Below are 121,896 nucleotides of genomic sequence, written 5' to 3'. Positions count from 1 at the left end.
CTTGAAGTTGCTGCCATGTAAAAAGAAGTTCAGATTTAAACTTCAGGGCTTTTAAAACTGAACTTCCGCTAATATCCTAATTTTATTGCACATTGACATCAAGTTTTGTTGCCTGATTTGTGTGGAGATGTTTTATCAAACAATAGGTTTGAAGTCGCTAGCTTGACAGGATCTTCAAAAGATGGCCAAAAAGTGAACAGGAACTAATACTGGATGTGTCTAGTCAAGCTTTTTGCTCGTGAATTTTGCATCTTTTCTGAACCCTTGAAAGATCGTTCCACGATGCAAAGCCTCACACTGTAACAGTGAAAAGCTAACACAAAAACGCCCTTCTTAACAGAGGTAGCCCAGGGTACTGCTGTTGATATCATAGGAGCCCATAAACGGGTGTGTTGATAAGAACGAAGGGTCCATCAATAGAAATAGAAGAATGGACCCGGGGTGCAATCATATACGCTCATTCTTGCCAGTCCACCACTGCTTTTCAAATGTCCATATGGAACAATCTGACTTGCTTATTCTCGCAGAGGCTGGAGGTGAATTGCTTACTAGAAGAAAATGACAACATAGCTACTTTGGAACTTCTTATTTTGGAAATTAACTTTTGGTTGTACAAAATTGGACTGCGAAAGACTTGCAATTTATCTATTAATCCTTATTTAGCCCCAGCATATGACGCTTTATTTCTCGAAGTTTTGCAATACGGTATATTAGCAATAATTTTAACTTTTCTCCAGAATCTTGGAATGTGTTTAGAGCAAATGGTCATTTGACTTATACTCTGTGATAACTTATACTCTTGCATAAGGATACTGATATGGCGATTTCACTAACCCAAGAAGAGTAAAAAACCTCAAGAACTTAAAATAATCCTAAACAAATTAGTTTATTCAAATATAATTTGAGACATATAGTGTAATTTGTAATTTGGGATTGCTTTAGAAGTTAACCTCAACTTAGCAAATTTGCTACTCATTCAGAATAGTATTTAGCGGTAAAAATGAGGGATGCAGTCATGAACTACCTTGTTATTCTTCTTTGCAAGAAGGTAAACGACATCAAAATTCAGATCTCGTATTTGAGCCAAATGCTCTTTTCTTACTCAAAAAATTTCCATTTTGTATTTGTGCAAGAAGGTATAAATTTTAAACTTTTTGGAGAATCATGTCCTTTCTTTGAAAAGGATTGAAAATAAAAATGTTTAATATTAAAAGTAGAAATACAATCACAAATGGATTTTAATGCTCTTCAATCACTCCAAGGACAATTTCTACATACATAAAATGTCAAAACACACTTTCATTCTTTATTGTCAATATGAAATTTTCATATAAGGGTATAATATAGCATTCTTATAGTCCTTCTCTTTTTGATGAAAAAAAACCAGAGAGTTCACGATGTTCTCTCTTTTGCAAAATAAAATCCCTAAAATGGACTATTTCTCACATCCTAACATGCAGAGTTTTGTTAGTAAGCCTAAATAAAAGAGAAATTGTAAAGACTTTCTTTTTCAACCATTTGAAAGACTTTTTAGGGCATTTTTTTCTCCAATTTTAAAGTGGCTTTAGCCTCATCTGATAGCAAGCCTAAAATTCAATTTACTTGCTTTTTAATAGGCAATCTTTGATGAAAATTTCAAGGATCTGAAGCAACTTACTATATTCAAAAATTTTTATGTTGTCACTTCAAAACTCTTTTTGGTGTAGTTTTTTAATTTTGCCTAAGGAATCTCTAACCACATGCATTATAAAATTGTAAATGATAAATTACAAATCACTCGGAAAATTTCCAGGTTTTCAAATCGAGTTTGAAAATCTGAGAACTTCTGTGAAAGAACTTTTACCCTCTCCACCAGGGCCGTAAATCTGTCATGTGAACAGGGGGGGGGGTCAGCAGGGCAAATCAATTTAAAGTGTGCTGTGGTTCATGGCACCACCAAGCAATTTATGGTATGTGTTGTGAAAACAGTTGAAAGGCAAATGACTTGAAAAACAAAAGTCAAGATTTTGGGATTTCTTTAGACTTTGTACATCTGACTTGTGTGTATAATTTGATAGATAAATTTTTTAGAGACGGCCCACGAAATTGAACCTTGGGAGCTAGAATGAGGTTTAGGTCCGTAGGAGGACCCACCATGGTTGGGTCCGACGCAAAGAAAGGCTAAAAAAGCATCCCCCAGACTAAATTTAATAAAATATTAGATCGCTCAGGATACAAAATTCAACGTTTCTCAGAAGAATACAGATTATTGTTTATTGAGCGAAATTGTGTAGGGGAAGAGCCATGCTTAAACTCTAGTGACAGACGTTGGGGAAAGTAGGGATGATGTTGCATTGATTGGTAGAATTTCGCTTCCTGAACAGAAATGTGCGTCTTCCTTATTTTGAGTCTTTTAAGTAGGCTATGTCTACACATCAAAAATGAATACATTGTGATTTATATATAGAAAGTGATTTACTAAAAAAAAGCAAATTATTAAACAAATAATAGAAATATGCGTAAATAAGTTGATAAATAGGTCAAATAAAATATCAGTTTGCTTTCTTTTTATTTCATATTCTGTTTTCAAAAATAAAACGGTAAAAAACGATAAAAAACAGATAAATACCACTCTGCTTACGAAAATAACGGCTATCAGCAGAAGTCAACTTGCACTTGACACCATGACTTGGTGGCTGAGTTTTGTTGCAATAACACAGATAGGTAAGAATGGGTTTGGTTCAAACCCGGCTACCAGATATTCGTTTCTTTCAAAGAAAATGATGATAATTTATCAAAAAAATCATTTTGCTCCAGATATTTGGGGGGTCCTGTCCCCCCGTCCCCCCTGGGATTTACGGTCCTGCCCTCCATTATAGATAAAACAGCAAACGCTAAATAAAATTTTGAGGGAAGTTTCGTGTAAGCGCGTTTATTTACAAAGTACGATCGATGTTCCAGCCCTTGTTTACCCTTCAGATAGTCTACGTATCATTGGGTGTGGAAATCAGACAACTCCCACTAGGACGAGTGGCATGTTACCTGCGAAAGGAAAAACAATTATTGCAGATGATACAAACAAGCAAAGTCTAGCAAGATAAAAAAGCTTGTTGCCATAGAGACATTGCCAGTTCCAACTGATTGCCTGCTGAGGTCAGTGAATGGACTCTACGGAAGCACTGTTTTCTCGCGCCTTGTTTCTGATATGAATCAAATAGAGGCTGCCTATTGCGTTTGATTTGACCACAAGACAAAATGGCGCTCAGACATAAGAGCGTGTTTCTGTTCATTCCACTTACACAGACAATCAGGTTTCTAAGTACCAGGTAACAAAACTAATTCTATTATCCAGATATATTACTGTTAGTTTTTTTATGGCAAGATGATTACTTTATTTTTCTTAAACTGTCAGATTAAACCGGGGGACACTACTAAAAGTATAAAAATATCGTTTGCAAATCTAAACTCCGATGGTATTTAATTCTGGAAGCCAAAGGGAAACTGTCTTGAATGATGATTGATATAATGAATAGAGAGAAGTTTCCATGTGAATAGAAGAAAGCTTTCTCGTATATAAGAGAGACCTGTTTCTTTTCCTAAAACGATCAAACAGTTTGTCAAGAGGGAGTATGTAACTGAAAATCTAAAGACAGAGTCATAAAGTTTGACTGATTGGTCTACCAAAATACATGGTCATTTGAAACTGATGAGCTAGTTCAGTTCTTCTTCGTTTTCACGATAGGCATCTACTTGGATCGTGCTCCCATGACTCAGTTTAAGGCCAAAATTTACAATTTTAGCCTTTTCTTAGTTGAATTGCCTGAAAAATTTGTTTTTGGACTATTACCTAAGTTTGGCCTTTTTGTCCTTTTCAGCAGAAATTCTCATTTGAAAGAGTAATAACTATATTAATGGAATAATTAGTAGTTTACTACACCCAAATGTCAAATTTTATCATCTGTATGTCACACAAAAAATAGATCCTAACAGTCAGATACAGATTTTTTTTATTTGAGTTTTAAGAGATTATTTAAGAGACACATGCATAGAAATATTGACAGTGCATTCAAAATGTATTTTTGCGGAAATATTTTTTTATTTGGCCTTTTTATGAGCATTTGGCTTGAGTTGCCTACCTGTCTGGCCTTCTTTTGTAATCAAATCAGGCAACCCTGGTTATTAAAGTCATTTAAAAAAGCAAAGGGGAGGTTTCTAACAGAAGAAAATAACCTTTTTATTTAGTTAAACCTTTATTTCACAAATGAAAGTAACACCCAAATTAACCTGTGAGGATACTGAACCAAAGAAAATACTGAACCAAAGTGAATCAAGTTTTGTAGCACATAATTCAAGTATAAAACTGACCTGATTACACAAATTAGCATACCTATATGAAATTATGATTTTCTAGAATCAGCAAAAATTACATTTAAGAGAACAAATCATTGGAAGTTCAAGTTAAGACAAGTGAAATTAATAGTGTGGCAGATAGAATGTAAACTTTATAGCTTAGCAGATATGTGATATTGCCACTGACATTGGGAATGCCTGTGCTGTGGTGTGAGAATGTGAAGGAAAGTCTTAGCAGAGTCACGGCATGTTTAAGATCCAAAAATATGAAATGTAAAAAAAGTGGTTGGTGGTTGCAGAGCTACCATCAATTGCAATGATTGCTATTGAGAACAGGTCTTTTCTTCATAAATTTTTTTGTCAACATCAGTGTTATCATCCATCAATTATTACTGTTTATATAATTTTAAATTGCAAATTTTCTAGGCTTGCTGAAGTTGGAAGATTTGAAAGGCCCAAGACTCAAGGAAAATATGAATCTGGTCAGGTATGAGAGTTGCTAAAAAGATGTTACTCATTTTGTTGTGTCTTAGTAATATAACTATTGTTCTGTGCTCATAAGTGCTGTTCCTTCAAAACTTTTAGATAGTTGTGTACTGTTTTTTATGTTTCCAATTGATGTTAGATAAGCTAAAGTTTTGAAATTTGTTGTGAAGTTTCTAAGAATATGTAAACAACGTTTGTGACAACAGTCTGCATGTAAGTGGAATATTGTTTACCAATTTTTTAATATGGAGTATCTGACAGAATAGCAAGCCTTGAAATCTTTATGATGTGCAATTCTGCCAAGTCTAGTTCCTTCTTAAACTATTGGCTTTCAGCAATGTTTCCTGTTTGTGAAACTGGGCTCTCACAGACAGATGCGCTTTGGCCAAACAGCCTTTTTATAATATTCACCTCTTGTGTTTCCGCTGCAGTACAAACAGCTTCTTTATATAGGACTGTTCAATGGAATAATGTTTAAATATCTTTACAGCTTTGGCCATGTTAAGATAGTAGTAACAAAGGACAGTAACATTTTCTTGATGCACTGTGATTCTCTGTCCCATCAAATCTCACTTCAGTTGCAGTGGTGGACTCGCCCCTCCGCCAGCATCAACTCAACAACAATGTCCTGCAGCCTTGCTTTGTAGAAAAGTTGAATGTATTGGGATATATTTTGATGTTATAATTCAGGTTGATTTTTTGTAAAAGAAAAGTCATGAGACATTCCCCGGTGAAAAATCTTGCAGGATCCTGTATAGGATCCTCGCAGGATCCTCACAGGATATTGGTAAAGGATCCTACAGGATCTTGTGCAAGATTCTGTACAAGATCCTATAGGATCTTATAGGATCCTATAGGATCTTAATAAGATCTTACAGGATCCTGATAAGAATAAAAGTATTCCTTAAAAGATCTTAATAGGATCCTATGTATTTCTTGAACCTTAGTGAAAAATCTTGCAGGATCCTGTATAGGATCCTATATAGGATATGTGCAGGGTCCTGAATAGGATCTCATCAAGATCCTGTAGGAAATGATTCGGGTCTTGGACAGGATATTTTTAAGATCCTGTATAGGATCTAATCAGGATCCTGTATATGATCTAATCAGGATCCTGTATATGATCTGTTCAGGATCCTATATATGATCTTGTCAGGATCCTGTATATGATCTGTTCAGGATCCTATATATGATCTTATCAGGATCCTGTATAGGATCTAATCAGGATCCTGTATATGATCTAATCAGGATCCTGTATATGATCTGTTCAGGATCCTAATAAAGGATATTGTAGGACCTTCTACCAAATAAGAGTTCAAGAAGTAGATCTGTAGAGAGCAAATCAAGTTTCATGTGATTCACATTTGATAAAGTCACAATCTTTGTATACTACATCTTCATCAACTATGCTTAATTTACTAGTTTGTCAAGACATTTCTGTTTAATTGTTCTGTTTATAACCTCACTCTGCTTTGCTGTATTTTACTCTCTTTAAACTGCATTGAAAGCACCTAGAATGAGAAAAGATTTAAAATTTCAAAAAATAGAAGGTTCCAGATGAATCATAAGGATTTGAAATTGGTTTTAATTTTACATTGTAAAATTAAGTCTTGAAATGTCTTACAATGAATATCTCGCAGAAGGGTGACTGTTTTGCATGGCCATGCCCTCTTTCCATCAAGTACAAGAAAGGAAGGTGCAACGGACCAAAGGGGGCCACTGAACTCTTGTTTTTGCATGTTTACATGGCAGACAAACTTTTATTTGCATTTATGAACTTCATTACAGTATTATCCCTACTATAATCCTATATATTTTGAATATAATAATGTACCGCTATACCTGGTCCCGTCAAGATATACAATTATAGCGATTTTAAAATATTTTCGGTTATGGCATGATTTGTCTTCAATCTACTATTTTGTCTTCAATCATAGTATGGTAGAACACTTTATGAACCGATTTCAGTTTATCAACATCACCAACTGATTCTTAACATCAACAAATGTTGCTTTTCGCAACCTCTTGTTATTATGGCCAAAGATGTGACTTTCTTGCAAAAATCGTAAAATCTTTTAGCCAAAGGAAATAGTAGATTGAAGACAAATCATGCCATAACCAAAAATATTTTAAAATCGCTATAATTGTATATCTTGCCGGGACCAGGAGGTAGATCTTCGTACCTTGACAATCCAAGGTTGAAATCTCCACAGAACATTACTTGTTTGTTTTCTTTTGTAACCTACAAAAAATCGTTTTTACAGACAAAAAAGTCAGAATCCCCTTTTTATCAACAAAATTATCATAACCTGGAGGACTGAGACTTTCAGTTACAGTCTTTTATGAAGTAGATGTTCTAAACGCTTTTTTCATATAGAAGAGAGCTAATATTTGTTTGAGATAAGCTGAAAACGTTATGACATTTGTGTAAAGCATTTTCCTTGAAGTCAGGGAAGCTACAGCCCCCCTAAAGCATCTCATTGTTGGAAAATGTGTACGAAATTTGCTACTCTGTCGAGATTTTTAGGAAATATTGTCTATCGACAACCTCCTAATACGAATTTTGACTCTCACTGCGCCTGAATTATTTATGAAATGCACGATCATATTAAAAGTAGCATGGTGGCATTTGCTTATAAGTATTTATGACCTGGGTCTGCGCTATCAAGCCTTTCAAGAAGACTGCAACCATTTCCTTGCAACCGATTGTTTGACAGAAACAAAACAAATTGGAATTCAATGTGATTTCTAGTAATGGGGTGTCATCTAGATAATTGAGTGGAATTTAGCTTGTCGGCATTTGGAACAGCCCCAATTTTGGCAGTGGGTTGTAAGATGTGTGCCAGCTCTTTATTTTAAAAGAGAAAGCCTCTTGGATGTGCGTCATGAAACTAATGAGGCGCCAGAAAATGATTCTCTGAATAGCATTTTTTTAGTAGTTTTTTACAGATTTTCCATAAGAACGAGCCCAAAATGGCCAAAAAATTAAAAAATAGTATTCATCACCCCCAACTTCAAGAAGCTGCTCGAAATTTAGTTCTTTTAGTCGATAAGAAACCTATTTGTGGTTAAATTTTCATAGATAATAGAAAGAATATAACTCCTTACAACTGATTAGGTGTTTGTTACGTTTGATATTCTGTTGCGTTTGTTTGTGTTTTTTCCCATAAAGTAGCTTTTTAGTTCTTGGTATTGAAGCAAACTTTCAATAATAAATTCATTAATAAAGTTAAGAAAATTTTAACTGGTAGTTTGCTTAGTTTCTTATGAAAAATGCGCATGTTAGCTTTTGTGATGTAAAAACTTGGCCCACTAAGAACATTTAAAACGATACAAAGATTTCTAAACTTTGTAGCAAATTGGCTGTTGGCGGTTTTAAACAGTTTTTGAGCAATTTGAAATTTTAAAGTGCAATTTTCAAGGTTCACACAAAATCTACTCATTTAAAGTGTTTCCTGAAATTAGCCTTCTTGGCCTTTACATGTTCTAGCAGCAGTTTTAGGTCAGACTCTAATTTTTTTAAAATAATCTCTGGTCTAGCACAGTACCAAAGAAGAATATTCATTTACCTGCTGGGCTGGATCCATTCTTCTCGATTCTTTTGCTTTCAATCTTGACTTTTTGGAAAAAGCGCCTGACAGATGTTCAGCATTTTGCATCTCTGGTCGCGTTTTACAGCGGGTCGCATTTTGCAAGTCTTTCTTCTGTTTTCCACCAACAGATTGTCTCGTTCAAAATGTGACCCGCTGGACTGCCAAGTGTCCTCTGATTGGTTGGTAAAAAAATACATGCGACAATTCACTTCATTAGCGATGGTTATCGCAGTTTATGAATCCCCGTACCTACCAGAACACCGGTTACAGCACGATCACCCCTTGAAAGTCCCTGATTTTGAATAAGTCGAAAACAAGTTATTTGAAAAATATTCTTTCCAGTTCAACATCGTTTTCTATAACCATATTTACCCGACAGCATATCTAATTTGGGGTGCAATGATAACCAATTTGTGCAATGACAAAACGGTTTTGTGCAGTGCTAAAATGGAAAGCTGCTCCGTTATAAAACTGATGCTTTAATTATGGCGGACGAATTTTATGCCTTTTAGATAAACTTCAAACTTTTTGAACCTTAAAAAGAAAATTGATAGCCTGAACATGCCCAGGGCCCCCAAGAGTTGGGGAAGAGGCAGGAGTGTAGCCAAGAAAATTGTTTAGAGGGATGAAGAGGCGATTTTTGCCGACAAAAAAGGGCGCGTTTCATTCTTTAAGGGTGTGGTCAAAAACTATAAATACTCTAAAAAAGATAAATACTCTTGCATGCTGCTTTTATTCCTTTCTGTTTCAAAGTTTATACTCTAGTGCCATACTTTGATAGTTCAACTACACAGAAATGTTGCAAAAAGGTTGCAGAGCGAGTGCCCAGAAAAAATCCTTACTGTGCCGACCAACAAATTGTTGGGATACCACACCCCCACCGTACCCCCCTATGCCGACGCCTCTGGGAAGAGGGGGCAAACTGCAACAGAGAATCAACGTCTAGCATCTAAGGGGCCACATAAAGTAATGAGTTCCATTTTAAAAATGGAATTAATTCAACTTAAAAAGAGTATGCCTAAAAATAGTAAATCGATTTAAGCCAATACATGAAAGTGACATGAAGAAATAATTCTGAAATGTATTTGAAAAAGCTAAACTAAAGGGTGTGGTATTTATATACATCAGAGACTGATATGATCATATGTTTTGTTTTTCTTGCGCTTTGCTGCATCAAAAGTCCACGAAATCGATTGATATACACTTAGGATCAGGGGTGTAGTGCTAGGGGCTGAGCCCCCCTTGTTAATGCCAAAACTTGGCAAATTTATATTTTTCTATTGTTTTTTGCAACTTTTTGTGCAAGAGCCCCCCTTGTTTTTTTGATAGCACTACACCACCGCTTAGGATTCAAGATGTTGGTAGGATCCTGGTCAGAATGTAACAGGATCCTCTTTAAGATTCTACAGGATCCTATCGTTATATTCAAGATCCTGGCAGGATCCATGTCACAATCAAATAGGATCTTGGAATCGTTATGTGTAAGATCCTAATCTAGTTCTTGTAAGATCCTGCAATGTCACTATGGATCCTAGCAAGATCCTATTCAAGATCCTGTTTTAGAATTCTGTAAGATTTTTGGTAGGATCCTGTGTAAGATCTTCAGTTGTTTATCTCCTACAGGATCCTTATGTAAGGTCTTGTATAGGATCCTATACATTTAGGATTCAAGATGCTGGAAGGATCCTGGTCAGAATGTAACAGGATCCTGTTTGAATTTGTACAGGATCCTATCTTTATATTCAAGATCCTGACAGGATCCATGTCACAATTCAATAGGATCTTGGAATTGTTTTGTGTAAGATCCTAATCTAGTTCTTGTAAGATCCTACAATGTCATTCTGGATCCTAGCAAGATCCCATTCAAGATCCTGTTTTAAAATCCTGTAAGATTTTTGGTAGGATCCTGTGTAAGATCTTAAGTTGTGTTTGTCTTACAGGATCCTTATGTGGGATCTTGCATCAGATCCTATGCACACAGGATCTTGCAGGATTTGTGGTAGGATCTTGTCCAGGATCCTAAAAATCTAGGATCCTCCTAGGATCCCAAAGGATCCTGTAGGATCCTGCAAGATTTTTCACCGGGGTTAACATTCAAGTTTTCTCTTTCAATATATTACTTCAATGTACTGCATCTGTCTTGTTTTATTATATCATTTAGGTGTTATTCTGATGCTTCTTATCTATCGTTACAGCTATTTCTGCATAGAATATTTGGCTATAGAGGTGTTGTCTTGTTCCCTTGGGTGGCAAAACTTTATGACAGAGACCTTCAAAAACAACCTTCAGATGAAAAGTAAATGTCAAATTCTTTGAAAAAAAAATGTGTTTTTCTACAAAAAGAGCATTTCTCAATGTTCTTGTATTTCTGTATCATAAAATTATTTGAATATTTCACAAAATACTGGAAACATGACATACTATTTAAAGCACCTTTTGTCTGAAACTCATCAGATTGTAAATGCCAGATGATGACTGATAATTTATAGTCAGGAGTGGATTGCAAGTAATGTGAGATGAAGAGAGACGCATTTGATTGGCTATCTCATAAATTGATTGTAAATATACCCAGCTCATTATTGCAATCTACTACAAACAACTTGTTGTATATTTTTGTGTTAATTATTTATCAATCATGTTTTATTTTCTGCAGAGCGTCAGAATAATGTATTAAAAATTATTGTTATTATTAGAATAATTATGTTGATAATGAGCATCACAAATGAACAGTTAACAGGTTTTGCACACAGACATGAACATTATATGATCAACACACAACCTTTATTCTAACCTTTGTATTCCTTACCTCCGATTTTGGTTCTGTTCAATGATTAGTCACAAACCTAGAGACACATACCTTCATTTTCTGATATTGCTACATTTTTTTCCAACAGTATGTTTCAAAATGTTTTATTCTTTTAAATTCCATTTTAAGCTCAATACCGCTCAATACCGTATTTTATATGAAAAAACTTTGAGTTCCAAAGAATGGCGTTTTAGCCCTTGTAAAAAATTTCACTACTGCTGCCCATTGCTGAAATAGCTTAATTGTTTGTTTCAGTGACAATGAAGAAGATATTCTTTCAAGGCCTACCTCAGCAGAGTCTCTTGAAAAAAATGATAATGAAGATGATCTGTCTCCACGTGTTGGCCGTGAACTGAAAGGAGAAACTGTTACCTACTACCAGTCCCTTATCGATCAAAGAGATTGTCCCTTCATAGTGAGTATTGCATACTTGTAGATTTGATCCACCCCCACATATTCCCCCCTCTAGTTTTTCTAACTCAATAAATATAGCCTCATGCAAAGATGTTTTTTGTTTGTTATTTATTTCATATTCAAATCACATAAAGTGTATACTCCAACCGCGAGATTTCAATGCTGGATTTGTGGTTTTGAAGCATTGTTTCAAATTACTAATCAGTTAAACTGGTCAGATTAAAGTTGTTTTGCTAAATTGGTTATAGTCTGGAATAGGCCCAACTCATCAAGATCAAGACCAGCTTTTACTATGTTTTAATATGCAAATGCTTCTATTTTCTAATGAAAGGCACGTATATCAAGCAGTTGCATTTAGAATTTTTAATTTTCAGTCAATTTCTTCTTTTGTTTTGTTTTTTGCCATGTGTAATTTTTTCAACGTATCCGTGGATATTAAAGGTTTCGTTGATATAATTTTTTAGATATTCTTTTACACGTTATCATCAAAAATGTATTTATGTAGGCCCATTGGAGACTCACAGGTCCCTCACCAGATTCCCTCTATACAGTTTAACTTTGTATTCATTACTTTGCAGAGAGCCCAACCTGAAGCAGTCACATTTCTGGGAAATCAGAAAGACACATCACTTTATGCTATCCCTGGTTAGTTGACATTACACTTGGCGTTTAGGTTTTAAGACTTTTTGTTTACGTTTTCCTTTTACTACATCAAACTTAAATTGATAATACATTGTTTTCAAGTCCATAACAGCAGATACGAATTTATTGGGGGATTTATTGGGCTCTTGATGCCCCCCTTAATATTTGGTTAAAGTAAGCTTTTTCAGTAGAATTTCATCTAAAGATTTGCTTCTTTTTGGCAAAATAACCAATATGTCGTTTAGACATCCTCTCTGCAATATCTAGGTCTGCCTCCAGATAAGAATCTTTAGTCAAAAAGAAGAGTCTATTTTGTTTAGAGTTGCAATGTGGAAGAATGAACTCTTATTCCCTCTCATACATAAATATTGAAACTGCCTTTGAACACCCCCCCCCCCACCCTTCTCTCCGTTCTGTTTTCTGATGTCACTCCTTTTAATTCAAAGGCCTCGATTATGTCAACCACGAGGACGTTCTTCCTTACACAACAACAGAGGACCAACCAATACAACACGAACTTTTTGAGCGATTCTTAATTCACGATCCAGACCGAGGTAATTTTTTTAAGATTATATATTATATGTAATTTCGTTTTCTCAAAATGCACTGTGGCCCACGCGACAGTTCCATATCGTTTTGTTAAAAGAGATGAGTTGTTTTTTTATATTGATAAGAAAACAAGCTACAGCTGATAATTATCAACCCAGTCGTAGTTTTAGCTTCATTTTTTGTTTCAACCTGCTATTGTACCAAGTTCAATCCGGCATAACTGTTGTTTATTGTAACTTTTCGCAGTATTCAGTCTAACCAGACTCTGTTTGATATGTTACCTAATTGCTTAAGTGTTTCATTTACACAAAGGGTTCGTTAGTTAACATTATCCAACGAATCTTTTCAGTACCGTCATTCAGTGCGAGCGAAGCCTTAAGGAACTGGCATGGCAAGAATCATAAATGGTTGGAACTGTCAGATGTCCATAGGGAAACAACAGAGGACATTCGAGTTACTGTTATACCATTTTTCATGGGATCGAGGGTAGGCATCTTCATTTGATCAATTTTTATTGTTGTGTACCAACTATTATGCAACTTTATAAGTTCCTTACATTCCTGATTACTCTACTCGACCTTGTTTCTTTTCTATTGTAAATCGCAAATTATATTTGTAACAGAGAGATTGAAATTCAGCTTGAATTGAGAGCGAGTTTCTTGGTTATTGTCCGCAGCAGAAATCCATCTGATAATTCAATTGTTTGCTATAAATAAATAGGATTTTCTTTTCAATGATAATTATCATCCTGTATTAAATCAAGTAGCTCTGTAAAAGTGTTCAAAATGTTGCCATTATTGGATAAAGTTTTCATATCTCGAATCTTGATCTCATATCTAGTGTAAGAATGTACATCTTGATATTTGATGCCACCAAAAATTCTGTGATGAGAATGTTTTGTGAACTGACCCGGGTGTGTCTTTCATGAGGCCAATGAGTTAAAGAGCAATTGTTTATTAAGAAAGCAAAGATGAAGTAATTAGATACTCAATATACCAGTCAGACAATTGTCTATTCTGGCTGGAAGTTCATTTCGAATTTTTATCAAATTTTGTAGTTCAATGCCCATTTAGGTACTTTTTCCTTTTTTACAGAGCATTCAGAAGACGCAGAGCTTTTGGGTAAGTAGCTATAATCTGTCTGATTGACAAAAGCACTTTTGTGATTTGCTTGAAGCCTACTTCTGTTATGCTAGTTATTATCAGTTACTATGAACTATTATAACTATTATTGTAGTGATGAATAGCGATAAGGGCCTTGGGTGCAAGGCGCTGAGAATGAGTTGACTTAACACTGTTGCTAGTGAAAAGTAGCAAGGGAAAGCAAATAGATAAAAGGATTGGGAAGTGTAGAATGGCTGAAATTGTAGCATACTCGTATTTGCCTACATCGTATTTGCCTACATCTCATCAAAAATTATCATCAAAAAAGGAAGGTCTACCGTGGTTTTGGGCAGCTACCTTGAAGAGGATATTGTAGTGCTCTGTTGTTGAACACTTGCACAGTTTAAAGATATTATGACTTTCTAACTTTGTAAGGAGGCACTAACGTCGGTAGACCCATCATATCTCATCAAACATGTCATCAGATTGCTTTTGTTGTTACTTTTTATAAGTTTTTAATTTTATGGTTCTTTGAAGGTGGTGAAATGATTTTCGCCTCTGTTTCTGTTTCCAATAGCTTAGTAAAAAAATTGTAACTCTTCTCAGTGCTCGGGTCCACAGCAAATAAACAATGAAAATTAATATGGTCAGTAATGTTTTTTATAGTGGAGATACAGCATTCGACTGGAGAATCTTGGTGTTAATACGCTCCAACTGCGCGAAAGACACTGGAGGATATTCAGTCTTTCGGGAACATTAGAAACAGTTAGAGGGAGAGGGGTGGTTGGGCAAGAGCCTGTACTCTCACCTAGGCAGCCTGCGTTCCAGTACAGTAGCCACGTCTCTTTACAAGCACCTAGCGGACACATGTGGTAAGTTCTGGTGTTTTGTTTTATAAGAATATAGCTGAATTTGACATTATCGTTTTTTCTTTGGGTTCAATCGGCAGAACATCATAGTGTAGCTTCATAAGCGGTCAGCTTCTAGCCTTTGAGAATTGAGCGCGCGAAGAAAAAAGCAAAGCCGCGCTGAAACACTAAAACAGAGCAAAAGTTTTAAATGGTACAACTTTAAAAGGAACTTAAATCTTACCTTTTGCGCCTGCAAACTCAATCCGGTACGAATCCATGGAAGTTAAGACAATATATTTTAAACCTTGAAAGTAACCGTAGCCAATTGTATTGTAATGTACTTTTTATTTTTGTATTTCATAACTGAATAGATGAATATATAGATGAGATTAAATGGCATGAAATGAAACCCCTAGAGGAGTCTCTGTTTACCCCTGTAGGCTGCAGGAGGGAAGGTTCAGAAAATGAGGGCTTTCTTTGAAAGGACCCTTTTTGATATACCTTTATTTCTACAACAATAGCTAGAGCTTCCAATGGCATAGTTGTAGAGCCACCCAATACAAATGTGCAGTTTTTAGAAGGACCCCTGAAATCCATATTTGATAAGGGTTCCCTTTGTTTCTTTACAGGGGCACTTACAGAATGGAGCGTCCTGATGGAACTGTGTTCGACGTTCGAATTCCGCCATTTTCACTTGAAAGTAAATAGAGCAAATCGATGAATAAATGTATACGAATATCCATCCAGAGTCTGTGAGCAACTTGTAAAAAAAGAAAAGAGCAATAATATTTTGAATTAGCATTCAGTTTTGTGAGCATAAAGCTAACAATTAATTTCCACTTTTACGCAGAATCCTTTTTTCAAATCAAATGTAAATTTATCATTCAGATATTCTTCGAAAGTATTTTCGTGACAAGCACGTTTTCTATTTCGAAGCTGCCACACGCAAATTTTTGCTGACTGAATTTATAGTAGCTGATCTGCACACCATCTCTTGTGTGCCTATCGATTATTTCAACCTCAACAAACATCAAAGCCCTAGGAGCAATATGCCTTTCTTCTAATTGCGTCATGGTAGTTAGCTCACGCAAAGCATTCTGGTACTTTTTCACAATAACAATAAAATTCAGACCAAGTCGCACATATATGACCATAACAGCTGTGAAATTTTATAATTTAAAAGTAGATTCAGGTGGATGATATTGTTCATCCTGGTAAAAATTTTAAAATTGTTAGTCCTATTAAACAAGTCCATCTTCCTACGAACATTCTTTTTTCCTCCCTATTATACGACTCACACAACGTGACGTCAATATTTGGCTCCTCTTATATTAAAGGCAGTCTGTCCCCTCAATGATTGACTAATATGAACAATAGGTCTTCCCGCCTTAACGGATGACGGATTACGATGCTTGCTTTGGCTGGCCTAGCTGCGGTAGTGGATGACATTTGAAACTTCGAGCAAAAAGATATCGGGAATGGCAAGAAGATTTAATTACTGGAATTAAATGATGATAATGGAAGCATTTTCTTTCGCTATTTGACATATTTGTCGCAGAAACCAAACAGGGAGCCATATTTTTTTAGCCACAGCTTCACTACAACGGCAACACAGGCATTTGATTCAAAAGCTCGGAAATCATAGTTGTCTCTGATTGGTTTAAATCGTTTAATTATCGATCAAGCTCAACGGTGCGTGAATTTTATTCCCGTGAAAATAAAGCTGAGCACAATAGGGGACAGACTGCCTTTAAGATTGTACTTGCCTTTTTCGTACTCAGTTGGTATCATTAGTGCCACTCAGCGTTTTGTGTTGTACGTTAATCAGTGTACTGTTTCTTTCTACTTAAGCTGCTCAGAGTACCTAAACAACATTAATTGACTTCTATCCTTGTATCAGCTGTATTAAATGTGTCACAGTCTAAATTATCCCGCATTTTTTTATCGTTTTTTATGGTCATCTAAGGAGGTTGTAAGTCCCGTTTAATATAATTACAGAAACATCGATATCAACCTTTGCATAGTGTCCAAGATTCTTTATTTAGTTCTAATTTGTGCTGTAAATTCAAATAAATTGCGTACATCAGAGCTTTTAATAAAAGGCTGGCCTTGACTACTGCCGTGTTGTTTTTAATCAAATACCATTTCGTTGTTTTGAGCTTTCTTTTTCTTGTGTCTACGTGTGGCCTTGATTTTTTATGTTGTTCATATGTACCATGCTTGGCCAAACATCTTTAACAAGCACTTGCCATTGTTTCTTCTATTTATCACTCTCAAGTACCAAAGTACGACTGCTTCCATCCCTTTCCTGAAAAGGAGAGTATGTTGGTCACGTGTTGGAGAACTTTTGCAATCCTTGCATGCAGCCAGTTAGATAGAGGGAAGTCCCTTGCGAATTTCCATGAATTTTCCATTAATTGCTCGATTGCACTCTGAGCTACTTTTTTCCCAAGTGGTTGTGAGAATGCGGCTGAAATGCATTCTGATTTAATTGTGTTGACTGGAGAGTAGAGTAGTAGAAGCACTGTAGAGCAGGAATTGACCTTTGAATCTGCAGAATTGTGCGAAGTCTAATGGCGTGCCAAAATTAATGGATTGTCACCGTTGTTCAGTTATTAATTCGAGTACGATGGTCGTGGCAGAGCTGTTTTGATGGAAGAGATTCGCCGTTCCTAGGAGATGAGGAACCAAGCTATCGTAAGTCTTGTGTTTTTCTTTTATCAAATTCAGACCACGCCAACGGCTACGTCGTAATTCTGTAGATTGATAAACCCCAAATATCATGACTTGTTTACATTGATGACGATGTTTAGTCAAAGGTCTCTTTGATTAAATCTTAAGGCGGGTTTCCACTCTGGCGAATCTGGTCGCGCGACCATTACCATCGCTCCATTGCGATCGCAGGTTTGATTTCCTATTGAGATTTGGTCGCGCGATCGCTCTCAGTGCCCCAGTAGATTTAGGCGCGGAAACAACTTAGCGATTACAAGGCGACAAATTTTGATTCTCATTTTGTTAAGGCGACGATTAAAAAGAAAGGCACTGCGGATGCGTAAGAAATGGAGATTTTGGATAAGGAAAATGTTTGCAGAGAGATATGAAAAGGGAGAGCATCATCAGTTTGTCAAACGAAAAATAATTTGACAGTCCGTTTATAAAAAGATCTTAAACATCCAAAGGTATTTCATGGTTCCCTGGTCAGAAGTAAAAAAATTCTAAAAATAGACGTAACGTCAAACTTTAGAACCATATTATTTTATTATACTTACCAGTTTGCAGGCATAATGCTTGAGCATGGGATGACATATGATACTTAAAGACTAACAGCTTTTAAAACTGATACAAACTTAATTATGGCGTGCAGTGCATTTACAGGCATCCTTGAGTAACGAATAATTTAAATACCGCATACAAAATGCTAGTTTGCTTAGCGAACAGTATATATCTATGTTGTTATACGATATAAATAAAATTTGATGACAGGAGAATAGACAAATAAGCAAAGTTTGTAAAGTGTATATTGTGTAAATCTTGTAAACAAATTCTGACAGTAGCTGTCTGTCTTGCTACATACGTTTCTGGGTAAAGACATTGTAGAACTGGCCTATTGGATTGTACATGGTCGCAAGCCTATAGACTGTGGTAAAAAGCGCCTATTTGACAAGTTGCCCATTTCCGTAATGGTCAATGGGAAATACTGATAACGCACTGGGTTCTTATTGTACACATCTCCTGTATTTAAAAGCGAAGTAAATGCAAATTGTTTGCATTATTTGTGTCTGTGTCTTCAAAATATTTTCGATACAATAATTCATATTTGAGTCCAAACTGTGATTAATCTACCTTGACATGCTGGGGTCATCTATGGCCCCGTCCTACAGGGCTCCTTTCCTGAACCACTTCTTTTCATTGCTTTAATTTTTACGAAAACTGTTTTCGGAACCTTAACAGCCACGTAGCTGTAGATGTCGGCTAGTGTGGGCAAACTCAAGCAAGAACCATAACCAGAGGGGGGGGGGGCTTTAAAACAAGAAAACAGATATGTAACGAACAGATATATTTGGACTAAATCAGGCTCACGGAATTAGAATTATGCCAATTTTTCAGTTGTTGTCAATATTTTCATTTAGGAGGCACAGCCCCCCGTGCCCCCTGCAGCTACGTGGCTAAACCTTAAAAAGATAATACTCTCAGAAAAGTCATGTCGGAATTGACCGTTTGAAGAAGGGGAATAACCAGTTTGTTAGAAATTGGTTAGTGGTAAGGACTCAAGTAAAATGAGTGCAGAAAAGGCAGACAAATTGAGGACTCGGAAACTGGTACAATCCATGTCCTATTAGGAGTTGTCTAGTTTCCATAGATGACGTAATTAGTTTACCCTAACCCTAAACCTGAACCTAACCCTTTACTTGAAATAATTAATCATGCTAATTTATGACTATTAATCATGCTTATTTATGACTATCAGGTCGAGCAGTATGGAAACTAGACAATTCCCTCCTATCAATGCAATCTTATTGAAGAATAGGTATATCTTTTCACTTGTTTCTATCCTAAATAGCATACTTGCCCATCTTTTCCATTCTGAAACTACATGTGCTTTGCTAAAGAGATCGAAATTTTGGCATGGTCAGCCTTGTCAAAGACTGGTCTTTATGGTGAATCGCAACGCAATGCAAAAAAACTTAACAAAGCACATACTCGTTAAAACAATGCAAAAATAAACAAGCCAATGAACATGTCTTTAAATTTTTCAAAAGCGATGGCCATATTCAATGTTTAATTAAAATAAGTTTACTTCACAATTTTTGACACAGTCATTTCTACCAAACGTTTCTGCTGCTGAGTATCAGGGCTGTATTTTTCTAAATTAAGGTTGGAATCTAGTCGTTCTATATTGGAAGCTGTTATAGTTGTTAATTTGTTGTTCTAGTCGTAAAAATTGAAAAGCAGACCTATGACTCTTCAGTTAGTGAATAAGCGAGAAAAGGCAACAGACAAAAATAATAGTGATTAAGTAGACATAATTAGATAAAAACAAAATATTAAATGCCAGTTTAACTTTCTTAACTGAAGAGGTCTCTCTTCATATGACTGGTGTGAAATAAGCAGTGCACTGAACTAAACTAATTTTTGTTGTTAAATCTGCCATGCGAACATTCATGCTGCGAGGGCATATCTACGCTGAGAAGGAGAAATCATAGACCTCTATTTTTTCTCCTTCGCAGCTTGGATTCGTCCTAGCAGTACGAATATTTTGGGAAAGTCTACAACAGAACAAAACAGAGAAAAGCTAAAGCATCGTAAACACCATGTGGTAAAGATCGTAATAAGAATTATGTTAAACATTCCATTTTATGGTTTGATTATGCGACTCTAGAATTGACAGTGGAATTCATAAAATAGCAATAGAGTTAGTAGTACAAAGGATATTTGGAGAAAAATCAAACTTTGTGATGTCACCGTACAAACACCTTACAAAACTGAGTACAACTAATAAACAAAGTTTCGTAGGCCTTTGTTACCATAAAATTCTCTATCTGTCCATAATTAGATAATCTACCTTTGAATATTGAACAGTATAACTTTAGTGTACTTGCTACTGTGATCAAAATATTGCTAACACGATAATTAAACTACTTGCATTTGACAAGCCGTTCGTTAACTGAATATACACATAATACTGAAATTGTATACATAAGATCTGGCCATTATTTATGTAAGGTGATGTGAAAATACACGCATAATTTTGTGGTGAAGTTACATAACAATGAAATACTTGCCAGTAAAATCTGGCAAAAACTTACGATATCGTTCATCTCAAGAATAACAACGTAGATTGATGGCTATTCGACATCTACCTCGATTCAATTAATATTCATACAAAGTAGCATTTCTTAAAGAAGGTGAAAATTCAAAACTTTATATAGTTGTTTCTTTATTTTTTTGTCGTTACCATTTATTTTCCTGGGAATTTATTTTTAGGTAAATTGACACATCCCAAAACTATCAAGTCATTTTAATATGACACTTATGTTATAGGAATGGCGACTTATATCATAAGTAATATAGACAACGTCAATTCATATAAACTTTAGAAGGGGAAAGTGTCGATAGTTCGAAGTAAAATGGTGGACCTAGGCAGGGATAATCATAAAGAGAAAAGCAGTTCTTATTTGATTTAAGAAAAGTCGTAAAATTATCGTCGAATGATGATACTTCATCAAAGCTAATAATTATAGGGGATATACAATATAAGAAACGGATGAATAATAACAATGATTACATTGCTCAAAGAAGAAAACCTGCTTGAGAAGACAGAAATGATATGATACAATTAATTTGCTTACAATGTAGATTCCCAGAACAGTTCCAGGTCATCTACAATACAAACGACATTCCTTTAAAATAGTTGAATCGAGAAGATGTGTGGTTGTTATGTACAAAATTATATAGATTTTTTTAATGTTGAGAAATGCCTAAGATATTCTCATAGCGGACTATTTGCCAATTTTTCTGCAATGTTTAACTGACTACAATGGACACGAAATTACTTCATACCGATAAACTTGTGTACTCCATAAGAAAAGTACATTGTAAGTTTCTTAACAGCATGAAAACACCCTAATCGCTCTTATAGGAAAATTCGTCATCTTCATTGTAAAATACAATTGGCTCATTGTTGGCTCTTTTTCTTTCAGTTGACACCTGAGGGAGTCTTCTTCCGCCATTCTAAAAAAGACACAATTGTTACAAAACAAGACACCGAGTCACACACCTAAGTAAGCAGTTAAAATTTGCTTCAGTCTTAGTAACAAGCCAAGCGGGCATGGGCAGTGCCTGGTCAATTGCAAATTTTCCATGACATGGCTTTTAACTAAAGGAGACCCAGCATAGGTAACAATGATTAAAAAAAGCCTGTGTCCTGGAAAGCACCTAGTTTCATGTTTCATACTAGGTAGCAAATTTAGAATCTGGCTACTGAAAAATGATACATGGTAAACAACACAACAGACCATATCATTGTTTGGCATCCTTCTGTATGCTCGGTCATGAGAAACTTCATCTTCATTCTCCTGAATACCCTCTAGAAAATCAAAAAAAATTTACATCAACTCAGATTTACATCAAAGGAAAGAATATTGGTCCAGCATTGATTTGACAGCATTTCTGATAATGCTAGAAACATTCCTTTTAGCCAAAATAAAAGGGATAATGATGATGGGCAAATCTTAAATGATGATGTAATATATTATAGAACTACTGAATATTGACCACAACTCTGAAGCTAAAGTGCAGGGGCATAGCATGCAGGGAGTGTGGGGGGGTGCCTCCAAAACTTTCAGAGTCGGTAGATTTACATTTTTGACAAAATAATTGTGTGCCAAATGAAACAAAAGAATTTATGTCGGTAAAATTTAGTTTTCATCTCTTACACCCTCCACTCACCGCCGTTTGAAGGCTAGTGGAAAGTGATACCAATGATGGTTGAGCTTGGAACTGCTTAGATAATGAGCCCAAAATTTTGACTAACTGTCCACAACATCAATAAAGCTAAAGGTTAAAAGTAAAGTTTGCAAGGTACAAATGGAAAGAAATGCCATACATATCTTCAATAGCTCTACATTAATAATGCTTGTTCGTGACTGCAAACTCAAAACCATACACCAGAAAAAGTAATCCTTACCCAATCCCTTAGAGTCCTCATTTTCACTGTCTTCTTCCAACAGATTAGCAGTAGAAGAAGCAACTGGAGAACTGCTGACACAATGTCAAGGAAATGCAAACAGATTATAATAAAGGTACAGAGAGCTGTAAATAATATTTTAGCTCTTGTGCTTAATGTGAAAACTGCTGCACAGCATAGAATATATTTGGCAAAAAAACTTTTTAGAGAGAAAATGAAAACCTTAAAAATTTCAGTGGACACAACAATGAAAAATATTACTTTAGAAAGGATCCACAATGTAAGCTAACCACTTTATACTAATAAAACATTTAGAAGCTGCCTTACTAATGGTCAGGTGTCAGAGTCGTTTTTGTCATTCTACCATTTAGTGTAAACGTTTTCCAACAGATATGCAGGCAGTGCAGCAAACTAAGCTCTCTCAAAACATATGATCAAGCCTCTTTAAGGTGTATCACACTGGCCAGCAAGCTTACAAAACGTTTTAAAAACATTCATGAAATGGTCAAACAAGAAGTCTTCAAAAATATCTACTATGTGCAAACAGAATGCTAGGTACTGTCTATCAGTCTTTTATCTGAGGCACCATGATTTAATTACGTATTTTAGAAAGTACTGACAAATGATGAAGGATACAATTTTTGATACTTTTTTCTTGAAAACTTCTTGGCCATTTTGGCTAGCCTTTTTCGTGTTGCTGAAAACAAGATGTTAAGAACTCATCATTATGGTCAATGTCCCATACTCCTCTCCACAGAGGCTATTGGCAAGGGTGTTAGGGAAGAGAAAAAGGAAAAAAGGAACTGCAGAAGAAAAGGAAAAAGGGAGGAGCCCTTCCACTTTCCTTCTCCTATTCACTTCCTATCTCCTTATACAATAGAGCATCTGTGGAGGAGAGTGCATGCTTCATAACAATTTTGAAAAATGTTTTTATCAAGATCAAGCCCATCAATGGTCATGTTATGAGTCTTTCAAAGAGTTCTTACAGTTGAGGTTAAGAATCATCCCTAAATCACTGTACAAATAGGTAGTTTGCAGCAGTTCTGGGGATTCAAATTGAATGGCGTAATGCCTAGAGGTGTTATGCTACCAGGAAAATTGACCATATTTTGGCAGAGGAGATACAGAATGGAATTTTGTAATAATTTCAAACTGCAAGCTTACCTTGTGCTACTTGTTTCTAGGTTCTGTGGATATTGTCATTGGGCTTAAAATCTTACCAGTTTATGAGTTATGGCAAGAAGAATAATGTAGTTTATCTTGTGAAATTTGAAACCTTATATATTAAAAGGACTAGTTACCTATTCATGTAAAGGAATTTGGTGGCAAAAAAACATAATCAAATATGATATCAAGAAACATTATTGCCAGATGAAGATTTCTGATCTTAATCTGACAAGGAAATCAACATCTTATTTATTTCTACATGTCTTCCAATTATTCTCAAACCATAATTTTGACCAATTAAAGTTAGAATTCTGATTCATGTGCATCTCTGAGTTGCTTAGTGTTTTCTGTCAGTGATAGATATAAAATAAATTTTCCAAATAGCTATTTCTATATGACATACATTTGCCCATGTGTTTGAGTTTTCTATTGAATGCCACATCATCATGGCCTGTTGTGTTTGAATATCTAGGTCGTGCTCCACCAGAAGGAATTGGTTTTGCTCCATGTTCTGGAGGTGATGCAGCCCCATCTGCAACAACTGGGCCTGATTGTGAGTGTACGAACCTTCTATGATCTATGGGAAAAATAGTTTTGATTCCACAATTTTTATTTGGTCAGCAGATTCATGATCCAATTTTGATTTAGTGAAATATTAAAACATGACATTCATTATACTCAGCCAATTATTGTCATCATAGTTTTCATCAAAGTGGCAAGAATAAATAAAAGCTACAATACCAGATAAAATTGTTGAGACAAAATGCAATTTTCTACTTTATGTTGCCCCTGTAATTTAAAATCTCCCCCTTTCCCCTCAATCAATGTTGGATCTGTAGTTCTACCAAAAGCAGGCATTCAACATTGAATTGGGGGAGGGGGATTCATTCTTTAAAGGAAAGAGGAAATACCAATTTTCCTTTGAAAGTCTCCACTATTTTTTCCAGGATTGTAGAATAGAGTTCTCAAATGTGACATCACAAAAAAACTATTTTCAGAATTTTTGAATGTAGACCACAAAACATAAAAGAACACAATGAAAAACTCCCATATGCAAAATCAGTTAAATTTTTCAAAAATCAGGTGAGCTATGGCTGATAGAAGATTTGAAGTTTGCTAAAAGGGTTCTATTATTTTGGCTCAGTTCATGAAATTATGAACTGAGACCAAATTACAGAGGTTTGATGGGGCCAGAGCTTGTGCTCATCTGGTCATATCTCAGCCAATTTGTAATACCTTTAACTGATTTTGCAGATTTAGGGGTATTTCTTAATGCTCTTTCAGGTTATGGGAACAAATTTCCAAAATTCTAAAAACATGTTTTTAGTGATGTCATCACTTGACAATTCGATACAAGGAACCCCCAAGGAAGCGGAGACAAACGATTTAGAGCAAAACAATAACAAAGTACTAGGTTGCCCTATGTCCCTTGAAAGCAGCAATACAATACCCCTGGAGAAAAAGTCATTTATTTGCAATGCATAGCTACAAATGCATTCTGTCCCACTATTTAATGGGCATTAGGAAATAGTAAATTCATTCCATTTTCGTAAATGGAAGGTTAAGCTAGATCTGATATTACCTTCTTCTAGAGACATAAGAAAGTCTGGATCTCTTCTGAGTTGTCGCATAAACTCTTCATTTTGAAGGAACATTGCTAGCTTTTCATCTTCGAGAAATTGTTCTAAGTCCTTGTCAGAGAGAAAATTATCCTTGGCAGTCTCTTGGATACACTGACTTGTTACTTCCATTGAATCTTCTGAAAAAGGTCTTTCTGGAGAACTATCAGATAATCTTAAAAAGTCAGGGGGTAAAGGTCCTAAAAGTGCTGGATTCCAGCGCGTTGACCTTTCTCTCACTCTATTTGTTAGGTTATCTGTAGAATCTGGTTGTCCTTGATGTTGGAATTCCTGTCTTTCCCGTACAAATTCATTGAGTATCTGACTTTCAACTTCAGAATAAGCAGGAGGTGGATCGTCTTCATAAGTCTGGCTCTCGTTATAATTCGGTAAATGGGGAACATCGTCCTGTTTATTCCCATCAGTTTCTGCACCATCAGATAACATAAGGAGCTGATCAATGGTCGTTTGTACAACACCGTCATTTGCCCTGAGTACAGCTTCGATTACATCTTTTTCAATGTGAGGAAACATTGTCTGAAAGTCACTCATTGCTTGATAAAAATTAAGCTGCTTCTTTGGTTTCGATCTCTCTACTGGCAAACCTCCGCCTAAATCGCCAATCTCTCTATCCGTTTCCACTGCAGTTCTCATTCTCCTGTGCTGTTGACGACTGGGTCCGTGCCGAGTATGCGAAGCAGCTTCCATAGTTGAGTTAAGCTAAGGATGCACAACTTGATTAATCATTAATGGCAGCGGCCTTCAATCTAACGCTGTCTCGTAGAAACAAGTGAATACCGTAAAGCGAATTTGTTGCGGTCAAATCAAAAGTAGGCCGGTTGTCATGTCGGAAGTCAGCCAAAGTGTTATTACGCTTTTCTCGTTGAGTATGCCCTCGTCACAGCTTGCGACTTGGAATCAAGAAGCTTTAGGCTAAATTATTTCATAATATAAATGATATGATTGGTTCTAAAAACAATGTTTCTTTCGCAAAACGCAGCCAAGCCTCTGATTTTCCTTTCGTTCTCTCTACCTTCGGCTACCAAAAACAAACCCAAACAATATACTGACTGGCACTGAGGCTAAACCATTTGTGAAGAGAGGCTAAACGTAATCAATGTAACATGACGTAAAGGCCCCAAGAATGAGGAAAAGTGTGTTCTTCCTTTCGAAACATTCTCCTTGTTGTCCAATACTTATGACAAGAACTTTTTTGGTATTAAAACTTCAACCTTTATTTTAATTAAGTTACGCTATGAAAAACAACGAAATGCGTGTGTGTTTTGATTAAATTAAAGGAGTGCTAACAATTTTGACAGCACGAACACGCTTTATTTTATAAAAACAAACGACCGTTATAATCAGGCTGAGATTTGGCCAAAAAATAGGAACAACATGAGAAACAAGACAGGTTGGTAGGCTGACATTCAACGAAACTGAAGAAATAGAATTAAAGCAAAAATTGAAAAACGAAAAAATAGCAACAGAAAAACAGAAAGCGATAAGCAAAATAGAATCAATTACTTTATCAATCACATGTTATGTCCGGACCCTACAATGCACAGGAAACCTACTTAGAAAAAAGAAACAAAATAAGAAACACGTTAGGCAAAAATTAGACAAAAAATAAGAAACTCCAGGATGAAACTGGTGCCAAGTGTTTTTATAAAAAGGCGTGTACCCGGTAAACAGTTTCAAAATTGGCACAAACAGGACGTAAGATTTTCTAAAAACAGATATGAGCTACAAATTTGTTGTTCAACCTTCAGCAACATGAATAATCAAAATCCTGAAATTATTTCACTCTTTTTTAAAAGCGCACTTTTTGAAGAACAGTGAGTCGATATTTTCCAAAGAAATAAGAAGAGCGTTTCGAAGATAGCCAGCCTCAGATTAAAAATTAGAAGAGGAATAATGTATTTTTGAAAATCCTATAAGCTAATGAACCGTGCTATTAAATATGTCATGCAAAAGTTGTTATTCAGTGGTCTGAGAAACAGTTAATGATATATGCTTATATGAAAATCAATGCAGAATTAAGAATAATGTCAACAGAACCTGAGCTGAGCCCCAACGCATCAAAAAATACCAACATCAAGCTTTGGCTAGTTTTAATAAACAAAGGATGGAAACAACAAATAATAAGCCGTGAATTGTATTCTGTATTTATAGGTCTAAGTAACTAGTAAGTTAAAGAATTTATACATAAATCGCATTTTATTTTATGTAGAAAATTAATCGTGGAATGTTGCCTTCTGGCTTTATACAAAATTTGTATGTGCAATGATTTCAGCTCTTCAACTTTTGTCTCTTTCTGACTCACATTTGGGGTATCTTCTCAATCAGGTGAAAACCAATATAAGCCCTCATTCTTCATTTTTGCATCTTTATTGGTAACAATGATAGATTTTACGTTTAGCAATGCTATCACCGTCATCTCGTCATTAAAGACAATCTGTCACGAAGTTGATTGGTTATAAGAACAAAGGGATTTTTATTGTTTCCAGTCTCCCTTTAATTTATCGAATTGTAAAAATATGGCGGAGCGCTGGAATCGTGTTTAGGCTATTGTTCCAGCTATTGTTCTCGTTAACCAATCCACAACGAGACAGATTGCCTTTAAACTAGCTCAACAGCAGTATTACTAGTACACCATGTCATCCTCCATTCTCAAATTTACCCTCACAAGAGTGTAGAGCAAGTTTTCATGAATTGATAAACGCTTGTAGTGTAATGACAGTAACCCATCTGAGGTTAATGCATTCTCTGCAACCCCTAGTTTGTCGAGTCTAAAAAATGAAACATTCCGATCATATATAAATAAGCAGTGATACAGACAGTGTCTTTTTATGATACATTTTATGCAAACCTTGCAATTTTGTGGTGTAAAAAAATATAAACGTTTCATTGACGTGACTTAACTACTAACCTTAATAGAATAACAATTGAGAAAACAAATCTTCACTTGAGGATGAAATATGAGAATTTGGAAGCCTTTTTATATTTTTAGATTGAAAACTTAAAGATTTTTAAACAAATGATTAAGCATTCAACCTAAAATAGGCGTGGTTTGTTAGAACCTGTTTTTGTTAGAACGATGTGTACACACTAAATTTTCATCGAATCATGAATTTAACGATACATTTCAATATAATCTTTATAGGCCTTAAAAAATGAAACCTTTTGCACAAAAGCAAAGGGTTATTTTGAAAATTCAAAAAGCTCTTATCATTTGATTTACCTATTAGTTTTTAAAAAAAATGCATCATAGAAATCTAATAATGAGCTTGATATTTGCAAAACGTGTTGTGTAAAAACAGACGCCGAAACAACTAAAGTGCAAAGAGATAAGCTATCGGACATAGGGCATTTGCTTTGTAACAGCCAACTTTGATTTGATTTGATAGGCATTTTGGAGACGGGCAAACTTCTGACACACGAAATAAAGTTTTGTAAATTAAGTAGAATGCCGACAAATCAACAAGAATATCGATTGAAAGACTCTACAATCAGAAAGTCATATAAATTACAAAAAATGAGAAAATTATTTATAATTACAAAAACACCTTTATAAAATAGGCCCCCTTACCCCTTCCTTTTGCACCTTCATCTTGGCCCCCTTTCTCTGGCGTCCTCGGCTCAGATCTACATTTAGTACGCTACTTGTCGTATTTAATTTGCTTACCTGTCTGGTGGAGTTTCTGATGATGGATGTTTTATCATAGTATAACGCCCATGTTTCATTGATGGCCTGGTTAACTGTAAACCAACCTTGACGGTCCTGCGATGAGATAAGGAACGCAAGATACAAACAACAGGGCTGCAATAAAAGTCTGCTGTTTATGTAAGTAGCTAATCTACATCAATTTTAGCCTTCTAGAGAACTTCTTTACTCATCCATAGGTTTGGGTATTCTGAGCTGGTATGTTTGTTTAACGGATTGCTATTTTTGTCCATTTTCTTACGGCATGTAAACGCTACAATGGCTGGATGGGTGCTTGTTTTCACAGTTTCACAATGTAACAAAAACACAGTTCTAATGTATATTTAAATGATCTGCTGCAAAGGAATTTGAAGGGGGTCTTAGATAAAATGAGGCAGTGACAACAATCTTTTTGAAATATTTGTTCTATCATGTGGATAAAATTATGTGGTTGGAATCAGAAAACCCGTCTATCCAAAGAAAGCGATCTTCTATAAAATTTTTCGTATAAAAATATTTATCTTCAATAATATAAGAATATTTTCTGTTAGTACGTAATTCCTCATTCACCTGCAAGTATCTGTTGATCATTTTTTCATGGCAGAAACCTGTATCATATTGCCTTATAAACAAGATAGACTTCGAAGTTCGCTTAGAGAATACCAACGACACAAATACCTTCTGTATAAGTCATCATCTTCTGCACCCCATCCCCAATATGAATTTCTAAATCCATTCACCATCTGAAAATGCTCCTTTGTAAACATTTCAACACCACCGAAAATTCCAGCGTATGGCAAGCTAGAACGCAAAACAGAATCATTATACATATTAATTTGTAGTTTTTCTATCAAAAGGTTTGTCATCAATCATGCATATTAGAATTGCAGTAGAAGTAATAATTAATAATACCAATAAAAGTCAGTTTTTCACCAGCACGCGGTAGAATGTATGCACGGGCCTCAAAGGGCATGATATGATTTTTTAAACTTGTCGTAATATCCACAATTGCAAGTGCCAATTATTTAATCAAAGTTGCTGGAAAATAAATTACAGCTTTGAGCAAGGACCGTGGAGCATATTACAGATTGTATGGGCAAGAAAATTTTGCTTAAAACCAAAGCAAGAGCGACTTTTTTATGGCTTAAGGTACATTTGTGAAATTTCTTGGGGGACTAAAGCCCCCGTAGCCCCTCTTTCCTCCCGCCTTTGTAGTCCCTGGCTTTGAGTCCTTCTGTAAGCAGAAACACACCAAAGAAAGTAACTTTGAAAGCCAAAGTGGAAACTATGGATTCACTTTTATGCAGGCATTGATGTAAAACTGGCGGTGGTTTTGAATATAGTTATTCGAGTCAAGGCGATGGGAGCTTTTCTGATGCAAATAAGGCCAAAAACTAAATCCAGAATAGGAACAACGACTTAAGAAATTAAAATAAATACTTGTAATCGAACTTGTCAACGGCAACAGACAAATGTCGAGGTGATGATGGACAGCCATAGTCGTTGCGATCGTCTTCGGGGATCAAATCAACATCATGGAAGACAAAGCAATCAAAATTGAAGACCTTTTTTGCTTCAACAAAGCCAACATTCATCAATTTCCCCCTGTTAAAAGGGTACATGTCTACCTAAGAAAAAGAGGGAGGGTTGGGAGTGATCATTGACACAGAATGCAACTGAACTTTCTAGACACAATTATTTAATACAAATTATCCACATAATAAGAGTGTTAACTTACTGTTTATCAATGGTTCGCATTTTAGGCTTATAATCTTAGCTATCAACGAGTTATAGCAAGAAGGATGATGTAACTTTATTAAAAGAATTTATCTTAAAAGGACTGACAGTCTAAAAATTAAAAGCGATTTAATGGCAAAATCAAAGTATGAATTAAACATAATTAACCATTCCATTTCAACTTAATCATACTGCATGTCAAATATGTATGTGTGCAACTATGTATACTAATTATCTTAACTGGATAAAACTTAAAAATATAAAAGATTGATACAGCAGTGGTCCAGCACCGTAGCTCATCGTTTATAGCAATACGCAAATTTTGTTAAATTATTTCTTTGTATGATTCCAGATTCAGTACATTGGATCGGAATATCGTCAGATAACCAAATTTTATTTGTGTAAGCCAAATTTTTCTGTTACTTTCTCAAAATAAAGATTTACTTGCTGTTAAGAGAAATAAAAGCAAATTAATTATTTTCGCATCTAACTGTTACCTGTTCAATGACAAATATTCGGTATAGCAGTTTTTGCCTTTGTAGCACTGGGTGGAGTTGCCGAAGGAGTACAGGCAAGTGGTGTTCCCTTCTTCGAAATGGTATCACAATAGCTAGCTAAAAATCGATGATTAAGAAACAGAACATTATCATAAAGAATAGGCAAACAAGTAAGTTAAAAGTTACGGGTATCTAATGCACTTTTATCGCATAGCAGGTAGTAGAGGAGCGGATTAAGAATGTTACCCAGACTTCATCTTAGAAAAACAGATTGAATATGTTATTCCTCATCCTAACATTTATTGTTAAAAGTCTTAAATTTACTTTCTTTTAAACAAACCAAGCTGAGTTTTAGTGATAATTTAAAAAATATACGATTTAAGTAATCTGCATTACTGAATAAGTCTTTATGATTACTAATTTAAACCATTTTCTTCAATGATATGTCTGCTTCAGCAACTACTTCATAACAGATATATCTCAGCTTCAATGCTTTGACATACCTTTGCCTTTGGCGTACAGTCACTGGGGCTCCACAGGCCGCCAAGTCGAACAGTAGACAGCTCTTTCTTCAATTTATCCATCGGTAATACGTCTTTATTTACATAAAGATGTCCAGCTAGAATTGTGAAATCATGCCATGTGTTATCAAATACAGTTTAGTTGCATTGACATGTCATGCAAGGACAGTACAAGAGAAGATTCAAATTCATGTAGAACGCTAAGACCTTCAGAATGACATAATTTGTTCGCAAATATTCCGTGGCATTTGATTGGGACAGATGTTAAAAAAGAAAGTAAAAACAAATCAGAAGAAAGCAAGTATTTCTGGCCACACGCTGATACCATAGTGTACCATAGTATATCAAATCTTCTTCTTCCTTTCCTGCCAAACATTTTTCTTAAGACTAGAATAATTTATACTGGAATGCTACATAATATATCATGTTGTCGTTGGGAATTATACAATTAATTGAATAATTCAGAGCGACATGCCACATCCAATAGTGATTATACAATGTGGCCTATGAAACTTTTATCCTCTGCTTTTGCGTTACAAACTGGGCTTCCATTGTCTTCATTTGCTAGGGGCAATATAACATATGCTTTAATAGAATAATCATTCTTCAAAAGATTCTTTTTTATTAAAAGTTATTGACAGAATATAACAGAAAAAAATGCTTAGAGAGCAAGCCCATAAAAAGTCATTTGAAAACTAGACTAACCCAGCTTCTGATGCTTGGGACCACATCTCTCTCCTCCTCCAAGGATTTCAGCATTGCATTTTTTGTGTAGCTGCATCATAAGTTCATTAAACGCTGGTGGGAACCTCATCAACTTCTTGGGCAAATTTCGCTCAAATTCTTTAAACCTTTTCTTCAGACAGGTCGTATAGTTGCTAACATATGTCTTGTGCCTTGACAGTCGTTGCTTTACTAGCCTCATTTCACTTCTGCTCAAATTTCGACGTATTTCCCAGCTTATCTCGTCTGCTAACTTTGATCCATGGAGCGCTGGACGATGGCGCTTTGCCCATGATATTGCTGTAATGTCGACACCACTTCGTCTTGCATTTATTGCACTAAACCAGTGAGGCAAGATATTTCCTCTGTTTTTAGACTGACTTTTCCCAATTAAAATTAGCGCAACTATAATACAAATTACTGAGACTGATAAAAGCACAAGTCTTTTGGATGCTAACATATAGCGTAAAGTTTTGAATTTGTTTCCTTTAAACATGATATCGATATGTTTTTACAGCTTCGGTCAGTCTACAAATCTCAATTCGTTGCTAAGCAATTCAAAGGTATGGTTGTGCTTGTGCTATCCTACAATAACCACGTGCTTTCCAGTAAACACCTAAATGAAACATCTCAGAACTATAGATTAATGTTTCCATGGAAACACTGAGAGACTTGGGCCTAGTAAAACAATGTCAGAGAAGCATACTTGCTTACTGTTATCAAAGTCGATGATGCTATTAAAGACCTGCCAGACTCATGCAGAAGTTTACAGACTGTAGTTGCAACACTTTGGATGATAGTTTTGTTTTGGACAAAAACTAGCTAAGCGCAGAAACAAACACGCCCACTTAGGACAAGAAAACAAAAGAACATAACACACCACGTGCCTGAATGTACTCAACAATAATTGGTTGCAAGGCCTACTTTAGCGGCTGTTAAGTCATTCAAATGCACGTTTCCCGCACATACAAGCTCAAAGTGGTCTGCTTATCTAATCCTATACAAAAGTGAAAAGGTCTTTGCTAATTCATTTTCAACAGAAGCAGTCTGAAATCTTCACTATCAGACGTTGGCGTAATAAAAGAAGAAGTTGCAAACAGAATAGATCTTCTATCATCAACATCAAACAATAACAACAGAAATAATATCATCAATACAAACTTACAAAACAAACATGATCATTCATCATATAAACGCTGTTCTTAAGTCTCGTGGTTAGCATTTGCCATTGAGGAAGGGTTTGGGACAACGACAGTTAAGTTATGGTCAAGCTGTATCCTCTGACCTAGTGGTGATACGGGAAAAGGCTGCACATGTAAGGCTGTATTTCAGAGGCTGCACATACAAGTCGAGTGGATTCAGCTGTATGTTCCTAGCATTGCAATCTTGCTAGGATACACGATAGGGTTTACGAGATACTTGCATACTTTTTAAATATTAATTGGCGTAACCCGAATACCATAAAGCTCTAGGGCAAAGGGCTTTTAATTTTCTAAATTTATGTATTCTTAAATAGGCTTAGACGTTGGGCACATAGTGTATCTCTTGAATGTGGATTTCCTTTAAAACAGTTTTGATGCAGTGAATCAGATTCACAGGCTTGATAGGAAAATAGCCCTAACCGTTACAGTTCAACAGTAACAGTAAATCTATTCATCCAATAGCAGAGCGTTCAGTTGGTAAAGATAGGAATGGTTAGATCCCTGAATTAAAAGAAGTCTTGAAATCATTAACACAGATATCTAGCAACGAATTATTTACAGGTCAATTCAGCGATTATCTTTTCTTCGTCTTTTGGTGTGTTTTGGGTCGATCGCCAGTTGCTTTCTTTTTGCTTTCGTTTCAGAGTTTCTGTCAATTCGCTCTTGATAATATTCGGACTCTGCAACTTCTTTAGCTTTCCCCAAATACTCAGCAATGCCAACATTTTGATTTGAAGACTTAAAATCTGAATTCAGATTCTCATTTTCTTTTGTCATTTCATAATATCGCAAAAGGACTTCGTACCCTTCATTCAGGTTTAGAGAGACAACCCCCGAGTTTGGTTGGGGGGCTGACAATCCAGCTTGCGCAAGGTCCGGGCTGTCATTACTGCTGTAATTAACAGAGTTCACAGCCGAATCAGTACCAGCAGCTTCTGCAGACAAATCTCTCATGATCACTGAGTTTTGGATAGAACTTTCATCAATAATAACAGATCCTGATTCCTCTTCGCCGTTTAACAGATTATCGCCTCGAGAATTCTCCCCTCCAGACAGCTGTTCTGTCAATTCAGCGCTTTCAAACCGCACCATTTGTAGTCGATAATATCCATCTTCATCGAGCTTATAACTAGCAAAGAAAAAGAAAGCCAATTGGTTAATAAACAAAGTTGAAATATGGGAAAATGTTTCATTACTTCAGAAATAGCTATGGCATGCTTAAAAATGCTACCAATAAGGCGCATATGAGCGAGATCATATTATTTTGTGAACTGGGGAGAATAGCCATTCTTAACATATTAATTTGGTTACATAGGTAATAATTACCCCTTTATTCTTCTCTATTTCTTAATCCTTTGGAAGACAATATAAAACATGTTGACGATAGCCTTAAAGTACACACTGATTTAACAACTTGTATATTGTCTCTTTAAATCAAAGGAAGGAATCGAGTAATCGAAAAAGTTATTAGAAGAAAGCTGTTCTATAAATTAAACTGGACAGTTTCAGAAACCTCTTAAAGAAAGAACTTCCGAGTGAATCAAAACATTTATAGTGTAAAGTGACATACTAACTTACCGAAAACGCGAGTGTCCCGATGGCCAGCTGAAATGGTGAGCTTTCTTGAGATGTTTCGTCAAAAGAAAGCCACGTGACAATGTCTTTTCGCATATATGACACATGAACTGCCTCACACCGCTTCGCTATTAAGGGGGAAAGTATTAAATATGAAATTTTTCAGATGTTGAGATATACAATCCACTGTTTAAAAACGGACATGGTTGGAAAGAAAAATTTATCTTTAACAAAAAGGCATCTACAAAGCAACATTTGAACATTTTGGCATCTACGAAGCAACATTTGAACATTTTGGCATCTACGAAGCAACATTTGAACATTTTGGCATCTACGAAGCAACATTTGAACATTTTGGCATCTACGAAGCAACATTCGAATATTTTGGCATCTACGAAGCAACATAAATGTTGGTGGAGGAGGGTCAAGAAAGAAAAGGAAAGCATTAATTCATTAATAAATTTGGTCAGTTATCCTAGGAGTACTCGCTGGTGCCTGATTAAACGGGAAGAGGGGTCATTAAATTGAATGTTCGGAAAATTCAAGAAGAAATTATGTGTGACTGGGTATGTGTTGTAAGGGATAAATGTATCATAACAAGTGAAAAGACTGTGGTAAGATCTTTCCTACAACTTGATTTTACACAAACACAGCAGAGGAGTTGCCTTTAGCTTTAAATCTTTATTTCTTCTTGATTGAAGCTGGAGAAAATGCAGTTGCTTGCACAATCAATCATTTGCTTAACACTATCTTAAAACCCATTAACCAAGTACGGTTTAACAAGGAAAGTACAAAATTGCCATACTTACATTGTGTACTGCTTTAACATGTGCTCGCAAACCAGACATGGTTTTTCCTTCATAAAAGCAACCTTCAACTTCACAACCAAATCTTTTTTCAAAATGAATTTCTTCATGCCTCTGAAGATCATGTTTGGTCTTACAACTACAAAAAAACACAACCCATAAAAACAATAATTTGATAAAAAAGTTTTAACAGAAGACTTAGAAAAAATGTTTACTTCAGTCCTATTTACCTATTAATTTCAAATGGTTTTCACATTGCCAATGGAATGATAAGGCAGATTTTATTAGTAAAAGTTTTCAATAAACAACAAAACACATTAAAAAAGGTACATGTTACAAAAATTCAAAAGTTTTACCTGTAATCACACATAGAACACTTGAATGGACGATCAAGGGAATGCTTGAACTTCAAATGACTTCTCAAAGCAGACGGATTTGGACATGTCATATCACAGTGAGGGCACTTCACATGGTTCACTAAAAAAGAATCATTTAAATAATGATCACACTGACATGCCACTCTTATTGTTTAGCCAAACCAAACTATTTTGCTTAAACATTGACAATAAACCCAAGGTTACATGAACACATGGAAACTTGCTAAATTTTGGAATGAAAATAATTACAGACATACAACTCTATAGAAACCATTGTGCAATAAAGCAAAAAACTTTTATGTGCCTAGTGGTATTTATCAACTATATTTATAGTCATTGAGACAAATAAATGTTCATGTATAAATATAAAAAGACTATATTAATTATATTTTCATAGTAAATTATTATAAAGACTATATTATCAATAAAATTAATACTTATAAGACAACTAATGGCCACTGAAGGATGCATAACATGAGTTAATGCACTCCACACTCCAATAAGATAAGGACTTACTAAAGTTAATCTAAATTATATTTGAGAGTTTGTACGGTGAAGTGGAACATTGGTTGTACAAACACTATCATGTTATAGGTCCTGAAAATGTAAATAAACTCTTCTAGTGTACTTTCACTAAATTATAAACCCTTCTTGCTGATAAATTGCTTCTGGGAAAAATATCACAAGTAACTATTTATAAAAATCTTGATATCATTTACCATAATGTGTTTAAATATGTGATCTACTTTGTATCATGTACGTACATTGCCTATTTTACATAGAGTCTGTTAAAAAAATAGTGTGTAGAAGCACATGGTGCAAGGAAAAGCTAGATAAGTTGATAAAGCAAAAGATTAATAAACTTTCATTAAACATAACCAGGGTTTAAAAGAAAGCTTCAGGAAATTGTTAATGCTCACTTGAAGAAAATTGTTAATGCTCACTTGTTGATTAAAATAAGTACAACAACAGAAGTGAAATATTACTTCTCAAGAACTTCTCAAATATCAACTTGAAAAAACAAATTTTATGATGTGAGTTATACCATGATGTCTCATATGATCTCTGAGAAGTCTCTCACTAGCACATCTTTTCAAACAATGAGAACATTGAAAATTCTCATCTGTAAGAAAAAAATTGGAAAATATAGTATGAGTTAGTGTGAAATTGTATAAAGCATGGTATCTTGATTTAAACTGTCTAACTAAAGTAAAATAGCAACATAGTAAAAGTTTTTCTGTTGCAAACACTTCAATGAGTAAAACATAAAGAAAAAGACTTTAAAATAGCTAGTAAAGAACGCAACTGTGTAATCAATCATTATGCTGATATGCTTCAAAAGGTCAGTCATCTGATTAGAGCAATTGATAGCTAAGCCTGCAAAGTGATATTCAGGTATCATGCTATAAACAGAAAAAGTTATAGATCTTATAAATTAATCTTTAGATTAATAAGGGCACAGGTTCATCCATACATTGCTCTGTATCTTGTCGAATCAAATGGTCTGCCAATTTAGTCTTATTAGCAAAAAACATTCCACAACTTGGACAAGCTATTTTTCTTTCCCCAGTATGAGTTCTGCAGTGCTCTTTGATTTTCCAAGGATCTTTTGCCAAATATGAACATCCTAAAGTTAAAAATCAAAGTCTTTTTATAAACAGCCACAAATAACACATCTTCTTCATGTGTGGACTATGCAACTACTAGGGCTATATAAAACTTCATGCTAACAACATTGGTAAAAATGTAAACTTTCCAGTTATACTTCTCAATCTGTTGGCAGGATTTCAATTTTTTTTATACTCCCCAAAAAGATGTCAAAATAAGACTGAAGAAGCTATTTCAGGGTAAATAAGCTCCATGTAAAGAAACAGATATATCTCATGATTCAGTAAGGTAGCTTATTATTATTACTATTGCAAAGCTCAATAACTGCCTTTTCTCTTGTTTTGTTTTGAGCTACTTGAATGTGATGTTGGACCTTATGTGAAAATATTCTTTTTACCTGTTGATACAAAATTAGTAGCTTATTGTACGACGACAAGAGTGTTCCAAATCAACATTCTTAAGTTTACTGCATACTTCATCTTAGTACTGTTTGCTTTGAGCAAATCAACTCGGCCCATTCACCTCAGCAATGTTTTTCAAATGTAAAGTGTTTTTAATCTCTCTGTAATGCCAAAAGGTAGTCAGAGTATATTGCAACCTGTGGTATTGTTCTTGTAGTCTGGCTGAGTTCCCTGACTTAGGTTGTATTTGTATTTGTTTCTACCTAGCATCCAAAGATGGTCTTAAGATCCGAGAAGCTATGCTTTTCAAACCAATGTCCTAAACTTCATGATTCCTACAACTGGAATTCCTATTAGAATGTAAAAAATTGCTAGCATCCAGAAAACCTTTTATAGAATACATGCAATATTAGCAAACAAGAATTTAGAGAGCTTTGAATGCACTCTTGGACAGAATTTTGATAATTTTGCTTTGGCCTATCTTAACCAAACGGTCTGTCTTCAAGTTTTGCAGTAAAGAACATACCAACATGAGGAATAGTCATTTGTTGTTTTAAGAACTTAAAACAAGCATTCTTCATAAAAATGGCAAGAACAGCAAGAACAAAAGAAAGTGTATACCTTCCCACCTGCATACAGATTGCATCATTTTTTGGACAGTTAGCCCTTCTAACTCTTCTTCAAATTCTCCATCATTCTTAGCCTTCACTTTTTCTCCTGTTGTAACTAAAACATCTTCACGATGTGCTTCGTGACCATGCATGTCTACATGTCTATAAAACTGATCTGGGCAATAAAATTCAAGGCCACAGGATTCCCACCTGCAGAGAAACGGATCAGATAAATCTGGCAATAAATCCTGTGTTTCTACATCAAACGAACACTGTCTTAGCTTTTCAGCAATCACGATAAAAGCTCCAAGGCATTTCAGTTTTGAATGATAGGCATGGAACATAACATGACGCGTAAACTCCCCAACACTTCGTCGTATTTCTGACTGGCATTCAAACCACAGACATTTGAGTGGCAGAGCAAGTGTTGTTTCTTCGTCATTTCTACATGGCATTATTTCATCTAAATAGCTTTTTAAGTGTCTGAGAACATGCTCAGCAAATGCCTGATACCCATCTGCAGGTAGTGCAAGCGTTGTTCCGCAGCCATTCCATTTGCATTTCAATGCAAGAACCCTTGTATCATTTGCCTTGCCAGAAGCAAGATTGGATTTAGGCCCAGACGCCATTATCGAAGATTCTTGTCCTTTGATGGAAAAAGCTTAGTTTTGACCAGTAACTACTTCTCGTGAAATTGAAGGCAAATGTTATCAAAGGGATTGAAAATAGGTAATTGAATTGAGCTTCTTGTAATTATATTCTTCAAAATAAATTTTCAGGCACTCCAAAGTGTTCGCGCCAACTGTGGACGGACGCAAAAGGAAATTAGAGAACACATTGGGCTCTCCTTCCCAGTTCAACGCGTCATCACAGCAGTCCCAGAGAAGAATGGGTAGGATTCTGGGTACCCATATCAAGCACCACAAGCAGGGAGCTATGAGTTAAAGCTTCACTTTTCGCCGAAAACGAAAAAAGTCAAGAAATAGGTCACCAGTCAAGTCTCTTTTCATTCGGTTTAACTCCCTGTTCTCCACTTTTCTCAACGCTCTGATGTGCCTGCATTTTTCTGTAAGAAACTTTCATCTGGAACCTTTTTTCTTGCCCCGAGTGCCTTGCAGACAGATATTCGAAATTGGGTATGTTAGCGTTGCAGAAAATTTACAAACAGTAAGCTCATTGATTAACATGGATATGCATGTCTAGAATAGAAAGGCCAGGGCAAATGAGTGGATGGTGAGAACTGGATAGAATGGGAAGAATAAGCCTAAAATAGAAATGCCAAGAGCATATTTGTTATATATGTGACAGAAAAATGACAGAACAGGGAGATCTTAAAGGCAATCGATAGATATAAAAGTGACTTAATAGAACATCAGTCTATCAATGCGTGGAATGACAATCACTGATTGGTCAATTTGTGGTTGAAAGATGGCTTAAACCCTTTATCGTGGATTGCCTTTGAGACCGATCCGTAGCTCTACCAAGATTCATTCACCATACTTTTAGCACACCCTTTAGTATAATGAATGCAACAGTCCAGTCTTATTGACATATGTTACAGTCCAGTCTCAGTATGTTTTTAAGGTGGCCTATTACTGCAGCGCACTATTTTTAAACTCTTTTCCATACAAACAAAACTGGTCGCGTAGATTCAATACCGATTAACATTGAAGCAAACTGATAAACACGAAAATGAAAACGACGCGCACGTAATCAAGAAAGTCGCACAAAATTAAACAAATTTAAGCAACACCACTAGACAGCGGTCAGGTAAAGGGAGGCACTAGACTAGGGGAAATTTCCTGATTAGCTGAACTTTTCATCGGATTCTTCCAAACAAAAGTTGTCTTTAAACGTATTTCCCGCTGAAGAAAACAAGATAAAATGAAGAAAATGAAGGTTACAGTTACTTTTCAGTAGTGTTATTGGTCGACCTTTTATATCATCAATTGTATTAGATGAGTTATCGATCGTGATATCAAAAATCATTAATGGATTATTCTTAAGGATTGGGCGTGGCAAGCAAAGATTTCTTAAGGGTCCCGCCTAAAAATCACTTATTCTCATCAAAATGTGCATTGATAAAATTAGGCATGATCCAAGATGTTATCTTTTTAAGTGTCTGAGAACATGCTCAGCAATTTGCCAAATTAGGAAGATCGTAGGATTGAGCACTCCCAAATGAAAGCCTGAATCTCCGCCATTGTGACGTTGTTCCAGATTTGTATGTAATAAATAATTAGTTTTCGAAAAAATTAGTTTTTTGAAGTATTCGTTTTAAAGTATATGGTAGTTAAAACTTTGTCTGTCCATGAGTGGAAGCCATTTTACACAAAATCATTCAAATAGTCTTGTCACAAAAAAGTATAACCACAGATTAAAGAGCTCAGAACACAATAAGCGATATATCGTCTTTTCTACATAGGAAACCATCCATAAGAAACTCAAGGCTCATACTTTAAAAAACTAAGTGAAATATTAAAAACTAACGGCGATGACAAATTGCTACAAAAAGTTTGACATAAACAGCAAAAAAATCGCAACTCAGGCTCTAAGAAGTTTAACTACCAGAAAATCATTTCATCGGGCGACTTGTTTATACTGTTAAGAAATATGAAGTGAATGGCAGTTATGTTATTTCATGTAGCTTACTCAGATAGATTCGAGGGGATTGTCAGCATACAAACTACTTTTTCCTCTTACAAATTTACAAAGTCATTACTAGGCCAGCAAAATTCCTGCCTTTTTTTATTTCAAACGTATCTACATGAAACTTAAAACTAAAAATCAATTTTTTACTTCAACATCTCTTTTTTTTATGCTATGAACACGTAAAGATTGATGCTTACAAGCTATAAAAATTTTCACTGTGTCAAAATTCGTGCTTTGATTAAAATCTTATCACCATAATTTTATTAATAACAATTAGAAAAAATCGCCTAAATCATCGATAAGATGGTAGCTTGAAATAAAATCTGTTTTCCAGCAACAGGGAATTACTGTTTTGTTGCTGCAAAGAAAATTCACAGTTCGTGAAATTCATTGTCTTGAAACGCCCGTCTGTGTTTCTTCAGCTGACGTCTTCTAGTCATTCTTGATAGTATTTCGTTGATACTTCTTCTTGACTTTTGTCGAGTCAAGCCATTTTGAGACCCTGCAGCAACCTTCTTTTGTATTTGGTTTGCACTTCTGCTATCTTCGAAAGAAAAATCAACAGAATCTGTTAATGGCCTGTCCTTTCTTATTTTATCCACTTCTCTTGGTCTCACAACAGTCTGGACATATTCGTATAAGTCTTTAGAGTAAGGGTATCCTATACTTAATGGTCGTTCGGAGACATTTCCAGTTGATTCCGCAATGTCACTCAAAGCTGCGTTGTGTTTATGCCGCCCTGTTTGGCTTCTTGAAATTTGCCTTCCTTTCCGTCTGCTTTGTTTCCTGGGAAGAAGATCTGTGAAAGAGTGTACCTCATCCAAATCACCTCCCCGTTGTTCAAAAAGGGACGGCCTCTGTTCATGCCTACTTGTTATCTGGTGAACCCCACGCAAAGGTGATTTAGTTCTTTTCTTTGGCCTATCCTTTAGTACAAATGAATCATCAAAATTGGGATCTGCGTTTGTTATAGTTGTTTGTAACGACCCATCTTTTAACCACTTCATTAATAGCTTCTCGGGGGCTTTAACGACTCCGTTGATTTTCACTGGAACTTGATCCTCCGATAAAGCATTATAAGAGTCATCCTTGTGTAAAAAGTCTTTGCTGCCGTATCTTGGCATTCTTGGAGGATGCTCTCCGACCGAAGTGACGTCTGTATAGTAGTCACTTAAGTAATCGAAGCTTGGCCTTAAATTAGATTTTGGCATAAGACTTTCAAAGCTTTTTATTCGTTCATAACTTTGATCAGGCTCAACACGTTTCGACTCCCTGCGTAGTGTACGGATCGGAATAACTTGCCGTTTTCTCGAACCACTTATCGATCTGCGTTTTAGGCCATTTCTGGACTCCAGGGGAACTGAATATTTCAATGGGCTTGCTACAGACTGGGTGCTTTTTCGAGGATAAGGTCTTTCAAAATGATCTTTCGTGTGCCTGATTTTAGGAAGTCGTGATAAGCGTTTTGGTATATGTATAATTGTCTTTGTTGGCCTTTTTTCTATGACCCGAGTTGCTGGTCTGGTTCTGAGCCACCTAGGCCCCCGTTCTTTAATCATAGCTGGAGGTGAATATGGTGGTGGTGCTTCACTGGGAGAGATTATCGGTGTAGAAGGTAATCTTAACAATGGTGCTGATAGAGGTTGCTGGAATTGAGGAAGGATGCCTGATTCTATAGGATTCTCATTAACTGGGTTTATCGACGGCTCGTTAGGTACTGGGGCAGGAGCTGCTTCAAAACCTGTATTGCTAATTGCCTGCAACCCATCTTCGTGGATTAAAGGCCTTTCAGAATAAGATGGACCTTGTGCCATTGGTGCAATTGCAGCAGCAGTCTGAGGATCCTCTTCAACTGATGTCACAGATGAAGAAGGCGAAATTAGATAGCTTGGTCGATGACGGGTGTTTGGAGAGTATGTCGCTGTCATTGGTTGCTCTGGCGATGAAGGTCTAGGCAAAGAAGCTGCAACAGGCATTGCCAGTCCGTCAGTTGTATCAGGTGGGGCTTCCTGCGCTAAAGAAGCAGCACTTTGAAGAATCTGTTCTTCTATCGGCTTGGTTCCAGTTGAATCGGATGGCGGATCTCCTGCTTGCGGTCTTTTCGCTGCTTTCATCCACAGCGGCTTACTTCTTGTTTTGTATAGTGAAGGCACAGATGAATTTCTAGCAGTTGCGTCTATGTCTGCATACATTTCTTCAAATGGATCTTTAGAAGAACCATTATCAGACAAAGCATTAGCAGCAACTGCTGCAGTACTTGGGTCTTCTGCTTGCGCGACGTCAGCAGCTACTGGCATCATTATTTCTTCTTGTATTGGTTTTGCTGCTGCTGCGGCAGAAAATAAATCACCCGACTTCTTTGCTCCTCCACAGCATGTCTGGCGACAGGCCCCGCACCAGTAGAACAGAAAGCAGCAACAGATGACAAGAAATGCAAGGATGATAAAGGGAAGCACATACCATAACCAATCATCAAACGTCCGTGCTTTTGCAGCCCCTGGGGTGTTTACCATTATTGGAATCAGAGGTACAAAAGTCTTGTTGCAGCTACTGCTATTTCCTGCGACTGCATCCATGATGCCAAAGTCTGCAAACTGAGAAACGAAGCTTTTTCTCGAGGTACCATTTTTGAGAAACACGACATCAGACAACTGACCCGTGTGCTCAAGAAGACATGATTCATTACTATATGAGGAGTTTGTAAACAACACGGCAGTATTTGAGATATTATGTGTTTGGTTTACAATCCCATAAAGTCGTAGCTGGTCTTGCGTGTCGTTGAAAGCGTTCACAAGCCTTTTAAAGAAGACATATTGTGTTGTCACATTTCCTGTCCAATTCAAATAGTTGAGAGTAGACTCCAACTGTATAACATAACAACAAGAAACCGCCCCCACAACAGTGACGGTTAAAATGTCGTATACTTTGATGCCGCATGAATCAGTCGCCACTAGTCTAAAATACTGCTCACTTTTGAAATTAGATCTTTCAGTTTCAAGAACTGATACATAAATTCTTTGCTCGGTCTCATCAAACTGAAGCCATTTGTATTCTATGGCAGTATTATCCATGTTAGTCAGCTTGACCTTCAGAAAGCCATCCTCTTTATCGTAGACTATATCATTTGGAATGTCATACATCAATGGGCGTCCAATGTAGACTGTTAATGAACCTACACTGTTGATGATCTTGGGTGATGAATTTTTGCCAGAGAAGCAGAAATGATATGGTGTAGGCATAATGCTACTTGTAGCTAAAACCAAGGAAGACACCACTGTTGGGTAAATTGCATACGTTAGTGGGGCCATTTGGCAGTGACTTGCGTAGTAGTCGGAGACTTCCGTGATCATGAAATCTGGGCCTAATGCTTGTCTGAACTGTTGTGTTGCAATGTTATCACGAAGAAAGATGACTTTTCGCAATTCTTTAACCGACGTTTCGTGACACGCGCCATCGGAAAAATTACAGTTTGTAATGCACAGTTTGATGCTTCTTGGATATATTTCCGTAAGACTGTAATTTCTAGCTACTATGAATTGGCCCTGAGATGAATTAGTAAGAAACCTTTCGATTCTCTGTAAAATGTCAATTACAACATCGATATCCACCTGGGGTACCTGAGAATATTGTCTCAAAACAAGACAGATATGATATGTAAAATTTTGCGTCCTTTCAGGTACATTTATGGCAACAGTCGATCTTGTTTTCTCACCGCTTGAATCTACTGCTTCCAATGAGTAATTTGAGAAGATGTTTTGTTTCATATCGTCAATACCTGGGTAGAGAGCATAAATAGTATTAGTTGCTTTATTCAGCTGCACAAAATCGGATTTCTGAATTGGGCTGCCATTGGCTTTTACGAGTTTTATGCTCTTCATTATCTCTACGCCATCTTCCGCATCTGTGAATGTATTGTTTGGAAGTTTGTAGTACAAAGCTTCACATATTGTTATATTTAGCTGGAGTGAAGAAAATTTTGATGACGGTGCTGTATTTGCGGTGGTATTCTTACAGGACTCAGTCAGAGTCATGTCGACTTTGATGACAGAGAATTCTGGATAAACGCATTGTCTGTAGGTTGAATTTGACGATACTCGATTCAAGAATTCAATGGTGAGTGCCTTGTCACACTGATCTTGAGAATAGGTACAGTTATAAAATATCGATATATTGATTTGCATTGTAGTCCTTTCTATAACCTTATAGTTTGCAAGGGCGATGTCTTGCTGTGATATGTTTAGACATTTTGCAGAATTGATCAGGAACGCTCTTTGGATCACGATAGATGTAGCAGTGTCAAGAAGAGGTGTTTCAACGAGCAAATTGACAAGGCTTCTATTTGGTGTATTGCCGCTCATGTTGACTGTGATTGGCAGTGATGCTACAGCCCCATTACTGTCCTGTGCCTCTAGTCTAAAGATGTACCCATTCGATGGTCTCTTTGATATTACGTCATAAGTTGGTATTCCGTAGATTGTCTTCATACGTAGATCAAGCTGTATCCAGCTGTCTAACTGAAGATATTTGCCATCTGATGATTTCAAGAACAGCACCAGTGATGAGGCATTACCATCTTCAGGGTCTATAAAGGTAGCGTCAGGTATACTAAGCTCAAGCCTTGCACAAACAGACACATTCAGCAACGGAAATGGCTTGTCAGACGTAGGTGGGTGATTGGAAATATTTCTACAAGGATAGGACCTCGTTTCTATAATTTTGAAAATTGCATTATTCGGCTGCATTGCAGTTTCCAGCGCTTGTGTTGGTTGTCCGTTCCTTCCTATCAGGGTCTTTGACATCATATCTATTGTTTGATTGGAGCATTCACTAGGATCACTTAGAAAGCTGCAATTTGTAAATTCCAACATGCTCATTTGACTTGCATCAAACTGCTTTCTGAAGGAAATAAACGTGATTTGAAAAAAAGAAATGTTTTGCAACAACAGTGAAAGCTTGTCACGAACAGTGAGAAGTATTTTAGCGTCGGGCGTGTTTTTTAGATATTGGCTCTTGAAAAATATTGTTTGTGTATAATTTGGTTTTGCCCTGTTCCCAATGATTGTTATATTCAATTTTGCATCTTTGACTCTTCCTTTATCGTCTTTTGCTCTAAGTATAAACGTGTATCCTTCAGCTGGTTGGGTCTTAAGCCGCATTTGCGTAGGTACACCATAAATCACATTTTGATTTTCTTCCAACTGAACCCAGGAATTCAAGCTCAATGCATTTCCACTGGAATCAAGCAGCTTGTATTGTGCCTTTTCTGAGAAATTCATGGCACTTTTGATGATTCCACTTGTTGTCTTGGCGAAAAGTCTGGTGCAGAGCGGAACAACGATTTCAATATTGGTTGAATTCTCCTCTGGTTTTTTATACTTACATTGACTGGTGTTATTTACAACGAGCCCCAAGAGGAAAAGATCTGGTAACATGGCTCGTACTAAGCCGTACGTCGGAACTCCATTCCCCAAAGCTAGTGCATTTGTAACGAATTGTTGATGAGTTGAATTGCAGATACGTAAAGTAGAGCAAGGAGTTATTATCAATTTCACTGTCTCAGGATAGACTCTTGACCTATTGTAGTTAACAACAACAAAATCACTGGACGAACTGTTGAGATAATCTGCAATGGGTATCTTGATCGCCTCAAGCAGTCTGACGTCATTCATATCAATCGATTTATAACTGATCATGGTCAAACTGATCGTAAAATTAATTTGAACTGCTCTTATATTCGAATGTTGGAGCACTACGTCCAGGCTTTTGATAACTTGCTTGTCGAATATTGCATTCAGCTGCAGAACTGTATTCGGTTTGTTTTTCAATTCATTGTATACTGGCATGGCTACGATGTTGTCCTTCTCTAACATTATCCAGTTCAGTTGCCTGCCATCTGATGATACAAGCTCAAACGCAAGCTCCTGTCTTTTCTGCTTCTGGTCTAAGCTGATCACCGCAGATCTGTACAATGACTCATTCAAAGTATAGTTCAGTTTATTGCAAAGGGTAATATTGAGTACAATGGCTGATGACGATGGTGTTTTGCATATTTCGGTTTCGGAAATTGTTACAGATTCTAGCCTGATATTTGGAAGCAAAAAATTATTCAACTCTGGTTTGATTGTATTGTTTGTTATAATCTTTTGTTTGATGTCTTGGGCAAGGCTGTCGTTACATACTTTATCAAAAGCAGAACAATCCGTCCACATGACGCTCACATGATCACCTTGTCTTCTGTAATCATAGGATAAAAAGCTTATGCTTGAACGATGCAAAAAAATACTCAGTTTATATCTTAAGTCTTCAATAACACTTGAAAGACACGTTCTGTTTGTCATTCGTACAAGGAATGTTACTGCAAATGTCGTGAACCTTGGCCTTTTGCTTGTTGTAAAGACGACATTAGTTGTTGCTGACAAACCACTCTTGTCCGTTGCTCTTAGCAACAGTATCTGCGTAGCATTCCAATGTGTTGCGACTATGGTCCCAAATATTTCTTGGCTTGTTTGATTCAACTGCACCGTATCGTTGCAATTTAAAGGGTTTCTCTCAATGGAGAGAAGTTCAAGTGTCAGTTTATCAGCGCCTCCATCTTCTTTGTCATGAAATACATCACTTGGGATTTTATAGCGAAATCCATCGCAGTAGCTTACCGAAATGTTCAGCGATCTCATGGGGGTTGGGGGAGAGTTTCGACTCCCGATAACTGACGAGGATACCATGGGTGTAAGAGTTGCTGCTTTTGCAAAATCGGTTGTTTGTACCACTGGAACAGAATATGTCGATGAATCAAGTATTGGCAGCGACTGAAGCGAGAGAAGTGGTGACATCGTAGTGAAGCAAAGAACTGACATTGCCTTACTCACGCTTTGTACTTGGAAGTAAGGCCTAAATGCAACTGTAAAGCTTGGATTAACAATATCATTTGCCGTAACGATTCTTGAGAAGTACGCATCGAATACATTTGTGTTACACCCTAAGCTTGCGAGTGTACAATTGTACCAAGTCACGTTTACTACTTTTGGTGAGGTATTGCTTTGTCTGCTTTGCAAAATCGCAATGCTATTGTTTGTTGCATCTCCGAAATATAAACTCAATCGACTTCTAATGAACGTGATAGCATCAACAAAAGTGGCAGCCATTGGAGATGTTTCTTCAAAGGAAACAGTGATGTTGTGAAGCGCAGGAGGGGCCTCGCTAGATATCTTTAATACAAGTGGTGTCTCTGCATATTGATTTCTTCTGTTTGTAGCTCTTATGATGAACTGATATCCATTAACTGGTTGATCTTTCAAAAGCGCCTGCGTTGCGTGAGCAATTAATGTCTGCGAATCTGATACAAACTTTGCCCAATAGTTGAGAGGGATCGTTGAATGATCTTGAAGCAAGGCTGTGAGCGTCAAATTTCTAGTGCTGCCATCATAACTATCGTAAAAAGTGTTTTCCGGTATTTGAAAGCTGAGTGGACTGCACATATTCAAGGTTAAGGGTGCCAAAGGAGTCTGCACTTTAAGAACTGAAGGGATACTTGAAGTTGCCAGACTCGCCGTAGAGGCGCCTGAAGGTCTCAGCAGTTCCGTGTTTATTGTATTCGTGAGATAAGAAGCTTGAACAAATGCAGTTGGTCTTATAATCAAGGTTGTTGGCAAATCTGACTGGGTAAGGATTTGCGTGTAAGTTGTGCCATATGTTGTCTGGGGAGTTCTGATGTCAGTGCAGCCTCCGTTATTAAGAATTCTTGCTTGTGTTACAAGGATATTTGGTGCCAGTGCTGTTATAAATTCAAAGTTTAAAATTGTTCCCGAGAAAAGAAGTTTGCTTGAGATTGCTTTGAAAGTAGACTGGTCACATGAATCGATTAGAGAACAGGTACTCCATGTAAATTCAATTCTTGGTCGATTGGTACCGTACTTTGTGTATTTAGTAAATACTAGGCCAGATTCAGATGGCTTTCCTATATAAGCTTTGATTTTAGTGGAGATTTCAAGCATCAATTGAACATTGTCTTTGTATGTACCGTATACATCTGCTTCCGTGACGAAGCCACTATAAACAGCATTATACGGCGGGTAGAGATTCAAAAGGACAAGAGCTTCTGCACTACTACCTCGGCTGTTTCTTGCAATGAGTCTAAATCGTAGTTTGCTTGAATCTTGCAATACTTCATCTTGCACTGCATATCCAGTTATCATAAGTTTGGTATGGTCATAACTCAGCCAGGCATTTTGATTTACAAGACTGCTATTGTCATCATGAATCGATACTGTTAGATTACGCGTGTAGCCTTCCACAGGGTCGTAGAAAACATCTTCAGGAATCTCATATACAAACTGACTGCAAAGTGAAATATTTATAGCCAGAATGCTTTTTAGAACTTTAATGGGATTTTTGAAAACAACAGAGCTTGCTAACTGACTGTAGAATGAAGTTTGAGTTGGAACAATTGTACTTTGGATAGGACAATCGATTGACGAGGGCGGTATCAACGTGCTTGAAACGAGACTAAACTCCGGTATCATTGCGGCCACAAACTGTGGTTTCAAGTCAGGCATAGTTGAAAAGATCTTATCTCGTATGAAAAGCATTAACGATGAGTTACATATATCAACATTGCAAAGGCTTATTGTAAACGTGGCTTGAATTGAGGATAATCTGTCAAATTTCAAAAATTGCACCAAACTGGCATCTGGATGAGCCATGTATTTCTGAAACTTCTGTATCCATACCATCTGGATATCAACATTTCTTTGTGCTGAGAGAGTGTAGATATAAGTGTGGAACGTAAGGGAGTAGCCAGTCTGGTTATTCGAAGATTCGGTAGCGTTAAATGCAAGCTCTTTTGCGGTGACCAAGTTTTTCGAGTCTTGGCAGTAGATCGAAAATTCTTCCTTCAGTTGTCCGTTAGGTGTTAAATCTGACAACTTAAGTACCCCGTAAATGGTCCGATTTGCTCTGTTAAAATTCAGAAGCGAAGATTCTGAAAGCTGGGTTCCATTTTTGTAGGCAACTGAAAGGATAACATTGTTAAAGCCATCCTCTCTATCAAAGCACATGGCATCAGGTAATTTCAACGAGAATGGCCTACAGGAACTAATCATCAAAGTAGGAAGTCTTTTTACAAACATCGGTGCAGTGTTCAGTGTGGATACCGTTGAACTGAAAAGGAGGGATGTAAATGCCATTGATGGAGGGATGATTGACGCTGTTGTTGACATTGCTTTTGCTAAAGATGAGCATGACACAATGCTTTGAATGTTTATCTGTCTTACTATAAAGGCAGGCCCTAGGGCGATCACAAGATCTGGATTCAAGACTGTTTCGGTGATTAACAATTTGTTTTTTAATAAAGTGAAAGCAGTGTCATTGCACCAATCACCTTGGTCGCAGATAGTCCAAGAGATCTTCAAAGACTGATTTCCTGTTCTGCTTTGAGAAAGAAGCTGCACTGGAACACCAATATACGAAACAAGTTTCCTACTGAACTGTTCTAATATTTCAACAATTGGTGTCCCTTTTGAAGAATAATCAGTTCCTAGAGTGTCGACTGAAAACATTACCGGATTTACAAGCCGTTGCACTTTGAAATGAAGAGTTTGGGATGCCGTCAACCCTCCTTTGTCAGTAGCTTTTAGAATGAACTGAAAATCCTGGGCTCCATCCTTCGTATAAACAGCTTTCAAAACTCTCGTTCTTTGGTCGAACGTGACCCATGAATCATTAGAAAGTCTTGTGCCATTAAAATGAGTTACAGACAGGCGCAGATGTTGGGTAAGACCGTCTTCCACGTCGTAAAAAGCTCTTTCTGGCACGACGTAAACAAATACGTTGCAAGCATCAATGTTCAGAGTGCCGATGTTTTGTAAGATAAGTGGTGGCTGGTTTTTTGGAACAACATGGACGCTGCTTGTCACTGGAATATAGGTTGTTGCTTGTGTCAAAGAAGGAGTCAACGTGTATGAGGTACAAATTCCCACGTGTTCCACACTAACGTCTGTTAGGACGATTTCAGGGCTGAAGGCAACAACAAACTCTGAGTTGATAATACCAGGAGCGATGAGTAATTTTGATAACAGGTCATCCAGCTCAGATTTCTGACAAGGATCTTCGGATACAAAGCAGAAGCTAAACGTGAATATAACCCGAGATGGCATTGAAATTGATCTTGAATAGTTGGTAAATGAGATAATTTCAGTGCTATTTGATTGGAAATACTTTTTCATTTTGTTCCATATCAAAATCCTAATGTCAACATTTGTAACTGTTTCACTGACGTAAGCAGCAGCTGTTACTTTGATTTGATGATTTGGATTGGGTTTTGGTTTCGTAACCACGAAAGTTATGTTTGCTTTTGTTGTTAGTTTCCTTTGATTTGTCGCAGTTACGAGAAAATACGTGGTTTCATAAGAAGAGAGATCATTTAGTGTTGGGTAGGCAATAATTGTCTGTGTTTTTGTGTCAAATCTCAGCCAATACTGACTGGGTAGTGAGGATCCATTAATCTGAAGAAGATCTATAGACATATTTTTTGAAGTTCCACCATAACCATCAGAAAACATTTTCTCAGGAATTTGTAACTGTAATGGTGCACACCAACTAATATTCAGTTGGTTTAAAGGCTCTTGTAGCAATGGTGGCAGTAAGGGAGGCAGGGAAGGGCTTGGAGAAATTGTCATAGTCGAGACTGTACTCAATTGCTCTGTTGTATTACATGGAGGAAGTCTTCTAACATTGAATTGCTGTATGGTATAATGAGGCAACATTGCACTTTTGAAATTGTCCGTTACCGTACCAGAGGTGTCAATCACTTTGCTCAACATGGCAGATAGGCCTGCAATGGGACATGGACTGTAGGCTATGCTGCAGTTGCTCCATTCAATGGTAGCACTGTTGCCTGCTTGAGATCTCTGGTAGGAAATGATGTTGATACTGTTTGTGTTTGAATCTTTGAAGAACTCTAATATCTTTGTGCTTATCAATAGCTGCTCATTCACGTCTGGGATAGAATTATCAAATATTCTGTTCACACGCATAGTGATCACGTGGTTATATCTCAGTGGAATATCAGGAATGGTTATTGTAAAGTCCGTGCTAACTTCGAGGCCTTGCTTGTCAGTTGCAACCAAGTAAAACCTGTATCCGCCAGATGGTTTTTTAAAGAAGTCGCTTATTTTAAGGATTCCGTACAAAACTTTGGATGTGTCGCTGTACTGAAGCCACGATGAAGCACCAATAGTTATCCTTTCATGTGTCTGGAGGCGAATTTTCAAACTTCGTGTGTCACCATCTTCGTCGTCACGAAAAAGATCATTTGGAATTGTGTAAGAAAATCGCGAACAAAAATAAGCAAACAGTGGCAGTATCTGACTTGTTACTTTTGGAGGAGTGTTCGTGTTAATAATTGAGCTGATATAAAGGGAAATTGGCAAAGGAAACGAAGAGCTTGGCGTTATATGAAAAACTGGAGTGATTGTGCTGCTAATGAAATAGGTGCTGTTGTCACAACTGTTTACTTTTTCGCTCGTAGAGGCAAACACGATAAAAGTTGGAGACATCGCAGCGATAAAGTTTGGATTTGGTTGACTATTAGGAACGTTGAGCAAGGACAGAAAGCTCTTCAGCATGGTTCTATTGCATGCTGTACCATTGATCTTATTATAGGACCAAGCAATTGTCGTTTGCCCGATGTTGCTAGTGGTGTGTTGCAAAGAAATAATGGAGAAGTCTGTCGAATCTGATGGAATGATATAGTTGCTAATCAATCGCAAGAAATCGGATGAAATTTTAAGATGTGGTGTCATTTGGTTGTAGAAGGTGTTTGCAGAGGTGGTAACAATGGTTCCTGGTCTGTTTTGATTTGCTTCAGCTCTGATTGTTAAAGGAATGGATGTTTTGAGATTCCTAGAGTTTGTTGCTGTCAAAGTATAGTGAAAATCCTTGAAAAAAGATCCCTGCAGCACGCTCTCAAAGAATATCCCTGCTACTACTTGGTGGCTCGTGTTGAATTGGGCAGGTGAAGAATAGGTAATTGGCGAGCCATCACTTTCTGAGACTGAAAGAAGCAAGGCGTGCGTGTCACCATCTATTTTATCTATGAACGTATGACGTGGGATTTTATATGAAAATGGTAGGCCAGTAGTGACGTTTACGATGGGCAGTCTAATCGAATATTGTGGTGCATTGCTGTCAGTCGGTGTTGGGAAAATCATGGCCGACGTTGTTATGTTGCGGATACATTGACCATAATATGAAATCTTTGCATCAATCAGAACGATATTTGGGAGCAGTTTAGTGATAAGATTTGGATGGACGGTGTTGTTGGATGAAAACATTTTTGATTCGAGATTTCTTAGAAGTGAGATATCACAATCATTCGCAACGAGTCTCGTATCCGTCCACAGAGTAATAAACTGGCTGCCTCCATTCGCATGGTGTTGGAAAGAGATAATCTTTATCGTATCGTTCGACGTAATCTTAAAATAACCTCGCAACTGGTGTACCATAAAGTTTTGCAGCTGTACATCGTTCCAGTGGTTGATATTGTATTCTCTGCCACTGAATGTTACAACAATGCCATTACCGATTGATTGGTATTGGCTTTGGATGGTAATAATTTGCACAGTCGAGTATCCCAATGAGTTTGTTGCCCTTAAGATAAGTGTAAAATTCTGATATGGACGAACTGATTGTTGATTTGCTGGTAAAAGGCCGTATAAAGTTTGCGATACCGTATCAAATTGTACCCATGAGCCATGAATCAAAGCATTACCGTTAGAAAACGCAACTTGCAGTCTGAGTTTTGTTGTATCGCCATCACTCGCGTCGTAAAACGTCTGTACAGGAATTCTGAATGAGAAATACAGTCCTGTTTTGATGTTAATGAGTGGTACTTGATTAATAGTGACTGGAAACAAGCCTCCTGGTGTCGGAGAAGGGCCTATTGACTGGCTTTGCAGGTTGGAACAGCTACCATACCTGACAATATCAATTCTATCAGCAACGATCTCTGGAACAAGGGCAGCAGTGAGATCCTGATTGATCAAGCTACCTTCAGTTTGAAGCAACGGAATGACACGTTGAAGGCCAATACAGTTACTTGTCGTTATTGACGTGTTTGTGTAAACAAACGAGAAAATCTTCTGCTGCCCTGTCAAAAGTCTGGTGAAGCTTTTAACTTCGATTGTATCGTTCTTTTTGTCTTTGACATAGCCACGTAATTTGTTCAATGCAGAATCCAAAATAGCAATGTCATTTACAGTTGATTGGCTGTTGTCTCTTCCACTAATGGAGAAAAGTGCACCAAAAGAGATGGTTTCTCTATATCCCTTCAAACTCATAGTAAGATATGTGCTATATCCTCGTGAATTAGTGGCTATAAGAAGGTAGGTAAAAGACATTGGATTGACACTTGTGAACACATTAGTTGTCAGAATGCCAAAAATTATCTGGGTATTAATATGAAACTGTATCCAAGAACTTGTGGATAAAGAAATGTTTGCTGCCGTTCGTAGCTGCAGGCGTAGATTTCTCGTGGACCCATCTAGGACGTCATAGAAAGTGTTAGTTGGAATTTGATAATTGAGAGTTTGTGTTGTATAGACAACGATTTCAGGAATCGGGCTGCTTATTATTGGTGACAACGAATGCACAGGTGTTGGAGTGGCAAGTGAAATGATTGAGGACAAGGGAGCTAGACAAGCGCCAACTTTCTCGATTTTGAGATCGTATAAACTGTATTGTGGCTTGAGTTTTTCAGTGAAGCTTGGGTTTGGCTTCCCGTCATCGGTAATGAGCTTTCGTGTCAGCGATTCAATAACGCCAGATGGACAACCAGGCCCACTTATAGTGCAGTTTGTCCATCCAAATGTCACTGTCTCTTCTGCATGACTGCTTGTATGGTTTCTATTAAAGTCTAGTACATTTACAGTCGTGAAATAGTTATCATTGAAAAACCGAATGACTTTGTAGGCAAGAAAAATGACTTCGTTTACATATGGCTTGCCTTGTTCTTCGAATGAGTTCACTGTTAGCACTACTTTGAAGAAGACGGTCGGAGGTGAATGGGGTATTTTTATGCTAAAAGGGGCATCTGCTGACAAACCCGTTGAATCTGTTGCGCGAACTTTGTAATGAAAAAACTTTTCAGAATCCGCAAAGACACTGTCACTTACTTTCAAATATCCATACAGTGTTTGCAAGCTACCATCCAGCTGTAGCCACGAGTTGAGGCTGACCGACGTGCCGTTCATATGCAAAATTGTCAATGTCAGATTACGTGTGTTACCCTCTTCTTTGTCTAGGAAGACCTTTTCTGGTATTGCGTAAACAAATAAGGAGCAATAGCTTGCATTGAAACTCGGCAGTGACTGGTTAACTATTGGCGGGTTTCCCACTGCAGCATTTCTTCGATATCTAGGCCTGTTTGCTTTTGTAGGAGTTGAATGCTGTGGTAGAATAATGTTTTCTATAAGCCAGGCATAGGTATTGTTCAAACTGTAATCAGAACAAAATCCCCTCCGTTCCTCGTGTGCACTTACGAGACGAAGTTCAGGCTCAAAAGCCCGCTTGAAATCAGCTGTCGGCGAGGCATCGATGTCAAATATATTGGTTGACATGTAATGCATTAGTTTTTCGGAGCATAATGGATAACCCATAGTAATATTACTCCAGACTAACTTCAAAGTGTCACCTTCAAGCTTGTGCCAAATAGGAAAAACTAGCGTAATTGCACTGTCTCCAAAGAAATCTGCAATGTCCCGCAAAGCTGTTTCTAATACATCTAACTTCTTCCGGATATGCTTGGATGTGTGTTGCAACTCAATAAAAATCTTGTAGTTCCATTCTTTTCTTTTTTGGTAGCTTGGTTTCATTGACTTTTCAAATGAAGGAAGGGGATCATACATCACATACCCCAATGGCTTTTTTAACGGCTGCAAAGCATCCTTCATAACTACTTTTTCATTACTCCAAGGCTGGTTCTTTGTAGCCATGCCATTAAATCTCATCGGGTAATTCGGCAATGTTTTGGTATGCTGCTTCGAGGTTGATGCATTGATCAGAAGCATTGATGGCTTAATCAGGATTTGGTGATCATTTAAACTAGAGACATCAGGGCTAAGCGCTTCTTCATTGCTATTATGGATCCTTCGTTCAGATATCGGGTGGCAAACATTCGTGACAGCAAACCAGAGGAGGCCTGCTGCAAACAGCAGCTTTCTAATCTTCATGTTACAATGCCTTGATAAACTTTGTGTAATTTCTTTTACTCATCTTCAAATCAGCTTCAAAGTCTTTTCGATGGTAGCTATGAAATTAAGATTAAAATCAAAAGTTTATTCCAGGCTGTTAATTTACTTGAAAATGTCTATATGCATTGAAATTCTAACATTATTTAGAAAAATTCAAAGTATTAAACTCAAGTTTACATACTAGGATGAAGTTTCAAGCTAAATTAGATTTTTGCAGTGGGTGTTTGAAATTCCATTTATTGCGTTTGGAAACAAGAAGTATACATCCCAGGTTGCATTCACTCGCTAATTCAATTCAATTCAGGTAGATTATTCTAGACAGGTATAGCAGAATGCTTGCTCATTTCTTATCAATGTTTGTTTTCAACTATCTTTCAGGTCCATGGGCGACACCAGTAATGTTGTTCTACGAAATATTTTCTGCTACAATATTGGAACAGGTTACCAAAAAGAAGGCCTTGCTTGATCAACTTTCTTCAGATAGTATTTGATGGGTGCTTTACTTTAGCTGAATCAATTGTGTTGTGCTTATCGAATTTTTTGGGAAATGTATATGTTAAGGCAAGACAGTATGGTACCTGAACTTCAGACAACAGTAGTATTCAATAAACATTTTAACTCAAATTTCAAATGACGTGACGTGACAGAATAATGTGACTTTAAGAATATACAAGATTTTAATCTTATTCTTTTTCGTGCAAATAACTCCCCCTTTGATTTCCCACTATTCTATGGCATTGAGGCTATTTTTCTCACCACTCAAAAATCCATAAGACACTCTGCTTAATGTCGGAACATTGTCATTGATATCAATTGATTGCTTTTCTTTCGAGCCTTAGTTTTGTATCAGACTCAGAGTTTTTTATAGAACTCCTTAACATGCATTATGTTTGTTTCCCTAGAAATTTCTTTTTAGAACTTTCTAACTTTTAAGGTATCAGCTCTGATACTCTACTCTTAAAGAAATAAAGGAACTAGTCACAAGCAAATTGATTAATAAGATCGAATAAAGCTTAACAGACTAAGGGATAATCTGAATAACACATTTGATTTTAGGCTTAGAATAAAGTATTTTTGTTTAGGCTTTGGCATTATGTAATATGCAATTAGAAGTATCCAAACATGAAGCCAAAACATGAGGGATTTTTTCAGTAATGCTCATTTTGGCATATAGGCTTTCGAGACTCTCTGGATTCTCACTTGAAACTCAAAACCTGTCTTTAAAATGGCTCCTTCTGTTGATAAGAGCATAAAGATAAGCAAAAAGTAAAGATAAACAAGATATGTACAATAGCTGCAATAACACGCATAGCTCCAATCAGCATATTATCAGCAATGTTACAGCAAAGCAAAAAGAACAAGTCTTTATTTACGCGTTCAGCTTATAACGTTGTGCACAGCAACAAACTTACCACATCAGATGCACAGTTTTGTCAGTCAAACTTCTGTTGCTCCTTGCAAAACAAGCTGTTTATCTTTCTCGCCTCCATGCAAATGATGCGAAAATCTTCAACATATGCCAGCTAAAAGAGCTACGTGTTTTGAGAAATATTACATCTCACTTTTTTGTCGTTAAAAGCACAACACAAGACGCTTACAAACACCTGTTAAAGCAAATTCCACCACTGGCTTGCTGCTTGTAAAAAGAGGAAGACTAGCTTTTCTCGAGAATCGCTAACTTTTTAGCATATCAGTTTCTGTTATTCCCAGTTTTATTGACTCAATACTCGCTTGGCTTTCTGAATAATTCATCTAGATGTTATCACCCATTGCTGTAAGCTGCTATTTCTGTGACTCAAATAGTCTGAAGTTGTGAATTGCATATTTGTTATTACTAAGACGGGGGCATCTTTTCGTCCAGCTTTGCCAAAATGGTATGATTCACCATAGAGATGATTCACCATCTCTTCGTGGAGATCGGCTTACTTCGACAAGCACACATCAGCCAAGATATCCATGAATCAGCAAAAAAATTTCGTGTAGTTTTTATGCCTTTATTTCTTTAAATTTCAAACTCAATGATAGGATCGTTTTCTAAAAGAAAAACTCCATACCAAGGGAGAGTGTGCAGAGTCATGCAATCGAAATCATTTTCATTTTTATAGTAAATGCTAGCTAGGCGTTTGAAAAATGGTCTTATGGCTACCAACATATATTCAAAATTGAATTACTTCATGACGTCATTCTCACACCAGACACTGCTTTCAATCGAAGTTTGTTCAAATTCCAGTCAAGCTTTTTAAACCAAATCACCCGTTTTCAGACAGCTAAACATCAAAAAATGAGCTATTTTTGCAGCTTGATATAAATTACTTCTGAGTTCTAGACTAGAACAATTTCACTCGCCCGGAGCCTCTACTCTGCCCAAAAATTAGCAGTAGCATCCAATTGGCCGCAGCCAACGTAATTTTCTTACAATTAAAGGTGCTTAGTAAAAACAGCATAGCTTTTATGTTGAGCTTCTTTTAGCCTAAAACAAGTGATTTTATATTGACGATTTCTTAACAACGTCCTTTCTGCTCGACAGTGACCCGAGAAACTATATAGATGATTAACGATTGGGATGTACATTCTTCAAACATGGGATATTTTTATGCAAATCACAGGAGTCTTTCTCTCCTCCTTTTCTCTCTTGTAATGACTTTTTGGATTCTCAGACTTGTTGAGCTAAACATGTATTCATAACCAGACTTGAGCCTTCTCTCCCCCAGAAAGCCTTATCATTCAGATCTTTTCATGAATCAGCGTCTTCTGTTATCAATGTTGTTACCACCTCCAACTTTGATCTTGACAGCGTAGTTTTGACATACCAGCCACCAGTTCATACAGTGGTATACTAATGTGCGTCTTATTATTTCTGCTGGTACTACTTGTGGTTTGTTTTCATTTAGAATCACGTGTTTAAGATCCATTGACTATTGACCATGGCGGACAACCGCAGCAACTGTCATTACATTTCTTGGTATTAAGATACCTTTCAGCTTCGTCATGACTCATTTTACCAATTGTTTACCATAATACTTGGTTTCGAAAGTATTGATTACTAATAAAGTCAGTGGGGGTCCTACCTTTTCACAACTCAATGCCAACTGTCATTATTTGGCAAATAGGCAAATATTCGCTAAAAAGCCTTTCCCCTCGAAAATACCAATTTAAAGGGCCCATGATGTTTCTGCCTATCAGCTTGAAATTTAAATCCAGGATTCTGGAAGGTATAAAGCACCGTTTACATGAAATTTCTGGATTTTATATTAAAGCATTGGAGCACTCGAATCATGAAGGGCTTCGAAAATTTTTTTGGTACAATTTCATGCTCATTTTAGCTTGCAATGTTGGAAAATTCATCCATCATTTATACAGAAGTTCCTTTTCTTGTCGAAACAGTTTGACAGAATTTTGACAAAGCTGAAGACAGAACTGTCTCTAGACATATATATATAATCAATGGTGATTGATATCAACTTATTTGAAACCTATTGCCTGTCCAGGGCAATAATAGCGAAACAAATTGATGAAGTTGATGAATATATTTTTAAGAATTTTTCAATTTGACCACAAAAACAGTAAGAATATGGTTAAATGATGAAATATCTCTCAATTTGGAAGATAAATTAATTGCAATTTTCATGAAAAAAATACCTGAAATAAAATAAAGAAGTTTTAAGAGTTGCTGAAGATGGGTCACATCAAACATTTATATATAAGAAGTTTGAATATGGCTTTGAAAAAGCAAACATTTGAGTAAACTAAAGCTTTTCGTCTGACACCCTTCAGAGCTTAGAACGTCAGAACATAGATCGAAAAAGGGGCGTTTTTTGATTAACTGAGAAAATAGTAAGTGTAGAATGATTAATGTTTTGCCCTGTTTTTCAAAGGATTACGTTATATGAAATTTTTTGAATAAGAACAAGCATTTTTTCAGACCTTCACCAGTTTCTTATCAAAGGGGTTATCTCTTTTGAAAATCAGGATCTGTGTTTCTTAAAATTGTATTTCTTATATGCGGGACACTTCACTACTGTAATAGTTTGAATGAAATATATCGAGGAGAGAGAAGGTTAAGAACTTGACACACTTCCAATTGCCAAGTAGCTAATTTTTTCTGATTTTGTTTAAATTTGTAATATCGTTTTTGTATAAAAACAAGCCCAGGCCGAAGGTTCGTGACGTGGGAAGGATTTAAAAACGAAACACGCTACAAAGCGCCGTGCAAAGTCCATGATTGCCTTAAATTTAGGAGCAAGGGCGTTTTCAGGATTGAAAGCAGGGCCCATGTTGTGGCGTAGTGAAAGCAGGGGCCCGGAGCCCCCTCCCCCCAGCGGCGGCCCTGAGATGGGCAAAGCTGCTACGAGGGTCGATGTTGAATTTCCTTGCTTCTCAAAGAAAGGGTGATAGCACACACGTGGTTGATTGTTCAAGACCAACCTTAGTTCCATGTGGTTACAGCGGAAGAAAGAGGCCTGGATTCAATAACATTGAATTACCATTCTGGTCTTGTTTATGCAGTTGTGCTGTGCTGGAAAACTTCGCATGATTGGGTAAATTTTGTAACCAGACGTGGCTCTCAGGCAGTTGATTTCTGTAAAACAGGTTTCTGGCATCATCTTCATCGAATCAAAACATTTGCAGTCTAGAAAGTCAAACGGAAAGGAATAACTTCCAACACTTACCCTCCAGCCCAATATTGAAAGGCGATTTCGTTGCTTCACTGCCGATAGTAACAATTATCAAATATGGATGGAGGAGGTGGAGCACCTCCATTTGATCCTTGCGAATGTATTTTTAGTCATGAAGGAGCGATGCGAAGGCTGATCTCACTGGTAACTTTTTAATTACTTCTCACTTATCGAGTTTATATTTCGATGTTTCCAACAGTGTGGCTTCGTGGATGGGCAGCTTGGCCTAGCGTCTGTTTACGTATCGAATGAAGAAAAAAAAATTGGAAGGATGGCTGGAAACAAATAATTTTGGAAATTTGATTGACTTCCTTACCCCAGATTTTTTAGTTGATTTTTGGTTGTAAAAATAAATTTCTCGCGTTTTATTTGAAAGTGTATACCTACCAGAAAAAAATTATCTTACACATAAATATCCGAATTAATCCTGTGTATCTCGTGTAACGTTTTAAATTTCAACTGGAATTTCTCGTTAGCTCGAGTATGAGCCTTTCCTATATTCATCGGGGTACAATTTTACATTCATGTTACATCCTTTGAATTTTGTAATAGAATTAGCTTGTTAACGCTAAACAATTTGAACCTCAGAAATTTTTGTAGCCTAGATAATTTTCTGAGGTTCAAATTGTTTGCATCATGCTTAAAATTTTGTTTTAGGTTATCTTATTTAGAAAATACCGTATCAGTAAGCTTGATGCGTTTCATAAGTGGCAAATCTCATCATATCAGTTGTCAAACAATGTGTTTAATAATGCTTTAAAAATTTTATATCTTGTCTATTCTTGTTTAGCTGAGAGGTTCGCAAAGCTATTGCACTGAAGAGCAATGTTTTACAGATGGTGAGCTTATATTTTCTAGTTTTTAATTTCTGTAAGTAATTTTGATCTTTCTCTATCGGGATCATTCAAGGAAGAGACAAATACCTTTGAATAACTAATAATTATTGAAACTTGTGTCCACATTTATGGAGTTTCATACATTTAAGAGAGGAGGAGAAATGGGAAGTAAATCAAGTGAAACAAAATAAATATATGTATGTTTCTGTCAAATTCATTGAAAAAATATTGTACAGAATGAGACCAAGTTTTTGTGTGCCTTTCCTTTTTCTGTATTTTAAAGCTAACCAAGCAAGCCAGTAACTTGAATACAACAGAACATTCTCCAGACTTAAAGCACCTTGAAGGAGGAAGAAGGATTTTTCATAAAATTATATTATATCATATGTTTTTAATGACCTTTGCAGCACCAAATTTGCAAGCATCTAATGATGGTGGGAATATGATGATGTTTGTAATGGTGGCCTGGGTCATTGCAGCTGTACTCCTTTATCTTCTAAGGTATGTATGGTATAGAACGATGCAATATGTATGATATGATATCTTTGCATAATATGATACTTTATATAAAAATACAGTTTAAAGGGCATATGGAATATAATATGAAATACAGGGCAATTTTCAGCAGGTATTGAAGAAAAATAAAAAGGGATGATATTCTCTAGACAAAACCTCAAATCCACAAACGAGTCTAAAGATTCATATGTTCCCATTTTTAAGAAGTTAAGAAGGCTGAATAGGATTTTTAAAGGTATTATGAGTTATCTATTGTGCAAGTATTAATTTGATCTTTTGTATCTTCCCTTACTGTTGAGCTAAATTTGCTCAAAAGGTGCCATATTATTTCATTCTGAACTTCTGGCATCCTTTGTTATTTCTTTTTGATTCAGTACATCTCAATGCACAAACTTGAACATGAATTTGTTGAGATTTACTTAATCATTTAAAATGTGTGATGATAGCTTGAAGCTCGTCTTCTTTCTCCTTTGATTCTTGACACAGACAGCTTTTCAGCTGATTAAATAAAGTCGATTTCCCAATTGAAGTCTTAGTAGCATCCACAAAAACAAATTAACTTCTGCATATGATTCGACCCCTTTACTTTTTCTTTAGGCCTGCCAGTATGAGAGGAGGATCAGAGAAACCAAATCCTAACAATGTAAGTGTATTGCTTTTTGTTATTGTTTTCATTTTTTCCATATTGTATTTTTGTAAACACAAAAGTACTCACAGACTAAGCAAACAACACCAGGCTATGTTTATTAGAAAGTATCCCAGAGGCTCTCTCCCACCAGTTGAGAAATATTGTATTCTTGAAAATTACAGAAGCTGTTCTTGACAATTACAGAAGCTTAGTCTAAAACTTTCCCACAAAAGAATAGCCTGACATGTATGACCAGATTACAAAAAATGCCAGCCAGTACATATTTACAAAAACAAGGCCCAAGAACAACATAATTTGGCCATTGGACAGCATAGCATACCATTACAAAAGTTCTAGAATGAATAGACAATAGACAAGAATCTTGAAGATAACCTTACTTTCACATTTAGGTGCTTTGGAAGCTTCCTAAGTTGAAAGAAATCCTTTATGTGTCAGCTTAATGTGCTTTTATCCTTCTAAATCATTTTATTCACGTACATGGACATAAATCTTTGTCATCTTTTTGGTAATTCTTATTTCATGATAGCTGTATACTCAGAATGGTTGATGTAGATTGCTCTATGATTGGTTTCCTGGTTCTCTTGTTCCCTAGCAACATAATTCGTACCTGTTATATCTGTAACATAGTAAAAACGTAACACAGCAACGCGACAAGAATGGACAACAACAGACACACAAAAATCAGTAATGGCTAATATTTGGCCCCGGCATACAGGGCTTCATCAGAGCAAAAAATATCTGTAACCTCTAGCTTGATAAAGCAAGGTTTTTTAAACATACGTGGAACTAAGTCTGGCGTATTGTTGACAATGTAAAATTCTATATGCAGCAAATTACTGAACAGATTCAAGGAAATCAATTTTGCAACTGATTAAAAAACCTTATCGAAGTCCAAGAGATTTTCTGGCTTTGATTTTATCACCAAGACACTCTTCGATATCAATTTATTTTAAAGAATTACACAAGTTAGCCAATGTTTAATTGATGGGGATGACCTGTGATGCCTAATAAAATTTTTATGAAATGAAATGAAATGAAATGAAATGAAATGTAAAAACAATAATCTGATTTAAACTTGGCTATTGCGCAACGCGATTTTCAGTATCTATAGCCATAGAAACTATTTTTTAGCGGTAAACCCGCAAGCTTGTAGTCTGCAAATTATGACAATAGGCCTAAATTGCTTTATTGGGATAATCTCAATTATTAAGTAGGGAAGCTGGAGGGTGTCGAGGCTTTTAGAAGAACTGGGAGACGAATGCCCTAGCTAAACACTTTATTAGCCCTCCAATCAATAGGTGATCTGCTTCCTACTTCCTGAGTTGCAAAGCAAGAAAACAATACAGAATGGATTAGATTTCTTTGCACTTTCGTCTGTCGATTCGTGATGCAGAAGCTGCCACGAAAAGACGCCTTTAGGGTCTCAAAGTATTTTGAGATTAAGCGGGATAGACCTAGCTTTAGATCATAAGGTACAAAAAACCGGCAATGGATAGAAGTAATATCCAATTTATTTTCGATAAGGCCAATTGTCCAATAAGCTAGCATTAGAGAACCTTTCTATAGATGTTGTAGACGCTATGCGCTGTTGTAGAGAGCGGGGTAACAGCTTTGTTTTTCTCTGCTTGCTCGTTGTATATAAGCTAATTAATGCAGCTTTGAATTCCTTAAAACTTGACGTTGCTAATTTATGCAACAAGGTATCATTGCTGTATATTTTGTTAAGTCGGGGAGGTAAACACTGATTTGAACTTTTTTGTCAAACATATTTTCGGCTTATAGCTCATTGTTCAAATAACATGGTTTGATAACGTTAAAAATTTGACCATACAGTTTTCTTATATTTTGTCTTTATAAAGATGTTGTTTCTGCTACTTTAAGTTACGAAGTTTCTTCTTTCAGGGCGATCGTGAGGAACAGCCCCCTGCCCCCACTGCATGAACAGCCAGGAAATGTTGCTTCAGATCACCAGAACTGAAGTTCTTCGAATCTTCATATCAATGTATTTCACTTATATTTCTTGTATATTTTATGTATGTAGATGTAAAAAGTATCTTTAATACTGGGGATTGGTCTTAGTGTAGAATAACAGTTATAGTATGGCATTTCGTAAAAGGACGGAATTAGGGTTAACATTTGATTTTCAAAAAAGCCAAGTCAAATTTATTATGAATATTGAAATGAATTCAGTACAAAAGAAAGATCTATTATGAAAATTCATCAATGCACTCTCTTGCCTTGAAATAAAAATCCTAGATGTAGTGATTGCAGTTCTGGAGTGGTTCGGAAAACATAACTACAGTCTTCCTAAACGTAAATCAATAAAACTCTTCTATAAAAGATCGGGGGTTTATTAAGATTTAAGAAATTGCTAATGTCAGAGTTGTAGGTTGGGGGTCGTTGGTTAAGAACTACCCTTCCTTTGACTCGTGTTACCCCTTTAACATATCACGTGAATTTCTTTTGAAATTCGTGGAAATTATTTGAAGGAAATTTTTAGAATTTGTGCCTCACACTTGGTCCTTAAAATCTCTGACCAATCATACCGACCCAATACCTCATACTCTCTTGATTCAATGCTTATCTCCATGTGTTTTTGAAATATTTACACGAGAGAATCAACTAAGAACTAGGGTCCATTCTGAACAATTTGTATGATTCGCCTGCCGAAGAAATTGGATGAACCTTACTGAAAGTTCTAGATGAAATTTCATTACCAAAAATTGATGTATTTGATTATCAAAATGTGAGGGGGCACCTTCGAATGACAGTAACAGATTTTTGTTACCAAGTCCAAATGTATGCATTTAAAATAACTTGTCTTTGATAGATGGATGAAACTAATTATGCACAGAAAAAAACACGTCTTCTTTTTTATGTTCGATAGAATCGCTGTTATGTAAATGCTTTTACATGAAATAAAAACACGACAAGCATTTTTAATGGAGGCCTGAATTTTACTAGCTGAAATAATTTCTGAGGTTTTGGCCGGAAAATATTCTTCTCCTAAAAAGTGCTTTTTTTATCTTACTGGCAGTTTATGTTTTACATTTTTTCTTATGCACAAAGATATAGAATTGGAACTAAGAATGGAATGGTTCTGCCTTTTGTAAGGTTTTTTGTGCATTGTGTTTAAAGTGATGCAATGACGTAAAGGTTTAGTTAAGTGTACACTACTTCTTATAAGAGCACACTTAATAAGAACACCGAGGTTCAGCTTCAATGAACACCGATGCAAAGGCTCAGATGCGTTATTAGAAAAAACAATGTTTTCTTTGAAAGTTTCTTTCTGTTAACAAAACAGGTATGACTTTATCACATATGACAAAACAACACTATAGTATGTAATTATAGAAAATTCAATGTTGAAATATGAACAACGTTAAGAATTTGAGACTATTTAGCCTTGGCAAAAGTTAACTGGTGCTTATATAAAAAGTGTGTACTACTGAATAATAGGGATTGACCGAAGAGTATTATCCTTGGTAGATGAGTTGGCAGCCTAATTGTGAAGGCCATGGGCTTTGGCCATATGAATGACGTAAGGGTTGCGGATGGTAAATTTGACAGTTGTCTCTATGTTTCAACTTATGTCCGATAACCAACCTTGTTTCCATTTCTTGCCGACCTTATTACATAGGTCAAGAATCATGTCACGAAATTTGTTCCGCTTGTATTCAATTTCTTCGATTAAGTATCGCTACTTAGAAAAAGAAGCTGGGAATTTCTTGGTCGCATTTCTGTGGAAAGCACTTGCCCCAAAAATATAAGTAAAATAAGCGCCCTGTTGATTCGCCGTATTGCCATGGAGAAGTCTGGTCGGTCAAGGTGGAAGCAAAAATCTAGATAATTTCATGGAAACTGTGGAGGAGTGACACACACACCATAACCTACCCAATAACCATACTTCAAAGCTTCTAGCCAATGGAAAGGCGAGTTGAGTGCGTAGCAGGTATGGTTTTTAGTCACTGCAGCGCACACGTGAGAAGCTGAGCTGAACACTGACCCTGCTACTTGATAAATGTGGAGAACCTACAAACATTTTGGGCTGAGCGATTGCAATTCAATATTCTGACACGTAGAGTGAAGAAAGATCGTCCAAGTGAATTTTTATTACAGTCTGTCACCTGTGAAGATTGAGCATCGATTAAGCTCAGTATTTAGTTCTATAAAGGCCTCTGGTGTAATGTATGTGGCGTGAGCGTGGTTTTAGACTTAGTAAGGTATGTAACCTTCGAATCTTCCATCCAAACGCCAATGTATTCCAACCAAATTCATATTTCGAGTTAACTTTGTCGCTTGTAACAAATAATTCTAGTTATAAAATGGAACATCGGAGTTTCTCTGGTTGAATATAATTATGTAAGGCCCTCTCTCAGATTGAGGCGTGCCATGATTTGTAAGAAGATGATTTCATTTGCTTGATTAAAATTATAATTATTATAAACCATAGCAAAAAATAATTACAAGTTTACCATCGTTCAACCAAAAAATATGATGAGTTGCTCGTATTGCGTCATTTTCAACTCGGTCATGCACCACATGTCTTGTTTTGGGACGTTTTTGAACTTTGCACTCCAAACCGTGTAGGCCAGTTATGCAATGACTTTTGCAAAGTATAGTAACATCTTCCGGGCCTAGGCGTTTCTTTTTCCATATTAGTTGCATCCTTACCGTATGCTATATTTTAAATCCCAAATGTTTTAAAAGAGGCCGTTGTCTTGTTCGTTTAGAACCTTGCCGTCTTACCTCTGGTTTTGAGAGCAATTTCCCTGAAAGAAAATAATGTACTGGTTTTAATGAGCTTTCTACATGTGTTTGCACTTTTTTCGGAGAAGGGAAAAAATAGCAAATTATGTAACAAAGTTATCTCAGAATTAATGATCGAAAATTTTGCAAGGCCCACGTGGACATTGGAGGCCTGGTTGCCATATCACGCACGCTACATACCAGAAGGCCCCATGTGACAGGGCAACATTATCAAAGAATTATGCCTTATCTACGAAATTATGCCACATCTATCAACATAATGAACTTTTATAGGGTTGGGGCGAGAAGAATTTGAGTCTATATTTAAGACAATATTTTGGGATTTTATCATAGAGGTTTAACTCTCCAAACCCCCTTCCCTGTTTCCATTAGCCCTGCCTGTACCAGGCTTGTTTATGTGTCTACCAGGGTGCATTCTATGTTGATCCTACGCCGGACACTTTTTTTTGGCACTCATAAATTACGCCAAGTCTTGTGGACTTAAAAAAGGGTGCTTCTAGCAGCACGCCAACAGCCAACGTTTCTGGTCGAATATTTTTGGTGACCCTCTTTTTGAGAATCGTATAATAAAGGTTTGAGAGGAATGACAAGAGAACTACAACAAGATTTTCACTTAAAATTTCATAAATTAACGAAAACGATTTAAAGAATAGTTAGCTATATAAAAAATTAAAAGAACAAAACCTGGATTTCAAACAATTAATTTCAAAGATTTGGCAATACATTCATGCACAAACATATCTCACAGAGAAACAAAACAGTTGAGTTAATGAAATATAAGATATTAGTACGTAGCTTATTCATACCAGAGTACCTTTCAATTATCAGACAGGAAAGGACAACGGCCTTTATCACTGTCAATACGATCAATTACCTTTGATACAACATAATCCTTATTTCTACTGGAAAAAAACGTGTTCTGTCGGTGCGGCCGCAATTTATCATCTCCCTGAATGTAAGTTTTAATCCCATCCTTGATAATATTTTTGCAGTTTTGAAGTGACGGCAAGGCCCATTGCAGCTTCGTTCTTCTAACCAGTGTTTCGTTCGATTGCCCTCCTGACTGTTTTTCCTTCTCATTGAGCTGTAAAAGCTTTCAGCTATTGCTCCAGGCCCTCCCTTAGCCAAAAGAATGTCAATTAGAGCGCAAGATGGCTTACTTGCAATGTGACAGATTTCTTCGTTGTTGTAAAATGATTGGTACATTCGCTGTTCATGTAAGCGCACTTTCATAACTTTTCCATTTGAAAATACCATTTTGAACTGACAATCTAATGTATTGCTTTCTTCTTCTTCAAACTCTTCAAGTGTTGCATTTTGAGTATGTAAATTAACATTATTTTGGCTTATAATAAACCATTCTGGGCACTTGCCATTCCAGATGCCTGCTTTAACAGCGTTTTTTATTCTGGACATGTAAAGATACGCCATTCTTGAATCGAAATTCATCCCTGATTCCTTCACATGTTTTAGCTCGCTAATCGTTGTTAATATGCGCTTACATTCTTCCACTCCATATACTTCATACTCACCTTCATCTACAAAATATTTTATTTCTTTATTAACTCTTTTTCCACAGTGAAGCTTAACAAGATTCGCCGCATCAAATACTTCAAATGTTGATGGTGATTTTTCAGCAAGCGATTCAATTCTAATATTCAAAGCTTCACATAGCTCTTTGGCCAAATTCTTGCGATCTTCTTCGATATCTTTACTGTCACGCAAATGCCACGTAAAGCGAGAATTTCCATCTGCATTTTTTCTATTATCTTTCGTTATGAGCCAACCTTGAAGTAATTCAACTCCTTTGAATTTTAAGCCAGGTATCAAAGAGTGTTCGACTTTTGACAGTCTAGGAAAGACCAGGGGGTTCCCTTTTACAGCTTTTAGCAGAATTTCTCTGACTTTAGGCCACCACATTTGTAGCTTCCAGATTGGAGTGTCAAGTGATTGGGCTCTCAGCATCAGATCAATAATAGGATCCATGATATCCAAAAAGGATAAAAGATCTGCCACAAAATCACTTCCAGCAATCATGTATTGCCACTCTTCGTCTTCATCCCTCCGTGGATGTAACAATTCAAATGCCTGCCAGTACGATTGGTAGCTCTGTTCAATTTTGAGCCACTGCTCATACGATGAACTCATGAAACGCTGAGTAGCATATGACACAGGTCGTCTCGCAGTACTGTCCACCATCTGCAAAAAGGCAAACCCCTTTCCATTTGCCAAAACATGATTGAACACATTACATCTCTTGATAAATCTACGGAAATGTTCTCCACCAGGTGAGTTAGCATCTCTTACTTCGGTAACAGCAAGGTTTAAAACATGGGCTGTATCCCACGTTATGGGGAGAGCGATCACTTTGTCTACATGCTCTGGGATCTCCAGTTGCCGAAAAAGTGAACTTCTGAATCCAGAAGCCTGATAAGGGCCATCAGCTGCCACACCACAAAGCCTTTCCAGAATTTGGGGGGAGAAATTATCAGAAATTGCTTCCAGAAGTTTTAATGCCAATATATCATATGAGGCTTCGGTAAATTCTGTATAAATGGCAGGAGCTGCAACAGGTATTGGGGAGGGTATCCCATTCTTATCTCTGGCGACAACCAATACTGCTTGGTTTGTTGTTCTGGCTGGTGTAGCTTTATCAATGGTAACCCAAAAGTGTGGAGGAAGGAATGTTGATGGGAGTGGCTGATTAAGGAATTCTGCCGTCTTCTTGTTCATCGACTTTTCCAGGCAGTACAGTATGTCATTAAACAGATTCCTGCCATGCCCAATGTTTCCAACATTTACAGAGCAATTTGCGAGTAAAGACACTAACACTTCAAAGTTTCTTGCTGCTGCACCAAGTTTCAAATCCACTATAGCCGCTTTAAATAAATGTGTTGCAGTTGTTGCATTTTCATTATTGGATTTCAAAGCCTGCTTGTATGCTTCCATGGCAATTTTATGTGTCTCTGAGCCGTTTCCTATGATACACATGTGGTCAATTAGCATATTTTTTTCCCGGTACCAAGTCCTATTATGACCTTTGATTAACAGACTCGCGATTTCCTTTTTCAAGAAAATTCCAGTTGCAAATGTTCCACTGCTTCTTGGATTAAGGATTCGCTGTGCTTGTAATGGAGTTAAATCGGCTAATGTTGGCTTAGCTTTCAGATGAAGCTCATAACATGGCAAACATCTCAGAACTGCACAACCACTTTTCTCATCATAGAACCACTGAATTGGCTTTGATGCCTCAACTAATTCATTGATATTGTTGGCTTTCTTCATTGCAGCAACTTGCCTTCCAGTCTCTGGGTCTTCAAAAACAAGCTGCTGTAAGCTTCTGTGCTTTGCTCCAATATCATCCACCTTTAAACTTAATTGATTTATCTCAGTCATAATGGCATCCATGTCTACGGTGCTGTTCTTCTTTGTTGCATCTAATTTTTCAGTTCTAAAAGATAAAAGTGTACTTTGAGTGTCCATTCCAGATATTTCTATCCCATCCAATGTTTCTTTGTCACTTGATTCTGTCATCAACTGAGGCTCGTTGCTGCATGCTTCCAGGGGTTCCAGGGGCTCTATGGGTGATAGGGCCTCCATGAATTTATTTTCCTCACTTTCAGTATTTGATTCAAGTTCATCAAGGTATTCTTCGTAGCTTGGCGTAGCTAATTCTAGATTGTTTTTGCCTTGAGCTGCTGCAGTGCTATGTACCGGGTCTATTGAAATAATCTGTGATGAAGTTGTACTGGTGTTTCTTTCTTCAGGTGTAGTGACTTCTGATACGTTCTGTTTTGCATATTTTAACTTCAATGAACTCACTTCTTTTGCAGCTGTTGGAACAATTGTGCATAACTTCGATCCAGGAATGCTGTGCCATCTATTTTTATGACATTGAACAGTTGAATGATCTGTTCTGCATACAGATGTATATCTTTCATCCCTTTTTCCTTTCAAGTGTAATTCAAAGCATTGCAAGCAAGTAAAGCTGCCCTTTTCTGACGAGATTTTTTGTCTCTTTTCAGGGATAACTTCTTTGCTACTACTTGCACATCCTTTCGCCCAGGACAAAATCACTTGTTTCTTTCCTATACTTTGCTGTCGACTTTGTTTCTGTTGATTATCTGAAAAACGTTAATTGTTATATTTTATTCATTTTATTCCCGCTATTCATTAAAAGCGATCCCTCTTTTTCTTGGGCAATTCAAAAATAATATGAGCTAATTAGATTAAACCAAAATTAGTCTTTGCTTAGCCAGCATTTCATTCCTTACAAAAATGTGCGTGATTAAGAAGCCATAGAAGCATAGAAGTGAAGGTGTAAGAAACCAAATTAACCGAAACGTTTATTATGATTGCAAAATAGAGAAAAATCTAAAGCCCCCCTCCACATTAATTGGCCTTAGGGGCCATTCAAACAGTACTTGTGCTCAATATCCATCGATTTTGGATCTCCCTCCCTACTGTTTGCTTTTGTACGGTTTGGAGGTTGCCCCTCCCTCGAGCGTAAGAACGTACTTTTAAGTCATCAACTTCTCCCCTCTTGATTGTTTGAATCTATCACTTATTGCACTTGTTTAAAGTTTGCAAAATCAAGTACATACACAGGAAAATTAAAAACCTACCGTTTTCATCAATATCCATTTCAATCCATGTAATATTCTAACGGAACGCAAGTTCTTGGCTTTGCCTCTTCATTTAATATTGAGACCACATGACAAACGTTCGAAAATGTGACAGTACTTCCTTTTTGTGACAGTACTTCCGTTTGAAAGTGTCATCCCAACTTCTGTCGGGAAACGCCTTATCTATATGGACTCACCAGGGTGCATATAATACTCAGCATGCTCCTTGACATGATTTTTCCTTCTTTGTGTCGAAATACGGACCACAGAACCATGGACCACGGAATAACGAAACTAATATAGAAATCAAAGAAAACACCTCGCAGAGGAGATTAGTTAAGCATATCAAATCATATCTCGGCGATGCGCCACGCCGTCACGCCGTTTTCTGTCAACGATACGCCAATAATTCTAAACAAGTCATTGATATTCGGGGTTTTCTGTCGCTGACACGCTAAAAAACAGAATTTTTTTTTTCTACGCCAAGGCATTTTTCTTAGCCCACGCCGGACATATTCGGGCCTACCTACATGAAATGCACCCTGGTGTGTCTAGGCTCCCTCACATAATCAGTCTCTTCCTGTTTTATCAGGATGTCAGATTGACAGCAAATCATATTCAGATATTGGAAATGTTTACAAGATACACTAGTATGTAAATTTTACAAATATAATAAGAATTAAAATATGTGGTAAGGAAAGATTCATTGTTCATGAGCTTGATGTTTTGGACATGTAATGTGAGACTACTCTGTTATATTCTTTCAGTGTTGTCATGATTCATAATTCTATAAAATTGATTATGGTGTCCTTATCATTTGGCCACTCTATATTTAGGGTGAACTCCTCACCATGCAGTGAAGTTTGCCCAATGACCTGAAAATGTTTTCTGGATATGTTTTTGTTACTTCTTATTAATCTATTTAGTTATGAAATTAGCAAAATTGATGTTCTGATACTGTGCTTAGTTGCAATTGTCAAAAATAATTATCCTAAGAGCTGATCACCTTTATCTATTACTGATCATCTTGCTAATCATTTCATTGGAGTCATTGAACTGCATCAAATCTTTTGTTTGGTTGGCCTTAAAAAAGAAGCATTAAAGAAGCCGTTCTGTTTATTGTTCAGAGATAAGGCAAATAGTTATTGTTTGAAGAGAAACTGCACTGTGAGTGCATTAAGTCTAACTATGAGTAGCAGCTGTGGCTCTTGATGCATTATTCTGCTCAAAGTATGTGCCATATGCAGACCAGATGGTTACTTTAGATTGTTGTAATTGTTACAAGTAAACAGTATTTTGATAACAAGACATTTTCTTATTGTTCTATAGGAATAAATGCACTTGACATGCTTTGTTTAAATATGCCCTCTCATTTTGATGCCTTCCAGCACCCATAGATAATGTATACAGCTATGCTGTTTCCTTTTTTGTATTCAGTTTACTGAAAGTTGCACTAAAGGTGTTTTTGTTATACATGATTGCATAGGTTCTCTGAGCAATGGGTTGTTTTGCTTTTTGCTAGCCTTTTAATAATGAAGTTAGAAGAGTTGTTAAAAGGAGTAAAGTTTTAGTTTGACACTTTTTGTTTTTTGCCCCAAATTTTCAGAAATGGTCAATTAATATATAAAGCTTAGAATTTGCTAGTGACGATTTCAGTGTTAATGAATATATATCAGGATGAGATCATTGAAAACAGGATGATTGAAGCTCTTGCATTTGGGTCAGATTTGAGTATTTTTTATAGAAGTGATAAATTAATAACCACTTGTAGCTTGGAGTTTAGTGAAAAGGCCCTGCATGCAAAACTTTTGATAAAGTTATTCTATTCTATATAACCTTCAACAAGATATAATCTTAACCATTTGTGATGTTGCAATTAGCTATCCAAACATTTATTGATTTTTTGTCATTGCAGGTTTCTAGTTGTGTTTGAAAATGCCCTGTATTCTTGATTCTGATGATGCAAACAGTATCCAGGTGAAAAAAGATTCAAAAGTTGTTTTAAATTCTGATGAGAACCAAAAAATGAGTGGAGAGACACCTGAAAATGGGATAGAAATTAAGAATGGTGAGAATGGACATGAAGATTCCCTGGAACAGGAAGAAAATTTAGAGACTTTAAATGGAGAAGTAAAAACAGAATCAGAAGAAGCGAAAACTAATGCTGAAAATCCTGAAGGTTTGTTTCAGTTGTTTGAATACCCAGCCATTGTAGAATAACTTTTTTGCGTTGTTAGCAATATTCTATTGATGTTCGAAGCCCATCAGATAAAAGAAACATCAAAGGAAAGGGAGTAGAGCAATGTTTTTTCCTCATCAAGACTTTATAATGGAGTTAACAGAGCACTGTTTTTGATCTCCCCACCCTTCCAACAGCATTGCATTTGTTTCTGTCAGTCATTTATATCTATATTCTCTCACCTTGGTGGATGACTCAAGATAGCCAGCATCTTGAAGAGATTCTTTTTGTTCTGTAGAAAATAATTGATAAAAAACTTTTTTTATTACAGACATTCCACTGAAGATTTTCACTATCAAGCTGATGATTCCAGGAGCTGGTGAACCTTCTACATTGCAGGTTTGTTTGATTAAAGGTCAGAAGTAGTATTGTCATTGATTTTACAACAGGATAAGAGTTTTACATTAAGCCAAATATACCATTAATTATCTGCAACAATATTTTGCCCTGCATCATCAAAAATCTTGAAAGGAAATTTTGTGATGTATCTGTCAGGTGACAAACATGATATAGTGTTTAAATGAAATTAGTATCCAACTGAAAAGTAGATGGAACTTAAAAACAACGACTGAAAGGGAATCTAACTGATCATTTTTAATTATATGCTGTTCCTTTTTTCAGATATCAAATCATGATACTGTGCAAGAGATCAGGCAGGTAGTTCTGGACAGACCAGAGAGCTGCTTCAGGACCTGTTTCAGTTTACAACTCAACGGAAACCGCTTGGATGATTTTGTTGAGCTACACACAGTTGAAGACATGAAAGAAGATGCTGTTGTGAAAGTTGTAGATGGTATGTGTTTTGAGTGTAGCATAATACCATAGAACAGAGATACTTAGATATAATGTTTCATGCAGTAGAAATTTTGGAACAGTGTAGAAACAAGAATTGATAGATTGTGGTATCTGCGAAAGTTATTTTGCCTAATTGACAGGAATTTTGACAAATAAGGGTATTACTCATTTGAAGCTCTTTGTTTTTGTAACATGCCTCTGGGCTAAAATTAAAAAGCAAATATGTAGCTCTTAATAATTTGCATTAAACTGCCATTGCAGTAACACAATGAGAATTCTATTTTTAGAACCATACAGTGTCAGGGAAGCAAGAATTCACATCAGACGTCTAAGAGATCTTCTAAGCACGTCACTGTATCAAAGCTCATTTTCTGCAACTGATAACCTCTCATTGTCTCTGTGCACTACCATTGCTGGTGTTGACCCAGAAGGTGAATGTGGTGAAAATTTATCTAATTGCATGTTATTAAGTTTGATACATCATGTATTGGAGTGAACTGTAAATATTTATGAAAAATCAAGCGGCAAGGAGACTGGTTGGCTTAAGCTATGTTGCCATGATTCAGCAAAGTAATGGCTTGGTTTGGGGTTTCTGTGCCATCTCTCCATGCAGCCCTTACAAGTTATCAAGGAATTTATTGGCTTGTTTCTTGCCATAGCCCCTTCATTTTTGCTCTCTATTCTTCTATTCATTTTGTTTCTTCCCTGAATGCCAAATAGAACAAGCACCAATTGGAAGGTGTAACATTAACTATAATTCATCAAATGAGCTTTGAGGTTTTCTTTTGCCTCCTCTTTGTATCAAGGCTCAATATGCCATCACATGTTAATTTATTCTTATTGGAGATAGCTCTTACAAAAATTAATTGAAATATGGCACCTTAAGACATTTCTGTTTTGCAAAAGATTATGGAATGTAAAAGTTTTCTAATTAAAGTGCCTTTAACACTTTAGATGAAATTCTGAAGGGATCCAAAGATTCAAATTTGCCAACTGAGGATTGCACTCCTCCTGGTTGTTCAGTATTGGAAGAAACTGGCAGCGTCCCTGAATTAGAGCCATTGATTCCAGAATCCAATCAGCCCAAGGTAATTCTTTTATGCTGGTATTCAAGTTGTTTTTCATGATGTTTCTTGTATACTTAAGCCTCTTTTCCTTTTGAAAAGAATTTTCTTAATCTATAATAATACAATTTCACATTTTAGGCACAACAATGCTTAAAAGATTTGCGCTACTCAAGCTGGAACCCACCTCCAGGTCCCAGAAAGTTGGCTGGTAAGAAAGCGTTTTTATTAGGAGCTTCCATGTTGAAATTATGTCAAAAGGTCAGTTAACATTAAGTATTTTATTTTATTGGCCTATGAATCTAAAGTAAAATATTTTAGAAATTATCAAAAAAAACTTCAAAGAATGAAAGATTTATTTTAATGTAGCTTGTTTTGTTTCTAGGTGATCTTTTATACCTGGATGTTGTGACACTGGAAGAAAATAAATATAGCATAACAGCTTCTTCTAATGGGTTTTACATAAACAGGTATTGTATATGTTTACTATTTAAAAGGCCAGCTCACTTCACTAAATTGTGTGGCACAAATTTGCATAATCCATTGAATATTGTTCTTACTTGTTAATTGTTAATTTCATCTCTTGAAAAATTACCTTTCAGAACAACAGATGTTGAATTTGATCCTAAGCCTCACAATGAACCATGCAGAGCTCAGACCTTGGTTGGCCTTCTTTCCCAAGTAAGAATCTTTTGCAAGGGCTAATTTCATGTATTCTTTCTATAATCAACTGGAATTACATTGATAAGAAAAGAAACAATATTGCTACTCCCTAGGCTCAGTATTTCTGATAAATGAAAAACACTGTTTTATTAGTCATATAGGGTAAAACTCAGAGAAGGGTAAAACTCAGGGCTGCAATATAAGCTGTTGTGTTCTATACACAAAAAACACATGTTTCTGAGCTTATATCAAGGAGTAGAAATAGAATTTTAACAAATGCCTCATGATTACATTAAGCGTGAAACTGGGATGGCCCATTTTTTACAACCTCCGCTCTCCCTCCCCCCATCTATGAATCAACACATTAACTGGATTTTTTTTATCAGCATAAATTGATGGAAGCTGGGGTGTGATTTTATACCACAATCCTATAATATTTTTTTAGGTCAGTCCATTATTTAAAAAGAATTTCTCAGCATTACAAAGACAGAGGTATGTACATTTTAATATATGTATATATTATATTTTTCAGTCTTATTTTTGGGTGATATTATTGCTGCTACAGGTTACAATGTGTAACAGTTTTAACTTCTAAAAAATGTCAATTTGTTAGTTTCTTGTGCTAGTTTCTATATCAACCTTGAAGCTATTTTCCTCAAAGTAACCTTATTTAGCTTCATGTGATAGGCTTTTCAAGAGATGGTGTTTTTGTGTGTTTTATCGTTTTATTGATATTGTTTTATTGCCATGGTTTTTGAGAGAATTTGATTTACTACATTTATTTTAGACATTATACATTATATATATATTATAAAGACATTTTTTATGGTCTTAGATTCAGTAATATTTGCAAGGTTATCTGCAATTTGAATTAAAAGTTATGCATCTTAATTCAATGATCAGTTTTGGTTCTTCTTACACAGCATTGAATTATTGTTTAGACTATGTTTTCCATTTGGGATCATTAAAAATTATGTTTAATTCTACAGTGTAAAGAAACATCCACTTGAGGTTGTACCATGCCCGTATCAAGGTATAGCTCAGTTTCTGTTGTATTTTTGCTGCTTGTTTGGGTTCTTGTGTGTTTTGTGTCATACTTAAGTAAGACTGCGGGTTACATTTCGCAGCCGGTATTTCTTACGTGTATATATTTACTGAAAAGGTATAGAATGAAAACCTCTGGTATTTTAAGTCAGGTGTGATAGAGATGACTTTTTGACTCGTCTTTCTGCTTCAGCCTGCAATATATATACGTGTCATTAGCCAACTGATCTTATAAAACAGATCAAAAGTGGTCCTAATTTCTACAGTTTTTCTCCACTTTGCGTTTTTAGATACAAATTTGATTACTCTTGCACATAATTAACCCATCTTTTATATATGTTATATGTTGGATAAAAACTTAATGTGATAATTTTTCCTGGGAACGGTTTAGAGGATTCTTGATAATTTGATAGACCTTTTGTATGCAAAACTAGTTTGATTAAGAATAGTTTGTTTAGAATAAGCAAGAAATTCTGGTGGAAATTTAAACAATTAAGTTTTAGTGACAGTATTTCTTCCGTTCTCTTCAGTCTACCCATGGATTTCCCCACTATTCGAGCATGTTTCCGATCCATTCAGAGCCGAGGACGGTAAGTGAGAGCTGTTTTCAATGATCTTTATCCTATCATATTTAAATCCAAACCGATTTACGTAAGGCAGGTTAACCACATTTGTTTTGCTGAGATCTATCTGCAAGTTGCAAAAGTTTTTAATTGTTTATAGTGGTGAAGCACTTTTCAGAGAAGATTAGATATTGGTGCGGTGCTGAATGGTGAAGACAGATAACATCAAAGCTTATGATATAAGATATCAAATCAAAGCTTCATATAAGTGGCAAGTTTACAGCGAATAGATGTATCTTATTTTTAATTCACTAGTTAGAAACTAATAGGCTAGCCACTTTTGGCAATGATTATAACTTCAAAAAGGATGAAATATCTGCGATTGAAAGGAAATGTTGGTGTGTCCTGAAAGCATGATGCTCGACATGACAACTAAAGCAAGGGGGGCTACCGAGGGGTGGGGGAGACAAATTGTAGGGAGATTGGGGAAGACCTAAAAATTGGGGTAGTTTATCACTTTTCTGACTGCTTGCTGGCGAAGTAGTTTGTTTTTTGGGATATCTTCTGAAGGTAGGAAGACATATTCATGTATGTGTTTCTGATTTTCTATTAACTTACAAACCCTAGTCGTGACTTTCAGTGAAAAATTACGCAAAAACTTGTTGGATTTCCTCCTATCCGATTTCTTGACCCAATTTATTGTCAATAACAATGCAGTGTTGCTGAAAGATATGATAGAAATCATAACAGATGTACCTTTTCTAATCAAATCTTAAGCAATGTTCGCTTTTCTTTAAAAGAATCCTTTAGATTGATGAAGATAATCAAGCGGTCGTATACATGCAAAGTATATATATCTATAAATCAAAGTTACTGTTTACCGGTCAGTGCCCTGTAGGCAAAGCTGTACATGATTTTGCTGTATATAAAAGGAAGGTTTAAAGTTGCTGCTCAGAGTTTCACGCTTGATGCGCCCAACAGTTCTAAAGGCATGACACAGTGCTATCTCTCTACATCTGTTGAAATGATGGTTGAAAATCACCTCTGGATAGTCATAAACTAAGATGCAACTTGATGATAACGTTTTTATTGATGGGCATTGAATTTCCCAAATGCTTGTCTTATTTTGATTTGTGTGTGAGCATTACTTTACTGAATGCGTTATTGTCCTAGCTGTTACCGGGAGAATTGGATACGAGGAGCAAATACCTGGTCAAGTATGTGAATCAAACTTACATGATTTGCTCTTGCAGTAGAATCGCATCTATTCAAGCTTGTACTTTTTTGATGTTCCCAGTTACTAGATCCTTTTCCATACCTCCATTTACTCGAATCACTCCACGATTCTCCTTTCAACAGGAAAATCAAGTGGTTGATTACGTCTTCGGTGAAGTGATAAGTCTACGTCAAAACCAGTGTAGTAAGAAGCACTCTATAGTTGTAGTTTAGCATTTTGATGTGCAAAGTGGCTACTGTTTTTACACTGGGGGTAGATAGACCGATACTGTGTACTAACTTTATCAATGCCGTGAAAAATCCTTCCATTTTTCCATCCTTTGGTAGAAAGCCCTTGGTTGAAAACCCTAACCCAGACGGAGCTATGTTAGAATTTCTCTAGTGCGAGGGCAAAGCCGTTTGGACCAAAAATATCATCTTTTTCAGTTGAGAGACTGGAATGAAGAGCTGCAATCTGCGAAAGAGCTGCCAAGAAAATCGACGCACCAGCGGATCCTAAGAGATCGTGCCCTTTACAAGGTGATTATTCGATCAATCTTGTTTGAGGTTTAATTTTTTTTCATTCTATTCTCATTACAGTTTAATTGAAAGTGATAGTGACTAATTCCTTGGGGCGCAAATTCCTAATCACACCAAAACCAGATAAGTATCCATGTTCAATTAGAAAAGTCTGCTATCCACAAATCTGCTATCCGAGGATGCAAGTATTTCTATACCGATCTTAGAAAAAAAGGCTTGATCGTTGCAGACCAATATTGCATATAGTTTTGATTGATGTACATTTGATATTCCAAGGTTGAATCAACCTCAGCCCAAGTTTTATTAGTAGGTCGAGGGAAAATATTTCCAATATAGTTTGTACCTATATTCATTATCATGTAAAAAACCTTGGTACCATGCTTTCTCAACCTCTCTTCCAGTTGCTGGAAGCCCTGTAGACATTTTGCTTCCTTATCGATTTTTTGCCACCCATTCTACGCAGATAACAAGTGACTTTGTAGCTGCTGCGACTAAGGGTGCGGTTGCTGTTGTTGATGGAAATGTTATGGCAATTAATCCTGGTGAAGATGAGAAGTATGATCAATTTTGCTTTAATCATTGAACCTTAATGTCACGGACAACTGCGTTCTTCTTACATTGATTTTCTAATTAATACTGCTTGCCCTATCCCACAATTAGCTTTCTTCTTAAACTTTAAGCACGCCTAAGGTCAGAAAAAAAGGAATTAGCGAATTTATTGTTTGAACTGTACGTCAATTCTCTGTATGTCTTTTACCGGAACGCAGTCATTAGAGACCCCGTGATCGTGCCGAGGAAAGGTTCCCATTTCTTCCTATCTGCACGTTAACTTTATTTGTGTTATGCGTGAGTCATTTGAGTTGAAAGCATATTACGAATTAAGAATTATATTTTAATTTATTAAGTTCTGATTTTATTACGATTCAGGCTGCGAATGTACATATGGAACAACATATTCTTTAGCTTTGCATGCGACTCTAGAGATCATTACAGACGATTTGGAGGTATTTATTTTCCTGAGAAACCTAATTTTCATTTTGCTGTGAAATTAAATAAATTTAGGTAAAAAACATCATAAACTTTAGCTATTTTTGGGTTCTTTCAGTCTTCTAAGCTGTAAGTAGTTCTAAGCTGTTATTAAAAGATAGGGTGCCTCAACTGGGGGGAGCAAGGGTAGTGACTCCCCATTCCCCCAAAATTGAACAATTTTCTACCTGTTGCTATTGCTTGCTTTTTGCTCGATGTCTGGCCCCCTCTTCCCCCCCCACCCCCCTTGAATGCAGGCTGTACCACTGTATATACCCTGATAAAAATCATTCCTTATGACTTTCGTTAGAATCATAACTAATTGACTGAAAGTTCTGTGAACTATTTATCAATGTGAAGTTGGCCTGGTATAAAAACCTCTGTTTGCCTTTCAGGGGATGCAGCTGCTTATGCCGCGGCGGTAAGTGGTGATCTCGTATTCATGCCATTTGATACTTTTGCTCGTTGCTGTTGTTGAAAAAATTAGAAATCCTTGGCCCTTCTATATATTGATAAATCTGCTCTTCCGCAGGGTGGTGACCTTGGTGGCGTTGTTGCATTCAACCGACTTGACATCGAGGTAATTAAACTCAAACATACAGATTAGCTTAAAATAGTTATATTTTTAACTTTTTATTCTAGTCACTTGAAAACAGTCTCTCGCTGTCTGAAACTAACTTGCTTTTCCTTTGGACACAAGTGAAACGTTTAGACCTAGCTAGAGAGAGGCGCCTAAGTAGTGTCACTAAACGTCAGGTGTGCTCAAGCTTTTCAATAATTTAACTTGTAAAGTTTACTTTTTTGTGGATGCACAGACTTTGAATTTACAACAAACGTTCACAAACAATTTGATTTTGGCTGGTGCCATTTCCCAGAAGCTGTTGAATATTTTAACAGCTGATCCATTCACTAGCCAAAAACTAACCTACTTCTCAAATTCATAACAACGCTTTTTCGAAGTTGTTGTGACTCCACCGAAGTAGACAGTTTTATGGGCCTAAAATAGTTTCACAGACAGCACTGTTGTGTTCAAGTTTGTTGTCTAGTTATTGATCCACAAAAAACCTTTTCTAGAGTCTGTTACGCGTGATTCTACTATTGTTGTTTCAAGGCTGCAATCCTTGAATGATCACCACAGTGATTCATGCAGGCAGCGTTTTCTGTAACTGAACATTTAGTTTATGTAAAGATAGCAGGTTATTTGTTCGAAGAAAGGATCACTTTGTGTTTTAAAATTAGATAGATCAAAAATGGTTTTTTAGTAACGGATTTTTTTAGGAGCTTTTTTTATAAAACTTTGTGTATTATTGAAAGGTTAATTTGTGGTACTAGTTAAGGTCCTAAAGTCCGTTGTTTCGTTGTAGGGTCTGTACACCCTTGGGACTGTGATTATTGATTACAGGGGGTATCGAGTGATTGCCCAGTCAATCATACCAGGTAAGGGTTTTAGCTCGATGTGTTCATAGAATTATATGATATTTCTGTATTGCATCAACGGCTTTTTTATGGACACTTTTCTACGGTGTCATGACATCACATGCAACTGAAAAGACTAAGTTTCTCAGTTGGTTTCTGTTGTCAGATAATGCATTTGAAAATTTTATATTGAAGTGACGAACTAGCGAAAGGCTATATAATCTTAGAGAACATCACAAAATACCTCACATTATGCAGTTAAACGTATACGAACACAAATTCTTTCCCTATAGAATTACTGTAGTTTAGTTTTTGTTCTTGAATTTATGAACTTATGAGATTCGGTTAAATGTTTTGTGTTAATAAGGGAATCACAAAGTTTTTTGATATTCGTATTTCATATATTTTAGGTATACTGCAGAGAGAACAAGAGAACTCCGTTGTTTATGGTTCAATCGACGGTGGAAAATCATTGTCAGGCAATGAGAAATTTTTGGAATTGGTGGGTTCATATTAGCTTAACTTTTCATATTAGCTTGTTCAATAATTCATATACCAGTTTTCGTTGATTAATGACAACATTGTGGAAGTTAAGTTGTTTATCCTTTTTGTTTTTGGAAAAAATTTCAATAATACACAGAAATGTCTCACTGTATTATAAAATGCTAGTTTTGGTTCAACCTTCAGTATTTAGTCTCAAACCCTAAAGAAACTCTTGCTTTTTCATGGGTTAAAAGTGGCCTCCCAACGGCTGAGTGTAAACAAATGCTTTCATATCAATTCTCTAGAAGAAGGGTATGAAAAATGATGACAATCTTCATATTTTTAGCTGAAGAAGGCAGGAGAAACCCTACGTACCCGACCACATAAGTACGTATTTTTCCAGAATCCATTTAGTATCACTGATGCATTTTTAGACAGTCTTTATATATGTGCTTTATGTTAACTATGACGTAAGATCGAGCTTGATTAATGCCCTGTTCAAATAAACGTTTGTCTTAGTAGATATGTTCTCATTGCCCGTCTATAAACTTTTAGTTGCTAGTGATATTTGAAGCTAGTTTCGGTGAAATTTGTTCTTCCTTTTGGTGTTTATAGTCTTTCTGTAAATGCTTTTAGTTTTCACCGAAAAGTGCTTCTCTGCTCAAATTCACAACAACGCAATCAACCGTGGTTGTGACTCCACCGCAGAACACACAGACTGCTTCTCCTTAATAGCTTGTTTTGTGTCAATTCTGTTGTTTAAGTTCGGTTTCTTCGCAGGGTCGAAGCAAGTTTTGAATTACCGAAGCAGGTCAAGCGATGCTGTTCATTCCTAGGCCTCCAAAAATCTTTTGGAACACCCAAAAATGTTGTCTTAATGTTGTATTTCTCATTTCTTCCCCGGATACTTCAGCTGTTGGTTTTCTTCAAGGCATGTGTGGATTTTATAGTTTTGAGTACGGATCCCGAAATGCTGTGAATAAGGAATGACTTTTGGAAAAGGTTCATGGAGGAAGTGTTAAAAATATCGCTAATATATATAGATTCCTTCTATGTACAAACTCCGTTTTTATTCCATGCCTTCTTGATATAGAGTTTGCAGCGAGAAGGGCGAAGAAGTTGAACTCTGTTCATCAATGGAATGCAAGGTAGGCTGTTTTGTCCTTGTAGTGCAAATTTAGCTTTATTTGTAGGTTCCATTATATGGAAAAGTTGAATTGAATATGCTTTTTAGTTCTTGCAGCTGTTTCACTTCATGTATTTTACTTATGACAAAGATTAGATAGCCATTTTTTTAAAGTATTTTAGAAGACCTTCTCCTGCTCTTAATGACTTTGCTTTTTCTCTTCCTTAGGGTATAATTGGAGCTGATGGCCGTCATTACATATTAGATCTTTTTAGGACATTTCCACCTGATACCAATTTCATTCAAGGTATGTATTCGTCTTAGTCCTGCAGATAATGTTTTGGTTTTTACTATAATATATATATTAGTATATATATATTGCTAAAGATTAATAAATAAATTGTTAAAGAAGAGAACGGAGAGAGAAAATTCAAAGAACAGTCTGTATGCATTCGCTCATTATAGGGTATAATGCTTATTAATTGGTAGGCATTTTTTCTTGTACACCCTGATATTTTCACTTTGTCCTTTTCTGATTTTATATTTTGAAAACATTCCTAAAGCAAGAGCCACACTAAGAGTGTAGTCCTAAGCCATCATTGTCGTTTTTAAAAAAATTTTGAAGTGAAAATTAGTGTTCTATAGTGGGTCGTGCATTCCTTGAGGTGCAAAATTAGTTTTCGTGAATCATTTGTCGATTTACCATGAATTTTTACACTACTCCTTAGATTATGAGATTTCTACCCTTGATTAATTTCCTCTTGTGTTTTAGCTGCGAAAGAAAATGCTGAAAAATGTCCCAACGACACTGAAAAAGTTGAAAAATCAGAGGAGGAAGATGTGAAACAGGAACCCGTTAGTGAACAAGAAAACGAAGAACAAATATCTACAAATGGCAAACTTGAAGAAGATGGTCAGAAGGATGCTGCTGCAGGAAAGGAAGAAGAAAAAGAAAAGAAAGAAAATGGAGAAATGAATAAGTCTAACGAGGAACAAACAAATACAGAATCAACGACACCAAAAGATGAGCAAAAGAAATTCACTTTTGAATTTCCAGCTCTGTATTCCCATGAACTTTGTACTTTGCGACAAAATCTTGTAGATGCATTTGTGGGGTAAGTTTTAACTGAATGTGTGATTATTTTACTAAATTCATGATCAAATAATCCTTTCTGTAGATCAATTGAATATATGCGTCTGTTACCAATACTGTCTATTCCAAACGAAAATGAATTTGCTGTTCCTAGACACAGTTTTTGAAGAAATTTTACCAACAGGCAAACTTAAAAGGAAAGCATTCTTTTTTATGATACATGACTATTCGAAGAGAATTGCATCTCTTATCAGGACTGAGAATTTGATTATCTTTGCCTTATGCTATTTATAGTTCCTCGAGTTTATCTACTTCATCCCACAGTTTTCTAGCCGGCTGCAAGCTACTGTTTGTCGTAATTAAAGAACTCAATATACAACGGAGTCTCCATAAAGCGGACAACCATTAGACCGTTAACCGTGGGGATCTGACACTGTCTCACAATTGTATCTCCTTCTTTAGAGTTTGCCGTTAATCGGATGTCTCAGTTAATGTAGGTTTGAAAGTGTCACCTAAAGTTGTCACATTATTTTATGAGCTACTGTTGAGCATGTTTTTCTGCTATTTGCAGCTTCCGATACGTGCTCTTCCTAAAGCTCATTGCAATATACAGCCAGCAACTACGAGCTATCAAAGACAAGAAAGAGGTTCGTTTGGAAGCTTCTCTTTCCATAAAGTTTTGGTTTTTCTGTTACCTTCTCTACAAAAAGCCCTAAAAATTCTTTAGATTTGTGCTCTTAAATATGTTCTTAATTGTAGCAATGATCATAGGTTTGAATGTAGCCGATAATTTCTGCTGAGAACAAAGATGCTCACAAAAGTTGCTTATTGCCAAGCTGAATGAAATGTATAATGAAGTTTACTGTGACGTAATTTCGTCTATGGAGACAACAACAACATATAAATGACATAATTTGTTTTGAAGATATATACAGAAGTGAATTGATAAAGATATATGAATAGCTGATCCTTGATTTTTTAGAAGGAAGCCTTATCAAACGGTGACACTGAAGAAACCAAAGAGGCTAAAGCTACTGAGGGTGCAGAAGCAGCAACCGAAAAGGAATCTGAAGAAATTAAGAAAATTGATCCAAAAGAAATTGAAAATACCCAACAGCTGGAAATTAGAAATGCAGAAGATTTAGAAAAACTTGGCGAGGAGCTCACAAAAGAAGCTAAAGATTTGGAAGAAGCAAAGAAATTGGAGCAGAAAGAAAGAGGTGCGTGCTTAAAAATCCTTGACCTGATCCTGGAAATTTGTAAATACGTAATTTTCGTGGCTGGAAAGGAATGCCATTGGAATTTTTCAAATTATACTTCTCAATGTAAAAAATTAAAAGCTCTTAATGTTCTCGTTATAGTTCTCAATGTAAAACTAAATATTCTTAGAATGAAGTCGTTGTTAAGATTGAAATATTTGTTGTCATAATGTCATGTGTATTGTATTTCTGGTTTTTCTAGTTTTTAATTTTGTTATTGTTTTGTCAGATGAAATTGCAATGCAGGCTGTCAAGGCAGCTGCTGCCACCATCGGATCTCTCAGTGACAAAGGTATGTGATATCGCATTTTGTCATTTGTGTTTCCGTGTATCCCTAAATTGTAGTAGATCAGCAACAAAAAAAGGCTTCATAAGAATTGAGCGAGGAATAGTTTGTTTTCGTGTTTTATCCCTTGAAAAGTTTGCTATATCATTAGCCCTTTATCACTTGAAAGCAATCATCTTCCTGCTTTGTTTATCAATATATCAACCAAGCAATCATTTATCAATCAACCAGTTACTTGAATCAGTCGGTTGATCAATCCATTTAACGTGGAATTCAAGTTTACTTATGGCATAGAATAATATTGTACTCAATGCAATCCAGTAAAAGCATACAATTATTAATTTACGTCCATCGCAATCAGTAACTGGAATCCTGTTAGTTGAAATATGGAAGTTGATTTTACTGCCTGATTAATTAATGCATCACAGCTGCATCGTCACTTCAATTTAGCCTCTCTCTTTCTTAGAATTTGATATCAAATTCAACCCGGATGTCTTTGTTGCTGAGGTAAAGCATGCTGAATCAGAGGTTGGTTAATGGAGTTTCTGCTGTGTAACGTATAATGGAGTTTTCTGTTGTTGTTAACCTAACTGGTTAATATTTAAGTAAATGACTTGCTCAATTCGTAAACCGTTGCAAATTCAAACGAAACCTTATTTCCTATGATTTTGTTTCTTATGTTTGAGCTTTGAATATTTTAAATGAATGATAGCATTAATGTATATTTTGCTGTATGTTGATGTTCAAAATTTTTAAACGTGGATGATTATAAAGAACTGAACTTCCACATCTATTTTGCAATTATAGCCAATGACTTTTTCTTAGAAAAATAATTTGGAAAAAGACAAAGTACTCGCTAAAGATGCTTCAAAGTTTCTGTCAGAAACTGTTGTACCAAAACTGGTAAGTGGATTAATGATACCACCCAGAAAGATAAAATGAAATATCGTTATACTGCTTTGCTATGTTGTATTTTCAGTAATTTTTCGATTCACTTGATGTTAATCAAAAAGGCATTTCAAGAAATATCTTTATAAATAATAATAATAGCTTTAACGATAATTTGTTTGCTTAAACCCTCGTTCTTTTTGTACTATACCCGAAAATCGTTGTAAAATGTTCTCAGTATTGTGTAATAACTCTTTATTTTATGTATTTTTTACAATTGATGTTGTATAGTACATACTTAAGTAATGATATTACATGATAATAGGATGGTGAAAATAGCCTCTGTTGTTACTCTAGGTTGAAGATTTTATCACATTAACGATTGTTCCTCTGGACGGATTGGCATTAACTGAGGCAATGCATGCGAGGTACGATTTAAGCTTTGTTCCTTACATTTCTTTTCACTGCTGTTGTTTGTTCCATTTCTTTTGTTTTTTTAGCAAAATTAATTGTGGTCGCGACTTAAATTATTTGCAAATAGATCAGAATATTTGATAGACGTTTGGTCCTCTTTAATTTCTAAATCCCTCATTTAATTTCTAATCTCCAATAACTCCTCATTTTTCTAACTCTAGTCAGTCTTCTCTAAATCAAACTTGCTAAATTGGTTCTATCTCGTATCAAATTGTATCAATATTCCTTACTCGAAGAAACACTGGCTTTTTGTGTTTTTATTTCGTGTTTTATACTTCTTTCCGTCATTGTCACATTTACCCGCGTGTAGACTGTCCTTAACTCTCCACTGCCCGAGGCAGTCCTCGTGTCACATCTTACCGATTCACCTAAATCGATGTCACATCTTACTTAATTCGATGTTCTTATTGATTCTTTACATCCTTTTTGTTACAGAGGTATTAATATGAGGTATCTTGGCAAAGTTGCTTCTCTCTGTGCATTAAGGGAGGATTTACAACATGTCCATGTAAGCTTTTCATATATTTATGCATCATTGAAAATTCCTTAGTCATTTTAAATTGTACCTATTCAGTTAAGCACTAGGGAAAAATTAATTATTTTTATTTTATTTATTCTTAAGCATTCGCACAATTGCATGAAAATTTGCAGTTTTTCCAATCGATATTTACCTATAAGCTCGAAAGACCACCATCTATTGATTTATATGCCTTAAAAACGCCGTAACTATATTTTTTTGTTTTATTATTTCAGAGGATAGCTGTCAGTGAAATGATTCTTCGTGCAGCTAAGAAGCAGATCAAATCTTGTTTGCAAAGTGGTAAGTTGTCATTTATTCGTCCAAACAACATGATTAAAAAAACACCAAGTATTTACTTATAATTACAACCCAGATTTAATTTTTTGTTTCCTCAGCTTGAAATGAAAATATTGTTTCTGTTTGGATAGAAAGCTATCGCACTGCAAATTTATCATTTTGCTCCTGATTTGCATCGTGGTTTGTGAATGACTTTCTCAGTGATTTTTATGAAACCCTATTCTTCACAAAAGACAGTTAAACTTGAAGTTTTGCAGCATGTGCTATATATTTTGTCTTTGGTTAATTTTCTTTATTTTATCCCTTGTCAAATATTTAGGATACCAACCGTAGTCCTGAGCTTGGAGTTTATTTAATATCGCTACAGTGGGTTGCCCTGGATTTTCTATGCCAGTGACAAAAAGACTTGAAAAATTCTAAGATTAAATGAAGGAAACAAGACTTGGAATTATGTGAATTTTCGAAATCTATGAATATATATTTATGCATTTGTTATAAAGATTTCGAATCCTCCTTTTTCTTTAGGAACATTACGAACGTTGTCAGCAGCCGTCTGTCATTTTCTCAACTGCTTCCTGGTATGTATCAAACTATTTATTAATTATCGTTGTAGTAATTTCCTTATATTTTTTACCTTTCATTGTCTTCGCCTATTTTTCCATTAGATTCTTTGCTATCAGATTTGAATGGCATTTCTTGCCCTTGATATACAAATGGCTACATGATTCTTCCCTTGCTTGGCCATCGTGCCCTGGTTTTCTTGCACTTTTTCTAGCATTTTTGTTTCATTTCTTGACTTTGCATCATATATATATGTGTATCTGTTTGTTGCAGAGTGCTTTTCCAACACCACAGCCACACTTACCACCAGAGGAAGTGAGTAGTTCTTGACCAACTCTTCGCATAGTTCGGTTTTATATTTGTTAGCCTTATTTAGCGCTTGGAGGGTCTTTGATTTCATCGGAATTTGCAAATTTCTTTCTAGACAATAAAAAAGAAGAAAAACAAGAAGAAGGGCAAGACTGCACATTCTTCAAATAACCAAAGTGAGTTAAAGCTGGATAATTTCAAATTGAAGGCCTGATTAACAATTATTCAGCCGAAAGAGTATTGATGTAGCCGAGCGGATATATTCAACCAACATGAACTTTGCATTATAAAGCTACGATGCCTGCCAGCAGTCTTGGGACACTATTCTAAATTTGACATCTTTTCATTAGCATTCTCGTCCCCTTGAAAAATGTCTAATAGCAACAGTTTCGGAGATTAAAGCTTCTCCAATGTAATTCTTGTTGCTAGCAGGAAAAGAATAATTTCAAATATAATGACCTTGATAAGCCATTCTTTTTATTTATATTATTATCTTCGCAAATTTTGTACTATTCTGTTTCATTTTCACTGTCGGTTCTAACATAAACCAATTTATTATTGTAGTTGCGTGGGTTAATCTAACGCCATCCATTTTGTGGAAGGAGATCAGGGATGAAATTGTAAATCACTTTGGATTCAAACTTGAAAGGTAACTGCCCTCTGTTTATTTCTCGAAGCTTGTACCTGGCTATACCTCTGAGAATGACTGAAAGAGCCTTTATAATTGACAAAGTTTCTCCATTATAATATATAATTCTTATCGCCTAAAGCCCAACCAATCAAGCCCAACCAATCAAGCCCAATTTTTTCGCTCAAGGAATCAGAGACTTTGATATTAAAATTTCTTGAATATTCCCAGTATTTGCTTTAATCATATTTTTTTTACTTGACGTTTGATTTCAGTGGTGAGCCTGAGGATGTTCTAGAAAGTTACAAAATTCATAAGCTGTCTCTGTTGAGAGGATTGTGCAGAAAATCAGGTTTGTTTCGACTGTCTTCAAAGTTAATTGGTAGTCTCCAGTCAGGCATTGGAGCTTCCTTACAGATAGGTGTAAAAAACTTCATTATGATAATCTTTGCAAATGGTGTTTAAAAATGTGATCCTATGCATGTGGTACTAATTACTTTCAAATTATGCAGGTTATTGCTTTAGTAACTAAACTTTCAAAACACATATCTCTGGAGTGAGCACGGGGCCTTTTCTTTTCTTCGCGTCATATGAAGACTTTTGCTGTTGGTTAGAAGCAAGGAAGAAGATATTAGTCAGAAATGAATATTGGTGTCCAATGCATGCTGATGTTATTTTTCTTAATTTGAAAGGTGTACAGCTTCTTCTTCGTAACTACGATATGGACAATAAGAAACACCCTGCATTCAGTGAAGAAGATATTCTCAATATTTTCCCAGTCGTGAAGCACGTCGAGCCTCAGGTGGGTGCACCTCGAATTTAAAGCAGAAGTTAGCACAGTGAATAAGCTGTAATAACTAGGACAATCAATGCTCGCTACCAATAGAACTCAAACTTTCTTATACTTAGTTGAAATATATATATATGTATTTACTCTTTTTATTATTCTCTCATACTTCAAAGCCTTTAACACTTCAAAGCAATTATATTATTAGATGCAAAAGCTTTTAACCATATGTTTATCCATTACATTTTTCAAACCTAAGTTGCTTCATTTATGTTAACACAATGATTTCGTTTTGCTATTGCCTGCTACATTGAAGCGTCAGTCAACGCTCACGTGCATCTAGATGAATATCAGCTCCTGTTCAACGGCAATGAAGATAAGGCATGGTTGTTTGTAGACATCTTGAGCCATAGCACCTCTCTTCCTCACATGCGCTTTATGTTTAGTCAGTTTTTGACAATAATAACATAAGAAGCCTGTTGAGGATATATAGATTTCCATGTTAAATCACGCCGTTTGAGTCTTTTTCAAATGTTCGTTTCATGCCATGGAGACACTCCTATTATCCAATATTTATCTATTTTAACCTTGCAGATGCACCTATAGATTGCTTTATAAAAATTGTATTGCACCGGTAATTTGAATTACTGTTGAATTTGTTTACAGGGCAACGATGGCAATGCTCTCTTTGAAGTTGCCCAAGCTAAGCTTCAAGCAGGTATTGAAATGAACATCATTCACGTCGCTAAAAAATTTGTGGCATCAAACTTTTTTGCCGGGGGTTTTAATGAATGCTGTTTTCTTGGCTGCAATATTTGAAGAGAGTATCTAGTAACACCTTAACATCTAGATTCTGACATTACGGGGACGTATCGTGGGCTATTTGCACCCCCTCCCCTATTACCCTATTTCTGACGCCCCGAAATCGCGACTTTTGTTTGCAATTTTAATTTGAGCTTGATATCACAGAATGCTAAAGAACATACTTACTTTTTCTTAAACCGCATCTCCCGTTCATTATCGTATACTTTTGTTGAACAACTACCCCCTTCCCACTTCTTAGTGTACGTACTTTAAGAATGTTACGAGATTTTTTTCGAGTGACATTTGCTTCCACCAAATCATACTATGTTTCCAATTTCTATGTATTAACTTCATTAATATTTTCCAGGATTATTTGGTGAAGCTCACGATCTCATGTTAGAGTCTCTGAACATTTTCAATCAAGTTTACGGTCCACTACATGGTGACATTGCAGTATGTTACAGGTAGGCAATACAAAAGTTTCTAAGTAAATTCTTTGCTAATTCATTGTTCTTGCTTTCAACGCAAGTCAACCAGGGGCTTGCTTAACTGACACCAGCCATAACCTCTCCCATATGAAGAAATGCAAATGTTATGGGAGACTAAATGGCTCTCTTTTTAGGCTAAAATCTGTGAGATAGTATCATTTTCTCCCTTAAGATCAGTCGTATTTTTTTTTATTAAAAAATATTCTATGATATGACGTCTTTTTTTTGGATCATGGCGCTAGTTGAGTGTAGGAGAGACAAATGTGCCATAAAATATAGGTAGAATTTTCTAAAGCTTTGCTCAATGCATTGGTCGCGTTTAGATATAACTGGTTGTTCACCATAGTACAAATAAAAAGTGGATTTCCGGAGATGGCTTCGAATGAGTGATGTTAGAATGCATCATCGGCCAGTGAACATTTGCCTCCCGATTTTGATTTGTGGGAATGGGAAAATCAAAATTAAACAATGAAGGGATCTAAATGCAGCAATACTGCTATTGATTCCTCGGTGGTTTTGTAAGTTTGCTTGTAAGGAAAGAACCACGCAAAGATTTTATAAACCAGTTCGCGTTGCCCGTTGAAATTCACACAATAACAAAGAAAGCATCCACATAGTGTGAATATATCTTTAGCCATACCGACACCTTTCCTCATATTCGGTTTATGTTTAGTCAGTTTTTGACAATTATAACATAAGAAGCCAGTTGAGGATATATAGATTTCCATGTTAAATCACGCCGTTTGAGTCTTATTCAAATGTTCGTTTCATGCCATGGAGACACTCTTAGTAAATAGTTATCTATGTTAACCTTGCATTTGCTCCTCCGTGGCAGTCGACGAATACAAAAGTTGCTAAAGCCACCTGTCAATCAATATTAGCAAACCAGTAAGCGTGATATGTCACTTGCAATGCGTCTATTTTTGAATGTTTATTTTTAAAATTGGCACTGGTTGAAAATCTTTTTCATTTCTCTTACCAGAACTATTGCCAGACTCCACTACTTGGCTGATGACGTACCACAGGTTAGTGCTACTACATATTTTCTAACAGTATTTTAATGCCCTATGACATGTTCTAGTGGAGAATGACATCCTATCTAGAATATACATATATTTTGCCGAATGCGATGAAGGTATCGCTGCTTTCTTCTCGAGGTTTTTTTAAATTCAATTCATCAATACAAAATACTTGATCGAAGACTTTCTACACCAGCATTTTGCATGCTGACTTTTTGCATTGAAGATAAAGAAGTTTAAGGAAGGTTTCACCTGAAATTAGGGAAGGGGTGGCTTTTAACTTTTCCATTCGGTTTGCACTTTAGGATGGATTTATAGTTGGGTCCGTTGTATCGTTATGCCTTGAGTTTTAAACCTCTATTTCGTCTACACTATCTATATTTCATCTACGCTACGTGGGATCTGGAACTGCAGTGAGAGATGCTCGTGTGAATTCGCAGTTTCATGACATTCGGATGCTCAAATTCCTCGTCTATTTTGTTCAAAGTTTAGACAAGTTGACTTAAGCCCTTGTGTACCGGGCTCAAGATTTCAAGAGATTGTATTCATTGACAATATGTAGCAATATAGTTTGATGACCCTAGTTTGTCTAAATGCAAATACATAACCTATGCGAGAAAATTCCTTAATTCTACGCGAAAAACCTTGATTAAGGTAGCACTTTCAACTGTGGAAAGTAAAATTCAAAATTATGCTTTCGACTGTTCGATTTTTGCACCCAACGGTTTAAAATCGAATGGAATCATTTAACAGTGGCATGGCATTGCATTGCATAGGCTGGTTCCCTGGTAAATGGTTACAATCCCTCACGCACTTAGGATTTTAGTTAGTACGAAAATTGCATTAAGTCGTCAGTAATAAGGGTGTTTTTTTTCATTGTCCCTAAATATCACTTCCTTCTTTAGAACTCCATGATAGTTCAGAAATGTAGATTAACTTTTTAAGGTATATCTTCCTCGTTACCTAATGGCGCGAAGCTAATTTGTTTGGTTATGAAAACGCCGAGAATGCGAGGAAAGATCAAATTCCTTGTTAATCACGACCGGTCATTGCTTCTATGACGTGTCGTTTCATGCCAAGGAGAAATTCGTATTTAAGAAAAAAGACTCTTTTTTAAACCGCCTTTGCAATGTGATTGCCTCGTGAACGAGATTTTTGGTGTATATATTTAAGTGTGATTTCAAGAGCCTTGTTTGATATTTTCCTCATTAGATTTTCTATGCTGACTTTAGAACCCTTTTTTAGAGCCGTTCTAGAAACCTTTGCCTTGTAATCTAAATTGCTTCCCTTATTTTATCTATCTTGTATTTTTGGCTAGATAATTAATATGCGTTAATATGCTGTTTGTAGGCAGTATCATATCAAAGGAAGGCTGTTGTTGTTTGCGAAAGAATTTATGGCATTGATCATCCAGAAACAATCAATTCATATGTAAGTGAAGAATTTTTTCTGATTTTAAGCAAGCAACATGATTCACCTACTATTCTTGTTTAATGCTAAGTGCTCCATTTTCTTGATGTTGCAGTACCTTTCGGCCCATGGCAAAACTTCATATGAAATGGCCCACATGACAGTTACTGCAGTTGTTTTAATAGCATGCTCACTTTGGTCATTTCTTTTTATTCTAATGACGGAGTGCAAGAACAGCGCAGTTGTCTTCTGTTAACCGTGATAATCAATTTGCCGAATGCATCTAGAATGCACCTGCACTCAGCTGTTTTTTCAACTGTTTATGTAAATCACTTTTAGCGTTTCTTTCAATATGCTCTAACCTTCTTGATTTTTTTTAGATTTTTAACTGGGTATCCTTATGATTCAATACCATTCTAAATGATGCACGTTGATGCATTTCCCTGATGCCTCACCATCGAGAGCATCTTCCTCATTTTTTATTTCAGTATTTTATGAAAATTCTGCATCTTTGTAATATATTTATATTGTGGACAATGTTAATTCTAATTTTTTTCCATTGCAGGTTCATCTTGCGCTGTACTGCTACACAGGAGGTCTTGTCAATGCGTCTTTGAAACTCATGTACCGAGCACGATACTTGGCCCTGTTGGTTTATGGAGAAGGCCATCCAGATCTGGCCACCTTTGATGTTAGTTATTATTGTATTAAGGTCCCACCTGGCTGCTTGTGTTTGTCCTTTTAAAAATTGTAGAGTGTTTTGCATTCTTTTTTTGTTGTTGTTAATAGTTATTGATTTTTAATCATGTTAGTAAGTATGTCCAGTTTTCAAGTCGATTCTGTATATTATCCTTCTTATAAATTTTGACATAACGATAATGGACGCTTTCTGCTTTGATTTCACTCATGACCCAGGAGGGGGAGAGGGGAGGGGATTGACGTGTTATTCCTCCACTTTCTGTCTACCATTTTCAGTAGAGCTGAATCCCTTTATATTTTAGCTTCATCGTAAAACTTGTTTCTGTTTCTCGTAGACAAACATTGGTTTAATGCTTCATAGTCAGCGAGAATTCGATTTGTCATTGAAATTCCTCGAACGTGCATTGAACGTACATCTGAAATATTATGGCGCAGAGAGTCTGCAGACAGGAACTGTTTTCCACTTGGTTGCCAGAGCTCAGTGTTGCATTGGTGACTACAGGGCAGCTGTGACTAGTGAAAAGGCGACCTATAATGTCTACAAGAAATTGTTTGGCGAGGAAAATGCCAGGACGAAAGAGAGCTCAGAATTTCTTAATCAAACTACACACAGGGCTGTTAAGATGCAAAAAACGGTAGGCAGATTTCACTTCTTTTTCATATGAGGTACATTGCTATGTTTTACTATGCTGTTTTTATACCTCTGTTAAGTTGATTGCAAATATATGGATAACCTGCGGTAGAATAGTTAAAAGTCCCAAAGTCATCTGCCAGTTATTGAGCGGTTAAGATGAGTCTTCTTGTCTCAGATTTACGATACTGAAATGCCCAGTTTTAAAAAGCCAGTTCTAAAAGCTAGTTTCGAAATCCAGATTTTAAAGCCAGTTTTCCCTAGGCTTTATTGTTGGTCTCGTTTTCTGAGATACTGCTTTGTTCAGAAAATTATCCACTGTTCACGTCCTGGAAGAACTTTTTGGAGAAGTGCCATTGATGCAGTAAGATCATCCGAGAACATGACACTCAATTGTAAACTTTAAATAAAATATCATAGACTTTTTACAAACCTCCCCGTTAAGATTGTCCATTTTGCAGGTGATGAATGCTTGTTAATGTTTATAAGAAATGTTTCATTCCATTACAATACAGTATATTTCTTTCTTTATCGCTTATTGTCTCAAAGAAATGTGTCTATATTTTCCTTGTCTTGTCAATTTTTGTTGCCTTTGTGGTGTTTATTCGGAATATGCTTGTAAATAAGAAAATCTTGATTTGTCACAGATTAATGAGATTTCGGGCAAGAGTGGAGGCAGATCTATAACACCACCAAAATCTTCTGTCACAAAGGTACAGTTTTTTTTCATTCACTTTAACCTCTTAGGCGTTTCTTTCCCAATCCCTTGGAGAGGATTTTCTTGAGAACTAAATAAACCCCCTGCCAAAAGTTTTTTCAACGTTCAGGTCGGTTTTCAAGAGAAAATTAAGCCATCCCCCTATACCCACTAGAGAGATGTAATTTTTATTTAAAACGATAGAGTAGCTGATTGAAAAAGTTTTTGTGTGACTTTTTACAATATATGCTTCAACTATCATAATTGTTCTTGGATGAAAGGGGAATTAGTAATATTCGGAAAAGAGATGAAAATTACAGATATACAACGCCAATTGCACGGTGTTCAGAGTAGTTTTGGCAGCAATTGTTGGCTGTTAAGAAGATACTGAATGCGTTTCAGGAGTTGCAAGGCCCATTTCTTCTTTTTGAAAGCTTTTGTCACAGCCTCTTACTGTCTAAATGCAGCCTTTTCCTTTCTCTTGCTTTGTATAATGTGACGGAACTTTGTATTTTGACATTGATAGTGATGTTTTTAAAACGATGTCCTTTGCTTTGTTACAAAGAATTTTAATTAATATAATGTATTTTTTATTATCTTGATGCATTTTGGTATTGAGATTTTTTATACTTTTGTTGTAGGTACCAGAAGAAAGTTATGATAAAGAAATTTTAGGAGTTATCAATAAAATCGGGGCAGCACCAGAGGCTACTCCTGTCAAGTACGTTTTTATGCATTTCAATTGATGCTCTTTGTTTAGTGGACACTCTTTCTAAATAGTCAATATTTCTTTGGTTGCTTGATGGTATTTTTGTTTATGGAGTTGTAATCTCAATGATAGCTTGAAAAACCTTGATTGTTGTCTTCACCTCACCTTATTGCATCTTACGCACGTACTCATTACCTCGGGTTTACATAAAATTTGAATCTATTAAGAGGGAAACCCCTTATAGAATTGATTGAGTTTTCTAATGAAAAACATTTTTGCCTCCATTTTGTAACTGTTTGCCCATTCCACTTGGATGATCCAGTTCAAGTAAACTAAAACCTTCTTCTCTCTAGCAATCCACTCCTTGTAGTCCTCGATCTTGTGTTAATCATAATTGATTGTTACTTCTTTTTTCTAGATCGAAGCCGGATGCCTCTTGATTCCAGTCGTCGAGAAGAATCTGGTAACAATTTTACCTCTGTGTGTTTTTCATGAAAGAATTCGTCTAGCGCGTGGGTATTTGTTATTGTTGGCAAAGAGTGTTTTCTTTTTAATGTAATATTTTCAAGCTCACTGATGTAATGCGCAAATATTTTTCCACTTTGAAGGCGGCAAATATATAGTTAATACTGGCTGTAAGCGATTTCCGTTTTGGGATACTGTACCCCTTCCCCCATATGCTTAACATTTAGTTTGTTTACCAAGCTTGAACTTGCCTTGAAATGAAGATAGACGTGGGATCTCCGTGTGAGACTTTTGCTTCAGCTAAATAATCTATACAGCATCTTTATTCAGTAAGTTGTCTATATAGAAGTCCCATACAATAGTCTTCTGTTTATCCGTATTCACACACCACCACAGTTCAACAGCATTCACCATCAGTTTTGTTTGACACGACATTCTTCCATTCCTCTATCTTAGTTCATTGCCCTTAGTTTGTAATTTAGTTCCGAAGTGAAGTGTTTAGAGTTTGATTTATAGTTCCAGCTTGTGAATGATCTTGTTGTACTTACATGGTCGTTAACGAATTTGATTGAATTTAATTTGTACTATGTTTTGTACGAATGCGATATAATTATGAACCTGCAATTTATTCTTTCATTGATTCCTGCTCACCTTGAATGAAGTGGCAAAACGTCTGCAATTTTGCATTTGTTCTGCACATATCCCGTGCGTCTTGTTCCTGATAAAAACGTTTGATCGCCTACTCAACGTTTTTGACAAAAAGTTCTTTAAAAAACTTAGGATAAGTGTTGAATTGTTCCATTGCTTAAAATACGATCATTTCACCAAAAACAGAAATGATGTTATGTTTCCTTAATTTCTCTTTATGTCTTGGCAAAAAAACTCTATGATTCAGTCTCTTTCAATGGGAAACTTGTGATTGAAAGATTTCAAAGTTAGAGTTTGTGATAGAGCTTAGCAAATTACCCGGCCGATTCTAATCTTCATTATGTGTTGAGAATGAAATAATTTTGTAGAAACGAGTTTCACAGTCAGAAAAAAACAGTATTTAGAATAGTCTCTCCAACTCGAAAATGGTCAAATCGTTTAGTGAATATGGTCAAATCGTTTAGTGAATATGCTCAAATTTTGAGGACATTAATAAAATCGCTTGGCAGTGCAATTCCGCCTTTAACAAGGTTTGACGGACTGACGTTTGCATAGTTTGAAGGTCAACACCAAGCTATAACTTGAAGTTATGAAGAAAATAGCAGAAGAACTACAAACGCATGTCTCAGTTGACACCAAGGTGACGATTGATCTGTTCTATTAATTATTCAACTCTGATAGTGTTTTGTAGCTCAAGAATGTTGCCTTTAGCTTGATGATTGGCTCAATATGGTCTAAGCATGTAGAAATGGCACATAATAGGCATCTAGTTGGTATAAATCTACGTAGTTAGTATGCATTTGCCATGGAACCCAGTTGATAACATCCCTGGTCATTGGCGTTTTAATTTTGTGAAATAGAATAATTCTGAGGCTTTAAAATACTTTGAACTGCTTATGAAGCACTCATTTACAGTAGTCAGAATTGGAGGACTGTCTAAATCTCGTACCTGACAGCTTAAGATACATTAGAACAAAGAGTTGGCCAACTTTCGTGCTGAAACGGTATCCATAAAGAAGATTTTAATTTCAGAAAACTCGCAGTTCGTGTTAAAATTAATGTTGCTTTCTTTGGTAGCGGTAAAGGCTTTGATATCTTTTTTTCATTATTACTAAATTCTTATTATAACAAGTTTCTTTCAACATTATTACTTTGGTTCTTGTTAATGCTGTCAGCGTATATAAAAAACGCGCGTTAATAGCAAATTTCAATACAAGCAGTTCAACACAGTGAATTTACATGGACTTAAATAATTTGCATGTACATTTTTCAACCTTGTTTTCAACAAAGTCTATCTACCTTGGTAAAATATCTACCTGTGCAGTTTAAATAAATACGAAAATATCAATGGTGCCAACTGACATGAATCACAATCACAAAAATTAACTGACAAATGGACAGTCAACTGTTTCCTCAATTTTGGTCAAAAACATTTCAACATTGGTTGGTGCGGTTATTAGTATGAACTCTGACTCTAAAAAACAAGGCTAGCCATTCTGTCCAGAAAAGTATTTCTTAAAAACTTGAATTTAAATCACTACTTAGAAGAAAACCGTCAAAATAGCGATTTGTCGAGTGAATAGTCGAGTGACATTCCTTCAACTGCCAAGTGACATTCTTCTCTAATAGAATTTCCTTGAACAAAAGGCATCCAGATTGTTGCAGTTTGCCTGACAAATATCTAAGTTATAATAATGAGACTATACGTTATGGTAAAAAGACAAGCTTTAAAAAGTGAACATTTCGTCCAAAAACATTAATAATAAAACCAGAAACGTACAGCACTGGAAGGAAGGGAGGAAATATTTGCACCATATTGCAATCATATTGTTGCTTTTGGTCTAGAAAACGAAGGTGTCTAAAACATGTTTTCGGTAAAGGGCAAGGCTATAGGCTTACAAAAATCACAAAATTTCTCAAAAAATTATTTCAACCAAAACCTTGAATATGCCTCACTAGTAGGTAGGGAGAAGGTATTAACACCATCTGGCAATCAACTTGTTGTTTGTCACCGAAAAATGACACAGTTTATCCATGTCATATTTTCAGTAAAAAAGCAAGGCTATAAGCTTAAAAAAATCACAAAATTTCTAAAAAATTATCTCAACCAAAACCTTGAATATGCCTCAATAGTAGGTAGGGAGAAAGTATTAACACCATCTGGCAATCAACTTGTTGTTTGTCACCGAAAAATGACACAGTTTATCCATGTCATATTTTCAGTAAAAAAGCAAGGCTATAGGCTTACAAAAATCACAAAATTTCTCAAAAAATTATCTCAACCTAAACCTTGAATATGCCTCAATAGTAGGTAGGGAGAAAGTATTAAAACCATCTGGCAATCAACTTGTTGTTTGTCACCGAAAAATGACACAGTTTATCCATGTCATATTTTCAGTAAAAAAGCAATGCTATAGGCTTACAAAAATCAAAAAATTTCTCAAAAAAATATTTTAACCAAAACCTTGAATATGCCTCACTAGTAGGTAGGGAGAAGGTATTAACACCATGTGGCAATCAACTTTTTGCTTTTGACTGAAAAAATGACACAGTTTATCCACGCCATATTTTCGGTAAAAAAGCAAGGCTATAAGCTTACAAAAATCACAAAATTTCTCAAAAAATTATTTCAACCAAAACCTTGAATATGCCTCACTACTAGGTAGGGAGAAGGTATTAACACCATCTGGCAATCAACTTGTTGCTTTTCACCGAAAAATGACACAGTTTATCCATGTCATATTTTCAGTAAAAAAGCAAGGCTATAAGCTTACAAAAATCACAAAATTTCTCAAAAAATTATTTCAACCAAAACCTTGAATATGCCTCACTAGTAGGTAGGGAGAACGTATTAACACCATCTGGCAATCAACTTGTTGCTTTTGAGCGAAAAAATGACACAGTTTATCCACGCCATATTTTCGGTAAAAAAGCAATGCTATAGGCTTACAAAAATCACAAAATTTCTCAAAAAATTATTTCAACCAAAACCTTGAATATGCCTCACTAGTAGGTAGGGAGAACGTATTAACACCATCTGGCAATCAACTTGTTGCTTTTCACCGAAAAATGACACAGTTTATCCATGTCATATTTTCAGTAAAAAAGCAAGGCTATAGACTTACAAAAATCACAAAATTTCTCAAAAAATTATTTCAACCAAATCCTCTATTGTGCCTCATTTGTAGGTAGGGAGAACGTATTAACACCATCTGGCAATCAACTTGTTGCTTTTCACCGAAAAATGACACAGTTTATCCATGTCATATTTTCAGTAAAAAAGCAAGGCTATAGACTTACAAAAATCACAAAATTTCTCAAAAAATTATTTCAACCAAATCCTCTATTGTGCCTCATTTGTAGGTAGGGAGAAGGTATTAATACCATCTGGCAATCAACTTGTTGCTTTTGAGTTAAAAAATGACACAGTTTATCCACGTCATATTTTTGGTAAAAAAGCAAGGCTATAAGCTTACAAAAATCACAAAATTTCTCAAAAAATTATTTCAACCAAAACCTTGAATATGCCTCACTAGTAGGTAGAGAGAAGGTATTAACACCATCTGGCAATCAACTTGTTGCTTTTGAGCGAAAAAATGACAGTTTATCCACGCCATATTTTCGGTAAAAAAGCAATGCTATAGGCTTACAAAAATCAAAAAATTTCTCAAAAAATTATTTCAACCAAAACCTTGAATATGCCTCACTGATATGTAGGGAGAAGGTATTAACACCATCTGGCAATCAACTTGTTGCTTTTCACCGAAAAATGACACAGTTTATCCACGTCATATTTTTGGTAAAAAAGCAAGGCTATAAGCTTACAAAAATCACAAAATTTCTCAAAAAATTATTTCAACCAAAACCTATATTGTGCCTCACTAGTAGGTAGGGAGAACGTATTAACACCATCTGGCAATCAACTTGTTGCTTTTCACCAAAAAATGACACAGTTTATCCACGCCATATTTTCGGTAAAAAAGCAATGCTATAGGCTTACAAAAATCAAAAAATTTCTCAAAAAAATATTTTAACCAAAACCTTGAATATGCCTCACTAGAAGGTAGGAAGAACTTATTAACACCATCTGGCAATCAACTTGTTGCTTTTGACTGAAAAAATGACACAGTTTATCCACGCCATATTTTTGGTAAAAAAGCAATGCTATAGGCTTACAAAAATCAAAAAATTTCTCAAAAAAATATTTTAACCAAAACCTTGAATATGCCTCACTAGTAGGTAGGGAGAAGGTATTAACACCATCTGGCAATCAACTTGTTGCTTTTGAGTTAAAAAATGACACAGTTTATCCACGCCATATTTTCGGTAAAAAAGCAAGGCTATAGGCTTAAAAAAATCACAAAATTTCTCAAAAAATTATCTCAACCAAAACCTTGAATATGCCTCACTAGTAGGTAGGGAGAAGGTATTAACACCATCTGGCAATCAACTTGTTGCTTTTGAGTTAAAAAATGACACAGTTTATCCACGTCATATTTTTGGTAAAAAAGCAAGGCTATAAGCTTACAAAAATCACAAAATTTCTCAAAAAATTATTTCAACCAAAACCTTGAATATGCCTCGCTAGTAGGTAGGGAGAACGTATTAACACCATCTGGCAATCAACTTGTTGCTTTTGAGCGAAAAAATGACACAGTTTATCCACGCCATATTTTCGGTAAAAAAGCAATGCTATAGGCTTACAAAAATCACAAAATTTCTCAAAAAAAAAATTTAACCAAAACCTATATTGTGCCTCACTAGTAGGTAGGGAGAAGGTATTAACACCATCTGGCAATCAACTCGTTGCTTTTGAGCGAAAAAATGACACAGTTTATCCACGCCATATTTTCGGTAAAAAAGCAATGCTATAGGCTTACAAAAATCACAAAATTTCTCAAAAAATTATTTCAACCAAAACCTTGAATATGCCTCACTAGTAGGTAGGGAGAAGGTATTAACACCAATTGGCAATCAACTTGTTGCTTGTGACTGAAAAAATGACACCGTTTATCCAGGCCATATTTTCGGTAAAAAAGCAAGGCTATAAGCTTACAAAAATCACAAAATTTCTCAAAAAATTATTTCAACCAAAACCTTGAATATGCCTCACTAGTAGGTAGGGAGAACGTATTAACACCATCTGGCAATCAACTTGTTGCTTGTGACTGAAAAAATGACACCGTTTATCCAGGCCATATTTTCAGTAAAAAAGCAAGGCTATAGACTTACAAAAATCACAAAATTTCTCAAAAAAATATTTTAACCAAAACCTTGAATATGCCTCACTAGTAGGTAGGGAGAACGTATTAACACCATCTGGCAATCAACTTGTTGCTTTTGAGTGAAAAAATGACACAGTTTATCCATGTCATATTTTCAGTAAAAAAGCAAGGCTATAGGCTTACAAAAATCACAAAATTTTGCAAAAAATTATCTCAACCAAAACCTTGAATATGCCTCACTAGTAGGTAGAGAGAAGGTTTTAACACCAATTGGCAATCAACTTGTTGCTTTTGAGCGAAAAAATGACACAGTTTATCCACGCCATATTTTTGGTAAAAAAGCAATGCTATAGGCTTACAAAAATCAAAAAATTTCTCAAAAAAATATTTTAACCAAAACCTTGAATATGCCTCACTAGTAGGTAGGGAGAAGGTATTAACACCATCTGGCAATCAACTTGCTGCTTTTGAGTTAAAAAATGACACAGTTTATCCACGCCATATTTTCGGTAAAAAAGCAAGGCTATAGGCTTACAAAAATCACAAAACTTCTCAAAAAATTATTTCAACCAAAACCTTGAATATGCCTCACTAGTAGGTAGGGAGAACGTATTAACACCATCTGGCAATCAACTTGTTGCTTTTGAGCGAAAAAATGACAGTTTATCCACGCCATATTTTCGGTAAAAAAGCAATGCTATAGGCTTACAAAAATCAAAAAATTTCTCAAAAAATTATTTCAACCAAAACCTTGAATATGCCTCACTGATATGTAGGGAGAAGGTATTAACACCATCTGGCAATCAACTTGTTGCTTTTCACCGAAAAATGACACAGTTTATCCACGTCATATTTTTGGTAAAAAAGCAAGGCTATAAGCTTACAAAAATCACAAAATTTCTCAAAAAATTATTTCAACCAAAACCTTGAATATGCCTCGCTAGTAGGTAGAGAGAAGGTATTAACACCATCTGGCAATCAACTTGTTGCTTTTGAGCGAAAAAATGACACAGTTTATCCACGCCATATTTTCGGTAAAAAAGCAATGCTATAGGCTTACAAAAATCAAAAAATTTCTCAAAAAATTATTTCAACCAAAACCTTGAATATGCCTCACTGATATGTAGGGAGAAGGTATTAACACCATCTGGCAATCAACTTGTTGCTTTTCACCGAAAAATGACACAGTTTATCCACGCCATATTTTTGGTAAAAAAGCAATGCTATAGGCTTACAAAAATCAAAAAATTTCTCAAAAAAATATTTTAACCAAAACCTTGAATATGCCTCACTAGAAGGTAGGAAGAACTTATTAACACCATCTGGCAATCAACTTGTTGCTTTTGACTGAAAAAATGACACAGTTTATCCACGCCATATTTTTGGTAAAAAAGCAATGCTATAGGCTTACAAAAATCAAAAAATTTCTCAAAAAAATATTTTAACCAAAACCTTGAATATGCCTCACTAGTAGGTAGGGAGAAGGTATTAACACCATCTGGCAATCAACTTGTTGCTTTTGAGTTAAAAAATGACACAGTTTATCCACGCCATATTTTCGGTAAAAAAGCAAGGCTATAGGCTTAAAAAAATCACAAAATTTCTCAAAAAATTATCTCAACCAAAACCTTGAATATGCCCCACTAGTAGGTAGGGAGAAGGTATTAACACCATCTGGCAATCAACTTGTTGCTTTTGAGTTAAAAAATGACACAGTTTATCCACGTCATATTTTTGGTAAAAAAGCAAGGCTATAAGCTTACAAAAATCACAAAATTTCTCAAAAAATTATTTCAACCAAAACCTTGAATATGCCTCACTAGTAGGTAGGGAGAACGTATTAACACCATCTGGCAATCAACTTGTTGCTTTTGAGCGAAAAAATGACACAGTTTATCCACGCCATATTTTCGGTAAAAAAGCAATGCTATAGGCTTACAAAAATCACAAAATTTCTCAAAAAAAAAATTTAACCAAAACCTATATTGTGCCTCACTAGTAGGTAGGGAGAAGGTATTAACACCATCTGGCAATCAACTCGTTGCTTTTGAGCGAAAAAATGACACAGTTTATCCACGCCATATTTTCGGTAAAAAAGCAATGCTATAGGCTTACAAAAATCACAAAATTTCTCAAAAAATTATTTCAACCAAAACCTTGAATATGCCTCACTAGTAGGTAGGGAGAAGGTATTAACACCAATTGGCAATCAACTTGTTGCTTGTGACTGAAAAAATGACACCGTTTATCCAGGCCATATTTTCGGTAAAAAAGCAAGGCTATAAGCTTACAAAAATCACAAAATTTCTCAAAAAATTATTTCAACCAAAACCTTGAATATGCCTCACTAGTAGGTAGGGAGAACGTATTAACACCATCTGGCAATCAACTTGTTGCTTGTGACTGAAAAAATGACACCGTTTATCCAGGCCATATTTTCAGTAAAAAAGCAAGGCTATAGGCTTACAAAAATCACAAAATTTTGCAAAAAATTATCTCAACCAAAACCTTGAATATGCCTCACTAGTAGGTAGAGAGAAGGTTTTAACACCAATTGGCAATCAACTTGTTGCTTTTGAGCGAAAAAATGACACAGTTTATCCACGCCATATTTTTGGTAAAAAAGCAATGCTATAGGCTTACAAAAATCAAAAAATTTCTCAAAAAAATATTTTAACCAAAACCTTGAATATGCCTCACTAGTAGGTAGGGAGAAGGTATTAACACCATCTGGCAATCAACTTGCTGCTTTTGAGTTAAAAAATGACACAGTTTATCCACGCCATATTTTCGGTAAAAAAGCAAGGCTATAGGCTTACAAAAATCACAAAACTTCTCAAAAAATTATTTCAACCAAAACCTTGAATATGCCTCACTAGTAGGTAGGGAGAACGTATTAACACCATCTGGCAATCAACTTGTTGCTTTTCACCGAAAAATGACACCGTTTATCCTTGCCATATTTTTGGTAAAAAAGCAAGGCTATAGGCTTACAAAAATCACCAAATTTCTCAAAAAAAAATTTTAACCAAAACCCATATTGTGCCTCAATAGTAGGTAGGGAGAAGGTATTAACACCAATTGGCAATCAACTTGTTGCTTGTGACCGAAAAATGACACAGTTTATCCAGGCCATATTTTCGGTAAAAAAGCAAGGCTATAGGCTTACAAAAATCACCAAATTTCTCAAAAAAAAATTTTAACCAAAACCCATATTGTGCCTCAATAGTAGGTAGGGAGAAGGTATTAACACCAATTGGCAATCAACTTGTTGCTTGTGACCGAAAAATGACACAGTTTATCCCGGCCATATTTTCGGTAAAAAAGCAAGGCTATAGGCTTACAAAAATCACAAAATTTCTCAAAAAAAAATTTTAACCAAAACCCATATTGTGCCTCAATAGTAGGTAGGGAGAAGGTATTAACACCAATTGGCAATCAACTTGTTGCTTTTCACCAAAAAATGACACAGTTTATCCACGTCATATTTTTGGTAAAAAAGCAAGGCTATAAGCTTACAAAAATCACAAAATTTCTCAAAAAATTATTTCAACCAAAACCTTGAATATGCCTCGCTAGTAGGTAGAGAGAATGTATTAACACCATCTGGCAATCAACTTGTTGCTTGTGACTGAAAAAATGACACCGTTTATCCAGGCCATATTTTCGGAAAAGAAGCAAGGCTATAGGCTTACAAAAATCACAAAATTTCGCAAAAAATTATCTCAACCAAAACCTTGAATATGCCTCACTAGTAGGTAGAGAGAAGGTTTTGACACAATTTCGCAATCAACTTGTTGTTTGTCACCGAAAAATGACACAGTTTATCCACGCCATATTTTCGGTAAAAAAGCAAGGCTATAGGCTTACAAAAATCACAAAATTTCTCAAAAAATTAATTTAACCAAAACCTTGAATATGCCTCACTAGTAGGTAGAGAGAAGGTTTTAACACAATTTCGCAATCAACTTGTTGTTTGTCACCGAAAAATGACACAGTTTATCCACGCCATATTTTCGGTAAAAAAGCAATGCTATAGTCTTACAAAAATCACAAAATTTCTCAAAAAATTATTTCAACCAAAACCTTGAATATGCCTCACTAGTAGGTAGGGAGAAGGTATTAACACCATCTGGCCATCAACTTGTTGCTTTTCACCGAAAAATGACACAGTTTATCCCTGTCATATTTTCAGTAAAAAAGCAAGGCTATAGACTTACAAAAATCACAAAATTTCTCAAAAAATTATTTCAACCAAATCCTCTATTGTGCCTCATTTGTAGGTAGGGAGAAAGTATTAACACCATGTGGCAATCAACTTTTTGCTTTTGACTGAAAAAATGACACAGTTTATCCACGCCATATTTTTGGTAAAAAGGCAAGGCTATAGGCTTACAAAAATCACAAAATTTCTCAAAAAATTATTTTAACCAAAACCTTGAATATGCCTCACTAGTAGGTAGGGAGAAGGTATTAACACCATCTAGCAATCAACTTGTTGTTTGTCACCGAAAAATGACACAGTTTATCGACGTCATATTTTCGGTAAAAAAGCAAGGCTATAAGCTTACAAAAATCACAAAATTTCTCAAAAAATTATTTTAACCAAAACCTTGAATATGCCTCACTAGTAGGTAGGGAGAAGGTATTAACACCATCTAGCAATCAACTTGTTGTTTGTCACCGAAAAATGACACAGTTTATCGACGTCATATTTTCGGTAAAAAAGCAAGGCTATAAGCTTACAAAAATCACAAAATTTCTCAAAAAATTATTTTAACCAAAACCTTGAATATGCCTCACTAGTAGGTAGGGAGAACGTATTAACACCATCTGGCAATCAACTTGTTGCTTTTGAGCGAAAAAATGACACAGTTTATCCACGCCATATTTTCGATAAAAAAGTAATGCTATAGGCTTACAAAAATCAAAAGATTTCTCAAAAAAATATTTTAACCAAAACCTTGAATATGCCTCACTAGTAGGTAGGGAGAAGGTATTAACACCATCTGGCAATCAACTTGTTGCTTTTGAGTTAAAAAATGACACAGTTTATCCACGCCATATTTTCGGTAAAAAAGCAAGGCTATAGGCTTACAAAAATCACAAAATTTCTCAAAAAAAAAATTTAACCAAAACCTATATTGTGCCTCAATAGTAGGTAGGGAGAAGGTATTAACACCATCTGGCAATCAACTTGTTGCTTTTCACCGAAAAATGACACAGTTTATCCATCTCATATTTTCATGAAAAAAGCAAGGCTATAGGCTTACAAAAATCACAAAATTTCTCAAAAAATTATTTCAACCAAAACCTTGAATATGCCTCACTAGTAGGTAGGGAGAACGTATTAACACCATCTAGCAATCAACTTGTTGCTTTTGAGCGAAAAAATGACACAGTTTATCCACGCCATATTTTCGGTAAAAAAGCAATGCTATAGGCTTACAAAAATCACAAAATTTCTCAAAAAAAAAATTTAACCAAAACCTATATTGTGCCTCACTAGTAGGTAGGGAGAAGGTATTAACACCATCTGGCAATCAACTCGTTGCTTTTGAGCGAAAAAATGACACAGTTTATCCACGCCATATTTTCGGTAAAAAAGCAATGCTATAGGCTTACAAAAATCACAAAATTTCTCAAAAAATTATTTCAACCAAAACCTTGAATATGCCTCACTAGTAGGTAGGGAGAAGGTATTAACACCAATTGGCAATCAACTTGTTGCTTGTGACTGAAAAAATGACACCGTTTATCCAGGCCATATTTTCGGAAAAGAAGCAAGGCTATAGACTTATAAAAATCACAAAATTTCGCAAAAAAATATTTCAACCAAAACCTTGAATATGCCTCACTAGTAGGTAGAGAGAAGGTTTTAACACAATTTCGCAATCAACTTGTTGCTTTTGAGCGAAAAAATGACACAGTTTATCCACGTCATATTTTCGGTAAAAAAGCAATGCTATAGGCTTACAAAAATCACAAAATTTCTCAAAAAATTATTTCAACCAAAACCTATATTGTGCCTCACTAGTAGGTAGGGAGAACGTATTAACACCATCTGGCAATCAACTTGTTGCTTTTCACCAAAAAATGACACAGTTTATCCACGCCATATTTTCGGAAAAGAAGCAAGGCTATAGACTTATAAAAATCACAAAATTTCGCAAAAAAATATTTCAACCAAAACCTTGAATATGCCTCACTAGTAGGTAGAGAGAAGGTTTTAACACAATTTCGCAATCAACTTGTTGTTTGTCACCGAAAAATGACACAGTTTATCCACGCCATATTTTCGGTAAAAAAGCAAGGCTATAGGCTTACAAAAATCACAAAATTTCGCAAAAAATTATTTCAACCAAAACCTTGAATATGCCTCACTAGTAGGTAGGGAGAAGGTATTAACACCATCTGGCAATCAACTTGTTGCTTTTGAGCGAAAAAATGACACAGTTTATCCACGTCATATTTTCGGTAAAAAAGCAATGCTATAGGCTTACAAAAATCACAAAATTTCTCAAAAAATTATTTCAACCAAAACCTTGAATATGCCTCACTAGTAGGTAGGGAGAACGTATTAACACCATCTGGCAATCAACTTGTTGCTTGTGACTGAAAAAATGACACCGTTTATCCACGCCATATTTTCGGTAAAAAAGCAATGCTATAGGCTTACAAAAATCACAAAATTTCTCAAAAAATTATTTCAACCAAAACCTTGAATATGCCTCACTAGTAGGTAGGGAGAACGTATTAACACCATCTGGCAATCAACTTGTTGCTTTTGAGTTAAAAAATGACACAGTTTATCCACGCCATATTTTCGGTAAAAAAGCAAGGCTATAGGCTTAGAAAAATCACAAAATTTCGCAAAAAATTATTTCAACCAAAACCTTGAATATGCCTCACTAGTAGGTAGGGAGAAGGTATTAACACCATCTGGCAATCAACTTGTTGCTTTTGAGCGAAAAAATGACACAGTTTATCCACGTCATATTTTCGGTAAAAAAGCAATGCTATAGGCTTACAAAAATCACAAAATTTCTCAAAAAATTATTTCAACCAAAACCTTGAATATGCCTCACTAGTAGGTAGGGAGAACGTATTAACACCATCTGGCAATCAACTTGTTGCTTTTGAGTTAAAAAATGACACAGTTTATCCACGTCATATTTTCGGTAAAAAAGCAATGCTATAGGCTTACAAAAATCACAAAATTTCTCAAAAAATTATTTCAACCAAAACCTATATTGTGCCTCACTAGTAGGTAGAGAGAAGGTATTAATACCATCTGGCAATCAACTTGTTGCTTTTGAGTTAAAAAATGACACAGTTTATCCACGTCATATTTTCGGTAAAAAAGCAATGCTATAGGCTTACAAAAATCACAAAATTTCGCAAAAAATTATTTCAACCAAAACCTTGAATATGCCTCACTAGTAGGTAGGGAGAAGGTATTAACACCATCTGGCAATCAACTTGTTGCTTTTGAGCGAAAAAATGACACAGTTTATCCACGTCATATTTTCGGTAAAAAAGCAATGCTATAGGCTTACAAAAATCACAAAATTTCTCAAAAAATTATTTCAACCAAAACCTTGAATATGCCTCACTAGTAGGTAGGGAGAAGGTATTAACACCATCTGGCAATCAACTTGTTGCTTTTGAGCGAAAAAATGACACAGTTTATCCACGTCATATTTTCGGTAAAAAAGCAATGCTATAGGCTTACAAAAATCACAAAATTTCTCAAAAAATTATTTCAACCAAAACCTTGAATATGCCTCACTAGTAGGTAGGGAGAAGGTATTAACACCATCTGGCAATCAACTTGTTGCTTTTCACCGAAAAATGACACAGTTTATCCACGTCATATTTTCGGTAAAAAAGCAATGCTATAGGCTTACAAAAATCACAAAAATTCTCAAAAAATTATTTCAACCAAAACCTTGAATATGCCTCACTAGTAGGTAGGGAAAAGGTATTAACACCAATTGGCAATCAACTTGTTGCTTTTCACCAAAAAATGACACAGTTTATCCACGTCATATTTTTGGTAAAAAAGCAAGGCTATAAGCTTACAAAAATCACAAAATTTCTCAAAAAATTATTTCAACCAAAACCTTGAATATGCCTCACTAGTAGGTAGGGAGAAGGTATTAACACCATCTGGCAATCAACTTGTTGCTTTTCACCGAAAAATGACACAGTTTATCCACGTCATATTTTCGGTAAAAAAGCAATGCTATAGGCTTACAAAAATCACAAAAATTCTCAAAAAATTATTTCAACCAAAACCTTGAATATGCCTCACTAGTAGGTAGGGAAAAGGTATTAACACCAATTGGCAATCAACTTGTTGCTTTTCACCAAAAAATGACACAGTTTATCCACGTCATATTTTTGGTAAAAAAGCAAGGCTATAAGCTTACAAAAATCACAAAATTTCTCAAAAAATTATTTCAACCAAAACCTTGAATATGCCTCACTAGTAGGTAGGGAAAAGGTATTAACACCAATTGGCAATCAACTTGTTGCTTTTCACCAAAAAATGACACAGTTTATCCACGTCATATTTTTGGTAAAAAAGCAAGGCTATAAGCTTACAAAAATCACAAAATTTCTCAAAAAATTATTTCAACCAAAACCTTGAATATGCCTCACTAGTAGGTAGGGAGAACGTATTAACACCATCTGGCAATCAACTTGTTGCTTTTGAGCGAAAAAATGACACAGTTTATCCACGCCATATTTTCGGTAAAAAAGCAAGGCTATAGGCTTACAAAAATCACAAAATTTCGCAAAAAATTATTTCAACCAAAACCTTGAATATGCCTCACTAGTAGGTAGAGAGAAGGTTTTAACACAATTTCGCAATCAACTTGTTGCTTTTGAGTGAAAAAATGACACAGTTTATCCCGGCCATATTTTTGGTAAAAAAGCAAGGCTATAGGCTTACAAAAATCACCAAATTTCTCAAAAAAAAATTTTAACCAAAACCCATATTGTGCCTCAATAGTAGGTAGGGAGAAGGTATTAACACAAATTGGCAATCAACTTGTTGCTTTTCACCAAAAAATGACACAGTTTATCCACGTCATATTTTTGGTAAAAAAGCAAGGCTATAAGCTTACAAAAATCACAAAATTTCTCAAAAAATTATTTCAACCAAAACCTTGAATATGCCCCGCTAGTAGGTAGAGAGAATGTATTAACACCATCTGGCAATCAACTTGTTGCTTGTGACTGAAAAAATGACACCGTTTATCCAGGCCATATTTTCGGAAAAGAAGCAAGGCTATAGGCTTACAAAAATCACAAAATTTCGCAAAAAATTATCTCAACCAAAACCTTGAATATGCCTCACTAGTAATAAGAGAGAAGGTTTTAACACAATTTCGCAATCAACTTGTTGTTTGTCACCGAAAAATGACACAGTTTATCCACGCCATATTTTCGGTAAAAAAGCAAGGCTATAGGCTTACAAAAATCACAAAATTTCTCAAAAAATTATTTTAACCAAAACCTTGAATATGCCTCACTAGTAGGTAGGGAGAAGGTATTAACACCATCTGGCAATCAACTCGTTGCTTTTGAGCGAAAAAATGACACAGTTTATCCACGTCATATTTTCGGTAAAAAAGCAAGGCTATAGGCTTACAAAAATCACAAAATTTCTCAAAAAATTATTTTAACCAAAACCTTGAATATGCCTCACTAGTAGGTAGGGAGAAGGTATTAACACCATCTGGCAATCAACTTGTTGCTTTTCACCGAAAAATGACACAGTTTATCCATCTCATATTTTCATGAAAAAAGCAAGGCTATAAGCTTACAAAAATCACAAAATTTCTCAAAAAATTATTTCAACCAAAACCTTGAATATGCCTCACTAGTAGGTAGGGAGAAGGTATTAACACCATCTGGCAATCAACTTGTTGCTTTTGAGCGAAAAAATGACACAGTTTATCCACGCCATATTTTCGGTAAAAAAGCAATGCTATAAGCTTACAAAAATCACAAAATTTCTCAAAAAATTATTTCAACCAAAACCTTGAATATGCCTCACTAGTAGGTAGGGAGAAGGTATTAACACCATCTGGCAATCAACTTGTTGCTTTTGAGCGAAAAAATGACACAGTTTATCCACGCCATATTTTCGGTAAAAAAGCAATGCTATAGGCTTACAAAAATCACAAAATTTCTCAAAAAATTATTTCAACCAAAACCTTGAATATGCCTCACTAGTAGGTAGGGAGAAGGTATTAACACCATCTGGCAATCAACTTGTTGCTTTTCACCGAAAAATGACACAGTTTATCCACGTCATATTTTCAGTAAAAAAGCAAGGCTATAGACTTACAAAAATCACAAAATTTCTCAAAAAATTATTTCAACCAAAACCTTGAATATGCCTCACTAGTAGGTAGAGAGAAGGTTTTAACACAATTTCGCAATCAACTTGTTGTTTGTCACCGAAAAATGACACAGTTTATCCACGCCATATTTTCGGTAAAAAAGCAAGGCTATAGGCTTACAAAAATCACAAAATTTCGCAAAAAATGATCTCAACCAAAACCTTGAATATGCCTCACTAGTAGGTAGAGAGAAGGTTTTAACACAATTTCGCAATCAACTTGTTGTTTGTCACCGAAAAATGACACAGTTTATCCACGCCATATTTTCAGTAAGGCTATAGGCTTACAAAAATCACAAAATTTCTCAAAAAATTATTTCAACCAAAACCTTGAATATGCCTCGCTAGTAGGTAGGGAGAACGTATTAACACCATCTGGCAATCAACTTGTTGCTTTTCACCGAAAAATGACACAGTTTATCCATCTCATATTTTCATGAAAAAAGCAAGGCTATAGGCTTACAAAAATCACAAAATTTCGCAAAAAATTATTTCAACCAAAACCTTGAATATGCCTCACTAGTAGGTAGAGAGAAGGTTTTAACACAATTTCGCAATCAACTTGTTGTTTGTCACCGAAAAATGACACAGTTTATCCACGCCATATTTTCGGTAAAAAAGCAAGGCTATAGGCTTACAAAAATCACAAAATTTCGCAAAAAATTATCTCAACCAAAACCTTGAATATGCCTCACTAGTAGGTAGAGAGAAGGTTTTAACACAATTTCGCAATCAACTTGTTGTTTGTCACCGAAAAATGACACAGTTTATCCACGCCATATTTTCGGTAAAAAAGCAAGGCTATAGGCTTACAAAAATCACAAAATTTCTCAAAAAAAAATTTTAACCAAAACCCATATTGTGCCTCAATAGTAGGTAGGGAGAAGGTATTAACACCAATTGGCAATCAACTTGTTGCTTTTCACCAAAAAATGACACAGTTTATCCACGTCATATTTTTGGTAAAAAAGCAAGGCTATAAGCTTACAAAAATCACAAAATTTCTCAAAAAATTATTTCAACCAAAACCTATATTGTGCCTCACTAGTAGGTAGGGAGAACGTATTAACACCATCTGGCAATCAACTTGTTGCTTAAGACTGAAAAAATGACACCGTTTATCCAGGCCATATTTTCGGTAAAAAAGCAAGGCTATAGGCTTACAAAAATCACAAAATTTCTCAAAAAAAAAATTTAACCAAAACCTATATTGTGCCTCGCTAGTAGGTAGGGAGAAGGTATTAACACCATCTGGCAATCAACTTGTTGCTTTTCACCGAAAAATGACACAGTTTATCCACGCCATATTTTCGGTAAAAAAGCAAGGCTATAGGCTTACAAAAATCACAAAATTTCGCAAAAAATTATCTCAACCAAAACCTTGAATATGCCTCACTAGTAGGTAGAGAGAAGGTTTTAACACAATTTCGCAATCAACTTGTTGTTTGTCACCGAAAAATGACACAGTTTATCCACGCCATATTTTCGGTAAAAAAGCAAGGCTATAGGCTTACAAAAATCACAAAATTTCTCAAAAAAAAATTTTAACCAAAACCCATATTGTGCCTCAATAGTAGGTAGGGAGAAGGTATTAACACCAATTGGCAATCAACTTGTTGCTTTTCACCAAAAAATGACACAGTTTATCCACGTCATATTTTTGGTAAAAAAGCAAGGCTATAAGCTTACAAAAATCACAAAATTTCTCAAAAAATTATTTCAACCAAAACCTATATTGTGCCTCACTAGTAGGTAGGGAGAACGTATTAACACCATCTGGCAATCAACTTGTTGCTTAAGACTGAAAAAATGACACCGTTTATCCAGGCCATATTTTCGGTAAAAAAGCAAGGCTATAGGCTTACAAAAATCACAAAATTTCTCAAAAAAAAAATTTAACCAAAACCTATATTGTGCCTCGCTAGTAGGTAGGGAGAAGGTATTAACACCATCTGGCAATCAACTTGTTGCTTTTCACCGAAAAATGACACAGTTTATCCATCTCATATTTTCATGAAAAAAGCAAGGCTATAGGCTTACAAAAATCACAAAATTTCTCAAAAAATTATTTCAACCAAAACCTTGAATATGCCTCACTGATATGTAGGGAGAACGTATTAACACCATCTGGCAATCAACTTGTTGCTTTTCACCGAAAAATGACACAGTTTATCCATCTCATATTTTCATGAAAAAAGCAAGGCTATAGGCTTACAAAAATCACAAAATTTCTCAAAAAAACAATTTAACCAAAACCTATATTGTGCCTCACTAGTAGGTAGGGAGAAGGTATTAACACCATCTGGCAATCAACTTGTTGCTTTTCACCGAAAAATGACACAGTTTATCCATCTCATATTTTCATGAAAAAAGCAAGGCTATAGGCTTACAAAAATCACAAAATTTCTCAAAAAATTATTTCAACCAAAACCTTGAATATGCCTCACTAGTAGGTAGAGAGAAGGTTTTAACACAATTTCGCAATCAACTTGTTGCTTTTGAGCGAAAAAATGACACAGTTTATCCATCTCATATTTTCATGAAAAAAGCAAGGCTATAAGCTTACAAAAATCACAAAATTTCTCAAAAAATTATTTCAACCAAAACCTATATTGTGCCTCACTAGTAGGTAGGGAGAACGTATTAACACCATCTGGCAATCAACTTGTTGCTTTTCACCGAAAAATGACACAGTTTATCCATCTCATATTTTCATGAAAAAAGCAAGGCTATAAGCTTACAAAAATCACAAAATTTCTCAAAAAAACAATTTAACCAAAACCTATATTGTGCCTCACTAGTAGGTAGGGAGAAGGTATTAACACCAATTGGCAATCAACTTGTTGCTTTTCACCGAAAAATGACACAGTTTATCCACGCCATATTTTCGGTAAAAAAGCAAGGCTATAGGCTTACAAAAATCACAAAATTTCGCAAAAAATTATCTCAACCAAAACCTTGAATATGCCTCACTAGTAGGTAGAGAGAAGGTTTTAACACAATTTCGCAATCAACTTGTTGTTTGTCACCGAAAAATGACACAGTTTATCCACGCCATATTTTCGGTAAAAAAGCAAGGCTATAGGCTTACAAAAATCACAAAATTTCGCAAAAAATGATCTCAACCAAAACCTTGAATATGCCTCACTAGTAGGTAGAGAGAAGGTTTTAACACAATTTCGCAATCAACTTGTTGTTTGTCACCGAAAAATGACACAGTTTATCCACGCCATATTTTCGGTAAAAAAGCAAGGCTATAGGCTTACAAAAATCACAAAATTTCTCAAAAAATTATTTTAACCAAAACCTTGAATATGCCTCACTAGTAGGTAGGGAGAACGTATTAACACCATCTGGCAATCAACTTGTTGCTTTTCACCGAAAAATGACACAGTTTATCCATCTCATATTTTCATGAAAAAAGCAAGGCTATAGGCTTACAAAAATCACAAAATTTCTCAAAAAATTATTTCAACCAAAACCTTGAATATGCCTCACTAGTAGGTAGGGAGAAGGTATTAACACCATCTGGCAATCAACTTGTTGCTTTTCACCGAAAAATGACACAGTTTATCGACGTCATATTTTCGGAAAAGAAGCAAGGCTATAGGCTTACAAAAATCACAAAATTTCGCAAAAAATTATTTCAACCAAAACCTTGAATATGCCTCACTAGTAGGTAGGGAGAAGGTATTAACACCATCTTGCCATCAACTTGTTGCTTTTCACCGAAAAATGACACAGTTTATCCACGTCATATTTTCAGTAAAAAAGCAAGGCTATAGACTTACAAAAATCACAAAATTTCTCAAAAAATTATTTCAACCAAAACCTTGAATATGCCTCACTAGTAGGTAGAGAGAAGGTTTTAACACAATTTCGCAATCAACTTGTTGTTTGTCACCGAAAAATGACACAGTTTATCCACGCCATATTTTCGGTAAAAAAGCAAGGCTATAGGCTTACAAAAATCACAAAATTTCGCAAAAAATGATCTCAACCAAAACCTTGAATATGCCTCACTAGTAGGTAGAGAGAAGGTTTTAACACAATTTCGCAATCAACTTGTTGTTTGTCACCGAAAAATGACACAGTTTATCCACGCCATATTTTCGGTAAAAAAGCAAGGCTATAGGCTTACAAAAATCACAAAATTTCTCAAAAAATTATTTCAACCAAAACCTTGAATATGCCTCACTAGTAGGTAGGGAGAACGTATTAACACCATCTGGCAATCAACTTGTTGCTTGTGACTGAAAAAATGACACCGTTTATCCAGGCCATATTTTCGGTAAAAAAGCAAGGCTATAGGCTTACAAAAATCACAAAATTTCTCAAAAAAAAATTTTAACCAAAACCTATATTGTGCCTCACTAGTAGGTAGGGAGAACGTATTAACACCATCTGGCAATAAACTTGTTGCTTTTCACCAAAAAATGACACAGTTTATCCATCTCATATTTTCATGAAAAAAGCAAGGCTATAGGCTTACAAAAATCACAAAATTTCTCAAAAAAAAATTTTAACCAAAACCTATATTGTGCCTCACTAGTAGGTAGGGAGAACGTATTAACACCATCTGGCAATCAACTTGTTGCTTTTCACCGAAAAATGACACAGTTTATCCATCTCATATTTTCATGAAAAAAGCAAGGCTATAAGCTTACAAAAATCACAAAATTTCTCAAAAAATTATTTCAACCAAAACCTTGAATATGCCTCACTAGTAGGTAGGGAGAAAGTATAAACACCATCTGGCAATCAACTTGTTGCTTTTCACCGAAAAATGACACCGTTTATCCACGCCATATTTTCGGAAAAGAAGCAAGGCTATAGGCTTACAAAAATCACAAAATTTCTCAAAAAATTATTTTAACCAAAACCTTGAATATGCCTCACTAGTAGGTAGAGAGAAGGTTTTAACACAATTTCGCAATCAACTTGTTGCTTTTCACGGAAAAATGACACAGTTTATCCACGCCATATTTTCGGTAAAAAAGCAAGGCTATAGGCTTACAAAAATCACAAAATTTCTCAAAAAATTATTTTAACCAAAACCTTGAATATGCCTCACTAGTAGGTAGGGAGAACGTATTAACACCATCTAGCAATCAACTTGTTGCTTTTCACGGAAAAATGACACAGTTTATCCACGCCATATTTTCGGTAAAAAAGCAATGCTATAAGCTTACAAAAATCACAAAATTTCTCAAAAAATTATTTCAACCAAAACCTTGAATATGCCTCACTAGTAGGTAGGGAAAAGGTATTAACACCAATTGGCAATCAACTTGTTGCTTTTCACCAAAAAATGACACAGTTTATCCAGGCCTTTTTTTTTGTAAAAAAGCAAGGCTATAAGCTTACAAAAATCACAAAATTTCTCAAAAAATTATTTCAACCAAAACCTTGAATATGCCTCGCTAGTAGGTAGGGAGAAGGTATTAACACCAATTGGCAATCAACTTGTTGCTTGTGACCGAAAAATGACACCGTTTATCCAGGCCATATTTTCGGTAAAAAAGCAAGGCTATAGGCTTACAAAAATCACAAAATTTCTCAAAAAATTATTTCAACCAAAACCTTGAATATGCCTCACTAGTAGGTAGGGAGAAGGTATTAACACCATCTGGCAATCAACTTGTTGCTTTTGAGCGAAAAAATGACACAGTTTATCCACGCCATATTTTCGGTAAAAAAGCAATGCTATAGGCTTACAAAAATCACAAAATTTCTCAAAAAATTATTTCAACCAAAACCTTGAATATGCCTCACTAGTAGGTAGGGAGAAGGTATTAACACCATCTGGCAATCAACTTGTTGCTTTTCACCGAAAAATGACACAGTTTATCCACGTCATATTTTCAGTAAAAAAGCAAGGCTATAGACTTACAAAAATCACAAAATTTCTCAAAAAATTATTTCAACCAAAACCTTGAATATGCCTCACTAGTAGGTAGAGAGAAGGTTTTAACACAATTTCGCAATCAACTTGTTGTTTGTCACCGAAAAATGACACAGTTTATCCACGCCATATTTTCGGTAAAAAAGCAAGGCTATAGGCTTACAAAAATCACAAAATTTCGCAAAAAATGATCTCAACCAAAACCTTGAATATGCCTCACTAGTAGGTAGAGAGAAGGTTTTAACACAATTTCGCAATCAACTTGTTGTTTGTCACCGAAAAATGACACAGTTTATCCACGCCATATTTTCAGTAAGGCTATAGGCTTACAAAAATCACAAAATTTCTCAAAAAATTATTTCAACCAAAACCTTGAATATGCCTCGCTAGTAGGTAGGGAGAACGTATTAACACCATCTGGCAATCAACTTGTTGCTTTTCACCGAAAAATGACACAGTTTATCCACGCCATATTTTCGGAAAAGAAGCAAGGCTATAGGCTTACAAAAATCACAAAATTTCGC

The 121,896-nt window shown here is 35.8% G+C and overlaps 8 protein-coding genes across 10 annotated transcripts; 3 read left to right on the top strand and 5 right to left on the bottom strand.

The window, feature by feature from the left end:
• Positions 1 to 3,125: 3,125 nt before the first annotated feature.
• LOC135683263 (polymerase delta-interacting protein 2) lies at positions 3,126 to 16,931 on the top strand. The gene is made up of 10 exons (XM_065198473.2): positions 3,126 to 3,305; positions 4,756 to 4,816; positions 10,604 to 10,704; positions 11,470 to 11,629; positions 12,207 to 12,273; positions 12,717 to 12,824; positions 13,169 to 13,305; positions 13,914 to 13,940; positions 14,589 to 14,794; positions 15,403 to 16,931. The coding sequence occupies exons 1-10, from the start codon at positions 3,235 to 3,237 to the stop codon at positions 15,479 to 15,481; spliced, it is 1,017 nt and encodes a 338-aa protein (XP_065054545.2). The 5' UTR covers positions 3,126 to 3,234; the 3' UTR covers positions 15,482 to 16,931.
• Positions 16,932 to 20,077: 3,146 nt separating this feature from the next.
• Positions 20,078 to 26,292, bottom strand: LOC135683256 (CUE domain-containing protein 1). 2 transcript variants are annotated; one of them, XM_089109350.1, is made up of 6 exons: positions 25,210 to 26,292; positions 24,031 to 24,204; positions 23,097 to 23,157; positions 22,461 to 22,531; positions 21,790 to 21,860; positions 20,078 to 21,505 (listed from the first exon to the last, which is right to left on the bottom strand). In XM_089109350.1, exons 1-6 carry the CDS (start codon positions 25,952 to 25,954, stop codon positions 21,398 to 21,400), a joined length of 1,230 nt encoding a protein of 409 aa, XP_088965476.1. In that variant the 5' UTR covers positions 25,955 to 26,292; the 3' UTR covers positions 20,078 to 21,397. The 2 variants fall into 2 exon arrangements, with proteins under 2 accessions (XP_088965476.1, XP_065054537.2); XM_065198465.2 differs by having other exon boundaries at positions 22,461 to 22,534; positions 25,210 to 26,290.
• A 173-nt stretch (positions 26,293 to 26,465) lies between these two features.
• LOC135683255 (beta-1,4-galactosyltransferase 2) lies at positions 26,466 to 33,376 on the bottom strand. The gene is made up of 7 exons (XM_065198464.2): positions 32,410 to 33,376; positions 31,687 to 31,802; positions 31,184 to 31,300; positions 30,390 to 30,577; positions 29,628 to 29,750; positions 28,932 to 29,027; positions 26,466 to 28,035 (listed from the first exon to the last, which is right to left on the bottom strand). The coding sequence occupies exons 1-7, from the start codon at positions 32,921 to 32,923 to the stop codon at positions 27,891 to 27,893; spliced, it is 1,299 nt and encodes a 432-aa protein (XP_065054536.2). The 5' UTR covers positions 32,924 to 33,376; the 3' UTR covers positions 26,466 to 27,890.
• Positions 33,377 to 33,517: 141 nt separating this feature from the next.
• On the bottom strand, positions 33,518 to 39,851 carry LOC135683253 (histone H4 transcription factor). The gene is made up of 7 exons (XM_065198463.2): positions 39,018 to 39,851; positions 37,862 to 38,014; positions 37,433 to 37,510; positions 36,367 to 36,487; positions 36,014 to 36,149; positions 35,208 to 35,332; positions 33,518 to 34,758 (listed from the first exon to the last, which is right to left on the bottom strand). Exons 1-7 carry the CDS (start codon positions 39,634 to 39,636, stop codon positions 34,197 to 34,199), a joined length of 1,794 nt encoding a protein of 597 aa, XP_065054535.2. The 5' UTR covers positions 39,637 to 39,851; the 3' UTR covers positions 33,518 to 34,196.
• Positions 39,852 to 41,248: 1,397 nt separating this feature from the next.
• On the bottom strand, positions 41,249 to 60,295 carry LOC135683247 (uncharacterized). Its single transcript, XM_065198457.2, has 2 exons — positions 58,317 to 60,295; positions 41,249 to 56,960 (listed from the first exon to the last, which is right to left on the bottom strand). The coding sequence occupies exon 2, from the start codon at positions 56,881 to 56,883 to the stop codon at positions 42,031 to 42,033; it is 14,853 nt and encodes a 4,950-aa protein (XP_065054529.2). The 5' UTR covers positions 56,884 to 56,960; positions 58,317 to 60,295; the 3' UTR covers positions 41,249 to 42,030.
• Positions 60,296 to 61,363: 1,068 nt separating this feature from the next.
• Positions 61,364 to 66,424, top strand: LOC135683215 (small integral membrane protein 14). The gene is made up of 5 exons (XM_065198416.2): positions 61,364 to 61,724; positions 62,371 to 62,419; positions 62,824 to 62,917; positions 63,530 to 63,575; positions 65,484 to 66,424. Exons 1-5 carry the CDS (start codon positions 61,638 to 61,640, stop codon positions 65,520 to 65,522), a joined length of 315 nt encoding a protein of 104 aa, XP_065054488.2. The 5' UTR covers positions 61,364 to 61,637; the 3' UTR covers positions 65,523 to 66,424.
• A 1,241-nt stretch (positions 66,425 to 67,665) lies between these two features.
• On the top strand, positions 67,666 to 99,798 carry LOC135683214 (clustered mitochondria protein homolog). Of its 2 annotated transcripts, none has more exons than XM_065198414.2 (47): positions 67,666 to 67,804; positions 74,892 to 75,155; positions 75,487 to 75,554; positions 75,837 to 76,008; positions 76,298 to 76,441; positions 76,965 to 77,098; positions 77,216 to 77,285; positions 77,460 to 77,544; positions 77,677 to 77,755; positions 78,183 to 78,229; positions 78,727 to 78,770; positions 79,312 to 79,371; positions 80,518 to 80,561; positions 81,007 to 81,099; positions 81,563 to 81,654; positions 82,027 to 82,103; positions 82,521 to 82,546; positions 82,658 to 82,705; positions 83,490 to 83,562; positions 83,952 to 84,043; positions 84,371 to 84,411; positions 85,118 to 85,172; positions 85,379 to 85,457; positions 85,923 to 86,265; positions 86,815 to 86,890; positions 87,226 to 87,463; positions 87,732 to 87,794; positions 88,255 to 88,316; positions 88,614 to 88,691; positions 89,034 to 89,104; positions 89,586 to 89,658; positions 89,904 to 89,970; positions 90,493 to 90,545; positions 90,802 to 90,843; positions 90,953 to 91,013; positions 91,402 to 91,486; positions 91,741 to 91,817; positions 92,158 to 92,267; positions 92,919 to 92,970; positions 93,424 to 93,520; positions 94,527 to 94,569; positions 95,914 to 95,994; positions 96,539 to 96,664; positions 97,008 to 97,307; positions 97,951 to 98,016; positions 98,642 to 98,721; positions 99,128 to 99,798. In XM_065198414.2, exons 2-47 carry the CDS (start codon positions 74,912 to 74,914, stop codon positions 99,147 to 99,149), a joined length of 4,233 nt encoding a protein of 1,410 aa, XP_065054486.2. In that variant the 5' UTR covers positions 67,666 to 67,804; positions 74,892 to 74,911; the 3' UTR covers positions 99,150 to 99,798. The 2 variants fall into 2 exon arrangements, with proteins under 2 accessions (XP_065054486.2, XP_065054487.2); XM_065198415.2 differs by lacking the exon at positions 67,666 to 67,804 and adding an exon at positions 74,082 to 74,206.
• Positions 69,222 to 73,104, bottom strand: LOC148959941 (uncharacterized). The gene is made up of 2 exons (XM_089109256.1): positions 72,977 to 73,104; positions 69,222 to 72,475 (listed from the first exon to the last, which is right to left on the bottom strand). The coding sequence occupies exons 1-2, from the start codon at positions 72,993 to 72,995 to the stop codon at positions 69,222 to 69,224; spliced, it is 3,273 nt and encodes a 1,090-aa protein (XP_088965382.1). The 5' UTR covers positions 72,996 to 73,104.
• Positions 99,799 to 121,896: the final 22,098 nt, after the last annotated feature.

The sequence above is a fragment of the Rhopilema esculentum genome, chromosome 7 (assembly GCF_057945365.1).
Source record: "Rhopilema esculentum isolate cy_ngs chromosome 7, ASM5794536v1, whole genome shotgun sequence".
In the NCBI taxonomy this organism is placed as follows: domain Eukaryota; kingdom Metazoa; phylum Cnidaria; class Scyphozoa; order Rhizostomeae; family Rhizostomatidae; genus Rhopilema; species Rhopilema esculentum.
The sequence above is the reverse complement of the archived record's forward strand: the minus strand, read 5'-3'. Positions and strand labels throughout refer to the sequence as shown.

Excerpts from the sequence above, each read along its gene's own strand:
- LOC135683263 (XM_065198473.2), top strand. The coding sequence starts at position 3,235 with ATGGCGCTCAGACATAAGAGCGTGTTTCTGTTCATTCCACTTACACAG. Across the intron at positions 12,274-12,716 it reads ATCACTTTATGCTATCCCTG|GCCTCGATTATGTCAACCAC; the intron begins GTTAGTTGACAT and ends TTTAATTCAAAG. Across the intron at positions 13,941-14,588 it reads AGAAGACGCAGAGCTTTTGG|TGGAGATACAGCATTCGACT; the intron begins GTAAGTAGCTAT and ends TGTTTTTTATAG.
- LOC135683256 (XM_065198465.2), bottom strand. The coding sequence starts at position 25,954 with ATGGAAGCTGCTTCGCATACTCGGCACGGACCCAGTCGTCAACAGCAC. Across the intron at positions 24,205-25,209 it reads TCTTATGTCTCTAGAAGAAG|ATCATAGAAGGTTCGTACAC; the intron begins GTAATATCAGAT and ends TTTTTCCCATAG. Across the intron at positions 21,861-22,460 it reads TGAGGACTCTAAGGGATTGG|AGGGTATTCAGGAGAATGAA; the intron begins GTAAGGATTACT and ends TTGATTTTCTAG.
- LOC135683255 (XM_065198464.2), bottom strand. The coding sequence starts at position 32,923 with ATGTTTAAAGGAAACAAATTCAAAACTTTACGCTATATGTTAGCATCC. Across the intron at positions 31,301-31,686 it reads ACTGTACGCCAAAGGCAAAG|CTAGCTATTGTGATACCATT; the intron begins GTATGTCAAAGC and ends ATCGATTTTTAG. Across the intron at positions 29,028-29,627 it reads GATGATGACTTATACAGAAG|GACCGTCAAGGTTGGTTTAC; the intron begins GTATTTGTGTCG and ends ATCTCATCGCAG.
- LOC135683253 (XM_065198463.2), bottom strand. The coding sequence starts at position 39,636 with ATGGCGTCTGGGCCTAAATCCAATCTTGCTTCTGGCAAGGCAAATGAT. Across the intron at positions 37,511-37,861 it reads TCGACAAGATACAGAGCAAT|ATGAGAATTTTCAATGTTCT; the intron begins GTATGGATGAAC and ends TTTTTCTTACAG. Across the intron at positions 36,150-36,366 it reads TGTTCTATGTGTGATTACAG|TTGTAAGACCAAACATGATC; the intron begins GTAAAACTTTTG and ends GTTTTTTTGTAG.
- LOC135683247 (XM_065198457.2), bottom strand. The coding sequence starts at position 56,883 with ATGAAGATTAGAAAGCTGCTGTTTGCAGCAGGCCTCCTCTGGTTTGCT.
- LOC135683215 (XM_065198416.2), top strand. The coding sequence starts at position 61,638 with ATGGATGGAGGAGGTGGAGCACCTCCATTTGATCCTTGCGAATGTATT. Across the intron at positions 61,725-62,370 it reads TGCGAAGGCTGATCTCACTG|CTGAGAGGTTCGCAAAGCTA; the intron begins GTAACTTTTTAA and ends ATTCTTGTTTAG. Across the intron at positions 62,420-62,823 it reads AGAGCAATGTTTTACAGATG|CACCAAATTTGCAAGCATCT; the intron begins GTGAGCTTATAT and ends TGACCTTTGCAG.
- LOC135683214 (XM_065198414.2), top strand. The coding sequence starts at position 74,912 with ATGCCCTGTATTCTTGATTCTGATGATGCAAACAGTATCCAGGTGAAA. Across the intron at positions 75,156-75,486 it reads TAATGCTGAAAATCCTGAAG|ACATTCCACTGAAGATTTTC; the intron begins GTTTGTTTCAGT and ends TTTTTATTACAG. Across the intron at positions 76,009-76,297 it reads TGTTGTGAAAGTTGTAGATG|AACCATACAGTGTCAGGGAA; the intron begins GTATGTGTTTTG and ends TTCTATTTTTAG.